The sequence below is a fragment of the Phoenix dactylifera genome, chromosome 2, assembly GCF_009389715.1.
Source record: "Phoenix dactylifera cultivar Barhee BC4 chromosome 2, palm_55x_up_171113_PBpolish2nd_filt_p, whole genome shotgun sequence".
Lineage (NCBI taxonomy): Eukaryota > Viridiplantae > Streptophyta > Magnoliopsida > Arecales > Arecaceae > Phoenix > Phoenix dactylifera.
Genome location: NC_052393.1, coordinates 13,666,205 through 13,810,383, shown reverse-complemented (window position 1 = coordinate 13,810,383; position 144,179 = coordinate 13,666,205). Strand labels below are relative to the sequence as shown.

Genomic DNA, 144,179 nt, shown 5'->3' with positions numbered 1-144,179 from the left:
CTACTCCTCTTGGATGCTCCTTCTTGTTATTATTTGCTACATCACCCACTACTACCATGCATAATAATTAGTATTACTCCTCTCACATCATGAGTGGTAGAAAGATAGGTGTAACTACCCACTCCTTCCATTTTATAAATAGTGGAAAGATAGGTGTAACCATCATAGGCGGATAACTCTCGCTCCTTTGGATTTGTACTATATTTATTCAACCTATGCCCTTGGTATTTTGGCCCGTACCTCTTTTACTACATCTGTCTTTAGATCACAATCGATCTAGATGTGGTATAAACACCTAGATTTTTTAATTAATTAATATAAATTTTTAACATCAAATAATAGATTATGAAATGATTTACATGCGATTTATGAATTTCATTAAACTGTGTTTTGAATAGAAAATAGATTCATAACTTGGAGGTAATATTTTTATATTGATCTTAATATATATATATATATATATATATATATATATATATATATGTTTATTGATTGGAATATGATATATCTTATTCTATGAAAGATATTTGATACGATTGAATTTGGACTCTTAGCCTATGTTATTGACCCTGCGTGTGAGGGTTAAAAGTTGGCCCTTTGATTGTTCCTAAACTTGATTAAAATGGACCAACTCCACAGAAATTAACCAAGGTATTATGGACCTACTCCGCAGGAGTTAAGTACGGTATTATTGACCTACTTCGCAGAGATTAAGTGAGGTACTATGTACCTATTTCATAAGGGTTAAATGCAATACTATAAGCCTTGCCACATGGATAATATCGTCGTAGTTAAGGCTGTTGAGTTGAACCTGATATTTACGACTTGGATTTATGAATTGGACTCTTTACTTCTGCTTATAATACGATTCTTGCACCTTGGAGAATATCTTTGAAACTAATCTGGTTGCCTCAGTCTACTACTAGCCATCCAATTTTTATGTACCTTGTATTATGGTTGATCTCATAGCCAAGTGTTGATCTTTCAACATCATGGCTGAATTTTACTTCTTCGACATGTATCCCTGCGAATGGGACTTTTTGTGGCCGAACCCAATCCTACCAAAGAAGTATCAGATGATTTTCATTTGCCTTTATTTTATCTAATCTTGTTTACATTGCCCTTACTCGTAGCCTCCTGTCAAGTATTTGAGATGGGATGTAAATAGACATTGTGATGGAAGCCTTGGCTTACAATTCCGCTCTACTTCATGGTTCCAATCTTCGGTTGCGGCAAGGCAAGGTATTCGTTGTCACCGTACTCGTTCGTCTTATGTGTTGAGTCCTTGTCCAGATCTTTTAAGAATGCAGCATCTCAGCAACAAATCAAACGCTTTAAACTCACATAGCTGAACCAATATTAAGGTTCACTGATGACTGTATAATGGTTTCTAAAGCAACTCCTAGAAGTACTGTGCTGCAATGAACAGAGCTTTTAAAGAGTACTGCTTTCCCTCGGAACAAAGTGTTAAATCTGTCGAAGTCCTTGGTGCAATTCAGTCTGAAGACGTATTAAGCTAACAACCATGAGTTTGCCAACGTGCTGGGAGTTCCTATTGAAGTGGGGTTTGGACTTATCTTGGTGTTCCGGTCTCAACCTTCAGGTTGAGGATGTTAGATTTTGAGCCACTGACCGGATAAATGGGCTAAACTAATGTGCCGGATAGCTCAATGGATTTTGTTACTTATTCCAGGGTTAAACGGGAAAAATCACGAAGCCTTAGGGTCAATGCAATTGTTCTGTAGCGTGATAAGTCCCTCGGGTTGCCCGTGAGGCAGCTCATCCATACCCAGTTGACTGGAAGGTGACATCCGAAGCCAAACGAGATCTCTGGAATATGCATGACGAAGCTGCGAAGAACTGGCTAGCCAACATGCAAGGTTTCCTGCACATGTTTTTGTATTGCTGTAAGAAACAACTTATCGGTTGAGGCGTGTTATTACTGTCCTTAAGAGTAGATCGCGCCCCTCGGAGAATGAATCTCGATGTAGCAGATCATGGCAGCCTATCCTCCAGGATACAACAACCGGATCACTCCAAGCGTATACTCGCAGATATAGTGACACTAGCGAACAGCCCACAATCACTCAGGAAGACAGAGAGGAAGAGAAAGATTATAGAGTTCACAAAGAGAAGGAAGAGGTATTTTCTTAAAAAAAGGCAAGGGGGGTCCCTCCCTATGCGCGATGTGCCTAGTTAACCTATTTCCGGATCGGATCTGCCAATTTTGCCTTGGACCTCCACCAGGCTTGTGCACGCATGGGCTACTTACTTTTTTTGCTTCACCAGGTTAAAAAGGTTGAAGACTATATAGAGACCATTTGAGTTTCATCTTTTTCCAATGTTGGGCTAAAGAAAGTATACACGACAAAAGAAGGATATGCTTGGAATTTTGAAATACTCCAACAGTATGGAAGTTCACCCTGACACATCTCTAGACCAAGAAAACCATCAACAAAGCTAGCCATACTGAAGTTACTGAACCATGGATTAAATGGTTAATCAGAAGGGAAGGCTACCACTAAATAATTTAAACCTATACATGTTTCCTACTAATTTTCTTCCTGCTTCCCTTCAAAACTTCTTCTCATAGCTCTAAGGAAGGTAGGTTTTGGATCAATAACTTGATTGAAGTTTTTGTTTTGTATTTTTTTTTTTCAATATGATTGATTGAAGTTTCTGTTGTCTTTAATAAAACCACGTTTAAGAAGCAAACCAGGAGTTTAGGTATGTAATCAAACAATGCGTTCGGAATAAGTGATTGGCTTGTATCAAGACTGGCTTCCTAATAACCAGCAGAATTAAAATACTCGATTCAATGTTCAGATAATATTAAGCACGGCTGATAATAAGCGAGTCAGCTTTAGGATTCTTGTGGACGAGCCTCCGCAGACTTCATATCGGAACTGGCACGTAGAGCTCATGGTTCAATTTTGGATAGATTAGACCCCAAATGCCTGACTTGAACCTGGCTTGACCCATTGTCTAACCAGTTCAGCTAGTCAAAATGGCCCATGAAAGGGCACAGAGTCTGTTCAAAGACAGCGAACTGATACTTTAAAATCCCGTCATGGCAGGTAGACCATTTAAAAAAACATTGCCATTATCTTGCAGCAGTACTCGAATCCTGAACAAAAATAGCATTCCAACCTGGGCAGGATTTGGACCACTATTGAAGACAAGGAGACTTCGAGACCGGACACCACAGTATCCAAATGAATCTGGGCGAGGAGAAAGAGCAAGGTTCGGTAATCAATGGGTTTCTCTCAACGCTGACCAACCTTCACTTGCGTTCGTTATCTGAGAGCTGGAAGCACAATGAAATATGTATCTGGAACGAGAAAAGGTGAGCGAAGTAAAAATTAGGGGCTCCTCCCGGGGAAGATATTGCCTAGCCTCTAGAATATAGGATATGAATTATACCCCAAAACTTTGTAGAGCTCGAGTTCTCACGTAACCTAGAAAGAGCTGGCTCCCAAATCACAACCATCCATGAATGGCATAGTAGCCTCATGCCACATTTCAATGCCAAATTCAGTGCATGCCATATGGCATCTGGATATATGTCAGCCGTCACCTGTATAAGTTAATTCAAGTATGCAAATATTTGTCCTTATATTTAAGCCTTAGTGACCTCATTAGACCAAAAATTCAAATTAATTCAAATCTAATCATAAACATCTCGATCAGCATGTGGTTAGCCTAAATAGATCCGTGTTGCAGTATTCCTCATCTATATAGGCCATGGGTCGGATATGCTCTTATACCATTTATAACAATTTATGACCTTACTCAAAAAGACTAACCAAAAAATATTATTTAAATTTTTTGATTCTATATAAATATCTCAATATCTATCAAGTGCATAGCCGATTTAGAATTGAACATATGCCCGCACAGATTCTCACAAATTGTTATTAGACCATTGCTTTCCTTTGTTACTAAAGAATAGATGTGTATGATATATGGCTGGTATAGCCAAATTAGGCTTTGATAGGTGAAGAATTAAAGCATGGAGTTAATAAAATAATATCATCGGATTCCTTTAAATGATTTTCTTGTTCAAATTAGAATACAAAATTATCATCAATTTTTCCAACTTGGCCAACGTCAAGATTTTTGTCTCCATTGGGCATTTAACTAGTTAATATATAAAATCTTGACCCTTACTATAAATCGATAAAAATCAAGACTATCTAACATTAATCAATATATTGATCAAAATCTTCTACCCCTTTATATTTATTTTGAAATTCAAGATCTTGATATCTAAACCTGGAAAAAAAATAGATTTTGTTTTTCAAAATCATGCCACCTTCCACATTGGCTAGGATCAAATGAAATCTTTATATTGATCACTGATTGATGTGACTGACATCTCAGTTTTAACCATGAGTAAAGTTTGTATTCAACTCCAGATCAATCCCCTTGGTAAAGCCCCGCCGTCCCACTTGCCGACGTGCTAAACTTAAATAATACGAGCCTTATGACGTAAATGATTGTAGTTGACGAAGGATAGGGGGTCGTTTCACTGCCTTGATTTCTTATGGAGGAAAGAACATACATAATCCTACTAGAAAATAAATAAAGAAATAAACATAATGGAAGAATCTAAGTACCATGCATGGTGCAAGTCAGTGCATGTATCTGCACAGAGCATGACAACTAGCATTGAATTAATCCCCTATCCTGGTACTCTAGGAGGGAGAAGCTAGCGTTAGGCTTGATCAGGCACCAACAAACCGTGGGGCCACGGAATAATCCAATTGATTTTTAGATTTTTTTGCATGATTATTCTTCTAAGTATTAAATTTTGCATGAATATCTTTTCAAAAATAATATTTACATATATACCTTCGTAAAACACTTGTTTTGCTATCCTACTTTTTTTTAAAATTTTTATTTTTACATATGTACCAATGCTATCTAACGACGTTAAAAAATTTACGGTTTCAAACTAAAATGACTAAAATACTTTTAGTGGATAGACATGCAAATAGATCACGATCCCGATAACAGAAAAGAAAACAGGAGCAATAGTATAATTTTAAAATTTTATTTTAAATTTAATTAATATAAAATTGATTTTTCTTAACACCATTAGAACAACCATTATATTAGGGGCATTTGAACAATAACAAAGTTTTTTCAAAGATATACATGCAAATATCAATTTTAAAAAAATATTCATATAAAATTCGATATTTCGAAGAATATTCATAAAAAAAAATTCTTAATTTTTTCCTCTCAATCATGCGAATTATTATGCCTTCCAATTTTGACGTAGCCGTGTGGTTTAAAGGCTTTAGTTTTGGACGCGTTGTTGGCGCCCAACAGTGCTATGGACCCGTGAGAGGGCTACACGTATAGACTGCCACCCAGCTAGCAGCCTAGCAATAACGTCTTTGTGTGGTATTCTATGATGTGTTTCTGTAGGCCATGGATGCCTCGTTGCTCATAAAAAACGCTTGCACGTATGTCTTGATGCACTCGTGCAGCATCTATAAGCAGCAAAAACTTTTACCCTTTAGCCAGCAAGCATATATCTTGGTGCCCCACTCATCAGGGCGTCCATTATTTTCTTCGTCGTATCTTTGTTCTCTATTGGCCATTTGGAGGGTCACTATTCTGGCAGTTTCTTCTTTGCCACCAACTTTATATTCGGGGGCCGGACGAGAAGCACGTATCTTGTTCTTGATGCGAGATTATCTTGTTCTTTGTTCATTGCCTGCATATGTAACGTATGAATAATAGTTTAATCCACACAACTGCAAATATATAGTAATCAGCAAAGTCCTTTTTATGTTATGAAAAGTTACTGGAGGGGGAGAGTCCAATGATTGCTTATGAGTCTTCGTAAAGCGACAGCGGGAGTTGATATGCAAATCAAGTTATGGTAGAAAGTGGAGAAGTAGATTTTGGGTGCATGGACGGGTGAGCTGCCGAAACCAAAATATTAATTTTGCACTCAATTTCAACCTGGAACACAAAGGAAGAAGATTTTGATTGGAGCACCTATGCCATTATATGCACATTTTTGGGATTGCACCAATTAACCTCACCAAACATGGATGCAAAACTTTCTTATTCCATCATATCATACTAATTTACCAACCAACGTTTCATCAAAACCCTCTAGCACTTGGAGAGATTACACGAATTCATCAAAAGAAGTACAAGATGCTTTGGATACAATATTTGTTTCTTAAACTTCACGATTATGTTGTCTCGCAGTCTAATCTGCTCCTATAAGGGGTGTTTGGTATAGAATAATCATCCCAAGATCAAGAGTAATGTGAATGGAGGTGGCCAGATCACCACATTTGGTTGCAATGTGATGATTCTATATAGAAGTGATCCAAAATCACCCCAACTTCTCAAATCACCATCCAGCTCAGTGATAGAAAATCTGTTCTTAAGGTTGGATATCCAAGATCATTATAGGATAATGATCTTATGACAAAATTTAGGAACAAAAATGCCCCTCACTCCATTATAAAAAATTAGCATATCAATATATCTAATATACTATATATATAATATATAATATATTGATATTACATATATTATATTTATGATATATTATATGATAATATATTATTATAATATTATTATTCGATTAAATTTTAAAATTACAATAGAAACATATTATTGCACTTTATATTTATATTACAAAATTATTTTACATGATTAATAAATATATTTTATGGAATATATCAGGAATAGTTTTGATATTATATAGTTATTAATTTTGAGTTTCCATGGCGTACTAAACAAGTTGCTTGTGGATATCTAATGATCTTTAAATACGGTAGTTTTACATCATCAAGGATCAAATTATTTTGAAATAAAGATTATCAATGATCTAAGATCAAGATAGTGATCTTATTTGGAGCACCAAAAAGCACCATAATCGTATCGTTATATCACTCTTTGGGACTAGTCATTTCAGCAAGCAGCCTTGAGCGATGGTGTTGGTCCCCAACCTCCCTCACTCATTGAGATTAATTCTAGAGCTTTGCGGAAACAAAACACCCATTCCCATATGGATGTATTTCAAATAAAATTAATAAAGAAATAATCACGGCCTGTAAATCTGGTTTGTTTGGACTCGCTAATACCTAGATCAAGTGGACCAGCGGATCGTCCATCGAAGCAAGCAACACTGGCCCGAACCCGTTTCGTCCGGAAGCGGAGGACGGAAGCCGACACGCGCGCACGGACTCCACGTTCCTCTGCTCCTCACAATGCTCGAACATCGGATCCTGATCACGGACTCCACTTCCGCTTGCTTCGCCCAATCCGCACGTGCCCTTCCCCTACCACCACCCTCCACGCGTCCCCTCTACATGTCAACTTCAGGGTTCGGATTTTCGAATCCTCCAAACAATTTCACCCGTTCACCCCCTCTCCCACGTTTTCTTGTTTTTTACCGCTTTTCTCTTTGCTCCATTCGGAAAATAACTGCTCGCGTGGGGAGGGTCAAGCGCTCGCAAGACGTCTCCCTGCCCGGCTCCATTCAGTCCAAAACTACAAATCACCATTTATCAGACGTGGCTGCCCTAAATATTTCCTACCTAACAAACAAAGAAAAAAAAAAATTACAAACAGCTCCTACCTCGTCGGTATTAAAAACGGCCACCCTGGGTTTAAGAGAGAACCATCCATCACGCGCTCGCGCACTTCTCTCATTTTTCCCCCCCTCTTCCTCTCTTCTCTTCCTCCTCTTCTCTCTGAGCCTTCCTGTTAGCATGGATTGCTCCCGACTATTTTACTGCCCCTACCTCGCAGGTTCTTTGTCTGGATAGATATCTCCGCCTCCGAAGCTACCTCTTCACTTCGTCCTCATTCCTTCTCCCCCTTTAAATACCGTTGCCACTGCCCCATCCACCCACTTCCGGCTCTACCCTTCCCCCTGTCCAGGTCTTTTAGATCCCTTCTCTTAGTCTCTGGTTAGATATTTCTTTAGTTACTAAAGGTGATGACGGGACAGAAGCCATTAATGCTCAAGGAGTACCTTGAGCTGGACTCGGATTTGGAGTCCTGCTCTGGGTCAGGGTGCACGCTGCGGCGGGGCGACTCGACCACTATGCGGTTCCTCCTCGAGGCGGAGCTCCGCCGTGGCGAGGGAAGGCTGGTGCGCGCCCGATCCAAGGGTACCCTCACGAGGCTCTCCGCCGTCATCCACGCCCTCAGGCTCCTCCCCTTCGGCGCCTCCTCCTCCAGGTGTCGGTCCTGCCACGACCGATTCCTCACCAGAAGTCTATCGAAGCGGTTTAGAGGAAGCTTCCGGAAGAAGAGAGGGAAGGAGGAAGAAAACGAGACTAGAGTGAGGGTCAAAGACATTGTACGGCTAAGTTCGTTCGAGGAGGAAGGAGAGGAAAGGAAGTCGTTCGAGTTGGCCTCCCCCCTTGTCGGTAGCCGTAGCAGTTGGTGGGAGTTGGCCTTCCTGCGGTCGTCTATCGGTAGCTCCGAGTGCCTCGGCGAGATCGACGCTGCCGGCGACGTTACCGGCAACGACAAAAACGGCTCTCCGCCGCCGCGTAGCCCGACGGGGAGAATGGCTGTCGGTGGGGATTCCGTTTCCGTCGAGACGCCCACCGGCCACCGAGCCCCCAAGGTGAGCTCGAATTAATGCTTCAATAATTTTTGGCTCTACAGTTAGGTGCATTTTTTCCTGAATTTTTAATTCAAGCCTAATACTATTTGGATTTCGGACCACTGGGGGGGGGGGGGGGGGGGGGGGGGGGCGGTCCCTATTCTGAAGCGTCAGGGCCACGCCTGTTCGCTGCGTCATTTCTGTTTCGTTCCGTTCCCTTTTCTTGATAACCCGTCTGGGCTCTCCACGCCGTCAGTACGGTGTTCATCGGGCGTGGCGCGGGCTCAGCTTTTCCGCCTCGAACGGCGTTCCTTTCTGCTCCGTGGCGTTTCCGGCTCAAATTTGGTGAGATGGGGCCATTAATTGTGGACAAATAGGGGAGTGCCAGCTGCAGGGAAACGGCGTTAAGGAAAGTTAGACGTCTAGTTATTCGGTGGACCACATGCACCGGATCAGCCCAATAGTCCCTCGCCATATTACCCTTTATATTTAAACAATTCAAGGCCAAATAAAAATGTGTCTGTCCTCTACCTTACGTATGGCTCAGGATTTGAACTGAACCACTGGATTTGATCCACATGATAATTTTTCGAGTTAGGTGCTGTTTTGAAATGAGACTGCTGAACTAACCGATGCCGTGCTCTCCTGGTCCTCCATCCTTCTCTGCCGTCCAATAACTTCAATAAAGAGCAAATGCAAGTGCCAAAAAAGAATGAATCTTAAGCCATTTATGAAGGGAATTGCAGTATGAATCCGCTTTACATAATTAATTGATTGTTCAATGATCAAGACTATTAAAAATGTACTAGAGTACTAGATTAGTAGGACTATAGTAGCAGTACATGCCAATTATTGTTAATTGCCATGAGGAGAGCTAGGCGCAAGCCCACAAGATGGTGAAGTGAGAGACATACAGGCAGTGGGCGTACGTGTATGGCATATAAAAGCGAAAGTGGGTGATGCAAATTCGCAGTCTCTTGGTGCTAGTATATTTTGTCGGGCAGTGCAAAAGCTATAATTATTTTGCGCTCCACCGAGCCGGTCGGTGGGTGAGACAGGGTACGGGTCACGAGGGATTAGTTTAAGCTGTAGATCTTCCCCAATGATGCGCCTGTAACCGCTAAGGGCTTAATTAGCCGGTAGCCTAATCTTTTCTTGGACTTCTACGTGGATTCGTTGTCCAAAGTTAGATCTCAATCCCGTAAAACCGGAAGCTTCCGCCACGCGTGCTACGTTTGGAAATAGAGCTAGTATTCTGGTGCACAATAGCTATTTCTAGAAAATCAAATTAAAACTCAAGTGAACTTTTGCGTTATTTTGTATAAAGATATTTAGGTGCATCAACTTGTAGCGTACATACATTCATCAGCAACAACAGTGCACCATCTTTAATGTAGGGACATAATGGTCCAGCAAGCTTGAAATGATTGAGAAACAAATATATAGGAGAAAATAAAGTTAATTCTTTTCTGGAATTTCCAAAACATTTTGAAAGTTGAAACTTTAAATTCAGTGATTAACAAATTAATTTTTTGGACAGAGCGAAAGGATGGAGTGCCCAGGATGCCAGTCTGAGGAGAAGGAGCAACTAAGCCCGGTGTCTGTGATGGACTTTCCATATGAGGAGGAAGAAGAGGAGCCCTCCCCCTCTCCTTCCTTCCAGCAAAGCCTCGCCAATATCGAGAGTAAGTGATCTCTGCAATCTTCTCCCCATTGTCTCCGGCCATACCATTGAAGAAGACGTAATAACCACAAAAGACACTAGCCACCTGTAGAACACTTGAAAAATGAAAAAAGAAAAAAGAAATCAAAAACCTTGGCTTCTATTCATCGACATCGACTATCGAGGCACAAATAGTCATTAATTTAACAGTTGGGCCCCTTCTATTCAACATTCTAATGAAACCTATGTCTTCATTCAGTAAATAAAAAAAAAAGTTAATATCAGACCTTTGCTTCACGCGTTGTTCCTCTTCAAGTCAGGACGTCCGATAAAAACAAACCGTATCTGTAGCCTTGTGCTGGGTAAAAAGCCCTCCCTAGCTTTTGTTTAACCTTTAATCGGCGTCGGAAGTAATTATACTAAAATAATATCTCTCCGATCTGGTACAGGAACAAAGCTGCATCTGCTGCAGAAGATCCGACGGTTCGAGGGCCTTGCTGAGCTGGAACCAATGGACCTCGAAGATCGTTTGTCGTCCTTTGAGGACCAGCTGGAATCCAGCGAGCACGTGGCATCGGACGAAGGAGAAGACGGTCACATAGAGACCGTGGAGATGAGGGCATGGGACCTACTCTGGGACCTCGAAGCTAGAGCTCGGGTGGGCCCACTCATCGAGAAGCTTCTGGTGGACTTCTTCATCGAACGGCTGTCCTCCTCCGATAGTGTCGATCACGACCGTCCATCGCGATGCAGGACGCACGTGAGAATAACATCAGGTGCACGCGAGCCGGTGGAGATATTGAAGGCCGCAAGGGAGTGGATCGATGGAGAGGCGGAGATTAAGGAGATGGAGGTGAACGGACGGTGGAGATGCTTCCACGAGGAAGAGGAGGAGTTGGCCGTGGATTTGGTGGATGTGATATTCGGGTCGTTGGTAGGGGAGCTGGTGCTAGATTAAGTATCTTGGTATTATAACGATCTTCGTTAATTAAATTAATTTAGAAATGTGGAAGCGTCTGTATATGTTGTGGGATTTACAGTAGTAGGAGTAACATCCACCATTTTTTTTTTGTTGATAAGACCATCAAATTTTGAATGGCGAGTTCTGTAGTAAAATTATCTTCAAATGGTTCTACTATCCCTGATCTCCATGAGAGGAAGATGTCGCAGGTACTGAATTCTGAAAATCTGATCGCCTCGCACAATTTTATTCACATCAAAAGGAAACATGGCGATTGCCATCAATCCCAAATAAAACCCCCGGCATGCATGGCTTGTATTACATTGGAACAAATGACCAGTTCATCTTTGTTTCAGATGTGTTTGAGTTTCGACTACCATAGGAGTAGGACTGAACGATCTAAGAATGAGCTGCATAAGAGGCCTAAGGCCATGTACAAGATGGACTGCAGGCTGTGAGATTTGTACTGGAAATATATAGTCATCAAATTTGTTTTGAGGTGAGCAACCGAAATTAAAAGCTTGTGATTGGACTCCAAGCACGAAATTTGGAGTCTAACGTGATTCGTTATCTGGTGTGGGATTCAAAACTATCTCAACTTCACTTTAACGACTTTTATGAATATTTTCTTGATTTCTCTCTAAATGTATTTTTTTCAATAATTATTTTTTAATAGAATCCTCTTTTAAAAATTGTTCAAAATATTACCATTATAATTCTCTAATTTTCTTGTTCTTCAGCAACTTCTTGTTATCCTTATTTTTAATACATCTAACTTGATAGGTGTCTTTAATTTTCCTTTCTTTAGCTACACCTATTTTGTAAATCTTATGTTCATCTTCTTTTTAAAAAAATCTATCATATAAATCATTATTTATACTTGTCCTATCAGATAAATTTTCATATACTACATATTTTATTTTTATTATTATTAAGATCAAATATATTTTCTTAATATTATCTTCGACACCTCATTATTTCACCACCAAGTTTCTTTTTGTATATATTTTTATCCATTCTAAGACATCTTTGATTTCTCTTTAAAACAATTCACCATATAGTTCCATATTTTGTTCAATTCAGTCCTTAAATTTTAGTTTTCCTCCTTTATAGTATTTTTCTTTTAAATTCCACCATCTTATTTTAGATATTTATAAATTTCTTTTCCTTTCTTCTGGCACTCAACATGCACATTTAAAACTAAGGTTCCAAATCAATTAAACTCTCTCATGATATTTGGTGGGGGGGGGGGGGGGGGGAATGGATTGCCCCGAAGCACATGGGCACACTGCCGGCAAGTGACACCAGGCGCCCGACCTCACGGCGCGCCCGACCTCAAGACGTCCGACCTCCAGGCGCCCGACTTCAAGACGCTCGACCTCAAGACGCCCGACCAGGTCAGAGAACGAGGCAAACTCCTCCACTCCGCCGGGAACCAAGCCTTTCTGGGCTCCGTCCCGCGATCTGCGCCTAAACGACTGTCAACAATAAATGCGCATGCTCTCCACGGATCTCCGGCTTACTCAACAATAAATGCGCATGCTCTCCATGGATCTCCGGCTTACTCAACAATAAATGCGCATGCTCTCCACGGATCTCCGGCTTACTCAACGATAAATGCGCATGCTCTCCATGGATCTCCGGCTTACTCAACAATAAATGTGCATGCTCTCCACGGATCTCCGGCTTACTCAAAATCTCAGGCCATCCATGGCAACCAGTTGATGCACTCAACTCCGTCCAGTCACCCACGGCACTTCATTAATTCAGACGGTCACGCCCAATCATGACGGTAACTCACCTAATTCGCCCAGTTACATCACAGGTAACCCTGTACCCCTCTTATAAAAGAGAAACCTCTCCCTCCGGAGGGGGGATTCTGATCCTGACTCTTAAGCTCTTATACACAGTCTATCTCCTTCTCCAAAGAGAGCCCCCTCTGACTTAAGCATCGGAGGGCCGGCGCCGGAAACCCTGGCCACCGGCTTCTTTTTGCAGGTCCCCGGAGGACATAACCCGCTGACGTACCATCTGCACCGAAGCTCCTCCTCCTCGGCCAGTGGTCACCCCCGGGTCCAATTTCCAGCAACAGTTGGCGCTAGAGGAAGGGCCTGGGTTGCGGCCATAAAGCTAAGGAGCAAAGGAGCCTCCAACACCTCCCGGCGTCCCGCGCTAAGTCCTGGACACTCAGTCCAGAACTCGCCGCCAAGACCTCCGGCGAACCCAGTCCCCTAAATCCAGCCGGAACAATTCAACATTCTAGTACAGCAAGTTCAAGCTTTGGCCACAGTAGTCCAAGGCCTGCGGCGTGTGGAGGCTCTCCCTATGTCGCCTCCACAGGTTCAGGCCCAGCCAGCCCTCCCTCCAGACGGATGGCGCCCCAAGGTCAAAACACCCATGACTCCTCGAGGGTCAACAACGGGGAACGGCATGGCTATCAGGATTCAACCCGGGCGTCTCCCCGAAGAAAACCGCTAGGGAGGCACCCGGATAGATGGCCACAGCCCTCAGAGGCAGAGTCGGCTCCAGGTGAACCAGCGCCGGAGCAGACCACCATGGCAGGCCCTCAGGGTGGGGAACTCGACAGGAAGGTTGAGAGGCTCGAGCAGCAGATCGAGGCGCTCCACAGCCAGAAAGCAAGGTGCGAGGGTGACTTCGAGTTTTCCACCAAGTCACCTTTCTCCCGCCAGATTGAGGAGGAACTGGTCCCACCACGGTTCAAAATGCCCCAGGTAGAGCCCTACAATAGGACTACCGACCCCTCGACCATCTGGAGAGTTATCGGGCCCTCATGGCACTGCAAGAGTCCTTAGAGGCCATGCTCTGCAAGGTCTTTCCCGCGACACTCCGAGGAACGGCTCGGCTTTGGTTCTCCGGACTGAAGCCGAGCACTGTGTCCTCCTTTGAACAGCTCGGCAGGTAGTTCGCCAATTTTGCCGCCAGCCGACGCTAGCGGCGAACGTCGGACTCCCTTCTCGACATTAAGCAGAAGAAGGGAGAGTCCATCAAAGATTACCTCGACCGCTTCACCGCTGCAATCTGGGAGGTCCGCGAGCTCGATCAGTCGATAGCTATGTCAGCGCTAAAGACTGGAGCTCGGTCCTACAGGTTCCTCTTCTCTATTGAGAAGAATTTCCCTGCCGACTTCACCGAGATGCTGGCCCGAGCACGAAAGTATGCGAAGGCCGAGGAGGCTATTGCCTCCAGGTGAGGAGCGGCCAAGCAGGCCCCGAAAAAGCAGAAAAGGTGCCGCGAGGAGCGCGGCCGTTCGAGAAGCCGATCTCCCCGTCCAGATAAGAACCTGCCTTGGTAGAGGAGTCCACCTCGGCAGCGAGCGCCGCCTCGACCGAGATCTCCCCCTCGGCCACGGATGCCCCCAAGGAGGTACGAGAACTACACTCCCCTCAATGTACCTCGGGCAGAGATCCTCATGGAGATAGAAGGACGAAACTACCTCCGACCTCCACCACCGATGCGGGAGATAGGAGCCCGACGCTACTCAAGGAAGTACTGCCACTTCCATCGAGACCATGGCCACGACACGGAGGAGTGCTTCTAGCTCCGAGACGAGATCGAAGCACTCGTATGTCGTGGGGTACTCAACCGATTTGTGCGGAACCAACGGAAGAAAAGGAGGCCGATAGAGAATGTCGCGCTGTCCGAAAATTCAAATGACAATAGATCCATCGCCGGTACCATCAACACCATCGGAAGAGGCCCAGCCGAACGAAGCTCGGTTGGAGAACCAACCGGAAGCGTCCCCACCAAAGTTCGAATCAGCGAAAGCGGGAAAGCTGGGAGGCGAGGTTTGAGAGGGGAGTTCGCTTCTCCGGTCCGCCTCTGTTTTTCTCATCGGCCATCGCCCTCGTCTCCAGCCATGGCGAGCGGCGAGCCTCAGAAGTAACTCCTGGGCCAAGAAATCACAGCGAGGGGCCCTCAAGATCCGACCTCCGCTCTTTTTCCTCTCATCTTTCCAACACGATCGATCGATCCCCTCGCGATTCAGAGCCTAGAGTTTCGGATCTGAAGAATACCACCTCCGGGATCTCTACCATTCTGGATATATCTAATGCCGATCTTGAGATCGACAACAGGTCCAAGCAGATGGCTGATGCCTCGATCCAAGCTCAAGATTCTCAATCTCCCTTCTACTTTTTATTTTCTTTTCATTGATCTTTAATACCCTATTGCTAATTGGAATTCTTGATCGCTGACAAGGGTTTCTCTGCGGCACGAGGTATCCTCTACCTCCTGTCCTTTTCCCTCTCTTTCTTTTCAGTACGATCGATCCTTCTTCCGCTGCTCGTGATTCAGAGCCTAGGGATTCGGATCTCAAGAACGGAACCTGGATCTCCTTACCAATCTGGATACCTCGAATGCTGATCTTGAGATGCCTCAAGATTTCTCAATCTCCCGTATACTGTTTACTTTCCTTATATTGATATCAAATAACTTTTGCTAACTTGGATTCTTGGTCGCAGCTGCACGAGGAGATATCAAAGATTTGATCAGATCTGGCTGTACTGGAGGTAAGAGCAGAGGGTTTTGTCAGGGTTCTCTTTGTTTCTGAATTGGATAGATTTCCTTTCCGTTTTTATCTTCTTTCTTGGATCGCTGACCTATTTTGGGACTTTTTTGATCGATACCCAAGTCATGTTTTTTGTGCCCTATTTCTTGCTCTGATTGCATAAGTTATAGAGGAAAGGCTGTAGTGTATATGGATGGGCGACCGGGAATTTCTTTGCTGCAGTGGAAATATCGAAAGTTTGATCAGATTTTCTGTACTGGAGTTAAGAGCTGAGGGTCTTAGGGTCTTCTCCCCCAAATTGGAGAGATTTTCTTCTTCCAGTCTTATCCTCTTTCATGAATTGCTGACTGATTTATGGACTTTTTTAATTGAATCGCAAGCCATGATTGTTTCTATGATGTATGAGGAGGTTTCATTCGGTTGGATCAGATTTAGTTGAACTCAACGTAAAATGTGTGGACTTTTTGGTTCTCTTTATACCCAAGTTGCAGGGTCAATTTTTTTCTAGTCTCATTTTTTGCTTTGAGTGCCAGTTGATTTTTTTGATTGAAACCTAAATCATGGCCATTTGCTTTTGTGGCTTTGGTTGCACAAACTATTGTTTAACAGGTGTGGTGCACTTGTAATTAGATGGATAACATTCAGAGATAGTAGAAGAGCCCCACTAATGTGCAGCGATATAAGCTTAGGTGGTCTCTTTATATGGGATAGGGTTGAAAGCAGGTCGGATTATATCTGACTGCATTCGTTTCCGTATCCGATTCAGATCGGATAAAGATATTATTTTTTTGGTCTGATCGGATTTGGATACGGATTCGGATAGTTAGTTCAAAAATCTTTCGGATATGGATACGGATGTGGATATATCTGATTTTTCGAAATTCGAATTCGGATCCGGATATCCGTATGAAAAAAGAAGTGCTAGTTAAGTTAAATCAAGAAACCAATTAAGTGATTAATCAAACTTAAACTAAAAGGAATCCAGATATCGGATAACTTTTACTGTAACTCATATGCAGAACACCCGATTCGAATAAAATCTTTCGAATCACATCGCACGCCTGAAAGGCTCACAAACCTCTCGTTCGTCCGTTTCGTCCCTTTTTTCTCTTTGTCGTCTTCAAGCAACTAAAGTTTCGAAAATTTCGTTCACTTTCTAGTTTTCACCCAGCAATTGCAACCGGTGACAACCGTGAGATGGCTTGGAGGTGCCATAGATTCCATCTACTTCGATGATAAGCAACCTTAAGCGATATATCCTTAATGAAATTATTAATTTTTATTATTGATGAATAACTGTTAAAAATATTTTTTTTTTAATTTAGTATTTTCTTTATGATCATATCTTTATTGCTAGTTTTCATCATTGAATATTGTTCAGATTTGATTAAATATCCGAAAAGATATCTAATTTATATCCGTATTCGGATAAAAAAAATATGGATATGTTTAACATCCGATTCGTATCCATATCCGTTTATAACAAATATGGATATGCGTAATATCTAATTCATATTTGTATCTGTTTAGAATAAATATGGATATTAATTTTGATATCTGTTTAATATCCATATCCATATTTGTATTCACTGAAAAATATGGATACAAATATGGATATATCAATATCCGATTTGTACCCAATCTGTTTTCAGCCCTACTGTTGATTATTGTTTTCTTTTATGTTTTATTTGCATTCCTAATTTGCATGCCTTAGTTCATTCTTTTTGGAGGCAGTGATGAGTTTATTTCTGCAACATATGAGCAGAATTAGAAGGTATGGTCAGCATTGCCTCAACTCTCTTTTCTTACAACTTCTATTCTTCTGGAAGATATCCTACAGGTATTTTCCTCTGTCTGATTTCTTTCTTTTGTATATTCAGACTAGCACTTCTTTTGCAAAGTACTATATTCAATTGATCTTTTTACATGCATCAATATATAAATATGGCAGCCATGTTATGATATTTTGAAGGATTCTGTTTATTCACCTTAACTTTGAACCAAAATATCTTCAATACAAAGCACTTCATTGTCTGCACTTTCTAGAAAGTCATAGTTTGCTAAATGGTAATATATAAGTGAAAGAACATACATGTTCCATAGATTGCTTTGTATGACTTTTAGTATTTTATAGAAGTTAATTTTCTTCCTTTTCCTTTTCTAGTGAGACATTCACGTCTATCTACTGTGTGATAGAGCGTACACATAAATGCTATTTATGCATTCTGAACTAATGTTTAATTCCTCTATAAATGTATAATGATAAGTACAGTTCTCCATCACGTCCGTCTTGTGATCCTTACAAATCATTTGTGATACCAGCCACCATTTGTTGATCATGATCATGGAATAAAATCATTAAATCCACTTGATATTCTTAAGGGTTAATTAGAGACCAAGCGATATGAATTTGATTTGGGTTAATGGTGGAGGTCCATTTCCAACCCTCTAATTACATATGTGACATCGTAAACTGGCAATCTAAGACCCCCTATTTAGAAACGAGGACAATGCTTGTTTTTCCATGCTTAGTCTACTGAACAGATTTTTGAGGTTAGAGTCATATTTCCTCTCCTAAAAGGTTGTAATTTATCATTGTTGAATTTGAATTTTAACAACCAATGATGCAACTGATAAATACTCATCCTAATCCAATCAAATCAAATCAAAACACTTTCGATCTCCCTTTGCTTTATACTTATAATTAGCCTTTTTTTTTATCTTGTTTATTTCTTTTGGAGCATTTGACCATGCTTTGTTGTTGATTTAAGTTTTTTTTTCGGCATTTGGAGGTTATTTATGGTCATTTTAAGCCTTCCAGTCATTTGGTGTATGAGGATATCATTTTAAGCTGCTGTCATTTGGTCATTTATGGTCATTTTTTTCCTTTTATCTTGTTTATTTCTTTGGTGTTTGTTTGACATCATTTTACATGAGATATCATTTGTTTTTTTATTCTTATTCTTTGTTAATTGTTGAATACCATAGCTTAGCAAGAAATCCACAACCATTGCTTCTTCACCTTCTCTCTCTCTCTCAACTCTTCCACGGTCCCATTCTTTCCACACACCCAGACCTTCCTCTGTTGTAGCGACCGATGGAACTATCTTTAATTGTATTACATTCAAGCTATACTTATCCATTGTCAATTTAACTTGATTGAAGAGCTTGAAGTTCTTTTACTATATTTCATCCATCTTAAGTCTTTCTCAATAGTCTCTTTCAGGTTTTCAACCCTTCTTATGGTTACCTTAGGCCACTCATCTTGTTCTACTTTGTTAGTTTGTAATAATTTCTTGGAGACATATGAATATTGCTTAGAGCAGAAACTTTTGACTGCTAATAACTTAGAACTGTCTGAAATATTGGCAGCTTGTTTTTTGTTTCCTATTATTTTCCAAATTAATGATTTTCTGTTCCTTGATTTAATTATTCTAGGAACTTGATTTTTTTTATCATTGATTTTATTTTTGACCTCTATTTCTACCTTGTGAAGATTATGTTTGTCTATCTTGCAGCTTGTTAAGACCCACTTATGTTCGGCTCCATTTTTGAATTATGACTTTTAATTTTGTGATATGAATGATCTTTCCTGCCCTACTTGTGATTGATTTCTTTCAATAAGTCATCGATTCTCTTCATCTCGTAACTTTCCTAGAATTATTGTTGAAAATGCTTGTATTTCGTAGTAATGTCAACTTATTTTTGGTAGATTACTTGTTTTTTTCTGGATTTACTTGTTATTGTCTTAATCTTTGTGTACAATGGCTTGCCTCAGTTGTTCCTTTCCAACCCCCACCCCCACCCAATCAAATGCTTTGACATTTTTTAACATTTCCATCCCTTAACTTATCCTATCCTAATTTCACCATTTGGGAGACATGAACTCATGCACTTCCATTGCCTTAGACTTCACATAAATTATGCACCATTTGAAAATTCTTCTCATGAATTTGCCTTTCTTGCCTTGTTTTCTCCATACCACTCAATGAACTTAATCGAAGAAAATCTTCCATGTTGAATTTTGCCTCTTTAAATTAGGTCAGAATTGTTTTCATTGTCTTTTCATTTATCATCATATCTAGCATGTTCTTGTTGTTTCTCCTTTTTTTTAACCGCTTTTAAAGTTTGTAATTATACTTCAATGCTGATTGATGCTTTTAGTTGGTTTGTTTGGATTTGTTTCCATTTGCAGAAAACTAATACTTTATTTAGTTTCTTACTTCATTAGGCTTATAAAAACTTCCTACATTTCCTCATGTGTATGTTGGAGCCAATTTTGTCATTAACATATTGCACATGTGATGATCTTTCCACTTTTAATATTAGTATTTTTAAAACATGTCATTGAGATTGATCCTTGAAAGCTGTCTCAGTGCCTCATTCTTGCCTACCTACACATGCAAGGTCCAGCATTCCCCTCTTGAAATAAATAAGTTTTTTTTTTTTTTGCATTCTAATTTGTTAGATTTATGCACCATTCTTGTGCTTCATTTTTAGTTTTACCCACTTTATTATGATCTAGTTCTTTTTTTGGAAGAAGAGAGGGGAAAACCACTTATAGATGAAGCAAATTACAATTCGAAGCATCAACATAAACTAAGTAAATTAGGAGGAAAAGCATAGGTCCGAAAAGTAGGTTGTGAGAGAGAAATTTCTAGATTAGCAGTATAGTTCGCTAGTGTGGGATCACAATTATGCTCTTTTGGGGAGATAAGGGATGCACAAATGAGATGTTTAATTATGAGCCCATCAGATTCACACTATAGGGAAAAGCTTTGTTTACATGGGCGTTTACACCACGTCTAGATTGATAACCGTGATCCATAAACTGATTGATGGTCACTTGTGGATATTTAGAAAGGACATCTTGTGTGGGATAAAAGGATCTATATATAAAGCCTCTAACTGAGGATTAAGATACAGATTAGGTGCCAAGTCTTAGACCGAGAGCCTATGGTGCAGAACGAATAACAAGATATAGATTGGAGTGTGTTCCAAGGTGCTGCCAAGTAAGTACAAACCAGAGTTTCAAGGTGCAGACTGAGAACCAAAGGACAAACTGGAGTACCAAGGGTGTTGGCGAGCACCAATACATAGACCTTGCATTAGGATGCTGATACCCAAGGAGATCATCAGAGTGCAGACTGAGATGGTGGAAACTATCAACGTAGGACAAGACACTTGACAGAGCGGAACCTAAGGGAAGCAGCTACACTATCTAGAACATGGAGAAGATGTGGGAGTATTACCTAGAATAACAGTAGTGGAAGAAATGGCAATTGCCATGTACAATTGTAATGGCCCACTTTTAGTATCTTTTCTAACAAAGATACTGGCCAGACTAAAGCACAGGCATGTCATTAGTTCGAACTGGAAAGGATATAGTAGTAGTGGCGGGTTCTGTCGCAAGGCCGCAAACATCTTTCATTTCATTCAACTAGTAGTATATTGATTCTGGCCCTTCCCATGCTTCTCCCATAGGGTCGGGTAATATTTTTTGTATATATATATTCCATTTATAAACCAATCATGCATTTTAGATAGCGATACAGCACCCACCAGCAAAGGGTGGTCATGGCATACATAGCCAAGTCACCCTTTTTCTTCCATAGTAAAGAAGCTATTGAATAGCAACTTTCAGCCCGACTAACCAAGTTCCTTCTAAAAACTATAATTCAATACATAAAGAGTAAGCACTCCAGCCCATATTTCTATTGCCCATATAAAAGTGAGTTTATGGAGTATCTTGGTCAATCTTGCTGCTAAGTCAATCTGCAAAAAATCTTATTTTATTTATCAATCTAGATATAAGCCTGAATCTTTTTAGTACCTTTTGGAGACCAACTCTATATCCCATCTATACTTGATATCCTCCAACTGCAACCTTTAATCTCTATACATATTGTTTGTTCGTGATAGTAAATGCATGTCTCCTGAAAATAGAAACTCGATTTTACAAAGCTTAATGAACACATATCATCATGGTTCAGTAAACAGTATGATTCTTTAAAATTTTAAATAAAACATCAAAATTTTGATGTAATGAGTTGGTGGTTCATAGGCTTTAATAGGTGATAGAGCACATTATTTACATTCCTTTCAACTTTGTTCTTTCACCTTCATCTGTGCATTTATGAGAAGGAGTATACTGCTTTTTTTTTTTGCGTTTAATCAACTGGCAATGATGGCGTGTGATGACATCTAAATCACATATCGCATATTTTGTATATGATGTTTTAGCAGCACCGAGTCAGATTGCTTTTACAGTCTTATGTTGGCTAAGTTGGGTTTTTATAGATGTGTTCAAATAATTTTGTTCTGGTTATCAACAGATTGATTGGAACAATTGTTTTATGATGATTGTCAAGAAGTTATTAAGAATCACATAAGTTAGGTCTGTGACCAGTTCAGACTGTCACCAATGTATTTTGGTCCAAAGACTGTAGTGTACTAGTACTTCTCCCCAGAGTAAATATTGGTTTATCATAAACAGAGCTGGCAAACAATTGTTTACATTATATTAGTTCAACCAAAAAATAAGTGGAATGGCAACATCTCTCTCTCTCTCTCTCTCTCTCTCTCTCTCTCTCTCTCTCTCTATCTATCTATCTACGTGCGTGTGTTTCTCTCCCTCTCTCTTCTCCCATGTGTGTGCGCGCTTCTGTATGTCTCTCTCTGTTTGTGCAGTATAGCGCATAACAGCAAAGGTAATGTATCTGAGGTAAAAGGCTATTGTTGAAGCTTTCAGCCTTGTACAAAAAAAATTGCCTACATGCAAAAGCATATTTTTGTGTCGATAAAGATTCTTTCTATGGATTCATATTTTAGATAGCTTAGTATTTATTTGTCTGCCATGTAAATGCACTATGTTTGCAGCAATTATTCCTTTTATCCATTTTATCTATAAGATATTCGTTGCATGTCCGTTGTTGAAGGCAGAGCATTATGTTCTAAAATGTCATTTAAAAAGTTTATTTTTCTCTTCAGAGCAATTAATATCATTTGAAAGGTAATGCAAGTTTCTTTTTCGTAACCGTTAAATAAATTTAGTGTGCTCTAAAATGTATGTTTGTCTCATGCATTACTTTTGAAGAGTGGGTTACTAAACCATAATATTAGGTGATATCTGCGTTGACCGACAGCTAGGTCAATCACATGACTGCTTCCTTCTCAAAGGAAGGAAAATTCACTTCCTCTATAGTGGTTACAGTTATAGTTAAGAATAAAAAAAGTTGTAGCCAATGAATGTTTGAGAAACGACTTTGATTGAGGATATCTCCTAATTCGGAAAGAATTACGCAAAATAACTAAAAATAAAATAAATATAAATATTAAGATCTACCTATGATTTTATTTTTTCATAATTATTTTTAATGGCAATGTTTATTTTGGAAAATTTATGTCTTCTTATAATTCAAGAGAAATCCAACCCAAATTGTGTAAGCGTGAGCATCAATGATATAAAAATAGACTTTTCGTAACTCAATTTTATTATTTATTAATTAAAAAATAGGCCTAGACTTTACTTTTACTGATTTTTCTATTTTTTTAAATACGTTCTTTTTAGAGATTTGAGTTGAACAAGTTAAGAAAATTACCTTTTCCTCCTCGAATGGATCAAGTTATAGTTCCTAACTAGTCTATCTAGTATAAAACTTAGGAACTTCTCCATGCAATCTTGGTCATGGTTGATTCATTCTTTGAGAAGTTCTAATTACTCGCTATCATATTTAAATATTCTTCCTCTTTGTACACTTGCTGTCCACATATGAATCATGGGGTTCGCAATGTACATTTTCGGATTACTCGGGCTTGTAGAAATCCACACTTGTCACTTCATCAGACTTCTTAATGTCGAATAGTTAAAAAAGAAATGCTCATAGAAATATATGCTTATTCATAGGGAGGCCCCTCCATTCCTAAAATTATTAACTGAAAATTCATCTACTATTCGGAACATGGAAACTTTTGTGATGTGGCTTTATGATGGTTCGTTGTGGAATCTATTTGTTCTTTGGGCAACAAAAAGAAATTTGAATAATATGGAGAATCTTAATCTAATTTGCATCATGCTCCAACATTTGATAAGCAGTGCTAGTGTTAATTTTGGAGAACATGGAGGAATATCTGCATATTACGACCAACTCAAAAGTTGTTTATTGCTGAGCATTGATAAGTGTTTGAATGAATTGGAGTTCACTTCTGCTGGGATCAGAGCAAGGGGTTTAATCAAGCAATCCTTCTTTATGCTTGCTTGCTATCATTGAGGGCTTGTTTGGTATGGTGAAACTCCTCTTACGGTCACCTATATTTGGATAATCATCGGATGATTTAAGCTCTCTAAGCTCCTCACAAGTGCTGCATATCATTTTATATTTTTCTTGGGTGTGGTTGTAAATGTCTTAAAGCCATGGTTTGAAATTATTATGCTTTCGTTTAACATTGAAAACTATTATTTCTAGCAAAGAACTTCCTAAAAGATGAATATCGTTGCATTTATACAAACTGTTATTACTAATCAGGGGTTATATTGATGCATAATTGGTTATGATGATGATATAAAATCCAAAGTCTATCCTAGAAAATTAGGCTTGAGTTAGGCCAATCAACTTTTAGACATTTCGCCGGCAACAATGTGAGGCAAGGTTTTGAATAACGGTGTAATAACTATTATAATGATCGTTATAACAATTTCAGCCACCCCCTGTTGCCTTATGCATCTATAATAATGGGTGAAAAAATAATATTTGTTATAATACATTACTTATCGCTATGACAATATGCTATAACATAAATAATGGTTCTTATTTCCTCTTATACCATTGTTTAAATGAAATCATAGTTTTTAAATTTAAATTTTATACTAAATATTTTTTGAATAGTGATTGTGCTATCTGAAACACTATTTTTATATAAATAACAATGATTATGGCGATTGTGCAGGTGCACATCAGTATTGTTTTTTTTTTCTTCTAAAATATCTTTTTTAGAAGGTCCTGAATTTCTTTTTATTCTTGTTAAAATGAATTTTTTATACTTGTTGATTTGAGAGCCTTTGCTGCTATGCGCACACTTCAACAACATTAAAATCTCTTCTTCTATAGTAGTATGATTTCTTCACCTTTAAAGTATTTATTAAAATTATTATAAAAAAAATTTAACTTCTTAATGTATCAATTTGATCAGGTTATTTTGGAAATTGGAAATTTTAAAGTTAAACTGCCGCATATAGTTTAAAGAAAAATGTTACGGTGATCCACGGCAGTTTCTATTATGCGAAACAACGCGTTAAGGTATACCAAATGCGATCCCTCGTCAGTCTACGGCCAAGGGCAGCCAACCGTACCACGGCCGACCGAATGGCTTTCGCTGCTGGACCCCGCAGCCGCCAGCATCCGTGTAATCCATCGTGAAAAGAGTAACCGAGACCATGGATACGTACCCCAAAGCATGGAATTGCCGAGCGGCGAGCACCGTGAACCGTTCTCTTCGTATCGCAACGGTCACGAGAACGCAAGTGTTTCGTTAAAGCATCGCGAAAAGTCACGCGTACCTACGTGGTTCAGGTTGGCGCACTAACCGTACCATAAGCATGATAGTTACATCATTTACTGTATTGTCACACGGAGTATGGCGGATGTGATAGTTGAACTTCGTGGGACCAGTGTTTTAAGTGAAGGCTTTATGATATTATAACAGACCCTACCGAAAAATGTGATCGAACATTGTAAGAGATTGTTATTTGTCTCAAGAAAAATCTTTAAAATTATTTACATTGAAATAATTATTCCTAAAATAATAAATATCAACAAAAAATAAAGAAGTTATATTTTTATTTAATTTTTATTGGATAAATATTATTTTGTGGATAATACATGTATTTTTGGAGGAAAATTTGATAAGATTAAACTTTAAAAGAAAAATAGTATTTTATCATACAAAATGTATGAATTAAAGTAGGGGTCCTCCTTTCATTGTAAATGATTATTTTAGCACTAAGTGACATGTTATGATGGCTATTGTCTTTTTTATCCATTATTATATACTTATACTGGATGATGCTTGTTGTATCTCAGTGCGTACCCTATCACATACTTGGATCTTGTTTTTCATGAATCCGTGCATGTAAAATTAGGTGTTAGAGCCTCTTTTAATTCATCTATCCATCTTGTATGGGCACCTTTTGGTGCTGATCCCATTTATGCACTGGAGTATACATGGCAGCGCCCATTTATCATGTGGGGATGTGCTAAAACTGTTGTAATGGCTATAATATTATTATTTCTTTTAAAAAAACAGATAATTTAATACAAACTGTCCATCTAGCATGCCCTATATCAAAATTTTTATAGCCTTTCCTTCTATTTCTGGGGGGAAATGTCTCTCTTGCATAAGCGATGTCTTAGAACTCTATCGTTTATCTATCTGCACAAATTTTAAAGCGATCGATGGATGATCCAACGATGAATTTATATGAAGGATGGATTCGTGTGAAGAAAAACAAATCCTTCTCTTGCTCAGAAGATTCACCGTCGACCTATTTGTAAGGATGCCTCATGTCTGAAAAAGTTGCCATCTGAGTGCTGGGTCTTGCCGATCTCATGCAATAATCTACAACAAAATTTAGTTTGTTTTCTGTTTAGTATGATGAAGTTAAAGCCACCCATTTATCTATAGTAAGATTTTACGATGCACCGTTGCTGTTTGCCATTGTCAAGAGAAGGCGATAGATAGATCATAGATGTGTACCATTCGGGAATCCGATTACTGATTACTCTCAGGAATCTATATTATATATTATATGCTCTGTTTGGTGACAAAATGACAACAGGGCCCACGTGTTCTTTGCAACTCGTGCATCTCTGATTAGTTTCGTGTATCAAATGCTAACACCGCCCTCGAGTTCCTGGTTGGCTCCCGGCACGTATCAGGGCCTAATGAGGAGTCCTCTTCAATTAGAGGGAGAAAGAAACAGAGTATATTTGACTGCGACGGCGCTACACAGCATAGGAGAAGAAAAAGGGTAGAGAGACAGGGAGGGAGAGGGGCGGAGAGGCATTCAGGCAGCTCCGTGTCTCTCTCGCGCGTGCTCTCTTCCCAGTCCCCATACTCTCTTTTCTTTCGAAGCCCACAAAGTAGAATAACCCTCGTCTCCTCGGTTTCGACGCCCGACTCCGTTCGATTCCGGCAGCTCCTCCGCTGTCTCGGGGATCCGATCCTCCGTCGTAGCTCGGTACTTAGCTCTCTACACCTCGTTTCCGATCTTGTTCCTTTTTTGTTGTTTCTGATTTTCCCCTTCTATACGAATGCTTATGGAAAGTGATCCGCTGGATTACATGATTGTTGATGGATTTGATCGGACTTTAGGGCTTTGTTCCGAATGCTTTGTCTTCGCCGATCGGAATTGGTTAAATGCCATCGATTTCTATGATCTTGATCGATATGGTTTTTGATGAATGCGGCATGCGCGGTCTAGATTTGTTTCTTGTCTGGTTGAGTTTGCTCTCAACTCACATTCTTCGTTTATTGTCCTTTATGGAATGCTAGGTTTTGGATTTCTTGTGTTCGTGCCCCAGTAGAGTTTGGTTGGGATCTAATGGACCAGGTTAGAAGTAATGTGCTTTCCCTTCTTCTGGTAGTAGAATGTGATGTTTTGAGTGATAATGTGAGGATTTTGGTCGCAGTACGAGAAGGTGGAGAAGATTGGGGAAGGGACCTACGGAGTGGTGTACAAGGCTCGAGACCGTCTGACCAATGAGATGATAGCTCTGAAAAAGATTCGCCTGGAGCAAGAAGATGAGGGAGTTCCCAGCACAGCCATAAGAGAGATCTCCCTCTTGAAGGAAATGCAGCACAACAACATAGTCAGGTAGTGCTCTGCCAGCAATTTTTTTTTTGATTTTCCTTTGTGCATCTAATTTAACTTTGTTTCTCTTTGCCTTAGTTTGTGAAAATTTTATACTTCCATTAGAAGAGGACATCAAGTGAAGAAAACATAAATTGTTTGGGAGGTCTGCAGAGCTGGATCATTTACTCTCTATAAATGAATGTGTGTGCACGTGTGCGCTTTCTGATGGCTTTGAAATGATAAATCTTGGCAATTATTAAAATGCATTGGATATCAGAAGCTTCAGAAATAGAGAGCTTTGATGATCTAGTCTTCTTTCAAGAAGCACATATATTGAAAAATATGGAAAGGAGAATAGGCATCCAATGGATTCATTTATTGGTAGAGGCAATAAGTTAAACTTTTGGTGTTTGGCATTTCAAGTCTTTGCAATTGATGGCTTATCTATGCAATGATCATATCTGTCTCGATTAGCATTTGCTAACGATCTGCTTGGTAAATACCAAAGTAATCGTATGTTGGCTCATAAAAATGGTATTAAAAGGACATTACTTGCTGTTTGGTCTATTGCTCGTTGAATCTAAGAATTACTTTGTAGGGTCTCGCACGAATTTAATGTCAAAAGTAAAAAAAAAAAAGTTTGACACAAGGCCTTATAGAGAGTTGTAATGCCTTTAGAAAAAGCAAAGTTATTTTTTGAAAACAGTTTTAGGAAGAAAATCAACAAACCATGTGGGAGATTATGAGACATGTTGACTTATATTTATATGTACCTATATATCAATTTTGGTAACTGATATTGATTAGCTGCGAATTTCAGGAGGTCCGATGGGCGACTGATGATGACTATTAGTGGGAGTCATTCTATTTGGTCCATTTGATCAACGATCTTCAAACGTCATAGATGATAGCATAAATCGAGTGTCTGATGGGTTGTGGTGCTAATTAGGGGGTCTATGTGCTAAATGCTTTGAGACAGGTTTGAAATTATGCCTGCTATACATCCTGACATATATTTGTCCCACCATAATCTGGTCAATAAACTAGAAAGAGAGAGACTTAGGGAAATCAGGTAAATCTCTGTGATGCGCATTTGATGTCATTGATGGGACCCATTTTATTGACTTTTAGGTAGGTATTATGGGAAACTATAAGAATGTTGAGAGTGAGATCTGAATACATCCTTCTGCTGCCACTCTATTCTTTTTTCTTTGTTGTGTTCTCTTTTCCCCTCAAGGTCTAAATGATGGCTTAGGGTGGGCTGGCTACAGACTCTGATCTTACCCGTTGTTGCTTACTCAAGGGTGCAAGTACTGCTTTTATTCCTTTCCCCACCTCAATTATTATAATCTCAAAGTAGGTTCATACATGAATATCATGAGTATATGTATATACATACGTACGTACGTACGTACGTACATATATTAATGAATTACAAAGGATACATATGTACATATATACATGTTAATGAATTACAAAGGATGTAGTGTAGCTAGTCTTTTTAAGCTTAATTTCATGCTTTGAATAATCCCATGAACAAATTCTAATTAAGAATTGCAGGTATTTTCCCTCCCTCCGGGTCACTTCCCCTCAACTTTCTGATGAATTTGCGGTCAAAATTAAATTCTGAGAATTAACCTTCCAGTGAGCAAATTATTATGAATCATGCGCCTGGCATTTTTTCAGAAATTACTGCCTGAATCACATTGCTATGACCTGGTATGTTGGTTTTATAAGTTTGTAGATAAAGAGATTGATGGATTACAGAACGTTGGACCATGTTGAAGTATATTTCTGCTGTTTCTAAGTCCAGTAGATTCTGTCACTCTGTCCAGCATCACAAAGATTACTAGGGAGTTTCCTGTTGTAAAAGGACAGTTATCAACACTATTAAGGTGGAAAAACATGGGCCAGCTAGACTAATGGTTGCAAAGTAAGAAGATTTGGTTTTATGATGTCATTCTCTAAGCAGGTATTCATGGAATAAAGCTGGCCCCAGTACTGGATAATAATTGACTTGATTTTGTACTTTTAGAAGTATAATGAGATGTGGCAAGGCAGTTGGAACTTAGAATCTTTGCTGCTGTGGAGAATGAGAGATAGCAGTTAGGATATATTGGAAACTATTGATTTTGGGAGCGCTATATCAAATAAACAAGTCTTACTATATTACAAAGAAAACAAGATCCAGCCAAAAGTTTTATTGCACTTGAATTGCTATATAAAGTGAGACAGGAGAACCAAGCTTTTGGTGATTTCATTGTATTGATAAGTTGCTCTTGATTTTACTTTCCTGATGAGATTATATAACGAAGTCATAACAATATATTTACTAACACTCTAGATGGAATTTCTTGTGTCAGGAGGCTGCTGTTGGTTTAATGTTATCCTAATATTATCTGGTGTTTTTCTTCTCTGAATCAATATCTTCTTATATGGGCTAAAGTTGTTTGGTGTCTGATTTGAGAGTGTTGAAGCTGTAATTTCTTCATTGTTAAGTTGTTGCCTATTTTTGTTATAGTGTGACCCAAGTGTAGGGGAATAGATCTGTGGTAGTAAAGGGACTTTGTAGTTTGACCGATTCTCCATCACACGATAAATGAGGGCCATCAAAGTGCAACACCTTATATTAAGTGGGGTACTGCCACTCATCAGATCTAATTTACATGGCTGTCATATTGTCCGAAGATAACTTGGTCAAGTTTGGATATCAAACTAAATGCCAATTGTCTAAGTTGTTCAAATTTTACGGTCACACTTTGACACTTGAATCAACATCATACAATGTGGAGAAGGTGCTTTCATAAGAGCAAGATTGCTTATGAATGTGGTGATCTTTTGTAAGCCCCATGTTTTGGCCAAAAATTCCACATACTTTATGACTCTTTTGGCCATATTTTGGCCTCAGGGTTGCTCAATTGCATGGCAACTAAGAAAAAGAAGAGGAATTGAAAGATGCAGTTCTAGTATCTAAGGTCAAGCCATTATTCATGGCCAGAATAAAGAAATGGAGTTGCATTCATTGATCAGACTAACTAATCCTATTCCGGAACTTGAAACTGATTGAATTGTGGTTCACAGGATCTTGTCACTTGCTTTAGGTGCCTTGGACTTATAATTTTAGGATTTCAATTCAAACGCCCTTCTTTCACAGCTTTCTGATCTATAACTAATTGGGAGAAAACACTGGTTGTTTTAATTTTTACTCACTATTGAGGGCGGGAGGGGCTCTACGGGGATTTCCTTACCTAGGGGTATAGAGGGATCAGTTATGTCTTCTCTGTATTGATCATTTGATTGATTATAAATTTCCTATGTTGCATCTGCCTTTTTGAAGAAAAAGTTTAAGGGAAAAAGGTAGTATGAATTAAAACATTTATATTATGGAATCATGATATTATGTGTATCCAGATACATGTGAATCAATAGCTCTAAATTCTATTATGTGCAATTTTGGCAATTTGAGGTGAATCCATAACAAAGCATCCTTGACATGTGTCCGCCCTTAATTTCTATTTGAAAACCAAAAACTCCCCAGCATCTCAGAAAATGGTAATGTATAAGTCCCACAGTGTTATTTACAGGTCAATATAGCCATAGTAGGTGATGTGGGGCCTGATCCATGTAAAAATGGAAAAGTACCCAAAATTATTATGTTATATGTTACCTATAACATTGAATATTGATATCAGCCAAAACATAGAACTAGTTTAAGAATCTACAAGGTAGAGTTTATCTATTCCACTTATGGTTAAGTGTAATTTAACTAGCAGAATGGGTTAGGGTATTTAGTTGGTCTCTTTCTTGACTAACCTGATTATTGCTTAGAAGGGTATCAGCCCTTTTGATCTTCCAGTGAATCCGTAAATTTATTAGCAAGAATCAAGGTTGGAGACTTATGTTTTATGGATTAGAGTGTTAGGAACTTGGGAGAGTCTCCATTTTAGTAGGAGATCTGAATACTAAAGACCCTTCTAGCTGTGTGAATCAGCTGGTTGGCTCTCATATCTCCAGGCCAGAAGAAGCAGATGATATATGGGAGATTGGAGATCTTTTCTAAAGTCAACGTACCATAGGCTTGAGTTGGAGTTTGTGTCAGTGGGCTTCAATGGTCACGTAGAACTGCATTAATTTTGAAGTACTGCCTAGTAAACTTAAAGGAGGAAGGCTCTTCAGAAGGCAAATGCAATGACCTGCAACCTAAACATATACGAGCAGCTAGAAATTCATGGATGTGACAACAAGTATAGTTCTTGAGAAGGTTTATGGCCTCACTTCTGTAACCAATGATCTCTAGGGCATAATAAGCAATAATTTTTTCTTTAATTGTATGAATTGCAACTAGTTGCTATAGTTATGTATAGTGAGAAGGCTCCTGCCTTTGACAATGACAATCCCAGGAAGACTCATCATCTAAGTTGAAGCCTTTATAGAGCAAAGAGAAAGATTGACCATCTGGTGCCATCATAATCTTTTCCAGACCAAACCTTCAGAATATTCCCAAGTACCTGAACTTTTCTTTTCCTTTTTTTTTTTTGCAGTCAAATGTTCATATGCTAACTACATAATTATGGGTCTTTTTATTTAAACTACACTGCTCAATTTAGGCCTGGCTAGAAGCCATACATTTAACAAATTTATTGAATTTGATAAAATCCTCTCAAATAAGCATAACCTGCCCGATAATGAATCCCTTTCCTGAGTGAGTATAAAATGATGCAGAAAAGATGCTTTTTTTGTATTTGTCTTGGCTGTTCCTTGCAACTCATAAGCTACAAGAAATTTTGGGTATTATGTCATTGTTCACAAGCTTCAGTTCATCCGAATCCTGGATATCATTTAAAAGTCTGAATATTTAAGCTTATTATATGGTTTTGTGTTTTGAATTCTTATTTTTGACATTTACAGTCATACTTAAAATGGTTTATGGATAACAGGTTGCAAGATGTAGTTCACAGTGAGAAACGGATTTATTTAGTTTTTGAGTATCTGGACTTGGACTTGAAGAAGCACATGGATTCCTGTCCAGAGTTTGCTAGAGATTCTCGTCTAATTAAAGTGAGACCCTTTTCCTCTTATAAATATGCATCTTATGTTGATCTATTTTACAATCGTCATTGTGTGACTTTTTGGTGGTTATCTAATGGTTCCATAAATTTTCTTGAAAGTTCTTGTGTCTAGTGATGCTGCTCTCTTTCTAAGAACTCTCGCAGCAGGGATTGCATGGTAGAGTGTTATACTAATATGAGTCATCATTTGTAGTTATATTTATTTATTTAACATTGTGAAAGAATTTATGCTTCTTCATTAAGTTTGAGGTAGCATGCTAGAAGAATCGACCTCCCCACCCTCCCCAAAAAAAGGTTTCTGGAGTATATCCAAAATGAACAATGTCTTTTGTCCTAGGAACAGAATTTCTCACTAAAGTAGTTCTCTTGGTAAAATTGTAATTGAATATTATTTAGTCAATAAATGACTTGTCAGTTTTGAGCTTTAAATTATTGTGAATCTATGTTGAATTCATGGAGACACTTTTGTTTTAATTTTATCTAGAAAATTCACAGCTACCAATCATCTTGAACTCAAGATTGATCTGGTGGTTTGTACATAAATCAATCATAAACACATACTTGCAGCAGATCTTTCAAGGTTTCTAAGCATAAGGAGTGAATTAACGTGGTTGGTAGTGACAATATATCTATACTCATGGATAAATAGAGCCGCCTGATAGAGATTAATAATGCATTCCTCACTAAACCATAGATATATCCTGTGGTTTAACTCTTGCTTTCTCTCTTTTGCAGGCATCTCTTTTAGATATGCTGTGGCATTACCTTTTGCCATTCTCATATGGCTCTTTGCAGGACAATAGTGATTAATAGTGCATTTTGGACTGATGGTAGAAAATATATCGGTCATTTTATCTCTTTCATTTTTTTTCTTTTCTTTTGTAGACATATCTCTATCAGATACTCCGTGGCATTGCCTACTGTCATTCTCATAGGGTTCTTCACCGGGATCTAAAACCGCAGAATTTATTGATAGATCGCCGCACAAATGCTTTGAAGCTTGCAGACTTTGGGCTAGCCAGGGCTTTTGGCATTCCTGTCCGGACATTTACTCATGAGGTGACTCTATCCATTGCTAATATTTTTGCCATTTTTCCATAGTTTTGACTTATTGTTAATTAGATCAGATGTAGGTAAGTAGCATATGCTTGGTTTCTGACATAAATGAGTGAATCATATTTGCATAGACCATCTTCTCGAAAACCTCTATTCTGAGAAGTAACGAACTCCATCAAAATTAATGTAGCATTGCTGGAAATGCTATTTACATGTATTGCCTTTTCTGTTGTAGATGTTTTTTTTTTATGAGTGCATTTTAGGAGTCTGACCTTTTATTCCTTGCAAATGCATTTGCATGCACGTGCAGGGACATACATGGATGTATATATATATGTACATATGACTGTTTAATTATGTTTCTATGGAGATTTCGCATATTCTAAAATTCTTGCCTTTGTTTGTGGTATAAGATTCTTACTCATCTCCTTTGGGTGCTCTTTTCAGGTAGTCACACTCTGGTACAGAGCGCCAGAAATCCTACTCGGATCCCGGCACTACTCCACACCTGTCGATGTGTGGTCAGTTGGCTGTATTTTTGCTGAAATGGTGAATCAGAAACCATTATTCCCAGGAGATTCCGAGATTGATGAATTGTTTAAAATTTTCAGGTGTCTTTATTAAATTCATGCTTATTTGCACTTTTTATGTTACTCTTGGTCTAATACCTAGCATACTGATTTTTGTTATTTTTGTTGCATTATATTTTTGAAGAGTACTTGGCACCCCAAATGAAGAAACTTGGCCGGGGGTCACTTCCTTACCTGACTTCAAGTCTGCTTTCCCCAAGTGGCCTCCTAAGGTGTGAAAGAATGATGTGTTTGCTTTCCTATGCTGACTAAAATTTATTCTCCCAACGAGCATTATGAAATCATAGAAGATATATGTTTAGTTTCTAGAAATTATACATGTTTGGTCTACCTTGTGGTAACCTTGGGTTGTGGGCCATCTTGTGCTATGATCAGATACTATGACATTTGTAACTTGCAAAAATGATTGGATTGACTTTTCTAAATTTTAATCTGCTTCTGCTTTACATGCTTTGTAGGATCTGGCAACAATGGTCCCAAATCTTGAACCTGCTGGAATTGATCTACTCTCTGTAAGTCATGTCGTCTTTTGTGAACTGATATGTTAATATTCCAAGGTAATTAACTGAAATATAAATACAAGCAGAAGTTGTGTTTGTCATTTGATAATTGCCAGCTTTAAATATAGGCCAGTTTCTCAGATACCAAAATATAGGATTGCATTAGAGAATTTATGCAGTCCAAATGGGGTCATTGACTTAAATACTGAATGATGATAGCTCTCAAGTGTAGCAATTGAACAAGATTTTTGAGGAGTGCACCACCACCTTCACTATAGTATAAAATCCTGACCGGATGTCTGATAGTCTCCCGGATATATAAGGTCATGTTTGTAAATAATAAATGTACTCTAGCTCAACTTAGATATTTCTTCTCTCTTCATGTAAGAGAGACAAGAAAAGTTTATGAACCAAAAGTGGGAGTCCCATTGTCATCTAGCATACATTTGATAAGATTGTAATCTTGCAGTCACCATGGCCGGAGCAAGGGGGAGCAACTGTGTGTGCCTTAAATTTTTGCATTTTACTGTTTTAGAGTCCAAGGGCATTTGCCCCCCGAGAAAGTGGTGTTTGATACGAAAGAGTGAAAAAGGCCAAGCTGCACGGTGGAATTTTTGTTCGTTAGATACATAATTTACTCTTCTAGTTAAAATTTGTGGGATGTTTTTCATTCATGCCAGTCATCCACAGTGCAATGCTTTAATTAATCCCAGATGTCCAAGGTCATGCTGTTCCCCGCACGCATAAAATTCTTTCCATGCCCTACACTTTATCAAATCTTTATCCATTCCCAAATCTAAGATAAGCAAAGGAGGAAATAAAAAATTCAACAAACTAGTTGAGCCCAATTTGGATAAATAGTGAGCTCTTCCTTACTTTTTTTTTGATGATTTATCTTTTGGTGTGTAATATGGTGTTATGTACTCTATGAAATTTCCAAGCTAACTTGCACACATGTATTCTTAACAAAAAAGAGTTACACACATGTACAGTCTTATATATTGTTCTCTAGTTCAATTTTTTATTCTATGATATTTATAGAAAAATTAATTTTTATTTTTAATTTTGTTGTTTTCCCTCTGAAATCACACTACCAATGGTATAGAGTTTACAGATTAATTGATTATTAAACAACAAGCCATCTTGTTTGTGTTGATTGTTTTTATGGAGGGAATTGTTTTTCCACTTTTTATTTTTCCATCTTTCAGAAATAATTAATTTCTTTTAAATTTTTTATTTCGCTTTTTTTTCTTTTATCAACAACAGACTAATTTCAATCATTTTTTAGAAAAATTAAGATTTGCTCTTTGATTGTTTAGTATTGGTTAAAGTTAATTATTACTAACGCATACTAGCACCGCGCCCTCTGGATAAAAATCTCGGCTTTTCCGCTAGAGATCACAACTAAGGTTCACCGAGCCGGTACCGGAATCTATACCGGTCCGCGGACGGGTCGGTACGGTACTAGTTCAGTATTGTACCGACACGGTACACTTGGGCGTTCCGAACCAAACCAGCACGCCCATTTTTTTTAAGTTTTCAAGTTTAATTAATTAGTAATCAATTTTTTTAACTTTTTTAATAATTTTAAGTCTAATTTGATTTTTTTTTATATTTTTTGGTGTTTCTATGATTCTGGTTTAGCTTAAATGATGCATCTTGTTTTAAAGTAATACAAAGCATAAAATGATTAGTGAGATGTTGCATGCTACAAGAAACAACAAGAATATCCTAAAATTAACTAGCGAGATAAAAAATATAAAATAATATAATCAATTACATATATTTAATGTATAACATTAAATATAAAATAATATCAATATCTAAAATCTCGTCGAGTGGCGATGCCTCTCGTAGATATCCAGATCATAAGCATAGTCAGAAGGTAGATTAGCGCACCGCTCTAACTAAGTAGCGTTGTAGTCTTGTATGTTCATTCCATAAGGAACACGTCCTAAATTATAGGCACTCTCGGATCTATTGTTGAAGCTTTGGCTCTGAGAGGTATCTTCTGGCTGATAAAACGGCTATGAAGGAGCCCATCCGAATAAGACAACTAATTTTTCATATTTTTTTATATTCATTACATATTTTTATTTATTTTTAAATTAAAAATAATTTTTAAATGTAAATATTTTAAAAAATTAATTTTAGCTCAGATCCATGTACAACCCAACAATGGATGCTACATATATTTTTTTAGGTCCGTGGGCATGCATCAAAGGTTACTTATTTCATAATTTTTTCAAATTTAGGCCTAGAACAATGCGCGCATAATTACATCAAAACTTGAATAAATAAACACCAAATTTTGCTGCAGAGTAGCTTGTATGTCCCTAAATACACTTCTAATTTTACAGTTTTTTTGAATTATATTTTTTATATATTTTTTTCTTTTTTAATTTGAATATGCATTTTTAATTTTTAAAAAATATATGAATCTGAAAATTAAAATTTTATATATCATCATGTAGATCATCCATAGATCTACAACATATCATAAAATCAAGCCGAAATCGAAAATTTTGGCATGATTTTTTATTTTGCAAATTTCGAGCTATTTTTTGAAGCCCAAAAACTAAAGAGAATGAGATAGGGGAGAGGAAGCATACTTTATTTAGGCTTGGATCTTCCTTCAATCGCACTGAATCGGTGTGATTTTGTAAATTAGGAAGAAGGGGGAGCCGGAAGACCTCTAAATGTTACAGAGAAGAAATGTTGGGAAGGCCTCGGGCATTCTCAACATCTTCTTTTAACAAAAAAAGAAAAGGGTGAGGGGACCCGGTATCGAACTGGGCCGACTCCAGTTTGCACCGAGTTCGAACGGAACCAGCTGGTTCCAAACAGTTCTGGCCGGTTTGGTCCAGTTTCTTGCCCTTTTCAGCCAGATCGGGGCCAGTCTCGATTTTAATAGGCGAACCAACCCAGTCTCTGTCCGGGTCTGTTTGGTCCGGTTTTGCGGACCTTGATCACAACTATCTATTTATTTTTTTTGTTATGATCACAACCATTATCTGTGCTCCTTGTACATGCATTGCTGATCACTAAGAAACCGAAGTATTAGGTTGGTGATCTATCCGATTCTGAACCACTTTTGGAACCCTGCTGTTGAACCATCATAATTAGACATCTGGGGTCATGCCCATTCGTTTCTTTATTCAGAGAGATACTTTGCTAATAATGGTAACATGCTATACTTAAGATGTTCTGTTGCTAATTATCTGATTGATATTCATGGCTGTCAGAAAATGCTTCGCTTGGAACCAAGTAAAAGAATCACAGCTCGGCAAGCTCTGGAGCATGAGTACTTCAAGGATCTTGGATTGGTACCATGATCGACTCTTCTCCACTGTACATTTTATCATCAAGTACATCAGATGTTTTGCAGCTTTATCATTGTATTTCTGTGAGGTTTGTGATTCGTTTGTTTTCATTTCTTCATCCTGCCTTCTGGACTTCTATGGCGAGCTGATGCTTGGATTTTCCTCTGATAGCATGAAAGCATCCCCTCTTTTCTTCATACGGGTTTGAGGATATCCTTAGTGTCATTTACTATGTAGATTTCTGGCTTTCGTGCTGAAATTATGGTAAAACACATTTGAAGGACCAAGGTATTCAAAAACTCCCTGTTCAATTCCAGTTGCAGCCAAACAACTGTGTATCACTACTTTAGTGATGAAAGTATGCCATTTCGGTTATTGATCAAGTTGCAGGAGATTTGCAGTACGGTTATTGATTGCGTTGCAGGAAAACTGAGTTATTCTTTCTAAGCGTCGACCTTTGCTGAGAAGGTTTATCAAGGTGGTTTCTGAACTTGCTTGATCCCAAGCATTTGGAGTTTGCTTGATGTTGGTCTCGTCCAATTAAACTCATACTTGGCCTAAAATTAGGAAATTGAAAATTTATGCTTGGAGTAAAATTTTTGAAATTCATATTTTTTCTCTTGTTATCGGCTTTTGTGTTTATTTTTTGAAGCCTTCCCATTTTGACAACATCTAAGAAATTTCTTTTTTTAAAATTCAAAAAATCCAAATTTAGGTTGGGGGAGCAAATTAAACTGAATACCTTCAAACAGAGCCAAAACCAAAAATGAAATTAAAATATTATATAGTGTCGTCGAAATTGTTTATTCTGGGACCATTTGATTTATAAGTATTAAAATGATCTCTTGATCTCATCTGTGGAGTACCCAGCTTGGGGAGCTTCTGAAATCTGGAGGATATTCCACAAATATTGGACCCTTACCATCATAATAAGCTTTTATTTGAAACCATTTTAAAATCAGGGAATTAGGAGTCTTGCGCTGTGAGCAGTAGTTCTAGAATTTTGCAGTTTGGTTCTGTCAAGCGAGTTCCTTCTCTAATTCTGAATCGCTTTCAAGAGCAGTTGGATCGGAGGGCTAACTCGTGCCTAGTTTGGGTTGAAAATAGACAATTTGAGAGCATGCAGGCACTCAATTTGAGAGCGTATAACAATCGCTCCTCTCTTTCATTGGCGGGTCTCTTTTAATCTTCCCACCGCTGCCTTCCGCACCAAGTGTTGTGTTCGCAGACCTTGGTGTCGTAAACAGCGTTATTGTTGGTGCACTTCACGAGGGTTATGCGGGTGACGGGCGGCCCCTCCCTTCCCTGCTGAGAGCACCGGTGCTTCGTCACGGTTTTGGATTTTGTCGGTTGGGAATTCGTGCGCTTCATCACCACGTGCTCTGAGCCGGGAAATGAAAAAGGGCACGGAATCAAAAGGTGTGAAGCTTTTGCCTCGAGTAAATAACGGATGTCAGGATTTGTAATCACTATTCACTACCATCCCCTAGGATAGAAGGATCAGGGCAGAGCGAGAAGCTGCAGCACCTTTACGCAGCAAGACAAGACTCAAATTGACAACTAAAATAAGTAATTACTTGGAAGATCTAAATGAATTCATGGATTGGAAGATCAACTCGAACTTTTCTTTTCGCGTCGTGCTCCCGTGCATATAGAGAGACCTGTCTTTGTTCATGTCTTGTTTATAAGATTTTGACATAAGAATGACAAGCAGTACTTGCTAATTATGGGATAAATTACAAGGCATAAATTACCAGAGTGTTTAGAAAGCAAATTTACGAATTATTTTCACTTATTCCATGTGGATGTAAATTTGAATCTTTAAGAACATCCCTAGAGGCCTTAGCAACCAAGCCTATCTTCCGTGCTAGTAATTCTTAACCTGCTAGTACCACCAAACTTTGGGTTGGATTGTACTACCCTTTGCCACTTTAGTCAAAGACGGGAAATCAATTCTGAAGGGCATCGACTCTTCTTTTGAATCATGTTTCTTAGTATGCCATTCCTGCAAGCACGAGGTTCCATCTACTCAGGGACCAAGCTTTTGGCCCAGGTAGAGTGGAAGGTGTGTGTATAAGGTAGGGTTTGGGCTTTAGAACCTCTCATCATTCTGAGAGGTGGGGGAGAGAGAGAGAGAGAGTGAGAGAGTCCTAACCTGTTAGTAAATTCTCATCCGGTTGTACTGGAAGCTTGCGATCAAATTTGTCATAGTTAAGGTTTGAGTCTAAACCTTGGGTGCAACTTTGGCTGTTCTAATACTCTAGAGCAAGTAATAGTCCAAGTCCATCACAATGCGTTATAGGTTTCACCCTGTATTTATGGATTTAAGCTACTCTTACAAAATGCTCCCCATGTCCACATTGCATTGTTGATGGATCACTCTCTCATAATAATTATCGTATCACGTATGGTCAAAAATGTCAAAATATTCTCCATTTTCCCGATCAACATAGATCCTAGTTCTTTGTTTGGATATCCCTTGCCGTATTTTTCCTAGTGCCTATTTCGGGTATTCCTATAGGAATCGAGGACAGAGAGAACGGGCGTAGGGGAACAAAAGGAGGGAGGAGAGATAGAAGGTGGAGGATGGGTGATGGAGGGAGACGGAGATGGCGGAAATCAGAAAAAATAAGAGAGAGAGAAAGAGAGACTGCAAACTTCAGGCTGGGGGTGTTGTGTTGATATAGGCTATGCATGAGGGCTATCCAAGCCACAAATCCAGCAGAAAATCCATTCCAATCTTGCTAGATTACTCAAATGGATCCTTAGTTTTACCAACCAAAGCTTTTGTGTGTTCACCTAGGCCATCCATTTCATCCAACATTTAGAGATGCAATATTTTGCCTGTTGCCCCTGACGTAAATACAGGAGGTTTATGTACTTAGAGAACAAACGTACTGCCAGGCAGCATCTGCACTTTGCAGGGTCTTTTAAACAGTATGGGTTTCATTCTACATTGCCAATGGATCACGTATAGGATCTGCAGCAAATAAAAAGCTTCCAAAAGAATAGGTAATTCCTAATGCCAATCAATTCTGATAATCCACTCCCTTGACCTGAGACACCAGGTCATCATTTGGTAAGGCTGTGAGGCACCAATCATCCAGGCAAAAAGTCTGTTGTACTATATGGAACAGAAGTATTGGGGAGATTCACAAGGGTGCGCTATTCAAGGGTACAATACAAGTTCTCTGTGTTTTTTTAGTGTAACCCCTTACTGCCAGCGGCTCGCATGAGAGAGTTTACCAATTTCTAAACCTGCTATTGCAGGAAAAAGAAATATAAGCCCATAGTCAGCATGGAACTTATAAAGCCGAAGAATGTTGACGATCAAATAGGGCAATTATGAGTGCAAAACTCATAAGAGAAACTCTTTCCAGAATGGAACCCAACAATTTCGATTGAAAATGTATGTCTTAATTACACAAATTGGTTAAAAATTGAAACAGCACTAAATAAAGAAAAAGAAAAAAATGGCTAACCTATTAACAAAGGAAAAACTTCAGCGCTGGAATATGATTCGATCAATGTCTTGCAGGCACCATTGGATGATAGGCAGTCTCTGCTGCTTCTTACCTTCTTTTCTTAGTGATGGCAGTGGTACGAGTTTCTGCATCTTTCTTCACGAAGCTCCACCAAAGATAAGCTAGGGGGATGGCAGTAGCATGCCGCAAATCATGGGCATCAACAAATGCTTTGGATGGGGGGAACTCATAGTTCTCCAGAAGCATGACAAGGATGCCTCCAATCAGAACTGTCCACAATTTGAGCCATGAAGGATGACGAGTTACGGCAGCCCATACCACCCATAGGATTACCTGAGCGATGTCCATTGTGAAGCAAACTTTCATGTTCAGCCCTGATAGAAAATTCGGAAAAAAGAAACACAAAATGAAGTATCTGTTTATCTGTCAATGCCTTAAAATGTCAAATGTTCAAGTGAGGGAAGATTTAAACCAGAGGTTGCATCATAATACATGCTCTGCATGGTCATTACGAGTCACAATCTAAGATCCATCTTGCACACTTAAAATAGTTGTGGAAGTAAATTGCTAACTAGGAGAGCAGACGCAATAACATAACTCTTCTTGGCAATTCTTCCCATGACAAGTGGAACAAAGAAGCAAATAAAAGGTTCTCCATTCATGAATTGTAAAACAGGACTGATGATGTAGAAGCAGCTAAACATAAATGTGTTCCATGTATGAGTGCAAAACGAATATTAGAATCACTTTGCTAAGGCTGAAAGAGCGATGAAATATCATGGATTACGTTTGACAAGACTGAAGCAATACAACAAAAGAAAAGGCATTTGGAATGTAAAGAACCTAAAGCCTTCTATCAGAACCAATTCACCAGATATTGATCAGATATGCACAACTTCAAATTGGCCCTCGAACATGGAAACAAGTGTTGAAGATACATGGAAACGGTCTCAAAGGACTGTTTTTTTAGCAGAATATCTACAATGCGCACCTCAGCCATAAGTTTTAGTGACAGATAAAGCCTCACCATAGTCAAGTTTGTAGAAGTTGAGATACAGGATGTGCGTTGTCACAAAGGCCAGTAATGGAGCTGCAGCTGTAACCCTTTGAGCCTCACCCTTGACATTAAATGTCCGCAGTATAGCCAGAATGAGCGAGTATCCAAGTAAAGCCACAGCAAATGAGATATATACCTTCTCTGTAAGATCAGAATTCCTGCAGCATATAAGATAATTGCATCAACATTATGTAGTCAGAAATTATCATATTCTTCAAAAATTTGCTCGCTCAAGTCATGAACAGAAGAAATTTAATAGCTCACCAACTATGAAAAATAGCACTCCAGAACCAGGCATTCATTGACAAGAGCCCATAGATATGCCATAAGCCAGTAAACTCATAGTATGGCCTCCTACTTTGAGGCGTGCGTTCCAACTTGTAATATACTAATCGGAAAAAGGATAGCCAGCCATTGAACTGAACTACAAGAGTCAAAGCTGAGAGGGCAGCAGAAACAGGCACCTGGATGGAAACAGCTTTGATAACTGTATAAAAGATAAGCATGGACGTAAACATGAAAACTTAGAACATAAAAAACATCAACATAATTGTGAAAAATTGAGGAGTGAATCTCTGTCACAAATTAAATGAATGACCCACCTGAAACACATGGACGTGCTTGGAAGGCCATTTGCCATAATACTTTACAGGTTTGAGACCAAGCGCTTCCCTTTCAATTTCTCGTTGCATCATACAAAGATATTGACAGTAGCTTCTGCATCTCCACTGTTTCCACTTCAAGCGCAGACTGTACAGTTGCTTTTTCATAGACAATGTATTCTCTCCAGATACATCACCGGATGATAATTGGCAATATTGAATGGAGTTGTTCCCAAAGGATCCGGTCTCTTGACATTGTTCCGCACAGGCTCTGGCATCCCAAGTAATGTCAAAATAATAAAAATAGAAATTCTGTTACCTTCTCATAGTATTCTCATAGTAAATCAGTGAGACATCACAGCAGGCTGCAATAAGTTGAACAAGATGGATGATATTAAATAAATTTAAGGCCAAATTCTTGCAACACATCACCTAAGACCCTGAATCCTTTAATTTTCATATCATGTGATAGATCTGACTTGCTAAAATCACTGAAACTATAAGTTTTTCAATGATTAACACCAGTTCTGATTAAAGATATTAATGAACAATACTTTGTAGGTATATTCATTTCTACTGTGATGTAGACCAAATATCTTTATCAGCATAAGATATGGAAACCATACAGGTGCTCTCAGTGGCAGTCTGACACCATAACTACAGAACAGCTGAGCTGTATAAGTCATTTACCACTACCACCACAGCTACCAAAGAACTCATAAAGTAAAAGGGGGAAAACGAATTGATATGGGGTTCTGTCTGTGGATGAGCTACGCGGTTAAGAATTTTAATATGCCTAAGTCTCAACAGAATCGGTTGACACAGTATTTTCTGTACTCATGGTTTCAAGCTCTGTAAATTATACACAAGCTTTTTTTTTTTGAAAACCTAGTGGTTATTTACCACCACTTAGGGCCTGTTTGGATTTTCTTACAAGATTGGGCTGAAAATCCTGTAGGATTTGTGGATTGGGCCACTACAACCACCAAGATCACAGGCTATGGACTGGGCTAAACATTTTCCTTTTGTATTCACGATGAAGACACCAAACAAGTACTTAAACATATAAACTTGAATTTGAATGAACTCTTGAAAAAGTTAAAAGAAGAAAGGAAGAGGTGAACTAGAGATGAGCTTCCTCAATTGCTGCATAAATGAAATGCCGATGAGACTTAAGAGTGGCAGCAATTAAAAAGATAGGTACTACTAACCTAGCACAGCTAAACATTTCCATGACATACTAATTCTTTTATAAATTAAAAGGAAGAATCAGTATTACCAAAAATGATAAATATGACACAAAGTTTGGAAGCTGACTGATGATATATACATTTAAAGCACCCCCCACCTCGCCACACACACACACACACAAAAAGTTTTCTTTTCCTCCCTAGCATGGCTATCTTTCACCAATGATTATGAAAGAAATGCTTCTAGTTATCAAATTCTTCAACACAATTAGAGGCAGAAGCATGAAACAAAGTATCCTATTTTAAATCCTTGAAAATATATTTCTTGGTTCCACCTGCACGATTAGGCTATTATGAAATAGTGAATCTAATTCCGGAACATAAAGAAAGCTCTGACCATAACAATGTTAGAGGATTCTAAAACAACCAAACTGATGATAACCAAAAACAGACGAATAATGATTCCCCACTAAGCTGTTAATGATGGATGATCCAATAATCCCCAATAAGTCACCAACAAAATCGACACTGATGATACCAGAAAGAGACGCACATCCCTGTGATCTCCTACACCTCATCTGTTTAACTATAAAAGCCAGGATGTTCAAACAAATATTCCAAAAGTGTTTCTGGAACTGTAGAAGGATCAAATTAATTGAACGGCAAAATTGAATGAAAACCGTAAGATCTATGAGTCAGATTAATAAACATGATAGCTGTCTTTATTTTGTGAACAAGGAAAGGCGAGGCATGGGATTCACATAAAAAATCTTGCAAAGTTGCAACATTCAACTTCAGTTAATAAATTAGCTATGAAAAAGTTAATGCTGTGCAATTCTATTTTTCCTTCCTCACTTCACACGAAACTTTCACCGAGCCACAAACAATCTATCAAGCTTGGGATGTTCTACATATCCATTTTAATGATCGAAACCATATCGCACAATATAACAGAAACTTTTTTAAAGAAACCATTAGTCAATCTCGGAAAGAGAGCTATTCAGCGATAAAGATAAGATACAATCATCACAACAATTTCAAAAAGGAAGAACAAGCTGAGATCGTAAACAAATATTCTTAATCAATTCATCCAAACAAAAGAACGAGGAACCAACTCCGTTCTAAAAAGGACATAGAATAAAATCAAGAAGACGACATACTGGTAAAGCGGATCGGCGTCGCCTTCGCTGGCACCGATGGCTTCAAAGATGCAACCCAATAACACAACCAGCAAGACCCAACGGCCTGACATCTCTCCCAAACGAAAAGAGAACACGCCTATGCGGGATCAAGAACTGGAACCAGACAAAGAAAAGAACGCCAAGCGAGAATGAAGCGACGGAGACGGAGATATCATAGATTATATATAGAAAGAGAGAGATTCGGAGAAGGTGGAGGAATTACCGGAGTTCTTTCCTTTTCTTTCGATTCTTGAGCACGAGGGGAAGAGAGGAAAGAAATTTCGAACCTTTTATATAAGCTTAGGTTTGGGTTCGTTTCACGGGGTCCCTCCGGGCTTTTTGGGGTTGTGCAGCGCAGGCTGGTAACTGTTAACTGGTAACTAGGTGGCGGACGGACGTACCGTGCGCATCAGGGTCTTGGAAGCAGTTCCTGTAGGGCCACGTGTGCATTGTCAAGCGGGACAGGGGTGTATCTTGTGCGCGAAACCGCCACAAAAATGATAGCACGGTTGGAAAGAGGGTTAAAATTTTACCAAAATGATGCATATTCGAAATACGTGGACATCGATTAAATATGAAAATTGGATACCCTCTGTCTAATTTGTCTGATGAAGTCCATCCGTCAGTACTGAGGTGGTGCTAGGATGACGTACTCACGTATGGGGTAATCCGTGGATCGGAAATGGTATGAGTAAAAGATGTCTATCCGCATGAAACATTTCTTGGTGGAAGGAGAGCCCAATGAAAACTGCTATAGGTTTTCTCTCCTCTCTCTCCTATTTTTTAGCAAAAAAAAAACACCATTGGATCATCACTAACAGCTTTGAGAACTGTGCCGGCGGATGAATGACAGGACTTTGGAGTGCTTTCAGATCTGTGCAGTGGGTGATCAATGGTGGTTTGGCGAGAAGGAAGGTTGATCATGCTTCCGCGCGTGGAAGACACAACCCGGTGTCTTGGCTAAGGGCCGGGTAACGCAGATGTCCGATAAGATGGCTCTGAAATTAATCATCATCTTAAAAGATTGAATGCCAAATTTAGTAATGTAAAATTAGTTTAATGTAAATCAGTGGTTAGAAAATTTTGGCTCACATATTAATACCAAATCCTCCAAAATGTGTGTGTATATATACGTATATATGGTTCAAGATCTCAGATAAAAATATGGTACATTTTCATTAAAAAAAAAAAATTCTGCATTATTTGTATTGCAAGAGAGATAGTGCATTTTCAGTTGAAAGTTTTAATTTCATGTACGGCCATCATCAATTTGATTTTTTTTTTGAAAATTACTTTGACCATTGGTTAGATGTCAACATTTACATCTCGGTGATTTTGTTCGGTTCTAAAGCATAGAGGTATATGGTTTATTTCAAACTTTTCTACTTATTTATTTTTTTTAATGATAAAATTGGATTTTATTCATATCAATCTAAAGTAAATACGTCTGTGTAAATGAAAAAAATAAAATATATGATTCTTAAATACAGGTATAAGGTTTACATTTCTCTATTGGTGACAGATGTTTGGTTCTCTTATCCTTTGGCATCAACCTGACTGTTGACTGCCGAAAATTAACTGCATTAGCAGGGGCTAGTGGTGCTGGAAGAAGTGCAGTAGTTCAACTTCTTGCCCGCTTCTGTGAGGTAAGAGTAAGATCCTCTTTTATGAGGTAAGATGTTGTTCCACTCAAACTTATCTATAACCTTTCTTTGTCCAGTGCAGAAAAACAGAGAGTATTGAGATGAGATATTATGTATTGGCAGCCAACTTGAGGTATACATAACTATAGCAGGGGAAGAAGTTCGTACATTTGATAAAAGAGAACAGGCTAGGGTTGAGTCCTTAGTGAATCAAGTCAGTCTTGGACGTCCACGGGTCAATTTAGTACATTTTTTATGCCTTATCTGACCTATGGCTATGGTTCTGGTTGCGAGACCTGATAATTCCCTTCTTCATTTTTATTAGATCTTTTTAACGCTTAACCATTCCTTCATTCCATAGATTTTTTTTTTTTTTTTGTAACAGTTTGATAAATTTACGTCGCAGGATCCAGTCCTGTTCTCAGTATCCGTTGGCTACCAGATGAGTGTTGAAAAAGAAGAATAAAAGAAGAAAATTGTATTTCTGCTTGTTTGTTACAATGTACATGAGCAGCATTTATATAGACTCGAAGGTTGATGAAGTTTGATAAGGTCGACTAAGTTTGGCACAATCAATCACAAATCAATCAAGGTGAAGTTTGGTAAGACCGGCTAAGTTTGATACAATCAATCAATTAATGGATTCTAACATTTCCTTCAAACTCAACATGGTAAAGTAGACACCAATTTCAGTTTGGAAACAAGAGATCAAAAGATGCCTGAAGGATATGCTTTAGTAAAAACGTCCGTAAGCTAATCAGTCGTGGAAACTAGATCACAAATGTACCGAAAAACTAACGTACTAGATCTAGAGTAAGAGTAGGAGCTGCTGAAGTTTAGAGCGAGACCGCGCCTGCCAAGTTTACCTTCGTCAAGCTTTTGATGGTACGGTTGGACATGCTGCTGTTAGGGTTTGGAGCAAAACCGCGCCTGCTAAGTTTATTCACCAAGCTTCTAACGGTATAGTTTGACGCGCCGCTGCTATTTTTTTTTTAGAGTTAAAAAAAATACTATAGCCATGAGGATCCAAGTGGGCCGGCGGCATCACCTTCAAATTGAAAGTCAAACAAAAAATAATGAAAAAATAACAAAAAAAAAATTAAAGAGAAAAAGAAGAAAGAAAGAAAACTAGAATTTTATGAGGATCTAGATGAGAAGAAGGAGGTTTTGAAAGCCGCCGAGGTCGAAGCTCCAGCTATCCCCCAAACGAGGCAGGAGAAACAGCGAATCTGCAAGCGACGACGACGACCACAGAAAAGTAGAAGAGAGGACGACAACAAGTTACGTGATCGGTGGCTCTCATACCATATTGAAATATTTGGAGAAGAAGAAAAAAATAAAAGAATTGTATTTCTACCCGTCCGTTATAATATACAGGAGCAACCTTTATGTAGAGTAGGAGGTTGATGAAGTTTGGTAAACCGACTAACTTTGGCACAATCAATCGATCAATGGATTTGAGCTAATAGCTGTGGTTCTAGTTGCGAGACCTGATAAATTCCTTCTTTATTTTTATTAGATCTTTTTAATGCTTTTTTTTTTTGTAACAATTTGATAAATTTCCGTTGCGAGATCCAGTCCTGTTCGGTTGGAGCATATGGGCTACCGGATGAGGATGCCTACAAAGATGACATAATAAAGGCAGCCAAAGCCTGCCATTGCTCATGAATTCATAGTATCCCTTCCTCAGGTCGATACTAATCAGATTCATACATTTTGGAATCCTCGTCACCCCTTCTCTTCCATCTTTGTATGTATTATAAAACCATCTATTTGATTTAGGGATACGACACACTAGTTGGTGAACGTGGAAGCCTCCTCAGTGGTGGGAAGAGACAGGTAATAGTGTCAAGCTACATGATGATTATTAGAATTAATGGTTTCACTTTGCATAGAGTTCATCATTCATGATTAACCTTCATTCCTTTTGCCAACACCAAATGCAGGTCTAATGGAATGGTCTAAAAGACTCTTGGAGATTTGACTGCAGGCCTAATGCTGTTGTCATGTTGGCTGGATTGCTTGATCCAATCATGCCCTAATATTCATGATTAAATTGAGATGCAAGATACTTTCATTATAATATAGCTAGAAGCAAAATTTAGTAAAGATGCAGAAAAGAAGTTGATGAAGTTATATAAGAAAAGCTGTTAATGTGCATTGTTACTAATATTGTGTCAACAATAATATCATATAATCTTCATGAGCCTTTATCTATTTGGAGTATTGGGAGAGAGCGTAGCCCATCTGCGTCTATCAAAAAAAAAAAAAAAAAAATCGCTAATCAAATGATCTCAAAGTATGCTTTCTAAATTTTATAAGATAAATGGACGGCGTAAGTTTAAATTTGAGCCTGGCATGAGCTTGGATGCGCCCAAAGGCTAGCGAATCCCGTTTCATAAGCCCATTATTTTTGCTCGGCCCGGGCCCACCACTTACACCGCTTTTTGCGTGCCGGTATATGATTCACGCGCAGTGTATCGGCGTGAGCGCTTTTGCCCCTCCTCCCCCTCTCTCTTCCGGCACCTAGGGATTCTCTTCGGTATCGGCGTCACTTTTCCGTATCGCCGCCGGATTCGACCCCCATCTCGCACGATGAAGAGAGGATTCAAGCGCCCTCTCCTCTCCGACTCCGCTCCCGACTCCGTCGTACGTCTCTCTCCCCTCTGGACTTCTGCTCCCTTCTCTCTCTTCCATGGACCTGGAAACCCTAGCTTTCCTCCGTTGCTGTTCCATTGGTGTTGTGTTCGCCGAGGCCTGACGCCGTGTGGCAATGGGATTCTGGTGCCTTGGGGAACCTCTCCTAGATGTTTCAATTTAGGCTTTTGGGCCAAAATTCAGTTGCTTTAGAATTCTGATTGCTTTAGAACAATAACATTATGATGTTTGTTAATTCGGGAGGACGACATACTTTGTTTTGGCGGTGAACAAAGACTGTTTTATTTTCGTATAACGATTTCTTTTTTTATCTTTTATGGTTCAATATAGAGTTCCAAGAAAAGAAAATTTTATGTTTGAGGAAGCTTTTATTTTCTGAATTCAATATTTTCTCTCAAATGGTCGATTTGTCTTGAGTTTTCTTTGTTTTATAACATCATCGAAGCAGCCGTATTAAAAAAAATCAGAGAAGTTGGAATATATTTTTGAAGCCTATGCCTATGCCCTTCTTTATGTTAATATAAATTGATGCTCTTATTTAGAGAAGTTGATACTTCACAGGCACTGTTTGAACTGCATGAATTACTGATTTGTTCATCAGATCTACAGTTTTCCATAACTTTTCCATAACTTTTCCTTATCTGTCTTACAGAGGCAATAATTAGATTTCGATGCTTGCAGTAGATACACCATGCTGCTGATTGAGTTATGTTGTAAATCTTATATTTGAGGACATTTTCATTCTCTAAATTCATCATATCTTTTCAAGTGCGCGACTGTCGAACTTTTTCATTGATTTATAACATCATAGAAGATGTTGTATTGAAAAAAATGCTTACTCTAAAGAGAAGTTGGAAGTATTTTTGAAGTCTATGCATATGCCCTTCTTTGTGTAATACAAATATATAAATGCTTTGAAGCTCCTTTTATTTATAAATTATACACAACTTAATTTGGTTAATATCTACTTGGCTCTTATTGGTACTTTGAAGGCATTATGATTGAATTTTATGATTTTCTGATACTTCTTAATCAGATTACTTTCCATAACTTGCTATTCTTTTCAGTGGTGAAAATTAGATTTTTTTATGCATACGTTATATAATTCATACTGGTGATTTGCTACTATTGTCATGAAAGGATTGCTTTTCCTGACTGTGGAGCATTTTTTTCTTTCCGAATAATTTTTATGTGCTTTTGGGTTTGCTTGTGAAGCATTTTTCTTTTCATTTTCTTAAAATGATGCAGCTACCAAGTAAAAGAGTAATGGACGCACCCTCTTTTGATGTTCACAGGGTGGAGTCTTCCCATCAGCATCTGATGGCAGGACCACCATTAGATATTCAACGGGCACTATTGGCTAGCCAGCATGTGAGGGCTCTTAATACCCAGTTTGCCAGGTCGTTTTTCTTTTGTTTCTTTTTATTTTCTATGCTCATAGTTTATGTTTAGCTCTCTCCCTCTTTCATATACATGCCGTCATGCACATATATATGTATATATATTATAACATGTTATTCATCTTTTGGTCGTTACTTTGGCTCGACACCACTATATACAAGAAAGCATATTTTTTCACTTTTCAATCTGGTGTTTGGTTGTCTTTTGGTGTCATGTTTAAGGCAGTAATGGTAAAGCTGTCATCATTAATATGGCTTTGTCATTACTTATTTTGTGTTTCAAACATCAATATCATCTATTTCTACTATTTGCATATGACTGTGTTGTTTTTGCCTACAACATTTTCAGTAAACCAGTAAACATGTTTGTTTAATATCTGAGAATACAGGGGAAATTCTTTATGTAAGAATATCAAAAATGATGCAACACATTTGTGCCTTGGTGCCTACCTATACTCCTAGGCAGTTGCCCCCCCTGAAGGCTTTGAAAGGCCCAGTGTTAGGCTATTGGGTTGTCCAGGCATCTAGGAGGCTGTTTTTAAGAACCTTGTTGTTGTCCATGCTAGGAGATTTTTTCTTTGCTATTGCAAGGAGAGGACTTCTCGAAAGCAGGACTTTGTGCTTATCTTCTGTGAAAGCATGTTGTGGCTCTGTTTTTGTTACCATTGCATGTTTCATAGAACCATTTTAAATAGAGACCAGATCTTTCTTGATTAAGGAAAAATAAGATGTGAGAGGTCTGATTTAGAGTAGAATTCTGATACATATATGACTACAGCATAAAGGAATTGGGGAGAGATTTTGCTCAGTAGAGGTGATAAATATTGCTTCATGGCAGTTTATGGAAAAATTTGGTTGTACTTTTGTCAACTTTATTGGTTTTAGCTTGGGAATTCACGATTAGTGTGTGTGGGTAGTGCTATTCATGTGTCATCTTGCATCAAGGAGCATTGCAGTCGTGGCTGGCCTGGGCGCGCATCCCGTGCACATGTGGCTCACATCACGACTGGCAAGGAGGGGCGCCCCTGTGTGCGAGGGGCTCGCATCCTGGGCAGCCTGGATGCATGTTCTGCGAGGAAGGGCCATGCCCACTTACATGCTGCTTACAATCGTTGCAACGGGCCGCCAACGCACGAACGGGTTGGTGGCATTGGTAGGCTTTGCCGGGAAGAGCAGTGCTGCACGTCCTGCACGAGCCTGTGGGCGTGTTTTTTGGCCATAAACAAATGACATCTGTTGTATGTAAAAGGCACATTGTATTTCTTCATCATGGGCAAAAGGAAAAACAAAGTTTAGTTCTTGTTGTTATATTTCCATTTGAATGTGCTTAATCATGCACAAAAGGGGAAAAATTCATGCTATTAACTTGGTTGTTATTCTGATAATTATATTGGGTACGTGGAGGTCTTTGGGCTAGTCATCAGGGACTTTGGAGGAAAAAGGTAATATTAGTATGGCTATGGCTTATATAAGACAAGTGTGCAGGAAGATGAACTGTTAAATTGATCAACTTTAGTGACACATTTGTGTTTAAATATACAAATAGTCGTTGAATTGATTCCATATGATCAAAGTTTTGATATCTGTATTGCATTTCTTTGCCTTCTTTGAGAATTGATGGTCATATCTATATCTGAAAGCAATATATATAAGCTGAAAGCAATATGTATAAGCTGAAAGCAATTATTCAATTTTGCTACTCTTTTATGCCTTTTTTTGGTGACATTATGGAAACTGTGTAATCCTAAAAGTCTTCTTTTTGGGGACTAGTCATATCATTTATTGAATAGAATTCAGTTCTTAAATATTGTTATTTATGTTTAATTGAGCCATAATGATGCCTGGTGTTGTGGGCCTATAAATACATACATATGTACATAAAACAGAGAGATGGGTGTGTGTGTATCTATATTTGTCTGTCTGTATCTTGTAACTTTGTTCTTTCAGAGCTTCTTTGAAATTTATTGAATCTTTTTATTCAATGTGAGCAGCTGGATACAGTTACAGTTGCAAAATCATCCAGATGAGCTTTGGGAAGATGGTGTTAAAGACTATTTATCTCATGCATCACACATCATGGTAAGCTCCTTATCATACAATTGCACTTAACATGACATGCATATTGTGATATGTTGACAATTGTAAAAATGCTTTACCATATAGCTGTCTAAAATGGTATTTATGTTGATATCTTGTGCCTAGATTACAAGGGTCTCTCTTTCTTACAATATCCACGTATAGAGTCAGATGATGATCACTTGTTAAGCCTTAATACACCAATTTGGTTCATCAGCATAATTGCTATAATGGCATCAACTCTCATCCATTTTCTGTTTTATCTCAGCAACTATTCTTATATCTTTCTATACCTCTATATCAAAAGTTTATTATGTCTTTTCCTTCTCCAGTAAAACTAAATTTGGTCTTGGATTTTTGTGCGATGTGAGCGAACCTTTTAAATACATTTTTCGCACCAGTGTAATTCTCACATATTTTTTTAATATATTGATCGGGAACCCTACTTTATTAGTCTTGCCCCATCTCAGCATTCTAATCTTTAAGGTACTTATTTAAAATCCATGTGGTATTCCTGCCACTTAACTAATTGATCCAGATAAGCTAGTCAAATAGTCAACCAATCTATATTTCGTGTGAAATAAGCTATATTGGCATTCATTATATGCTAAGTAGTTGGAGGCGCCCCTCATGAACCCTTCCCTAATTCCATCCACTTCGTCATTCTTTTGTATCATCTACCAAAGTTAAGCAAATTCTCATATTAGGTTATCTGCTGGTCATTTGGTTGATCTGGAATATTTTCTATATGTAAATCATGTAATCACACTATTTTTCTTTGTTTCAATTTGATTCATGCCATAATTTGTTCTTAGCAAATGACACCATTAATTTTACTTCTTTCAATTAGATTTAGGTCTAAAAGATTACTATTAAACTATAAGATCCCCTTCTGAATTCTTCATTTGATTTGAATATTACGAGTTTGATTTATGAGTCACTCTTTCCATTTACATTGTGTTATAAACTCTATTTGCTCTGTAATGTGAACTACGGTCCTCAACATCTTTAGGTTATCCTCATTGACCGAAGCGACATTATTTATGCCATAATTGTGTTATTATTTATGTTATTATATATGTTTTTATACAGTTGCAGCTATTGGTAGTAGGGAATATTTCTTATTTTGAATCATTATATAGACTTGTAAGGATCACTACCAGCATATCACTACTAGAATTTGTTTTTTGTTGTTGTAATTGCGTTTGTACTAATAGTGCTGTTGGTATAAACGTATGAAAAGGTAACTAAAATTTATATCATTTATTGATGTAAGAATATTAAGGACTTTAGTGATACCTTAATCTTCTAGTGCAATGGTTTTGAAACTCCATTATGTCTAGGGATTACTTGTATGAAACCTTATTGTTTCTACTGTGAGGTGTAGTCCTTTTGTGCAATGCACATTACGAGAAATTGTAAAAGGAGAGTAGGCAATGAGTAAAATGCCAATTACGAAGATTGACAATTTATGTATGGTAATCAGATATTAAATTATATTAAAGCTGATTTATGTTTGACAAGCATAGAATGAATAATTGTGCATCTTAGCAAAATTTTAAGCCGCGGTTTCTGTATTCATATTGGTACCCAACTGATCCTTCATATACCAAGTGTCAGTGTAGTACGTCCCTTGTTGTTGACACTCGATATAGTGGTGAAAATTGCACCTAGGCACAAGGCATAAGTGAAGCCGACCCCAAGTGCCTTGCCTGGAGTGAGGAGATGCCCGTTTAGAGAGGTGCATGGAAATCCTATGGGCATGTGCTTCATTGAGGCTCTAAGATGCAAAAAAAGTGTGATTGTCTTAAATAAATCTTCATCTCTTGATTAGACGTGCAGAAATGAATCTTAGCCATTGATCATAGCTCCACAGTTAATAAGCTGAGAGAAAAGTAATTGAGTGGCTGATTCCGTAAGGGAAAATGGGGGAAGAGGAACTTCAAGGAGTTTAATGGAGCTCTAGGGTGTGGTGTAGTGGGTTTCTGCTCTCTCCTGTATGGGAACATCAAGCCATCAACCAGTGCACCTTGAGCCTTTGACAACTTTGCTTGGTATGGGAGATTCCATGTTGGTATGTTACATTATAGGGGTGGTAATTTTTGACCAAGCCTGGACTCAACCTGTCTCACCTGGACCTTTTGGGTTCGGGGTTGGGCATGGATCAGTCATTCTTGAGCTACCAGTGTGGGTCAGTTTAGATTCGGATTAGGGCCCCTCAACACGCCTGGTTGGGGGGATATGTTATGTTATTTTAATATTTTATGCATTTATATTTATCTCTCTTTAACTGATGGATTTGTGGGGTGAACGTGAGCCATTGTCTCAATGATTTATATTGTTATTTTATTTACTTTGTTATGTCATGTGATTTAATCAAAAAACTACAACAAAATAGGCTGCCCATTAAAATATGGAACTCAAAATTAGATAGGCTTGGGCCGAGTAAAACAGGTTAGCAGGTTGGCAGTTTGGGCATTCTTGAACGGCCTGTGTGTTGGGCTGGGTTTGTGTCAGGCCCTACAGGCTTTGATATGTGATCTCAACCCGACCCAAACCCGACTTGACCGTTGCCACCCATAATAGTATGCCTGCACCTGTTGGTGCAGTCGGTACATAAAATACTGCTTTTGAGCAAATGGAGATGTAGTTCCCAAAGAATAAAGGCGATTAGTTAATTAATTACCTTGAATAATGACAATCTGTTGTCGAAGTTAGGAAGTTGGTTTCATGCATTTGCTTTGTATAGTAGAGATGAAATTGTGGTTTTCTTTCCCACCTTTCCTCTCAGAACCAGCTATAACTCCATAAAGGCATATTTTCTTTAAATTTGTGTAAAGTAGGCTATAAAACTTTTATATATGGTATAGGAATTCTTAAGTGACCATGATTTTTTTATGGGAATGGCTTTAGTGCTTCCATTGCTTAATTAATTTAGTTGTACCTTGTGCTGTAACATATGTTGTGCCTGCCATTAGATTTGATGATTGGTGATGTTCATTAACTTCTACATACTTCCACATATACATGCACTAGTTCACAACCATAGATGTATGTAAATCTTTTCTCTGTGTTATTGGAAAACCATATATTTGATTGTTTGTAGATAGGTAATATGCCTATAAGACATCTGAATTTCTGTTTATACATAGTTAAAATATTTTAGACCATGATGAATAATATGGATTATTAATGATATTTTAGATCATGATGAATAATATGGATTATTAATTTGGCTACCCATCATACAATTTCACTTCAAGGCATAATTACTAATTAAGTTGGTTATTCTTTGTGAACATTGAAGCTATTCCCTATGCAGAGTCTAAAGGAAGTTTTGATGATGTGGGATTGGTTGAAATTTTCGATCACTTGGTCTGGTATTTAAAGTTTGCTGAAAAATTATACAGGCAAGCTTTCAATAATATCAGCAATGTAACTTGAAGTTAATTCCCTTTTAATACATTTCTTGCACATTTATTGATAACAAGCATGTTTTTGTAATTTTATATAATTGAGAAATTTCAGAAGGCGGAAACTGTAGAGACATAAGATTTTTTTCCTCCTAAGCTGAGGTGTAATGTTTCGATGTCTGTGGAAAAACAAACACTGTATGTCTTCCATATTACATGTAAATCTTACAAGGGCCCTTTTGGAATGCTGTATTTCCACCTGTTTGCAGGTTGAGCTGCACTTGGGTCTAGCCCTTTTGGTGTGAGCATCTCAAATGATGCAATAATTCACGATGCAAAGAAGACTGGATTGCAGCTTAGGCCTGAGCTGCAGCAACTTGACCCGTGGCCGAAATGATTGTGGGATGATCTGCAGCAGCTGGAGCATACCGAATCAATTTGAGTCACCCGCTCTACCTGAAACCTCCTACTCCACTTGAAACCTCACCCCATCCATCCATGAGAGAGAAGGGAGCGCGGCTTACTGATTGAGATCTCTTCCTCATCCATGCAGTGCCTGCCCCCCTCGTCCCCACCTTCCTCTTCTCCATGCCATCACTCTCCTTTCATCCCAACCTCTTCACCCCTTTTCCTTTGGTTCCTCACTGTCTCCTGCTAAACCCCTCACAGCTGGCTAGATCTCTGTTGCGATCTCCCTTCCTGATTCCTTTCCTGCCAGAATTAGCGCCCTTCGGACAAATCCCCAGTCTGTCTAGTACCTCGATTGTGGAGGATGTGCCCCACCTGCCTCGCATCTCTCCCAAAGCCAGCTGCCTGGCTGATCACACAGAGAGAGGATTAACAGATCATCAACCTGGTGGTCCACTCTCTGTCCCCCTTGGTCACCAGGCCAGAACTTTTTCTCTTTTTTTTGCCTGATTTTTCTTTTCTTTGGTTAAGGATTTCATATTGACAATGCATAGAGTTTCTTTTGCATTTTGCTTTCTTATCATACCTCTGATCTGCATTTTCCTCAATCTTCCTATTCTCTTCTCTCTTTTTTTCTCAGTTTTTTCTTCTCATTGTTTGGGTAAAGTTCATTTTTTCCACGAACCCTATAGTTACTCTATTAGTGAATTATGATACTCCTTGAGCTAATTGTTGGTTTTGTCAGATTATTTGCTAAAATCCAGTCTTGTAGTTTTATTTCTATTCTTTGTCACTAGTTGCTGCAATCTTGTTCTTTGGCGATTATTGTTCCATACTGCTTTTAAAAATTGTTGTTAAGTTCTTGACTGAAGAACTTGAGAGTTGAGACATTCTCATTTCATGTCCAACAGCTCTTTGGACAACATACAGATGCCTCTATTAGAGATTATTATTATTTTTAATTGTTCGAACTTTGAACTTGAAAGGACTAACTTTTTAGTTGAAACTTCCTTGCAAACTGTATTTTTATAATTCTGATTTTCATTTTTAAGTTTCAGTAACACTTATTATTGGATGAATAATCTCAAATTTGCAGCAAGTTTAGTAAATATAAAATTATCATTGCACAATCATATTAAAATAAATTAATTAAGTGCACAAAGAATATTTTGTAGTAATCCAGAATGCAGGTAAGCTCACCACCTCATTTGTAGGCTAACTGCATCTCCTGTGATTTCATGTAATTAAATGGTTTCCTTCAACTTACAATATCTCCAGCTACAGCCTTTCAAACAGAGTAGATTCAACAACGTGTTGAATTACATGCAATTCCCGCTGCTTGCAATTTGAGCTGCAGTGCATTTTCAGATGCAAGGTTCTGAAAAGCCCCAAAAGTGAGAGCTTGGCTAATTCTTGTCAGGCAGGCCTGGATGTTTGCGTGTAGAATATGAAATGCTAGAATCTTCAAAAAAGAAGTAGAGTATTAATCATCATAAAAGATCTGACTGACATATAAGATCTAAATCATATGGTTCATTCCTGTTCCAACTCATGGTGAAGTTGGCATAGATTCATTTGCTGAACCTTTTCCTTATATATTGAGAGATGGAGCAGTATGATATTGGTGTATGCTGGGTCACGTTCTCCCGAACATTAGAATGTGAACACAGTTGTTCCTTGTTTACATCATTTATTTTTAAAATTTCAGGAGAAGTTCAAGGATGTCGTGGATTGGCTTAGGGCGAGTGCTGGAAAATCAGGAAGTACATCAACTGCAGTTTTTTCTAGTGATCAGAGAGACTCAGCAGCGGTACCAGAGAATGATAAACCCAATTCACACCATGATAAATACAATGGGTTTGCAAAACAAGATTCATCAGCTAGCTTTTCAAGTTTGCAGAATTCGAGTTCTCGGAGTTTGGGTCTATTTTCTTTTAGTCAATTGCCAGCTTCTACATGTATGTTTTGGTACTTCTAGTTGCTGACAGACTTGGTACAATTTTTAAATGGTGTTTTATGCTTTCTTATATGATTCTTACCAATACACAACTACCTGCAGGTTCTCCAAGTAGTCAAAAGAATTTGGTGGTTGTATCAGAGAACAGTAAACCCACAGTATGCTCTGACATAAACAATGGGATCACGAAACAGGCTGCAGGGACGAGCTTTTCAAGCTTTCAGAGCTCGGGTTCACAAAGCTCTGGTCTATTTTCTTTTAGTCAAACATCAACTTTTCCTGGTAGGTCACTGTCTTTGTAATTGTATACTGGAGGCATGGTTTTTGGATAGCTTGGGTGCATGGATAGTACTGGCTGCATGCTGTATCTATATTTGATACATGTCAGATATGTATACTTGCTAGGGACAGCTAGGATACGCCTTGGATACTTATTTCAATTTTTTTCTAAAACTAAAAAAAGGCTCCAGGTACTTGTTGGATACATTTGGTGATGAGGGAAGAAGTTTATCTTTTTTTTAATGATCTTTCATGAATGTTAACAAGAATATGGGCATGGTGGATGGTGATTTTATATAGAGTATAAACTATAATAGTTATGCTGTTGATGATATTATATGGGGTGGTATAAACTATGTTCTATGGATTTAAGTAGTACTAAATGATGCAGTTTGTGGATGTTGGCATTATTGTATGAAGCATGGAGTTACTTGTAATGCTTTATGGGTGCTTTATTACGTATATGTAAAATTATATTTATTTATTACTGTATCACAGCTGTATCATTTACATATTGGTATATCTACAAGGTGTCTTGCCATATCCATGCTTCACAGATGGTACTTTGGTCCTGTTTGTGCACACTTGCATATTTTTAAAACTGTTTTTGTAATACTTAATGGTTCTGTACTAATTTTTTTGGATTATCATAAAGCAAAGTGGATATCTGAGATTAAGAGTATCAGAAACAAAAAATACTTATTCATGGCATGTCAGACTGACAAATGTAGGTGTCTTAAAAGAAATTACATGCATATTTGACTGCTGAGGTAGCTTGTAGACCTGATTGTGCCACATCCTTCATGTTAGACTTCAATTGTTGTTGTTGTTGTTGTATGCTTTTCTTGGGGGTTAGAGAGTTATAGTTCTTATCTGTTGTTTTTGTCAGGAAGTCAAAGTTTTGCTACCCCAAAAGTTGAAGCTTCAGGTGATATAGATGAAGGTAAGAAATGGGAAGACTATGTTCTTAGGATAACTATGTATAATTGGTGCTTTTGATTATCATGAGGCTTGTCTCTAGCTGGTTGTTTCAATGGTTCAGTTCTCCATTTTATATTGAGGAGGTCTGATTTTGAATCCTGCAATGGGTTGATTGGGGTTTTGTTGTTTAAACAACAAATGGAGAGTCATATCTATGGTATTGTTTATTTTTGAATATTATGTGGTACATCGAATTTTCCTTCCATCATATGAGTAAAATGTTAAATTGTTTTAGTTCTATGTTCATGGTACACGATTTCCTTGTAGACTCCAGTTCGATTTTTGCTGCATGCATTGTCTGGAAAGTTTTGTAGCCAAAGAGATATCTAAAGTTGTATTTTTTGCTACATTTAATTTGTAAGCCCCACTTCTATCTAGTGAAACTCAAAGAAATCCATAATTTGCACTTTTGCAGTATCGGACTATACCACCCCATACATGTCATATTGTAATGTACTGATAGCAAATTGATGGTACTCGAGTGTCGATACTACGAACCAAACGATATCAACACTATACCAGACCAGCATGATACTGGTATGGGTTCCGAAACCAGTACTGCAAATCATGGTTCCATCCCCAGTTAGATGCCTGAATTGTATAGCAGTAAAGAGTTCAAGGAATCATTTAAGCATTGCCTGATTACAGGGAATCCAATATATGTTTGCTTTCATAAATTGAGTAGGTCCTACGCAATCTTATCTGTTTGAAGAACAAAAAGGGTAGCGCAATCATTGTGAAGTGCTTTATCAAACTCTGTGAAGATTATTATATTTCTTGCAGCGACAAACAGGATGTTTAGCAGAATTGATCTTTTCTACATCAAGTCATGGTTATTGAATAACTAGTTTTCAAGAAAATGGCTTAGGTGAGATGAGTATCATGCATTATGCGAATATGAAGTTTGGGGATCACTACCAACTTATAAATTAAAGAGGGTTTCAGTTTCACAGTTTGGTAACAAATATGTTTTTAGTATATTTGAGATAAAATGTGGAGACAGGTTCTTTCATGTTAATAGTTTTGTCATTCTCCTGCATGGGTAAGCTAGTGCTTTTTACAAGGAACACTGTTCTCCTGAAATTACTAACACCTCATGAAGCATCTCCTCCGTTAAGGTCGTAGCGGTGACGTGAGGGTTCATATTTCATGTTAAGAACCTTTGAAGCAGAGACACTAGATCTTTCAGGCAAACTTTATTTTCTTAGATGATAACCAAAGCTTCCTTCTCTTTTTGTGAGAAGCAATCCATCCACTGATTTTACTTTAAGTCTTGGACGATTGCTTTATTACCGAGTGCTAGAGACATTAACCTCAAAATAACCTTTTATGAAACTCTGATTCTGAAGGATACAAAAGCTACTTTTCAAATGGCTTAAAGAGCTTGTTGGTTGTGGGTTTTTTAGTTGCTGTTGTCTGTAGTTCCTTTCTTTGATTATAGAGTTGCATGCTGTCAATTTTTCCAACAATTTCAATTTATATTCTCGAATTAGTATCTATTCTATGTCATATTGACCTGATAAATAGGGGAAAAATGCAAAGAAAACATTTTTTTTTGTTATTTTCCTTTTAAATTGTTGGATCAATTTATTGATTGTATAGTTCCATTTTGGAAAATATGGACATATTTCATATATATTGAAACTGAAATTTGTTTTTTTAAAACAATCTCTTTACTCCATTATTAGTTGTCATTTGGAATCTCTTTGCACACAATCTTTGGCAGAATTACTTTTGATCTGGAGAACTTGCGTAATTTTGTTTTTGAACATGTTTTGTGCCAATGCTGGTCATAACTGTTCTTCTAACTTTAAGATTCCAAATTGGGGAAGCAGTTATCTATACTGTACCAAACATCAAGTTCAACTGTTCTAACTTCTAATCTATTTATGCATGCTAGTTTGTTTTCTGCTAAATAATGTGAGTATTCCTTGTTTACTAATGTAAATATAGACTCATGAAGCATAATTTTTACAATTTAATTTTTCTTATTGTGGATGAGTAGAAAATGATCTGGAGCAGCCAAGCAGTCCGTCCTTGAAAAAAACTGAAGAGAAGGGAGTTGTTGTTGTCCATGAAGCCAAATGCAAGGTTTATGTAAAGGTATTCATCTTGCTATCCGTAATCATCTTCTAGTGCTGTATTACTTTACTAGCTTGGATTCATGCACTTGCAGTATTGTAATTTTACATTGTTTTATATAGGGGCTCTTTAATTGCTTGAGACCGAGCAAGGTGCAAATTAATTTGCTGCAAGTGACTTTAGGCAGGCATTTGTAGGTGTGTTTGTCTGCAATTCACTTCACTTGAGCAATGACTGGCAACTTGTGGTCGTTCTGTTGCTAAACCACTCACCAAGAAATTTGGTTGAGTGCACTTGCAGCTAGTGGTTGCAGCATATCTGCGGACTGAATTGCACCTGCTTCTCATCATGAGGGTTCCCCTTTCATCCTCTCGAGGAACATACCTTTATTAATATAATATCATTGTAGTTATTGAAACCAGACTGGGTCAGCCGGTCGGACAAGAAAACCAGGGAACCGGTTGTCCGGTGTGGTTTCATGTTGGGACTGTTTTTTGCAATTGACCCGTCAAGAACCAGCTTGGACCAGCTGGTTTTTGTGAAACCTGGTAAACAGGGCAGATACACCTGGGTCAACCACACTGTTTTTAATTAAAAAACTTCAAGGGTTGATTGGGATTCGAACCGTTGTTCCCTCACACGCTCAAACAACTCCCAACCACAAAGACGGTAGTCGCTATGGTGCTATTGTGATGATTTTTCATTATATGCTGCAGAAGATATTATTGTCTATATTTTCTGTATATGATACAGAAAATATTGTGTATGTGATATTTATTATGTACAGGTTATAAAATTTAGATAGTCAATTCTTTTCATAAAATTATAATTTCTCCCATTATGGAAAACTAATATTTATAATAATTGAAAATATATTATAACAATGAAATATCAGTAAATTCTATATGTTTTTTCATATTATATTTATATTTTATAAAATTAAATAACTTTGGATTATTTCCTATTTATATCACAATTAAAGAGTAATATAGAATGTAGATATTTGTGATTTAGTTAGTATTCAAAACAAGAAACATATCAATAATTATAAAATATTTAATATAAACCTGGTCCGACCAACTAGTGACCTGGAACCCTCACCTGATTGAACTATGATCCAGGCTTAATAATTATGAATTTGATAATATTTATCCTTATATTATTATTTAAAAATTGACCATCTTATTAATACAGTATTGTTATAGTAAATTATTAATACCCTTTTATGTAATGCAACTGAAATAGTACTATAAAGTTTATGATATAATAAAATAATAAAATATAGCATAAGAAATATGATATATAAATATGCTGATATTATTATATGACATTATTATCTTATCAACAATCCTGTGATATTATTAGCATAAACTTATTGTTATATTACAGTGATACTTTATTTTATGGCATTATATATTATATTATAAAATAGATAATAATTTATTGACATATTATATCATATTATCATGTTACTAATATCATTATAGTTTTTATTACTATCGTATATTCATAACATAAGAAATAATAAAGCGACCATATTTAATTAATATATAAAATATATTAACAGAATATGATAATAAGTATTGTATTATAGTAATACAATTATATGCTATGTTGATAACATTATGTATGATATAATAATAACTTAGACATTTGATAAATATAATAATATCATGTACAGAGTAGATATATATCAATGTATTTTATTACTGTATTATAGTATTGCTAAAAATATGATATATACTATAATAATGTGTTCTGTAATAATATGGTTATAGTAATGACATGCAGAGTAAATTGTTGATCACAACTGTAATAAAATTAAGTAAATTGTTGGTCACGGCTGTAATAAAATTAACAGTTCACAGTTTCTAAAGGGAGTAAATTTACCAGGTCAATTGTTTTGGTTGCGAAAAACCTCTATATAAGACAACCAAACAGCAATTGCACTTGCTGTCCATAGTTTCAGGCATCAAAAACAGAAAACAGTAATTCTTGTGAGTTGAGACTGCAGTTGTAGACAGACCCCTGCAAGTTCTGTTGCAGGCAAGTGAAATTAAAGGCACCAAAACAGTTTCATAGTTGTATCCTCAAGAAGGTATACAAGGAGATCTTTAAGTCGTTTATACATTGAATTTTTCCTCTTGTTGATTAACATGAGAAAATTACCATCCTTTTGTTGTTGAGTTGCCTACATAACGTCTTTCACTCAGGGTTTATCCAGTGAGTTGTATCGAGCTACTGGATTTCATCTATTCGGACCTCAGTACCTAATTCTAACATTGTTTATATTTTGATATTTTCAGCCAGACAATCCTGCAGAGAAGGGTTGGAAAGATATGGGCATGGGCCAGCTATCCATCAAATGCAAGGAAGCTGCCAAGAAAGCGACAAAAGAATCAAAGCCTACAATTGTCATCCGAAATGATGTATGTTCTTTAGTTTGATCCTTGTGGGTTTGTAAGTGATCATTAGTATCCTGATTTTATGGCTGAACTTTATGTAATATTTCTTTTAAATTCTGAAATTGGTCATGTATTAGATTTCTTATGTATAGAATTCCCATATTCAATGCAGAATAGAAAGATAAGATACAACAAATGACTTATAGCATTCTCTTACCAAGCAATAAAGGTATACGAACGGTTAACGTAGATAAATAAAATATTCAGTTTGTACGGATCAAATTGCTGCATCTAGTTGGAATAATATGATTTTTCAATCAAATGCATCAAGATCTCATAAATGATCGAAAGATTAAGGATCAATTATCTGGATTATAATCCCAGACTTTTTCTTTTTTCCTTCTTTCTATATTTAAGTCCAAAATCTATATATGCTTGACAACATTCAATGGTGCGTTGATCCCAATCTCCCTGTGAGTTGTGAGTGAATTATCCCAACTTTTCCGTGATTTTCATGAAAATGATAAGTAATAATAAATCTGCATCAGTAGTTAATCCCGCTCTTCCTAAAATAAAATTAAAAGTTTATACCAACTTAATTTCGAAATTTTTTGAAAGAGTAGGTTTCCTAGTCCTCAAGAAGTTGTGAAGCAACTACTTTTAAAAAAAGTTCCCCTTTTACTATATAACAAGTAAAATCTCTCAAACTCTAAGTCCTTCAGCATCCATATGTCAGTTTGTATTAGATGAAATATACACTGATTAGATTGATGTGCATTTCCCAACTAGTTAAAATTTTATAAGTTGTATGTGACCTGTAATCTCAAAAAGAAAATGTGGTAAGTGACATGATAATTTTATAATTAAGCACTTGCTTTTATTTATCGAACTTTATATATATTGGATCACGAGATACCAATTCGATGGCATCACATGGATCATGTGGTTATAGGCATTTATAAAAGGTTCATAGGGATTAATCTACTTTATGCAACCATCAATCCTGTACCTTTCTTAATTTTAGTTTTTTATTAGCTTTTTATCAGGTAATCCCTATTTATTGAGTACTTACATGACATCTGCTGGGATCTAGGGAGTACTCAAGCTTCTCACAGTCCTGCTAGTATATGAGCTTCCCATGGGACTAGAATACATGAACAAAACCTGGAATTTGTTGGTATTCTCTAAATGAATTTGTCTCATTAGAAAAATTAATAAGCATTTGGATCCAGAACATAAGAACTATATAGGAGTTGATGTGTTATGATGCCTTAACTGCTGAAAAGACATAATCCTAGTAATTCCCACCACACAAGTTAATACTAGATAGAACTTTAAAACCTAGTTCTACGGAATAGGTGGCTTGGAACTATTCTTCGAATTAGTCAGCGAAATTTTTAGAATGTTATTGTTAAAATCTTGATCCAATTCAACCTTGCGTATGGCTCTTATTTTTGAGACTTGTAGGTGCATTATTCTTAATATTCTGCTTTGAGGACCGTCTGTTCAATTTTTGTTTTTCGTGATTGGGCTTTCTTGACTGCAACTTGTAAGCTACTGGTGTCAACTAACGACTACTGTATGATATAAGCCCAATAAAGTTTCAGTTCTACTGGGCCAGTAGGGGCCTTCTGTGCCGCTCTATTTGCCATATTTTTTTCTTTCTTGAGCTTAAATTTTTCTCTCTTTTTTTTGCAGGTTGGTAAAATCTTGCTTAATGCTTTGATATATCCAGGCATAAAGCTGAACATTCAAAAGAACACGATTGCCTCGATATTTCATATTTTGGTAACTTATCTTGAGATCTAGAATTATAATTTCATTGTCGCTTCATATGAGCATGTCGATTTATAGATATTATATCCTTTTTAAGTATGTATTTAGGCATAGGAACCATTGCTTAGTGCAATGATCAAAGGCTCGGGTTGGCAAGTGCAATGGCGTGGGTTCGAGTCTTGGGGCAGCCACTTTGTGCAAAAATATGCCAGGCTTATCCCTAGTTTGGCCCTCCTAGGACCTCGAATTGCTGAGACCATAGCCGGGTAATGGCCCAAGTATGTGTTTACGCATGGCAATGGGGTGGAAAAACTTGGTTTCAGGGCAAGTGATTAACCCAAGCATCTTGTTTTGTGAGCCATCTGAAGAATAAACCATGTTTTAGTTTTGATTTGATAGTCCATATAAGTATTAATTAGATCATTGCTGAATGAGTTTTTTTGTTTTAAAGAGTTGATGAATTGAACTAAAAATTTTGAATCAATAACTTGGAACAAATTTAATCACTAGAACCTGTAGATTACATGCAAGATTTGGAAACCATTTGGCTGGGATCTTGGCAATTCAGTAAATATCCTCTCTGCACCGTATTGGATTAGGCCCAGGACTTGTTGAAACTTTTTAAGCTTTATGAAACTAGGCATTTGCGGTATCTTAATCAACCTGACCATTCCAGTGACAATGCTATGACATAAAACGTGTCATGATTTTGACCCAAACTTAACATGCATAGTATGCAGGTCAAAAATCCTTTCCTGAAGCCAACTTAAACTGAAATTTAGATGACACAATCTGGCCCAAATATGGTCAGAGCAAATATTTATTAGTCTCTAGTCAGCATTATGTGATGGTAAGTGTTGCATTTCAGGGTTCTGGGCAGCCCAACTGTACTGAAGCTGGCAATACTGATGTCGTGGCCCGTACATACTTATTAAGGATGAAGAATGAAGAAGAGACCACAAAGCTGGCTGCAGCAATTAAAGATTATGCCCCATCTGTTTGAGTATATCTGACCGAATTACATCATCGAATTTTGCTATAATTGGTGTAATGTTGTAATCCTAAATCTTATTTGTGGAGTCAATCCTTGAACTGATTGGCGATATGTTGTTCTTGCAACAAATTTTGGGATACATCCAAGACAGCTTAGAAAAGTCTGCTGTTAAAAGCTTTGAAGTATTCAAAGAAACAATAATATTCCATCAAGAAGAAGTTGCTATATTTTTTGGTGGCAGACAAAAGGTCTTCAGGATTTTTCGAACAGAAGGTTCAGGATTGGATGCAGTGTTTGGTCCGAAAAACTAATTTTCTTTTCCTACCTCTTGCATGAAGAGTTTTATCCACTTCACCATTACTGTCATTATGCTCATGTCTGGACAGTCTTGTTCCTGCATCTCCATTCTTCTGGAGTAGGGGCTCCCAGTTTTGTTGGATTGCTCACCTCCTGTTTTCAACGTTTAATGGATTGCAGCTGATGACACCTTACAGAAACTTTTTCCCATGGGCATGAGCATTACCTCTGTGCGTCTTTGTGCATGTGTGCACACAGGTGATGCATTTTCAGAACAGATGATAGATTTATAGAGGTGCACATTCGACACTATGTCACCTTTGCATCATAGGCGTGCCCCACATTACACAGAAGAGATGTATGCGTGGTATCTGAGATGATTTGCAGTAATAGATTGACGTGATTCGCAGCACAGTTGTTGGTACTTACCTCCTAAGGGTTTGTGGCCAGGTTCAAATCCTGGTTATTGCTTGGAAAGAAAAATAATAATCAATACGCTTCATTTGACTTGTGTTGGCATTTTGGTAGACCATCTGCCATGGATGCTAATTCATGATTTATTGCGATCTTGCGTGCCTGCTTATGTATGCAAATTTGATCCTGCATGTTGTACTCGACGATTTGCATCCTTTGACTTGATCCTAGAAATTGGAGAAATTAGTTGTCGCGGACTTGTGGATGGGTCTTCTGCTGAATGTCCGCTGCATAAGTCTGTGAGAATATATATATATATATATATATATATATATATATATATATATATATATATATAGTTTGCTTTGCCATATGTTTCCTAGTTAAAGTATTGTTGGTGTGTACTTTATTTTTCCCTTCAGAAGATCAAAGTGTGTGATAGGACCCAGCTCTCCTTCACGTCTCAGATGAAGGAAAGGAGAAGTAGCAAGGGAAGAAAGGAAGGGATCTTTATTTTAATAGGCTTCGGAAGCTAGGAAAGATAGATACAGGCTCTACTTTTCTGGGTGAGAGCAACCCGATGCATGCAACTATAAAATACTCTACTTCGGGCGAGAGTAACCCCCAATGCAACTAAGAGACAAGAGATAATACTACACCCTCAGCTACCATCTCACCCCTTCATTTATTCCCCATGGGTGACCTCTTGATAACTGACGTGCGGAAAAGCCGGATGTCACTTCGGAGGACTGTTTCCCACTTCCGACGTCGTGGCCTCGTGCATGGCGTTCGTTCCCTCCTTCTCCTTCGCACCCGAACTGCAAGTGGCTGACCTCTTCTTTTCCTTTACCAGGCTCCCTGCGACTCCGGCGTCTTCGTGGGAAACGTGATCGATGGTCGCGAGATAACGTGGGTTCGGCCTCCGAACTCGTCGTGGTCTGTCGATCCCATCATCCCTCCCCCCTTCAGCCAAAGCCTTGTCCTCAAGGTTGGTTCTTGGGTACTGTTGCTTCAATTGTTGATATTCTTCCCAGGTAGCGTCTTCCCTCGGCAATGATCGCCATTGAACGAGAACTTCTTCGATGATCTTCCCTCCCTTTTTAACCCATCGATAGTCCCTGATGGTGGCTGGTTCCAGTGCGAATTGTCCGTCCTCTTGGATGAGTGGAGACCCTGAACAAGGAACTTGTCCCTCTCCTAGCTTCCGTTTGAGAAGTGATACATGAAATACCGGGTGAACTTTTGCATCCTCTGGTAAGGCTAGCCTATAAGCGACTGGCCCGACGCGCTGAATAATGCGATAGGGTCCGAAATATTTCTGAGCAAGCTTCTGGTGCACTCGTCGGAAGATCGTCTGTTGCCGATATGGTGGGAGTTTTAAAAACACCCATTCCCCTACTTCAAAAGTAACTTCCCTTCTGTTCTTGTCTGCTTGTTGCTTCATTCGTCCTTGAGCCTTCTCCAAGTTGCCTTTTAACTCCTTTATCAGTTGGTCCCGGCTAGCCAAAGTTTTATCAACTTCATCCACCGCTGTGAGCCCTTCCATGTACCGAACGATTGTTGGTGGGGCTCGTCCATATAATGCCTGAAAAGGTGTCATCCCGGCAGTGGAATGGAACGTAGTGTTATACCAGTACTCTGCCCAAGCCAAATTTTGCTCCCACGTCTTCGGAAACTGACTGCACAAACACCTAAGGTATTGTTCGACACATCTGTTAACCACCTCGGTTTGGCCGTCGGATTGAGGGTGGTACGCAGAGCTCATGCGAAGAGTGGTGCCTTGAAGCTTGAAGAATTCGTGCCAGAAATGACTTACGAATATCGGGTCTCGGTCGCTGACAATCGACCTTGGCATCCCATGCAGTCGAGCCACTTGGTTGACGAAGAGTGTTGCCACTTCTCTTGCAGTGTATGGATGGGATAAGGCTAAAAAATGGGCATATTTGGTGAGCCTGTCGACGATGACCAGGATGACATTCTTCCCTTTAGACCATGGTAATCCTTCAATGAAATCCATGGAAATGTCCTCCCACACCTGGGTCGGCACCGGCAATGGTTGGAGTAGTCCGGCCGGGACTTGAGTCTCATATTTATGCTGCTGGCAGACCACGCACTCGGCCACAAATTTTTGGATATCTTTCTTCATCGACTCCCAGTAAAAAGCCTGAGAAATCCGTTTGTAGGTTCTTAGCGTTCCTGAGTGTCCTCCAATTTTTGTATTATGGAATTCCTCCATCAACCTTGCTCCCAACAGCGAACTGGGAGGGATAACGACCCGATCTTTATAATATAGAATTCCTCCTCTGAACTAGTAGTTCTTCATGCGATCGGGTGTAGCTTCGAGTTGCTGAATTTTTTGCTGCAAATAGTGATCTTCCTGATTAGCAGTCCTTATCTCCTCCCAGATGTCGAATACGGGGCGACTGAGAGCATGAAGTGCACTCTCTTCGGGTAGTCGGGATAAAGCATCGGCAGCTGAATTATCCTTCCCTGGTTTGTACACTATTTCGTATTCGTAACCCAGCAGTTTGGTGACCCATTTCTGTTGCTCCGGTGTGCTTACTCGCTGCTCTAGGAAATGCCGTAGACTCTTCTGGTCGGTTCTTATCTGAAACTTCTTTCCCAGCAAGTAAGGATGCCACATCCGCACCGCTTCCATTATAGCCAACATCTCTTTAGCATAAGTCGACCATCCTTTCTTTGTTACACCCAAAGCCTTACTCATATAAGCAACTGGTTTCCCTCCTTGTGTTAACACAGCGCCAATGCCTTTGTCTGAAGCATCTGTTTCAACCACGAAGGTCTCTAAGAAGTTAGGAATGGCAAGCACAGGGGTGGTCATCATTGCTTGCTTAAGAAGATGGAATGCTTGCTCAGCCTGAGGGTTCCATTGAAACTGCCCTTTTCTTAGCAATGTCGTCAAGGGTGCCGCAATGACTCCATAGCTCTTAACAAATTTTCGGTAGTATCCAGTTAATCCCAGAAATCCCCTTAGTTCTGTCACGGTAGTGGGTCGCGGCCATTCCTTCATGGCTTGTATCTTGGTGGCATCAACCTGTACCCCAGCAGCGGATATAATATGACCAAGATACTCCACTTGTTGTTGTCCAAAGAGGCATTTTGAGGGTTGTAAATAGAAGCAATGGTCAGCCAAAATCCTTAGTGTGGTGCGGAGATGGGATATGTGAAGCTCCCAAGTAGGGCTGTATACCAGAATGTCATCAAAGAAGACCAAGATGAACTTACGCAGGTAACTCCTGAAGATGGAATTCATGGCTGCCTGAAATGTTGATGGGGCGTTACATAGTCCAAAGGGCATCACCAAGTACTCAAAATGCCCGTGGTGTGTGCGGAAAGCCGTTTTATGAACATCATCTGGATGAACTCTGAGTTGGTGGTATCCGGCCTTAAGATCCAGCTTAGAGAAATAGCAAGCTCCGTGCAATTCATCCAACATATCATCGACAGTGGGGATCGGAAACCTGTCTTTAATGGTGACCGCGTTGAGAGCCCTATAATCTGTGCAAAACCTCCATGTGCCGTCTTTTTTCTTTACCAGCAAGACAGGAGAGGAGAAAGGACTCTGACTCTCCTGGATAATCCCAGCCTCTAGCATCTCAGTTACTTGGCGCTCGATTTCATTCTTCTGGTAATATGCACATCTAGAGGGCCGAACGTTGATTGCCGAGGTTCCCTCTTGCAGCGGAATCCGATGGACATAAGGTCGCTCTGGAGGTAATCCTCTAGGTGCCTCAAAAAGTGAAGAGTACTCCTTTATCAACTGCTGGAGGTCGGTGGGCCATTCCATCTGCATTGTCGTTGGTTGATGCTCTTTGGTGCCTCGGACCATGATCGCAAAGAGTTGGCTACTCCCCTTGATCTCCTTCTGTATTTCCCGGAAGTCTACAGCTCGGGTGGGTCTCGCCGGTTGCCCGGATAGCCCACACGCTTGGCCGTTCCACCAGAATTTCATGGTCATGTGCTTCCAATCGCAGAGCACAGGTCCAAGTTTCTCCAGCCACTGTATGCCTAGAACGGCATCCAACCCCACCAGCGGCAATGTATAGAAGTCTACCAGGAATCGCTTCCCTTGCAGTTCCAGCTCCACCGACCGGAATATCTCTTGGCATTGTAGGACCTCTCCGTTAGCTACTCGGACTCCAAACTTGACGGTGGCGTCTACGGGCAGCTGAAGTAATTTGGCAACACGGTCACTCACGAAGTTGTGGGTGGATCCGCTGTCTATCAAGACTGTCAAAGGATGTCCTTGGATGCATGCCACCACCCGCATCGTCCGTGGCCCATTCCATCCCGAGAGAGCATGGAGAGAAATCACCGGTTGCGCCTCTTCTCCGGTCGTATTTTCGTCGTAGCGCTCGATGTCGCCGTCTTTAGATCCTTCTGCATCTTCCAAGTGATCGGCTTCGATTAAATAAGCCTGAGGGGTCTTGCACCGGTGTCCTGGGGAGAACTTCTCATTGCATTTAAAACAAAGCCCACGTTCCCGGCGCTGTTGCATCTCCTCCCAGGTGATGCGTCGGATGGGTGTCGGAGCCTGTAGCCGCGGTGCAGTTGTGGATGGGCCCTGGGTTCTCGGAACATTGGTTACTCGGGATGCCACGCCGCGGAATGCCTTCCGCTTCTGCTCCAGTCTCTCCTCCCGCATCCGGGCTATCGTGACTGCTTCGCGCAAGGAGTGAGGTCTCCGCATTCACACCTCCTTTGCGATCTCCTCCTTGAGTCCTCCGACGAACGTGCCAATGAGTGCGTCTGGCGGCCATCCCCGAACTCAGTTAGCTAGTTTTTCGAACTCCTGTTGATACTCCCGCACAGTTCCATGTTGCTGAATTCGGGATAGCTTCTCGTTGAAGTTAATATACTCGTTGGGTCCGAAACGGGCCAGAAGTTCCCGTTCGAACACCCTCCAGGTGATTACAACTCCCTCATCCTGGGACATTCGCCGTAACCACTGCCACCAATGGTTGGCTTCCTCGTCCAAGTAGAATGAAGCGGTGGTTACCCGCCGGTTAGCGGGTACTCCTTGGCCATCGAAGAACTGCTCAGCTCGATCGAGCCAAACAATCGGATCGTTACCAGTAAACCGTGGGAAGTCCATTCTGGGATGACGTTGGATCCCCACGATGTCCTCCGTTCGCCCAAGGGCTCCTTCTCGTGATGATGGGGGTAGTGATGCCGTTGGTTCAAACGGCGGAGGGGACTGCGCTGTAATTTGGAGGTGACGGATAGCCTCCAGGACCTCAGTGAGACGCTCCTCCATCCGTGCTTCTAAGCCGTGCAGCTCTTCTCGCATGGTGTTCACGTCGACTTCCAGACGCTCGATCCTTTCTTTATTTGACATAACCGGCTCTGATACCAGTTGATAGGACCCAGCTCTCCTTCACGTCTCAGATCAAGGAAAGGAGAAGTAGCAAGGGAAGAAAGGAAGGGATCTTTATTTTAATAGGCTTCGGAAGCTAGGAAAGATAGATACAGGCTCTACTTTTCTGGGTGAGAGCAACCCGATGCATGCAACTATAAAATACTCTACTTCGGGCGAGAGTAACCCCCAATGCAACTAAGAGACAAGAGATAATACCACACCCTCAGCTACCATCTCACCCCCTCATTTATTCCCCATGGGTGACCTCTTGATAACTGACGTGCGGAAAAGTCGGATGTCACTTCGGAGGACTGTTTCCCACTTCCGACGTCGTGGCCTCGTGCATGGCGTTCGTTCCCTCCTTCTCCTTCGCACCCGAACTGCAAGTGGCTGACCTCTTCTTTTCCTTTACCAGGCTCCCTGCGACTCCGGCGTCTTCGTGGGAAACGTGATCGATGGTCGCGAGATAACGTGGGTTCGGCCTCCGAACTCGTCGTGGTCTGTCGATCCCATCAGTGTGCTGCTTCAATTCTTGCATGAAGCAGTGATTGGAGAATTGGGCATTTTCAGTTCCTTTTGTCAGACGTCGAGCTTTGGTGTTTCATGCTTATTTTGAATTAGACTGACAACTGAAAAAGTATTTGATTGGAAGAACTTTTCTTTGGTCGGCTTTGATTTTTGCACACCAATAAACTTTTCGAAGATCACAAAATGCTGGTATATCAATGTTATACCAGCATCAAGGCATCATCATCGCAGGCATCAAGGCATGGCACGGCATGGCTCTGTTTGCGCACCCAGGCTGGCATCAGCCCTCAATCCACAAAATCCAAGTTGATCTTGAGCTATTGTAGTTCATTAAATACAAGTCTACATGTATTAAATTATCAAATATAAAAGTATTCAACATATAAAAATTTTAAGATCTGAATCTTTTCAGAAATTATAATAAAAAAATTTAGAAATTAAAAAAAGAAAAAAAAACTCCAGCAGCATGCGCTGTATGAGTTCCTGTGCAAGTTTGCAGCGTATAATTGGAACGGTTGTATCAAGTTTGCAGTTTATAGTCATCAATTATCATGAGAGACATGTGAGGCAGCACCGAGAACGGGAGATTGTTGCTGTGGCGGCAGAACAGAGAAAACAGGAGAAAGAGGGAGGAAGAGAAAGAGGAGAGGAAGGAGAGGAAAGAGAAGAAGAAAATAAGGGGAAGAAATCTTAATTTACTTCATTAAATTCTAATCATAACCAGGTCCATATATATAGGGCCCAAAATAAGAAAATTAACATAAAACTCCTTATACACAAATAATTTTCAATAAAATCCAAAATACTACAAATAAAGTCTTACAACAATAAAATTACAAGCCCAAAAATAAAAAAATAAAATCTAAAATAAAAATGGTGTAATAAACGGACGGATGATCATCTCTGATGTCCCCATTACATGATTGTTTGGTAATTTGTTTCTGTGTTTTTGTCAGAAAAAAAACCATTTTTTCTGTCTTTTGCTGACTATCTTGATAATGTGACCTCCTGAAATGCCATGTTATTCTTTGTCAGATTTGCCCTTTATCTCCTTCCAGCCATTTGGAGGCATATGTGGAGTTTGGACTGCTTGGTATTATTCCTACCAACCACCCACAATGACACAAAACATTGAAAGGTGGGACTTCAAATCATAGAGAAGAACACGTGCTGAATTATCTGTTTCTTGGACCTCATAATTTTCTTTTTTCCTGCGCTACTCTTTTAACTCGTTATTCTCTATTTTTTTAATAAAATTTGGAGGAAGGTCTTCCTTCCTCCACTTGCATAAAAAAAAAAAAAACAAAGAAAGAGGCCCACAAAGTAATAGGAAATAATAAGCACCTTTTCAAGTTAGAAATAATTGAGTTTTTTTATTGCATCGGCCAAGATTGTAGTAGAACAATGATTTGATTTAAAAATTTAGTACTGTTGGGGATGGAGGGGGCTAGGGACTCAGTTCTACATCGGTTGAGTAGTGGAAAGTATTGTGCCTTATTAAGAAGGAGTACACCCCTTTCCTTGCGAGGCGCCTTTTTAAAGGGCAAAGCCATGAGAGGTGACGGCACCCAAAGAGCCGACGAGGCTCGAGCATGACCGAACCCCAAAACGGACAATATCTTGCACGGGAATACAATCTCCTTTTCTTGCTCTAATAGATGGTGCGGTGAGCGTGGACCCCCTACAGATCCCTCACAAATCCTTCCCACTCGGGAGGCTAGTGTTGGAGGTGGAAGGGGCTAGGGATTTAGTCTCACATCGATTGAGTAGCGGAAATAATTGTGCCTTATTAAGGAGGGGTACACCCCTTTCTTCGCCAGGCATCTTTTTAAAGGGCAAAGCAATGAGGGGTGATGGTATCCAAAGAGCCGAAAAAGCCCGAGCGTAGCCGAACCCCAAAGCAGACAATACCTCACGCGATGACGCAATCTTCTTTTCCTGCTCTAATGAGTACCATCTAATATTTCGATTTTTTTTTTAAAAAGATTGCATGGAAGATCAGGTAGTTTCAATGAGATAATGGAACAAAAGTATAATGCACAGAAGATAGTTTTATTGATAAGTTGTTGCATTCGGATTAGCGACGCATTCGGTTGGAAGTCCTACGAAGGAGTTCTTAAGAATATCATTAATTGGATCGCCTATGGCAACCCCAACCACCTGCACCCTCTTTCATCCATCATCTCCCCCCTCTCACTCCTTTGTATTCTGTTTTCAGTGTGCTCTCCACCATCAATGGAGGAGCTTTGTCTCAGAACTGGAAGTTGGCCCTGAACTATGGTTCAACCTGCAAGCAATAGCAATGCCTTCTATGACTTCGATAGTACGACTGTAAGATCTAGCAAATATGCTACATTTGTTTAGCCAGATACTGAGAATTCTACGGTCCAATTATGAAAATAACCAATATCCCCTGTAGCTTGTGCTCTTGGAAGAGGGTTCTGACAATCCACGTCAGCCTCAATAACTTTTTTCTAATGCAAGTCTTTGAATGGTCTGAATTGAGAAGGCAGAGGATGGGAGTAGGAAGAATCAGAATTCAGTATGACTGTTAGTGACACAATACCAAGCTCTTCCATCCCTTTTTGTTGATCAAACTGAAAGCTTCATGTTATAGTCATCAACTATGTACTACATATCTTACCATTCTCAGTGCATTTGTAATCTTTTTCCTTTTCCTTTCAATTAACTCTTCCAAAAGCTGCATCTCAGCCTCAACTCAATATTAGAGCTGGCTCTATTTTCATATGTTAAGAGAACTCATCCTCAATGGAAAGCAATACGCTGTTACATAGCTTTGTACTCTCGAAAGATATAGAACCAAGATTCGCCATCTCACAACTGGACCCATACCGGCACCATCCTACTACAATATCGGTACCCGATGTAGTATGAGGAGTACCGAGTATCGTATGGTACGAAACTGTATACTGATTCGATATTGATATGGTACGGTACATTTGGTACAGTATGGTATCAAACCAGTATAGCAAACTTTGTATGAAACAAAAGTCTATCTTGAGAAACGGTGGCAATTGCTAGCCAAGGGGCTTTGTTGTTGCACCAATGAGTGATCGGATGCATCTGTAACCATATCAACAGAGACAGATATCCTGTCATCAGCAATTGCCTCATCCTACTTTCTCCCAGTTGCAGTGGCGATGCCAGCTTCAGCATTGTAAAAATTCGGATACCTGGAGATGCTAGCTTGCAGCCTTTCAGAGGTTAAAAGTCGACATTCCATATGCTGGGACTCTGTTTTCCTTTGTCAAGAGATTCTTGCCTTCTTGGGCTGGTAAAAAGCGGAGGAGGTTACGGAATGTTAGCTGCACTTAATATTGGGAGTGTTTGATGACGAATTGAAGCCGGGTGACTAAGTTGGAAGTTTGTGGAAGATTGGAAGAGTAGAAGAGTTGATCTGGAAACAGTTTAAAGATTCCTGCGGCAATCGTTAGCAAGTATTATTTCTCAAAAAATTAAAAAAAAAAGAAAATCATTACCAAGAAGTTGGTACAGCATATTGGGAGGTGGCGAGGTCTCTTGAACCACCGTCTACTATGATAGAACATTCAATTATGTAGTTTGTGGGCAATAAAGTTTCATATTAGTTACAATATATTTATGGCACATATATTTATGCCAGAGGAAATACATTGACAAGATCTCTCCTAGGAACAGAGATGACACTACTTCAAATCTTACATGCAAACTCACCAATCAGTTTGGGGTAGATGTCACATCATAATTTCAATACCAATTCCTATCCTTGTTTTTGATTGCCCTAAATAACTGAATATACTTTTGAAACATTCATGCTTGGTTATTTTATATTATAAATTAGTTACATTCTGTAGGCGATTTGGATGACTGCAATCAAAAGCTTTCCCAAACCATAGGCCTGGTGCGATAGCTTGTGCAAACAACAATTTATCTTAGTGGGAAGTCATTATCTAGCCTTGCCAAAATATCTATTTATCTTGTCAAGATGGGAGGCTTACAACTTTAAACCATTTGTGATATTCCATTAGCTTGATTGACATGTAGTAACTAAGGTATATAAAAAAATTAGCTGATATAGTGCAAGTGAGATTGATGATAGATTGTAAGAAATATTTAAAAATATAATATAATGTATCTTAAAAAAACATATTGACCTATATGCTGACATCGAGTTATTCGATATCTTGTGGTATAAAGATTAAATTGGCCACTATAGGGAATTGATATTCATATAAATATTATATAGTAGGGGGAAATTAAGCTGCAAAACATGGCTTTATTTCCTTTTTATCTATAGTCCCTATTTATTGGATATTTTATTCTTGGCCCTTAGTTTTATAATTTTAATGTCTGATTGATGTGTAATTTAGGTTTAGTTGCATGTAAAATATAAATAAGTTTTGCATAAGAAAGAAGGTCTAACTGTGTCCAAAGGACTACATGTAGAATGGCTAAGTGTGCAAGGTAAGGTTTTCAAAGATCATATATGTGTCATCTTTGTAAGTGATTGAGACTGAGATAAACCAAGATCTTGATTTATCTTAATTGAGATAAAAGAAGAAAATTTTACAAAAACCAAGATCTTCCAAGATATTAGTTGAGCTTTTAGAACAGATATATTGGAATGATAAATCCCAAATTAGCAACTGCTCTTAAACATTTAATGTAATTTTTTTTACTAAAAATTTATTTAAGGAAGTAAAAAGGTTATGTGTGTAAAAATATTAGTCAATATGTTGGTGTTATATCGGCTTTTAGTTTGGAAATTATTGATTTAATCAATTGAGTAGAGTTTCCTGCATTGATCGAAACTAAAAATCTATTTAATTAAAAAAGGCTAAGTAAAAATAGCAGTCGAGATGCAGGGATGAAAACCTTTGGTGCAAGGACTAATCATCATATTAGCGAAATAAAGGTACATCTAAGTGTTAAGTCTTGCTTTATCTTTTGGCTAGGATCATAATTTCTCATATTGGCCAAGATTAGGGACACTATAAAAAAAATCTTAATGCCTATTTTTCTTTTGTTTCAAGTGCAATCACCAGGTTAGTCATGTTCAAACTATTAAACATACTTTCCCCAAACTCTAGATATTAGAAAAATATTAATAATCAATCTTTCGTTAAGCTGTGATTTAATGGTCCTTGCATGTAAGCAATTTATGTCCAGTGGTGCTTAACCAGCTCAGTTATTTTTGCACAGTTAAGGGTGTATGAGTCAGATCCAATCCCATTTAAGTCCAGGTCTACCATCTATATCCACTCCAACTTGCCTGCAGATTGGGTGAGATTTTGGGAGAAACCGGCTAGGTTGGTTTAGGTCCAAGTGTAATGCTATATTTTTAGGCTATGATCAAGGTCAATGTATTTTGAATAATGCTATAGAGCTCCTGTTGTGCATACAAACAATTCTCTTGCCATGTGGCAAGAGGTATTGGTACAAGCACGGTATTTATTGACAAACATGAGGTTTTGTTGATTATAACTTATAAGTTGCTAAATTGATGATTGTGTACGTGTGCCGAGAGACTTGAAGCATTTTCCTTGTACGTCAGGAGAAGGAATATTTTAGAAAATTGCAAAACCCTCAGATTTTATATAATTATTATCTAGGCACTAAAAAAAAAATTATAACTAGTTGCTCGAAGAAGATTTATCACATTATTTTGCCATATAAGTATTACAAGAGCTGTTAACCTATCCGATGTAGGACTATTATTCTTCAACATAATATGACATATTAATATATTATATTATATTATACTATTAAAATAATTATTATAAGGTTTTGTAACTTATAAATTATTTTAATTAATTTTGTTTTTGAGATTTGAATCTGAACTTTTCATCGTAAAAAATTATCTTTTCAACGTATTCAAGCAAACTTTTTACCCAAAAGCTCTAAAGTAATCTTTATTTAATTTTTAGAGGAGTCCAAAAGCTGTGTCAAATTTTTTACCATATTTAAAACTGCTCAAAAGAATTTCTGGTCTCCAAGAACTGGCATTTGGTACTGAAAAAATAATGCCAATTTTTTTTTTTTCTTGCTAAACAAAGTAGGTCCTTTGGTGATCAGGAGGGGTTAAAATAAGAATTTTGCCTTTGATCGCTCAGAAAAACCATGAGTTAGATGAGTCCCAGCCTTCCAGGAAAGTTTTGCGGGAGATGGAACATTTTTCAATTATAATTGACACAAGTAGGAAACCAGATCCCTCGAGGTAGCTCTGACAACAAATTTATTAGTGGAACCGTCACACCCACAACCAAATACCTAGCTTATTGCTGTTTTGACACATCAGCATATTGTGAGCATAACTGAGGGAGGACGAAAATCAAACAACCATCAGAAGCAAGGACTAGAGATAATGTTCACCTCCGGGGCTGCGGATACGCCCCCTCCTCTCGAATATTGCAATGGATACGCTCGCCTCAACGGAATATTGCAAAGGATACCCTGGTTATTTATGCGCCAATAAAAGCATTCACTTTCCGTCTAATCAGATGAATAAATTATAATTTTTTTATAAATATCTTTATAAAAATTTAAATTCATATAAATTTTTTAAAATTTATATTTATTACTGTCCTACTATAAAACATTGATTTTGCACAAATATCTTTAATATAATAATTTTTCTAATATCATTAATAAAAACTATATTTATTTTAACTAAAAATAAAATAAAATTTTAAAATTATTTTTTATTCTGTTTTTTTTATATCTATTCATTAAAAATATTTTAGTTATTTTAATTGAAAATCATGAATATAAATATCAAATTTTAAAAAATATTTATATAAAAGTTAATATTTAAAAAAATATTTATGAAAATAAATTAATTTCTAATGGTCAATTTTTTCGAACTAAGTTCCCAGTCCTACGTGTTCTCGTCGCCGGAAACATGAATTTGGAATTTCACTCTGACGCAATCTAAAAATATCCCGTTTTCCTGCTGAACGGTGGATTGCAACGGCACACTGCTCAAACAACACGCCTCGTAAGTTCCCCAAATTAAAACCACAATCGCGTGGCCTGCCCCTCCGGAACCCCTTTACAAAAACTTTACGACCCACGTCACCGGGACCACCAACCTGGTCTTGGTTCGTCTCCACATGGAGTCGTATTTAACGAAAAGGACGTCTGAGAGACAGGTGACCTGAAGACCACCGTGCCAGGGCATTAGCCGTAAATGTTGTCACTTTTAGGGGCGAACTTCTCGCCCTCTAACCATGAATTTAATGTTCCTCCTGATGCTGTTGGCTCGTGAGTCGGTGTCAGTTCCGTAATTCCGTATTCTTTCGGGGGCGTCTTCTCTGACAACCTGCTCGCCTTCTCGCGCCAGCGAGTGCTCTTTCCGTCTTCCAAACAAAAATAAAAATAAAAATAAAAGTAAAGAACCCTATAAGAACTAGGATTCTTAGAGAGAGAGAGAGAGAAGATGAGAAACCGGCGGCGTGTTCTCTAATCGCTGCTGTCTCCCTATTCTCCTTCTCCTCCTCTTCTATTCTTTAGCGCTCGCAGAGGTGGGGGGAGTTCGGTTTTCTCCTCTCGTCTCTCTCGTTGTTTTGTTTGTTTAATCTCTCCCTGCTTGCTCTGTTTTTTTTTTTGTTTTCTTCTGCTGGCTTGTGTCCACCTCGCCCTTCCCTCGGAAACTCCATTCTTTTCTGCATAAAAGGGCGTTTGGGGTCTAGTGTATGTTGCCCTGCCCCTTTGTAACGCCTCGGGTCAAGAAAGGAGAGCCTTTTGGGTTTTTGCTGGTATGAAAGCTCTCGCCTTTCCCCTTTTCTCCTATTCTTCTACCTCCCGTTCCTTTTCTTGGTGTCCTGTTGCGGAATCGTGCGGGCTCTGATTGGTCTTTTTTCGGTTTTCTTGGTTTTGATGATGCCTTGTTCTTTATTATTGTTGTTTGGGTGGAATATGGATTCATGTGGCTGATTCTGTGGCTTTCTTGATGTTTCTTGATATGGATTCTTGTTTTTGATCCAATTTAGAGTTTTATGGGGGAACCTTGATTGTTTGGTGGAAAAAGGGATTAATGTGGCTGAGAATTTTTGATTTCTTGATGTTTCTTGAAACGTATTCATATTTTTGTGTGTCTATTTAGTGTTTTTTGTGCCCATTTTTGATTGGTTCCGTTGTTTTCTCTTCTTCTCTGGTGTAAAGTTTTTTACATGCGAGTGTTCTGTTTTTACATGCGGTGTTGATGGTTTTCCTGAGCAATGCGTCTGGAATTTATGCTGAAACTGGGCATTGGTGATAGTTATACAATCTTGTATTTGACATTGCTGTCTTTTTTTCCCCCTTGAACCCCCTGCATCTGCTGAACATCAGTCCTTGATTTGAATTCGGGAATACAGAGTTCGCTGAACATGTAGTCTTGCACTGAACCAAAAGATGCTTTTGTGTGGCACAAACTTTTTCCTGCCACAGTGAAAGTGGAGTTGTAGATTCAAGAAATCCCCCATTTACAAAAGTTGTGTTCGGGAGTGTGTTTTGGCTAAGACTTCTTTGTTTGCTTTGTTTTTCAAGTTTTCTGTATTACAGTGTAGCTCTTTTTCACTCTCTGACATGTGCCTCAATTAAATTAAAAACAAGTGTTACAAGTCCAATAATTTAATTCATGTTTATATATTGGACTTTCATTGTGTCCATGGATATAAAATAATATATGTACAAATATTACTGGATTAACTATAATGGAATCTTCATCACAAATGTGGACTGTGATTAAAAAAATTGCTTGTGATAAAACAAATTGCACCTGTTTGATTATTTACATAGAGCATTTTATGAAAAACCACATTCCTGAAGTATCTTGAAGAATCATCTCTCATGCCCCTGCTGTTCGGAAACAGCAGGTGTAGATTGGTTTGTATCAGTTTAGAAACTTTTTTCATTTAGGACAACCTATCTGTTAAATCATAAATGCTAAGGTTGACACGTTTTTTCTGTGGATAGAACTAATCATGTTTCATCATAAATGCCAAAGTGGACATTTTATCTTTCAGGAGAAAACTATTTCTGTTTCATCATAAATGCTATGGTTTATTTGTAACTGATCGTGCCTTAAAATGATAATTAACTTAGAAAGGCAAGAACTAACCAATTGATTTGCCAAAGTTGGCTTTCATTTGTGTCAGTACTCGAGGATTTTAAGCTGTCTTGACAGATTTAGAAACTGAGAAGACTAACTATTGTAGTTGGGCATTCTCATACACAATTTGATATATTGTATAACAATGCATATATCACACATATTTTTAGGCCACAGCGGTTGCTCTTGTTTCGGTATGCAAGAGGGGCTTTCAATGTTATCTTTCATAGGTATATGCTTAATAATTCTGTTTCTATCGAGGAGTGTGAAATGGGCTTGGATATCTCAAAGTAAGAATCTCTTCGTAATACTTTAGTTGCTTAGACATTTAAATAGTCTATCATGTGGTAGACAGTGGTATCCATTTCTTTACAAACTTAATACCATGTCCTCGGTTACCATGCCCTTTTCTTTTTATGGAAGACTGTTGTCATGGTATTTGCATTTCTTTCTTGATGCACAGAATCAAATTATTTTTGGGTGCTTGGTCTTCTGAAAAATGCACTACATTGCTCTAATGCAAATTTTATGTTACTACTACGTTGACACACTTCTTCTTGTATATATTATTATTTCTACTGATAATTGTTAATTTATTTCATGTAGGCAAGCAAAACATTTGGATACTAAGCATGGCTAGCGACCAGATTATTGAGCTGATGGCACCATCTGGGCTCTTAACTGGCATAGAGTTTGACATATTGACTGATGATGATATAGTAAGCATTTTTTTTTTATTCCAACTGAGGCTTGCGGTTTTATGCTCTTTCCTGTTGCATTCCTGAAGTTTTAGAAAAATTGTATTTCATTGGGATCTCATGCTAGCTTAGCTTGGTTGCGGAGTGTTTAAGCTCTCTCTTTCTCTCTCTCCCCCTCTCCCCCCCTCTGATCAGTTTTCTTACGGTACTTATACTTTATTTTTTTCCCATTGCTTATTTCTACTGAACTTTCTGTCATGGAACTGTTTCATTTGCTACTGCTTTTCTACTTATAAAATCATCTTACTCTGCATTTTTTTTATGATTTTTTAGGAAAAAATATGTCATGTCAACATTGTAGAGAGCAATGATGTGACTAATGCTAAATTGGGCTTGCCAAATGCATCTTCTCGTTGTCAAACATGTGGTTCCAAAAACACAAGAGATTGTGAGGGTGGGTCCATGTTTTGCAATGAATATTACTTATATGACTTTTCTTCCTTTTATAATGGATTTTTCTGAGTATGCTAATATTGCTTTATCAGGTCATGTTGGATTGATTAAACTACCAAGAACAATTTATCATCCATATTTTGTAACAGAAGTCATTCAAATTCTGAACCAGATCTGTCCTGGTTGCATGTCCATTAAGGGAGACCTACAAATGAAGGTGAGCTACTGTACACTTTGATGTGAATTTTGGTTGTGTCATTCAGATAAGTGATTTGAATCTATTTATAATTTTATTACTACTCTGCATTTTAACTTACTATAGAATTTGAGTCAGATTACCTTTTGCTTCTTCATGGCTGTAATTTTTTAGTGAATTGACCTGTAAATACTTTTTTTCCTTTTGACTTTTGAGATACTCCTTCCCCTCCCCCACTTTTTTCATGTCTAAAAGGTTTTTAAAGGTGTTGATGTTTGGAATAGAGATGGATATGGATTATTAGAATACTGCTTTGCCATGCATATTTTTTCTTTTGTGCTATACAACTAAAGAACTTTTCTAGGATATGGTCACTACGCACTTCTATGTTTTGCTAGTTGCCTCTTGGTTGCTTTGTATTTTGCTGAAGGTGCCATACATAATAAAGAAAAACCTCTCCTGTATAAAAGCTTGTACAAGTTCGCGTTTTTCCGTGGAAACAAAATTAGAAAAGAAGTGTTAAAACATAACACTTAATAATTTTATTGCTTAAGTTGTATGGGAAGAAATATGATTGTAATATTAATCTATACCAGCCACAATTACAGATTTTTGGTTGACCTCTTAGATCTATTTTTATGAGAATAAAGTATTAACAATTAATATGCATTTTCTAGACACTTTTCAATTGGAGCGTGAAATTCACATGAGTCATGTTTTTGAAGATGTTAAAGACATATAATGATAATGAGAAACAGTTCCGTTAAAAGTGAGATCCTGAATGATATGCTAAATCTGGCTGAATGAATGTTTATCCCTAATGCTTGACATGCCAAGATTAGTCATGCTAGTGATCTAGGAATCCCTTTGGTTATCGTCTTCAATTGGTAAATATGTGGTTGTGGATGACACTCATATAGAGATGTCACTCCCCGAACTCGTCACCTGGGCCATCCACGTGACACGGCCGCGTGAACCCTAGAGCGATGCCCTAGAGATCATGCAAGGCCTAAAATGAACAGATATCCATTAACTCAATGGTTAATAGCTAAATAATCTAGCTAAATAATCTAACTAAATAAATCCACTATATTCAAATAATAAAACCGATTCAATTACTAGATATCTAATTGTTCGTTTGGCATTAGAAAATAAAGTAACTATAGACTCCATCACTCAAACTCTGCGCCCGACCCATCCGAGACTAAGCATCCTGCAACTCTAAAAGGAAAAGAAAAGAAGTGGCGTGAGCTTTATAGACTAGCAAGAATTTTCCCACATCAACACCTTTATAATAATAATAAATGAGAGATTATCAAATAACTATTACTTATATAAATTCCATGCCACAAAATACTATAATCATAAAACGTGCATAGCAAACACACATCTTTTAATGCAATAAATCACATCAAATAATTATCTCAAAATAGCATCTATTGGATCTGATAATATTTAGGTTCTTAGCTCTGGACTACCTCAACCATGTTTCCAACATGTGGTGGGGCATCAAGAGTGCCATATTTCTGGCTGTGGCGGGGCATTAACAGTATTGCGTTTCCAGCTTGTGGCGGGGCATTAATAGTACTGCGTTTCCAGCCGTGGCTGGGCATCAACTACATTTCCAGCCCGTGGCGGGGCATCAATAGTACCACATTTCCAGCCTGTGGCGGGGCATCAACAATACCATATTTCCGACCTATGGTGGGGCATCAACAATGTGCCTAGCTTAGAGCAGCACAACCATACAGATGTACAATTCAATTACGTGCTTGTTAAGTAAACATAATTCAAGATCATACTCTCTTGTAAAAATTTGATGAACACATGTACCCAAATCGAGAATTAGTTATATATGATAATAAGTCCATAAAGATCCACATGTACTTAATAGATAAGTATATAATAAGTAGCCATCATATACTATACAAAGCAAAATCACCAATGCACAAAATAGCTTTTATATATAAGCGTTTAAGTACAGCGTACACCGATCTACTCCTTGATCTACGAACTCGGGCAACATTTTCTTGCCTAGACGGTTGCTCACCTATAGAGTTGGATTTCATCATCAGAATAATCATAATCGTCAATGGGTTATGGTAAATGATCATAACAAGGTCAGCCCGAACACTCTCCTAGAGCCACATAACGCCGATCTGGAACTCTCCTAGGGCCGTATAATGTAGATCTAAGAGATCTGGGACCCCTCCCAGGTTCAAGGGTCATTTAGGACCCATAAATCCATAGGCTTTATAGAGAGAGGATGAGTGATGAACAGAGAAAGAGAGAAGAGGAGAGAAAAAAGGAAAGAGCAAGGAGAGAAAAGAGCGAAAGGTCCCTCTCAGAACCTAAGACTCTGACGAGCGCTCAACTAAAATCTCCGATGAGCAAGAGAAGAAGAAAAGAACCGACAGTGGTTAGTGGTGGTGATTGGCAAAAACCTGTAGGTGGTGAGGCAAAAGAGGGTGTGGGGTTCTTTAAATAGCTGTTGGAGGCTAGATTTGCTAGCCCTTGTAGGACATTGGGATGGAGGAGGAGTCTGTCTTCTACTCCAAGTCGAACAGAGCTCTATTCTTTTTTTCTGTCTCCAACTCCAATTTTTACATCTGGGCCAGTCAAGTGGACTAGGCCTAGTTCCTTATTAGCCGGGCTGAGTGCTACAAGAGAAGAGATCAAGCAAGTGAAGCAATCATGGATATTTTGTGCGCTTCAGATTTTTTTACACTTTTTCTTGTTCTACTTAGAGAAACAAGTTGGATCATGCATCATAGTGATAACACTGACCCAATTTTTGTGCAGCTAAATCTAGTCATTATGTGAACAAACCATGAGAGAATACAAAGTGCTTTGAGTATTATTTATAATTAATGGTGGTATAAGTATTTGAACTTTGAAGCGCTTTAGTGAACTTTTACGTTAGGGGAGCTAAACAATGTTCTTATCCTGGTGCCATTTATTTGAACCCAAGAATGCAGTAAAAAACAAGAAATGCCTAATTGTGTTGATAATTTGGCAATATTAGACTTTCATCTAGACAATCTTTGTGGCCTAGTGGCTTTTATTCTGACCCTACAATGCAGTAAAAAATTGAGAAATGCCCAACTGTGTTTACAACAGACATTCATCTGGACAAGCAGCAATAGTAAAATATGTCAGTTAAAGGATTAAGGATCACCATGTGATCAACATAAAATGTCCCTATTTTTCGATGCTCTGCCCTATGTTCATTGCTGAACAACGAAAGGCATGAAGACAATGTAATATTAGCATGTTTATAATAAACAAAATTCTTACTTGGTGTTAGAAACGTGAACATGATGTCGAATCATAGAAAAATGCCATGATGCAATATAGTTCAACATAGTAAGTGTGGAAATATAGTCATTTGAAAAACCTCTAGAAAACTAGTCAACATTTACCATGATTGTAAGAAATCTTTAGCGATTACTTTCTGATCTATTTGAGTTATAGAAGTGACCTCAAAAAAAAGCTAAGGTGAGCATTGCCGACCTAAAAATATGTTGCTGTAAAGCGATAAATGTGGCCACATATGAATTGATCATTTGGATGCTTATGATGATATTTAATCTGGTATATTTAACAAACAAAAATAAATAGAAATTTTGTTGACTTCAATGGATGAATATGATGTTAGCTGTTGTTGGATGACATTTTGATAGTTTTACTTGCTTGATTCTCCTCATTTTGCTATTCGCAACATGATAAAAACTAAAGAAGCTTGGTTCAATATTCATTATTGATAATATTCAAGGGTTGGAGCAAAATCCGCCGGACCAACTGTACCGACATACCGGTGGGCACCAGTACTGGTTCAGTATCGGTTCGGTACCAATTGGAATCGGCACTAAACCAGCCAACAGAGCGAACGCGACGCGCGAACGTGTAAAAAAAAAATAATGTGTGGACGCAAAAAAAAAAAAACAACGCGCGTCCGCGCGCGTGAGCGCATTAAATGCCCACTCTATGTAATTAAATGGCCCACGCGGGCTTTCAGCCGACGTGGGCAAGCTATCCTGCGGGCAAGAATTGCGCGCGGGCGCGATTCCCTACTGGGGAACCGGCTGCAGGTGCGGTTCCCTATGCGGGGAATCGCGCGCAGGCACGAGCTGTGCGTGGTTCCTAGCGCGGGTAACTGCGTGCGAACGAGTTTCCAGCGCGGGGAACCACGCGCGGATGAGTTTCTAGCGCGGGTAATCGTGCACGGGCGCTGTTCCTAGCTTGAAAAATTGCTTCCGGAGAACTGCGTGCGAGCGCAGTTCCCAGCTCGATCCCGCGCGGGCGCGCTGCCCCGCGTGGTCCCTCTTCTCATGCGCGGGGAAGCCGCATTTGGGCCGATGCGAATCGGATCGGTTCGTATCGGTACACAGCGAAAAATGGTCGGTTCGGGCCCTATAGCCGGAACCGTTTTTCACAGCTGAAGCGTACCGATTGGGGCTGATACTGGTACGTTATGCGTTGAACCGGCCGGTTCGGGCCGGTTCAGTAGGTCTTGGGTTGGAGTATCTGTGCTGGCCTGGCATTGGCACGATAAGTATCGCGACATGCTTTACATGCTATTCTATGCCAGTGATGGGCATTCATAGGCACAACAACATGGCAAGTATTGGCATGCAGCTTGTACATTCTATTGCCTTCTACTGCTGTGGCATTGGCACAGTACATTTGATGCAGTTACATTTTGACTGACACTCAAATCCATGGATATAATAACCATTACTATACTTATGCTGCAATTTTTTTTGGCAAGTACTCTCTCTTTCCATTCCTCACATCTTTCTTTTTCTCGGTTGTTCATATATTTTTTTCCTTTACTTTCTTCTTTTTTTTTTCCTTTTCCCTTCATTTATATCAATTGCTATTATGTTATTCTTAAATTTTAAGTCAGATTTATCTCAGTTGCTTACTTTGTTCTATATTGGAATAACAGCTTACAGATTATGCATGTTGGTACTTGCATGTGAATGTACATTGTTTTAGAAATAAGCTAGTATATTTATCCACTTGACATAGATGACAACATAAATAATTGTTTACACACATTGTTTCTTTTCACTTAAACTTCCCCAAGTTTGTTTCCTATAAAGCCTAATATTTCTGTTTTCATGTCTATTTTCTATCATAAATGTTTTCCTATGGAAGTTTCAGTAACTCTGCTGATGGATTCCCATAGGAAATTGCTGAGATTAACTGCCTGGTTTATTATGTTTTCCTGTGATTATTCTAATTGAGTGCCTTAACAAGTTCTATTGATTTAAAATTTTACAATTACTAATATGTTTATAATCTCTTTAGTCGTGTTCCGCCATCCATGTGCATTTGTTTCTCCCTCCATCACTCTTTCCTTGGACTTGCAAGGGGTTTTGAGTCTAAATCTTTGACAAGAATCCTAGGGATCCACCAAGGGTTCCATGGATCTGGTCAAGTTTCAGTTTGGGTAGTCAAGATTGCATAGGACCCCCACCCAACACATACCAGGTTCATATTGTGCATATATTGGGAGTCCGTGTCCTGAGGGATTAGCAATCTTTGTAACTCCAATTCACATTATGCCCTCAAAATCATTTGCTAATGACACATGTTCAAAGTATAATTAGTAATTTTGTAAGAAATTCGAAGAGTGTAACTGTAAGTCTATGCTTTATATACTTGGTAAACGTGGGGTCTGGATGGGATTCATAAAAATCAATCCTGTACTTATATATAACAAGATCAGGTTGGCCACGTCCTGGTGGTGTATACTTTTTCTAGACTTGGATCTGGACATGAAATGTCTTATGGGTCTATTTTTGGACCCATACCCGATCCACAGGCCTGTGGTTGAGGTCAGATTTGGGTTGTTCCTGTCAGGGTCCAGGTCTAAATGTGTTGCTCATATTTATAAAAATAAAACTCAGTCATTCATGTAGTGATCACTTCCTTGCAACATTAAAGGAGAAGCTGGATGTGTGGCATGGAAGGATGGCGACTGGAACACTGGACTGGTTGGGTGGTGACTGAGGGGAAAAGAATGGTCATATAGAAGTTTCTACTTTGAACTGACTTAAATCTTGGGGTGACCCTATTTATTAATATAAAAGCATTCATGTTAACGGATATCCCTCAAGTATTTATTAATATTGGCCTTTTTTTCAATAACTTGATATTGCATATTGTTTGGGTGAAGCTTTTCTTTTCTCCTTAAGGGGCTATTGCTTGGTGCAATGGCAAAAAGCCTGGGCTGACAAGTGCAATGGCACAGGTTTGAATCTTGGGGCAGCCACTTGCCAGAAAAAAAGGGCTAAATGTTAGGTATGGTTACGACAAACAAAACTGTGACTGGCACCTTGAATGAATTTAAGAACACAGAATCATTTATCATTTTCTAGTATGATGAATTGAAGTATCTGAACTTATGATTCAATCTAGCCCATGGAGAATCTTTGAGGTTTGCCCTTTAATGTTTATGCATATTCACAGGATTCATTTGATTTAGAAACTTGGGAGAAATCCATTGGAGAAGATCACATTTCAGAGGCTTTTGGCAAAACCATCGCTGCTCTCAGGAGAAAGTTTTTGAAGTTATGCAAGTCCAAAGTGTTATTTTCTCCTCAAAGTGTTCTAGATCATGCCAGAAAATTCTACTTGAAGAAAAGTTTGGAGGTTGGAAAGGTAATTTATTTGCTATTTGGGTTCTGCATGTAAATCTCTTCAGGGAAACTTTTTGACCATATTTTAACTAAGTTATATGGATACTTCCATTCTTTGGTCTCTAACTATTTGTAGTTCACCAAACTTAATCCACACAACTTCCAATTTTGCATACTCTTATGCTTGTTCAATTCTATTATATGATATGACTAACCGAATTAGAGCTAGTAAGTAAAACCTCTATACTTATATTTCACGAAAACCTTGTTGATGCTAGAATGGTTTGACTGAATAACATTTATTTGCTATTTCTGTTGACTTCAATTACGAAGACAATCCTCCCTGATGTTTCTCTTGCATTTGGGTCTCTCGAATGTGACAATTTAATTTGCTGATTCCTGAATGTTCAGAAGTATATTGATTTAGAGATCTGATGTCTCATCTTTACTGCACATTGTATTACTTTTCTGGTGGAATCTTTTCATTTACCGTACAATTGCATGTTGATAATGATGGCTTTCCTCTTCTATTGCATGTACTGCATTGTCAAAGAAATGGGCGAAAACGGATGCTCAAGCAACTTGTAAATATTGTGCTGTAAGTCTAGTGGATTTTTGTTTTCTGAACTAAATATTTTTGTGGAATTAATTATGGAGAAGATGCTTATTTTCTTAACAGAGGAATGCAACTGATTGGTACCCTGCTGTGAAGTTTAAGTTACTTTCCAAGGACATGTTAGGGAAGAAAAGCCTTTCAGTAATAGCAGAAGTTAATGACAAGCTACCAAAGAAATTTCAAAATAAAAGTCTGGGCGATGTACTGCCTCAAGACTTTTGGAGCTTTGTCCCTACATTTTCGCAGCAGCAAGAATCAAATGCTAACAGGATCACTGTGTCACCATATCAGGTAAGTCTTTCTTGCCAGTTTGATATAAGAATAATTCCATGCAATTCTTCCTCATCAAATCTTTGCCCAAAATTTTGTTGATGTAGCTTTTTTTTGCAACTAGTTATTTCTGATTCATGGAGTTTCATGTTATTTTTTCTGGTATACAATTGGTCGATACAACCAAATTTACACTTTGAAGGATTCTGTTGGCTATTTATGCTTGTACATTTTAAAAGTGCATTCCAATGTTAAAATAACAATTTCTGTAACCGTATAATATTGGTTTGGTGCTACACTTCAAGGGGTTGGAACAGCCAAGAAAAATAAGTTCAACTTCCATAAAACTCTGCATCAACTTGGTAAACTTAAGAACCTGAGCTCGTAGAACAAAATATATTTGTACAATGTCTAAATGATGAATAATTTATGAGGTAATGAAGTTCCAAAATTTTCCATTATCTTTTTTGCTTGTACTACGCTTGTGTTCAGTAATTTTCAGTTAGGGGTTTAATTTAAAGTTTAAATTAGTGGAAAATTGCGAAAGGTGTTATGTCGGTTGAAGAGTCTAGTTGCATTGATTTCTTTAGAATTCCACTTCCGCCGGTTCGGAAACTTTTTCATATTTTTTTGGACAAATTTAGGTCATCATGTTTTTGTCACTCATGTTAATGTATGCAGAATCGGAATCCAAGGGAATAAACAGAAGGTTTACAGACTATTACATGAAAAATGGAAGGCTATGTTTTCCATATATTTAACAACAAGGATCTTCTGTACCAAGATAAAGATTATATTATAAAATATAAGGTAGCAATAGTGGCCTTTATCATATCAAACTTAGACTCCTTCATGGCTGAATGGGTAGAATTGGCCTTAAAGAATTTGACCAAAGGTGCTGATGATGCATAAGCCTTTTGTTGTGCATGTGACATAATAAGCTTCTTGTCCTAATCTTTGTGAGATGATATTTCTGGATGCCTGATCGTTTTGATGAACTTGGTTGATGATCTCACTGATGAGTGCAAGGTAAAGACTAAGGCTAGGATGACAAGAAAAGTAGGGAAGCCATGTAAGCTAAGTTTTATTGGCTAGTTATGCCTTTTCAATTTTTTGTCATTGGGTCATGAAAAAGTGTTCTCTTTCCTGATTGCTAAGAACTAGCAAAGGTTGAGTGAAGGAATACAACAATTTAGCCAAGGGGGACGAGGCTGTTCTCGCCTCACTTGAGCGGGTAGGAGCTTGTTATTCCTGAATGCAGATGGATTATATTTTCTAGATCCCAACTTGGATTTCTTCTGATATGGGTCCGTAATTTGGGCATTAATACGACTCAATTCATTATTCAGGTTTGGTTTGTCATAAAGATCCAGGGAGTCAACTTGATTCTTTGGGTTTCAAATAAGAACGAGAAGACTGTTAAGGGTGTAAAACATACTATTTTAATCCTTAATATATCCTGCCTAATATGACTTAATGATGTTAGGAATAAGGATTGTGGTTGACTGATTGAACCAGCAATATATTTTGAAGCAGGGTCATCACATATTTGGACCTAAGATCTCCTTTGTCCTTAATTTGTCACTTTTTTACATGGGGCATCAGGTTTTCTGTGTTAGGAAAAACAATGATTGGGATATTTTAAGCACCAATGGTCCGATTGGCACCTAAAATTGAAATATTAATGATGCATTTTTTGTGCAGATTGTATGACCTTTTTTCCTATTCAATAGTATTTTTTGGAATTTTTTTGACCATATGCATTCCTATTAAAATGATATGATTGAAAATTAAATCTCCATTTTGTGAAATCAAAATTTTATTCTATCTGCCTTTTCCTGTTAGGATAGTTATTGTTGGCGATTGTGACAGCTACTAATTTATTCCAAGGTTATACCTACCAAACTGCAAAAGTCTGTAACGAGTGTACCATACCATACCGGAAGGAAACCTGTATGGTACAGGGGCTTGATATGATATCATATCGGCCCTTGGTATGAATGTTTGTTCTGACTTACACCCTTATTGCTATGGCACCTGATAGATTTATTCTGAAAGTATCATTTTCAGCATTGATTTGTTCAAACGATGGGCGCTTTTTTCAATATAATGTTAAAGAATGATGCCAAAGTCTGATATTATTGGATATCAGCATTATTGAAACCTTGCTAGAAACTGACATTTTATTTCCAAGCTAGCCGAAAAGTTTAAAGTGTAATCCTGATGGTGAGATTTGTTTACACATCAATCTTGAAAGGTTGTTGATTTGTCCACTGGTTTCACATTTAATATATTTTGAACAATTTGATAATTATTTAAAGATTCAAATGTTATGAAACGTGTTCCTTTTCTCCGTCATATCTATTATATACTCTTGTCCAATGAAGATTTTAGTTGAAATGATATTATTTTTCATTTTTTAATTTCATATTTGTTCTCTAATTCCATTCCACCCTCTCCTTTCTTTTTTCAGGCATTTTGCTTATTGAAAGAACTTGATCCAGAATTCATTAAACAGTTTGCATTAAGGCGTGATGTGCTATTTCTTTCTTATCTTCCAGTATCTCCAAATTGCCATCGTGTGGTGGAAACATCACATGTGCATGCTGATGGTCCGCAATTATCTTTTGTAAGTTGGTTCTGTTTTGTGGACCACTCTGTTTCTGCATGTAGATACATAATGTATACCTGTATAAATTATTGAGATATCAAGTATCTCACTCTTTCTTTTTTCATGGTTGTTGTTGTGATCATGTTATGCTTTATGTTTCATATGGAAGCAGGATCAAAGCACAAAAGCTTATAAAAGGCTAGTTGACATAAGCAGGAAGATTGACGAGTTTAGGCAGCATCAGCAGTTTGTTCCTCTTGCAACATCATTTATTACAAGTCGAGTGCTGGACTGCCTAAATGTGTCTAAGGCAAGCAAAATAACTCTGTCTCTCTCTCTCTCTCTGTCTGTGTTTCTATGTGCATAGATGGTAAAAGTGTGATACATTGTTGTGCACAATGTCCGCAATCTCGTTACCAAATACCGTTTCGGTATTTTATTGGTTTGGTACGATATGGTACATCTTTGTATTGAAATAGTTTTTTAACTATTTTTCTAAATTTTTATTGTGGTACGCCTCGGTACAGGTCGGTACGGGCCGGTATGCACCCAGTACGTCTTGGTACAGGTCGGTACGTCTTGGTACGGGACAGTGTGTGGCTTGTACCGACTTGAAGTTAAGTTTTGTATCAATTTTCTTCCAATATGGTACGGTATGCCTCGTATCGGGCGGTACAGTATGCCTCGTATCGGGCGGTACAGTACGCCTCATATCGGGCAGTACGTTAGTCCATAGTTGTGCATATATTTGTGTTCATGTGTTTTATATTTTTCCATATTATAAACTAGTATCCATGTATCATGCATGTAATGTTTTGTTACTTTAAGGATTAAAGGGTTGTACCACCCATGTGTTGAATTCCTACAGTCAGTAAAAAACATTGACATTCTATCGTCTACCTGTCTTCATGTATGTGCTTGTTAGGCTTTGTGAATGTGATTGGCTGTTGTTTGTTTTTATAACATAAATAAACGGATTATGTAGTCATCTTGATTCTTGATTAGTTGTTTCATGCTATCATTAATTTTGCATGATGGAGGTGTTCTTCTTGAAATAAATGAAGCTCATAAAGCGCTGCCTTGTTTGTCATACTTGGAATAATTATATTAGGTTGTTTTGTAGGCATATTGATTCTTGATTACTTGTTTCATGCTATCATTAGTTTTGCATGATGGTCAGCATATTCTGTGCATGGTAAATATAACCTTTATAGTTTATACCTTTTGATCTATTTGAATGCATCGTACATGTATGATACACAGAAAAAAAGCCAAGTGGAGGCATTCTTCTTGAAATAAATGATGCTCGTAAAGCGTTGCCTTGGATGCCCTTGAAATAATTATATTAGGTTGTTTTGGTCACACTGAGATTCATGTGATATTTATGCACATCTGCAACTATGTAAATCAAGGTCTGCTGTGCTGAAATCGGGGCCAGACCGGTTTTTTGACGGCACGAGTCGGTACGCCTCTGTACCGTTCCATGCCGGGCCCGTACCGACATAGTAGAGGAGGGGGAAAGGGAGAACGGGAGAGAGGAAAAGAGAGAGATAAGGGTGAGAGAGGGAGGGAAAGAGGAGGGTGGTGGAGGCCGGCGAACTCGCGAGAACAAATTAGGGGACCCAGAGGTGGAGCCCCTCCTCTGCCTCCTCCGCACGGCTCGCCGGCCTCCACGGCTCTCTCTTTCTTCCTCTTCCTCTCACTCTCTCCCCTGCTCGTTCTCTCTTTTCCTCTCTTTCCTTCTCCTTCTTCCCCTCCGACGGATTTTTGTTTCGGTTGCCAGAACTATTCCGGTTCGCCGCCGGTATGGCTTGGTACTCCCCAAACTTTCCGGTTTGGGATGCTTCCACCGACCATGATGTAAATACATATGTTATACATGATTTAATATATGAAGGTATATATCTGTAAGCATGTTACTGGTAAATTTTCTTTTGTTACAGCTACGTGCTCGTAATTCTTCAAATGGAGATTCTTCTTGTTTATCTGGATTGAAATGGCTGAAAGAAGTTGTTCTTAGCAAGAGGTCAGACAACGTATTCCGCATGACCATGGTTGGCGATCCAAAAATAAAATTGGGTCAAATAGGCATTCCGTTTGACATATCTCAAAATATGTATATCAGTGAGCATGTTAATACCTACAATTTGGAAAAGCTAAACATGAGTTGCAATCTGCATCTGCTTACAAAGGAAGAACTCCATTCTAGGAGCAAGGGCCAACTAACTTCTGTAAGAAAATCAAATCAGCTTCAAGTTGGTGATACAATTTATAGACCCTTGGAAAATGATGATCTCATTTTGGTAAACAGGCCTCCATCTGTGCATCAACATTCCTTAATTGCATTGTCAGTAAAGATCCTACCAATTCAATCTGTTGTTTCAATAAACCCTTTATGCTGTGCTCCTTTATTGGGAGATTTTGATGGAGACTGCCTCCATGGATATGTACCACAGTCTGTCCATTGTAGAGTGGAGCTTGGGGAGCTAGTTAGTTTAGACCACCAGTTGTTAAATGCACAAGATGGTCGAAGCCTGGTTTCCTTAAGCCATGATAGCTTAACTGCTGCACATTTGCTAACAAACAGCATAGTCTTTTTGAACAAGTTTGAGATGCAGCAGTTCGAAATGCTTTGTCCTTCACAGTCACCATCTCCTTCGATTATTAAAGCTCCAACCACTCGGTCTCCTCTCTGGACTGGCCAGCAATTATTCAGCATGCTTCTTCCACCTACCATGGATTTCAGCATGGGTTCAAATAAGATTCCAATCAGCAAGGGTGAAGTTCTTTCAACTTCTGGAGCATCCTTTTGGCTACAGAATACTACTTCTAGTATATTTTCTAGCATGTTCAAATGTTATGGCAGAAAAGCTCTTGACTTTCTTTTTTCTGCTCAGGAAGTTCTATGTGAATATCTAACAACAAGAGGATTAAGTGTTTCTTTAGGTGATGTTTACTTGTCTTCAGACTTATATTCCCGAAGGAAGATGACTGATGAAGTATGCTATGGGTTGGAAGAGGCAGAAGATGCCTGCCATATTAAACAGCTAATGTTGGACCCCGAGATGGAGTTTCTTTTGAAGAGTCATGATGGAACTTGCAGGAATCCGTACAATTATGCAAGAAACCAAAAACACATAAGCCAGTTTTCTATTGCTGCATTTAGGGATGTCTTTTACGATCTTCAAAATGTAATACATCAATATATAAGCAGGGATAATTCAATGTTGGCTATGATTCATGCAGGAAGCAAGGGCAGCTTGTCAAAATTAGTCCAGCAAGGGGCATGCCTAGGTCTACAACTTCCAGCAAGTCCATTGCCTTTTAGAATTCCTCGGAGGCTTTCTTGTGTTTCATTGAATGCTCAGAAGAAATTGGAGTATGGGATACCTCAGGATGTGGTTGAATGTGTCCGGGGGCAGAATTCTTATGCTGTGGTTAAAGCTTCTTTTCTGGATGGTCTGAACCCATTAGAATGTTTTGTGCATGCAATAACAGGTCGATCCAATATGTTTAGTGAGAATGCAGAACTTCCGGGGATGTTGACTAGGAAGCTAATGTTTTACATGAGAGATTTGTATGCTGCTTATGATGGAACAGTTAGAAGTACTTATGGACAACAACTTGTGCAATTTTCTTATAATATACCTGGGGAATCATCCAGTGAACAAGGCGATTCTTGTACAATGAATGGTGAAAAAGATGCTGAAAATAATAGGCTAGGTGGTCAACCAGTTGGTTCATGGGCTTCTTGTGCCATTTCAGAAGCAGCATATGGAGCTCTAGATCACCCGATGAATAGTCTGGAAGCTTCTCCTTTATTGAACTTAAAGGTTGTTTTGCTATCTGATCTGTGTTTTACTTATTATAGTGACTATGCAGTTACAACTTTATAGATCTCGAGTGGCATTTTATTCGTAAAGAATAGTTTTTGTGCAGTTAGTTTTTACTCCTTTTATGATATCTAACATTACTTTTTAATTTTCATGATGTAGTCTGATAAGAAATATGTTGTCTTTGTTCTGGTCAGTTGTTGATGCTGTTGTGCCTTATTTGCTTCATTAGAATAACATATACTATTATACTGTATCATGCAGTGGTTATTCTCTCATTTTTGAATTCCTAACACAAATATATAGTGGTTATTCGATGCCTAACATGCGCATTGTGCTAAAATATACATTGTGGAATAGCTCACTTTTTTTTGCTGATGACTACTCAAATAAGTACTAATATAATTTTGATATTCAAAAAGCAAATAGCTCTAAGCCTCTAACCCCCGACTGCACAGTTGGTTATATAACTTGTAGCTCTTTTTTAGATCTATTATTACAACTGTTTACTAGGAGGTGATTCTTGCAAATACTCAGCGATTATGGCCATGAAAGGTAGCTCTAGCCCTCTAATGCCCCACCGCACAGTTGGTTATATAACATGTAGCTCTTTTTTAGATTTATTATTGCAACTATTTATTAGGAGGTGTTTCTTGCAAATACTCCATGACTATGGCCATGAAAGGTACATATCAATCCTGACTCCTGAGTATCTGATGAAAATATATTCAGATTTTGTTTGTAATGGTGGATAAAGATTGTATCTCTGTGATCATTGTGACTACATTTATGCTATTGTATCTTTGGTTGTCAAATGAGATTTTATAATGTGGATCATTCATTCTGTGACTTGTTATTCATGCTATGTCTTATATTAATTTGTATAGCAGTAATTTGTGTAGTTAAAGGTGAGAGTTGTATGCTATAATTTTAAGGATTCATTAAATGGTACTACAAATTCATGAGAAATCTTTCCTGCACAAATGAGTCTATTATGTCAGTTTTCACATAAATAAGTTTTTTCTTAATCCATCAAGTCAGTAATACGACATTTATATGATGGTCATTTCCTCTTTCCTCCTAGTTAAATGACTAAATTTAAGGCTCTGCTGTTAAACCTGTCACTACTAATCTAATTTCATGTGTTGTGACTGAAGTTTGGATTTGACCATACAGAAGGTGTTAGAATGTGGTAAGAGTAGAGCATCTGTGGATAAATCTGCATCTATCTTCCTGTCGAAGGGACTTAAAAAACAACGATATGGTTTTGAGTATGGAGCATTGGAAGTTAAGAATCATCTTGACAGAGTTCTCTTTTCTGATTTGGTTACCACCGTCTTGATTTTGTTAGTATATCTTCATCTTCCTTCGTTCTCATATGGATACTCTGGATATCATTAACCTGTGAAATGTAATTTTGTTTATGGCTATTGTGTTGATGTTAGTTATGCTGGGCTTGATGTTCAAGGGACAAAGTTCAGCCCATGGATTACACATTTTCACGTGAGCAAGGTAATGAGGATGCTGGAGTTTATATTGCAGTGTAAGTATTTGAACAGTATACATTCTGGTTTCTATTTGATATATCTATTCTGCATTCCCCCTTTTTTCAGGAAAGGATGATGAGGAAAAGATTAAGAGTACAGACCATTATAGATCAGCTTTCCGCAAACTATAATTTTGTGAGAGAAACTGTTGGAACAGAGCTTCCAGGACTGCGTATTACAAGCAAGTAAGACTCCTGAACTACTCTAGGCTGTGGCCGCTCATATGACAACATGAACCCAAAACATGATATGCAATACAAATGAAGATACAACTGGTATCTTGAACCCTCATGTTCTGTTTGATGTGCATGATAAACTGTATTTGTTCAGTTTTAAATTTCTAAGGTATGGAGCATGTGTCATTATACTTTGTGCTTGGATATTATCAACATGCCATTTGAAGTCATGTATTATCTTTAAAAATTGAAAAAATCTGCTGGTTGAATTGTGTGGACATTGCAATATTTATTGACCACAGTTGTGTTGTTTTTTTTTCCTTTGGTTTTTTATGCTAAAACATATGGATAGATGCACCTACTTATGTACACATTCATGCACGCACACACATACGCATATCCTTGGATTGTTTAGAAAAACACTTTTTGCTCTCTCTGCCTTTCTGTATATTTGCATTAGAACAATGTCTTTTAACCTGCAAACTATGTCTTGATTAGAAAAGTTTGCTATTCAAAATCCTCCTTGAATTGTCCTTTGTTCCTTCAGCAAATTGTTCCCATTATTATGCAGCTCAATGATTGTAATATTTTTTTAAATGTCTTGTTAAGATTCAAAATTCCAACACGACAGTAAATAGTTCATAAATTCCAAGCTGTCTATGAACTTTGGCACATCATTACATTTATTGCCATTCTTTTATCGGACTACTCTGAGTTAGCAAGCACTTATCATGCTTTTCCAAATTCACAACTTACATGGACTTAAAGTATGTTCGACATTTTTCCCTAAGTTTTTTGTTATCTAGTTTATCATGCATTTAAGATATTGCAATACAGAAAATAGATTCTCATTTTAACTACATGCCAGATTTTAAACATTTCAATAATATTATTTGTGAGTCTAAGTCTGGTTTAGTGTCTATTACTTTTTTATTTGTATGTTTTGAAACATGACTTCATTGCAGGGATTGTTCGTTAATCGATATCCAGAATGAACATGATGAGACATTTTGTATTATGGTTTTGGTTGATACTCCCGAGTCGGAAATACAATTGGACACCATAAGAGATGTGCTTGTACCACTTCTTCTTGAGACACTCGTAAAAGGTTATAATTTTGTCCAATATGCTATTCTATAGCTGCTTCACGATACAATTCTAAACTTTTCAAAAGAAGGCATTTCTCTTGTGATTATACTTCTGCTTTGTCGTAATCAATATCTAAAGTTGGGTTCAATTTTCCTAGTAATGACTAATGAGTGCATTGGAATTTTTCAGTTGCTGCCTTTGATGCATCAAGTAAAAATAAAAATTTTTTAAGACTTTACATCATTGGAAAAGAATGAGAGGTAGAAAATGAGTGGTGCCCCTGTTAGTTACTTGCATCCTATGTGTCTAAACAAAATCTAGCACCTAACATCTAACTATTGAGTTTGAGCTGGTAAGAAGGCAAATATGTTGATCCAAATTAGATGTAATCAGTCCATTCATACCTTTCTTTGCTCCTTTATTTTTTTTATTTATAACTTAACGGTTGTAATTTTGTGCATGATATTTTCAGCCATTTATTGCATTCACGGTATACTGTGCTTCCTTGTCACTCCATGTGTTTTTGCTTAACGATCTAATTTTATGGTTAAGATAGATCTCTCATGCATTTCCATTCTATATGTCAGCGTTTCTGTTTCCCATGTCATAATTGTGGCCTGTTTTCTGTGCTGATTATCCCATCAAGTTGACTGGTTCACGGTATCTTGAGAATGTTTAATTCTGTACCATTTTAAAATTTAAGGGTTTTTGGTAAGTTGGAAGCAAGGTATGCTATATTGATATCGAGTACTGTATGGGTACTGTATTGCTTGATATGTTAGGACAACCCCCATATTGGCACAAGATTGGGAGACAGTTTTCTCCCACCCAACCATGATACCACTTGAAACCGGGTAGTATGGGTTGGTACAACACATAACTGGGTGGCACTGGTTGCTTCTACACAGCACAGGCCAATTCGGCCCTTGCAATGTCTCAAACCTTGGATTGTTTTGGTAACTTACTGCTATCATACCGAGTGTGGTGAACAATGCTTTGAAGTATGTAGATTTAATTGGACCGAGAATCTCAGAATAATATTCACGGATGCCTATCTAAAATAGTTGCCTTAATCTAGTTCTGAAATTATCTATGATGCTGATATCAGTATTTCACTTTGTTTTGAAACAACAAAGTATGTTGTTTGGTTCCACATTCAAGTGCCCAAAGAGTCAAAACACTTGCTAAACTGTCTTGGTAACCTTTCTTTGAGGTTGTGATGTGGGCGCATCCTTTGGGTCCCTAGAGTAGTTAACAAAACTCGAATAGTCCAATCTTTTCAATTTTATTTATCTTAGAAATTGTTTATGTATGATTTAGCTATTTTATTTCTTTTAGTAATTTATGTATTTAAATAGGAAGTTATTGTTCACATCTCTGTATCACAAACAATTTGTGCTACAGTAACCATGATCTTTTAGGAGTCCTGTATGAGTCAAATTGGTTTAAGGGTTATTGGGATTTCAAGGGGATAAAATTCATTTCAATTTAATCTTCTTGATGTGCATGCTGTTTTATTATCTTCTTTTGATATTTAACATACTCATTTTTGTTTTTTTCCTTTTTGGGTGGGGGGAGGGATTTACAGGATTTTGGGAATTCAAGAAAGTGGAAATACTGTGTGATATTCAGCCCGATTCGCTTGATGAACTTTTTCTGAGAGTTTCCATGTCTGAGAAATGTTTGCCTGGAAAGTTCTGGAGCGCCCTTCAAAATGCTTGTATTCCAATAATGGATTTGATTGATTGGGAACACAGTCATCCAAACAGCATGTATGATATTTTTAGCATTTACGGGATCGATGCTGCATGGAAATACTTTCTGAGAGTAAGTAGCTGAACATTTGTTTTCTCTTCAAAAATTTGTTTCACTCAACTAAGCGAATGTTTTTATTATATGATTCAACCTGCAGCATTTGAAGTCGGCAACATCTGATACAGGGAGGTGTATACATGAAGAACATTTGCTTATGGCTGCAGATTGCCTTTCAGTGACTGGTGAATTTCATGGATTAAGCATCAAAGGACTTAAAAAGCAAAGAGATCAAGCATCCATCTCATCTCCATTTACTCTAGCTTGTTTATCTGTGAGTATTAGTTGAAGATTTCACATTTTATTTCTCATATTCAACTACTTTTCAACATGATTCATCACATTGGTGGGAGTCTTTGCAGAATCCAGGCTATGGATTTATCAATGCTGCTAAGCAGGGTTCTGTGGATCACCTTGGCGGTACATTAGATGCAATGGCTTGGGGCAAAGAAGCTCCAGTTGGGACTGGAGGACCTTTTGAAATTATATATTCGGGAAAGGTATTTATAGTCCTAGTCATATACTGCTTATTACTTATGAAGTGGCACAAGTGAGTATGTCATTCTGGTTTCATGTAAGCTTTTTAGAGATAGGATGAATAATTTGTAAATCTATCATTTCCATTCATCATAAATTATTATCCCAGTGCAAGAATTCAGGACTTTCTCTGTGCCAGCTAAAATGCTATATTTTAATTGAGATGGTTAAATCTATGTGTGAAAATGGCATTGCTATTTTGAAATTAAATTGTTAATTTAAAATAAATTCTATAATATTGATCATACTGAGCATGTAGTCTTTTGAGTAAACAAGATAAGAACTCTAAAGAAGGACTTCAGGAGTAATACAGGATGAATTTTGACAATACGGTGAGTCGCAAAATTATGGCTTGTCAAAGTACTTGTCATTGGGGATGTGGTTTAGTTTAGCCTTTTGTTTTCTGAATTGTGCAGGATGGATGAGTGCGATTGATCTTATTGAACATAGATTAAAGTTCTGTTTAGCATGGTCAATTGGCAAAACAGGTGCCATGCCAGTGCCTTCGGCATGCAACACTGACACATTATGCCATATGTTAGTGCTTTTAGTCAGTCTTTATCATGATATAGCCTATGTGATGGCATGAGCTTCTGCCAATGTATTGCGTAACATGTGACTGTCTAGAAACTCACAAGTTAGATGCATGTTTTTGATTTAATTGAACCTGCTCCTTGTATGGATATCATTGTACAGAAGTGTTACACATATGGATGGGCAAAATTGGAATATGTAATGGTTACACGTGACTTCTGCGCTTATCATATATGACCATTTATTACTTGGTCTATTTTATATCAATGCACTAAGCCAAAATCTGTTGAACTCTACCAGTATATGTTTTTATGTTGACTATGCTAGTGAACAGGTCAGGAATTTCCTTCCATGTTGTCATAGTGATGCATTAAATATGATATTGTGTAGAATGTAGGAAAAGCTCTTGTAGTAATGATGTCAAGTTAAATTTATTTTATGCTGCAACCCCTCATATTAGAAATGAAACTAGATGATAGCTCCTGAGCTAGCATACATTTTCTGTTGGTTTTCTTTCATCATTGTAAGTCTAGTTGTAAATTAAGTCAACTTCAATGAAGTCCTTACATTAAAAACTAATGCTATTCTGATCTTTGCAATATTTGTCAAAATGTCTTCAGGAACACTACTTTACTGCGTAAAATCAAACATTTGTTGTACTAGAGATTTTGATCCAAACAAATGAATTATTTAATGTTTAGGATTGCATCCATTCCCTATTGCAATTTTGTAATAGCTTGTTTTCAACATATGATATCCTGCATTACAAAAGAGTGGGAAGTTTATAAGTTTGTCAGTAATCGCCTAATGGAATTGAAACCCTGTTTTCTTCCTCATCTGTAATTTTCCCTATCTGTGTGAACTATGAGACATTGCTCCCTGTTTCAAATATCTTAAACTTCTCGCTGCTACGTTTGATCTGTGTGAACTATGAGACATTGTACTCATCAACTTGCCTCCTAATACAGTTGGTGAAAAGTATTAAAGAAATAACTAATAATTGTTATGTAAGCATTACTACTAGTAACATTGATGTAACACACATCCATATGGCTGATTTTGGGAGCTTGATTGAGTTGACTCCACCTAAAAGCTTTGCTGAGTTAGTAAATTGGACTTCTGATACATAGGTTGGATCATTTGTGTGCAATTCAGTGATTCAATAATCAATTTAACCATGATTGCTGCCTGTCCAATCCAGATTGGGATCCTTCAGTAGGATCACTGAGTTTCGTAACAGTATGTCTTGCCCCTCTCGTGAATAAAGCTTTAGTTGCCAAAACAGGACACAATCCTCTAGAGCACTTATGACAGCTTGATAGCCAGTCAGGATATGTTTCAAAAATTTAATGGATTATGCCTCAATCCATAAGGATAGCCTTATATTGATGACCTAAAAGTTGCTGGCTAGGTTTATGTTGCATAACCTGGATATTTGAATGCCCAAGGTCAGAGTCTGTATGTAGTAATCTCTAATATTTTAAGCATTTTTCCCTATCTGCTTGATTTCTTTATAAATATTTTTTTACACCGATAGCAATTTCTATCTTGCTAGATGGCTTCTTAGTGTTTCTGATTCTTTTGCAGGTGCATAATCCCCAAAAGACTGAGAATATATATAAAACATTGCTTAACTTTAAAGTTGAGAAGCCTTGGCAAGATGACAACAAATTATGCAGACATGGTGATCGAAATGTCTCCACCAAATGGAAACATAAAAGAATTCTATCCAATACTGGTGCTTCTACTGGAGAATCAATAGACCAATTGATTTCTGAAGAAGCTCACACTAGGCAAGGATGTCCATGTGAGTATCCTGTCAACAAATGGGAAAGGCAATCCAAAGGCCATGTAGTGTCTTCCAGTGTTAGTTCTAATTCTGATGCAAAAATGGGATTCAGTACAAAATCTGCTTTAAGAAGTGCTGGTTCATGGGCTAATATCGTGGATATGTGTTCTAACTTGCGAACAATTTTACATGAGTAAGTTATTTTTTGATAACTAACTGCCTCCTGTTTTTCCTTTTACTTTAGACAGTTCTTTGAAACTATATTTGGTGCACTACTGTAGTTTCTGCCTAACCTTTTTTTATTTCAAAACAAGGAATTCATGTTATCAGGTTTTTTAATTCAAAGTCTTTATCCCTATTGGACTTGGTTTGCTGTTATTCATATGAATTGAATGAATCAGTTAATTATGAAAATAGAATGCTAGAAAGAGAATTAGGTGTTTTCTTAATTGGAATATACAAAATAGAAGTGCTCCACAGAGAACATAAAAATGGTACCAATAATACTACAATCTAAGAAGTTCATCCTTTTTTTATATTTGTGATGATTAACTTAAGTTGATTGAGGCTTTATTTTGTCTTCTTGAAGTTGCAGTTTGTTTCGAATCTGGCTTCATCAGTCACATTATAAAAACGTTGGGAGTATTCGTGGATCCATCAAAGAAAATTATTATAGCTTATTTGTCTTTCTCGTAAAATATGGAGATACGGATATTGTAATTGGTTACAACTTCATTGGTCACATTCGGTCTTGTGATTCTATCACAAATGTTATTTGTTTGAACATATTAACTTATTATGCAGGAAAATGCTCTATTTTTTGTTCCTTCTCAAAGTGCCCTCTTTTCGTCCTAAAGTGGCTTGTTTTTGTTTCCATTTCAAACTTTTCCTTCTAGGATTAATATTTCATGATGCATGTACCAATCACTAAAATGGAATTATGTATTTCTTTATGTTCATTCTATTCTATTTAAGCTTGAAGCTCGAGGATAAAGTGGAGTTAATGATGTGAAATTAATTTTATCCCATACTGGATGCAGTCATTTTATATATATACAGTTACTATAAATCAAGGTTCATAATCTTGGTACTAAGCATTGTACCGATATGTGTCTAGTTCGATACAATACGGGTTGGTATGGTACGGTATACATCTCATACTGAGATAGCTTTCGAGCCATTTTTCTTACTTTTTATGTTGGTACGCTTTAGTATGGGTTGGTAGACACCTAGTTCATCTTGATACATTTTGGTACGGGTCGGTATAAGGCCTGTATCGACTTGAATATGATTTTCTTACTAGTTCCGATTTGGTATGGTACGATACGCCCCAAACCGAATGGTTCGGGGTGGTACAATCCATACCATAGACCATCCATAGGATATTATTAAGTAATTTTACAAGCATCCATCGTGTTGCTATTTGGATATATAAGGCTACCTGGTACAGATCGGGTATGGTACAGTATGCACTCTATACCGAAATAACTATTGGATCATTTTTCTCACTATTTATCTTGTTACACCTCAGTATGGGTCGGCATGCCTCGATATAGGTTGGCACGCATCTCGGTACACCTTGATATGCCTTGGTAAGGGGTAGTATGAAGTCCGTACCAATCTGAACATGAGTTTCGTAATGGTTCCGACCCTGGCACGATACAGTACGTCCCGTACCAGACGGTTCGGGGCGGTACAACGGTCCATGAATTATGGGAGCATAGGGGCTTTCTCTTAAGTTGGAAATAGACAATAGCCTTAAAAAACATGTAGTTCTTAGTGTTGGTTTGAGCCATCATGCAGCACCATAACATAATTGAAATGAGAAACTTTTGACTTTCTCCTTTTCTCGTTGCCGAGAAAAACAGAGGGTAACAGGAGTATATTAGTTGTCTAGACATTAACCCTATTAAACATCAAAAAAGGCAACAGCATCCAACAAGGGAGACCATGAGTTAAAATAATAGTACCATAAGGCGTACTGTAAGATTGTACAAGATGGTGAATTATATAGGGTTTGTTGCCAAGTAATAATGTAATAAAGAATTTTAGTGGGCCTTACCTTGAGTGAGACAATAATTCAAGATTGGGCTATAGACATTAACACAATTAAGATCAAAAAAAGCAACGCCCTCCAACAAGCGGGAGCATGAGCAATAGCATTATAATAGGGTCCTGTAGGGCTGTACAAGATGTTGAATTGCATAAGATTTGTTGCCAAATTGTAATATAACAGAGAATTCTAGCGCAGCCGACCATGAGTGAGAAAAATTCAAGATTGAAAGGTATTCTACTTTTGCATTAATGATGGCCTTGGGGAAGGCACGACCTTGATGTTTGTAGGTGCTTAATATTCTTTCTTAGACGAATGTACAAATATGTTAATTTTGTTAGGCCCCATCAATGTATGGTAGCATGACAATGTTTCCACATGAGGTAATAGGGGTGCTTGATTTTTGGTAGCACTTTTATTGCTAGAAAATATGATACACCAGTCAAGATTGAATGAAGAGGAAGCCTTAAAGGCTTTTTTGATCTTCACATAAATTTGATGCCCTCTTGAAATTTGATGTTCACAAAGTAGTGGAAAGAAAGAATACTTGGAGGAGGCATATGGACTATAACACATGATCGTGTGCCTTTGTTTTATCTTAATTCTAAATTAACAAGGAAGGCATATGGACTATAACACATGGCCATGTGCCTCTTGTTTTATCTTAATTCTAAATTAATAAAGAAGTCGTACTTAATGACCAAAGTTGAAGTGTCTTCATTTTTTTTGGAAAGAGAGGGATGGAGGGGGACCCACCCGATACTTAACCAAAATCAATCCAAGACATTAAATTGAGTTATAGTCTTAATAATCATGATTGCTCTTGGTCAAAGCAACACTGAAGGATGACAGAACATGAAATGCTTAGATCATGTGGAAACACTATTAAGGCCAAGATGGCATGTGGAAATATAAGCTTCATTCGGATTCGTCTTCTTTTTGCATTCCCATGATCCGTGTGAGGACTAAATCCCCATTGCCCTAGATAGAACCCTCCGTTTGGCTTACATGTTCTTTCATTGTCTGGTTACTTTATTTCATATCTTGTTATCCAATTTTGGTCTCCATTTGTTCACAAGATTTAGTAGCCAGGTCATTGAAAAAGCTTTTGGCTCTTGCACTGTGCGCTCTTCTGTTATCAACTATCTCAATTCTAGAAATATGCATTCAGCTACAACTAAACACAAACTCAATGCTGATGAACTATTTCAAAGATTTAAGAAAAGAAAGGGCATGGAATTCACCAATGAATGCGAATAACTTCTTGACTATCTTCCACTATGATTTCACTATTCTTCTATTCTATGGTGTACTTGGAGCAACCAAAAGAAGTTGATAGCATAATCTTGACCTTGGCTTGTGATGCAAAATCATCACCTTTAATTTGTACTTGGTTTGCATTTTGTAAAGAAAGTAACGAGCTTTTTTCCCCTCCTAGGTCAAAATTTTATACCTTTGCCTTTTTTTCCATTTTCTCTTTTTCTCAAATTACTCTCAAACTTCAATAGTTTTGGTAAATAATTGGCTGCTGGCATGTGGAGTTTAAAGAGACTTTTCATACTTGCTTTCTTTGAAAAGCTTCAGTGAGATTTGTGTTTTACGTCGTATTGTACCAGCTCTCTGCTGGTATCACAGACATGAAATTTTAAATTTGAGATCCATGATCCTTGGAAACAATTAATCCTCAAATGTCATATCAAACATTCTCAACCTAGAATCTTTTTTATGTTGACGTGTATAGTTATACTACACAGGCAAATGGCTAGCAACTTTCTGCTTATCTGCAGTAACGTTTTTGATGATTCAAACATCTAGTAGCAGAAAGCTTAAGGCAAGAGATATTTCATATGAACTCATTCTGCCCGGCAATTCAGAGAATTTTATATATAATGCCAGGACATCTAAACAAATTTGGCAATTAAATATCACCACTTATAATCTAGCTTTATAGATACATATTATGTAGTTATTTTAGTTATGCACCTTATTGCACAAGGTGCCGTATAAACATGTAACCATTCTGTTTTGTCAGTTTTTGTTTTTGTAAAATGGGTAGTCATGCATCATATGTTTATCTTTCTTAAAATCTTCTACCTTGTAGCTATCCTTTATTTTTGTACTCTCGAAAGTTAAACCTATTGTTCTGATGGAGTTAAATCTGTATGAAGGTACCCCATAAATGGATACTTAAATGAGACAGATAAATCATGTCTTATGGAGGCTTTATCCTATCATCCCAAAAGAGATGCAAAGATGGGAACTGGAATTCAGGGAATTAAGGTAATACAATGATTACTTTTTAGTGTTGGGTTTCATAATTTTTTTCTAGAATTAGTTGCTTTACTATTTATTTTAACTTCATAGGCTGTTATGGTGGAAAATGAAAACACGTCAGTGCATTAACTTGCAAAAGGGTGGAGAGACTAGACCCACAATGTTGTCATACTGAAGCCATCTTGGGAATGTGAAGCTTGTTGATATTGATTACGATTACTAAATCACCTTAAAAATCCAATTCCTCCCTTGAGATTCTACCATCATCCTTCTTGGAATACTTTTAATTCTAGATAGATAATCCCAAGGACTAGAAATAGTCATACAATTGTTACATGGTATACCGAATACAAACATTAATTTCTCACTTGGTAATTGCTATCGCCCAAATCCATTGCTTTGTTCTTCCTAACCTTTTTTTCTAGCAGATAAATCTCACCATTTATTTCTCTACCTGTATGCCTTGACTTCCCAAATCAGGAATTTTGACAACCTATATCCCTGAAAAGTTGCCTGTAATTAAAGTGGGTAGCATCTTACCCTGTTAATAAATACTTCCCAACATGTTTGACACTGCCATAATAGCCTAAATGTTTTCTGGCACCTGACACCAAGGCTTTCAGAACTGCATTTAGCTCAACCTTCACAATCTCTTCGAGTGCTCTCTTTTCACTCCAAAAACACCTTTGTCTTTGTCATTCATAGCAATACCACCTTCATGACCAAGCATCAATTTTTTTCTACCAATTTGATACCCTTTGTGGAATTCAACAATCATGTTCTTTACCATTCTAATCAAATACTCGTGGAGAGGAAGAGCCAATTCATCTATGCACACGCCCCAAAGGTCCCTTTTATAGACTTGGGTTTAGGGGTTTTTCCAAAGTCTATCATGAGTAGGAGACAAACTTCTTGAAATAACCCACCCTTGAATTAATGCCAAACTACTTAATCATTCGCTTGGAAGGTTGAGATATATGGCCATCCAATTTTTTATGGCATGGGATCAATATCAGATGTGTACTTTTTATGTGAACATATAGTGTAAAACATTGACCTGTTTTGCGTTATCATACAAAATATAATCAACCATGGGTTAGAGCAATATCACTTGTTGATAGAAGAAAATTGCTTTAGGAATTAAGGAGATGCATGGAAAAAGAAGCCAAACCATAAGCAATGTTTATGTCTTGTTTAGTAAAGTGATTATTTTATCATACGTAGTTTTTGTGTTACTCAAAGTTTTTAATTGGCTTAAGGCGACTATTTTTATATAATTGTAAGTGACATATTCTTGATAAGTGATTATCTTTTGCCAAAAAGGGGAATATGTGCATCTAACAGAAATTAAATAATGTTTTCTTATTTATATTTATTACCTTGGAATATAAAAATTTATGCTTTGATAATGAACCATTATTTCTTTTTTTGAAAAGAATTATGATCCTCATTATGCAGTTATACACTCAAAATTATGTATGTGGTTATAATATTTTTCTTATTATGAATGATACTTACCTTTATTTGATTGAAGATATTTATGGGTTGCATATTCTAATCTTAACTCTGCCAAGTCGGACTTTGAATGCAACATGGTAAAGAAAACCAGCCGTTTCCTATTCACCTTCTGTATATTTAAGTTCTACTCATTCTGATGCCATGGTTACTTCCTTTGTCTTGCTGGGGCCTGATGAACCTTACAGACTTGGAGATGCTTTGTTGATACCCAGTAATCACTTTATCATCTTAGCTTATTGTAGTTTCTAAGTCTTCTCTATGCCTAACCTTGCTTCTTTAGGTTTTTGTTGATATGTACTGCAAGGAAGAAGTATTTTATTCTTCAACAAAAATACAGGATGTCTGCCTCCAAATCATGTGTCTAGTCCCCTCATATTTATCCATGCTAACCCCATGCACCCTTATGGTCAAATTTATATGAGAGGCCATTTTAATATACTCATGTTGAATATTTCTAGGTAATCAATGGAAACAAAATAAGTAATTTCAGCATTTACTCATCAAACTATAAGGATCTTATATTATAATGTAAAAAGACTTGCTGTCATGTTGCATCTGGTGTAAGAAAGCTTCCTGCAAGTTGACCAATCCCTGTGCCCCTTCAAAGAGATGATCGTACGATCTATCTCAACAGCATGGACAGATAACATTATAGAACACCCAACTAGGCCTTTCATTTCACCAATGACTTCATTTGGCGGAAGTAACTGGGAACCCGAGAGCTGTAGACCTAACCACATGCACAGTTTCTGCAAATTGCATTGGTTGTGGGGATCAAGGTTTGAATAATTTCAATTAATCTAGGCCCTAAAAAATTTGGTAAAACCAAACATAAGTTGATACCAGAATCAACCTGGCCTCTTTGGTTTAGCCTATACTCTTCCATTTCTGGCAAATGAAAGAAACTGCATAGAAGCTGAAGCTGTTTCCTGTTCTGTTTTGGCCTCGAGAAAAATCTGTAATGTCTCTAGAATTTTTAATCACATGTTAATTTTTACTTTTTATTCATGAATCTAAGCCTAGGTTCTCTATTTTTGGTCCTTCCATGTGCCCAAGGGATCTTCCTTATGAAATATGCAAAAACACCCCCAGTGGTATGATTGACAAGTGATTCATAAATCTGCCCAAATAGTTAGGACAAGTTTTGCTAATCATGGTTACTAGAAAAATGTAGCACCTTTGCTATACATGAAGAGAAAACAGGCAGAATTGAGAAACCAATACTAGGGATATGGCTGTGAGGGAGGCCACACTCTAGAAGTCTTACTCTATTCTTTTATTTTTTAGGCGCAAAGGTTAAAGGGGTCTTGGTGGACTCCCAGTAGTATGATTGACAAGTGATTCATAAATCTGCTCTAATAGTTAGGACAAGATTTGCTAATCATGGTTACTAGAAAAATGTAACACCTTTGCCATACATGAAGAGAAAACAGGCAGAATTGAGAAACCAATACTAGGGATATGGCTGTGAGGGGGGCCACACACCAGAAGTATTATTCTGTTCTTTTATTTTTTAGGCGCAAAGGCTAAAGGGGTTTGGTGGACTCCCTTTCTTGTGATAAGCATGGATGGTCTCATAGTAGAGACGATTGATGATATTATTTACTTCACAAAAGTTAGATTATATATTTGGCATTACCTTAGTTTGGTATTATGTTATGATTTCAAGGAAATTCAAAAGATCAGAGAGTAAAGTTGTTTTTTTCCCTACTCAGATTGGACATAGCCCATTGCATCCAGGGTCACGGTGTTTTGTTTTGGTAAGGAACGATGGAACGACAGAAGATTTCTCATACAGAAAATGCATCATTGGTGCAGCCTACAGCATCTCACCAGAATTCGGATCAATGGTTGAAAAGAAGATGTCCTGGAGGCGATGATTCATGAGAAATTTGTACAGATATTGACGGTCATATGGACCAAATTTTAGGCCATCTATGCACTCGGGATGCGAGCCAGAACAATAACCGGAAGTCTTTTTTGTCCCCCCCTTGCTAAACTTGCAAGTTTTTTCTGCTGCTCAACTCATTCAATTAAAACTATGGAGAATGATAATGCTTTCAGTAGCTTCGTTAGCTCCCTAGCATTCATCCGTCATTGTGTCTATCCATTTTCTTTTCATTGTGCAAGTGTAAGAAAACAAGTTGTATATGCACCAATTTTGGTATATAACAAAGAGATACTGGTGCTTGGGTAATAATTTTGCATATCCATCATGTAAATGTGGAATTCCTCCAAAGCAATTCTTTTGTGGGAAATAAAGTAAATTTGATCGATTTTGTGTCTCGTACCTTCCTTCTCAGTGCTTGGATGGTGGAAATTCTAGTAATTTTACATTTTTGTGATGCGAATGTTGAATTCCTCGAGGAAGACTTTTCCTGGACATGATCTATTTTATGTCTTATATCTACCTGCTCAGCCACGTCTTTCAACAATTTTGAACCAACCTGTTATATTTCCTTCTTGTCGACAATTCTAGTAATGTTTTGTTCCTTCAATGCGATCAATACGCAGAATGAAAAATATTAGCATACTGCCATTATACACAAATAATAGCACATCTATGTTCAGTATCCGATAAACAATAGCACTTCTATGTTCTCTACTATTGTGATCCTCTGGTACCGCCTTAAATTGCGTTAACCCCAAATACCAAATCATGACAGCTCAAGGCAACGGAAAAGAATCCTCATTCCAGCCACAAGCATTAAACAGCTGCAACTCAATCAGCAAGAAATTTTGAGAAACCACTGACTGGGCCGGCCAGAATGTCTAAGAATGGATTTTTCTTCCACAGAAAAATGGATATATATATTTTTTTTGGTAAAAGAATAGGAGGGGAGGGGGAGAGGCGAACCTCGCCCGCATAACAGTCCCCACTAAGCCCCCCTTCCACCAGAGAATGTTCGATGCAGACTGCAAGTTTCTACGTACCCTCTTTGACCTATGGACTCTTCTCACTGGGCTCATCATCCATGTGTAAGTACATCACCCCAGCACCACCTCGATACCAGCAAACCAGTAGTGCTCCCACCGGCAGCATTCAGACATAGGGCATCCGATCTCCGAATTTAATCAACGCTTGCGCGTTTCGAGCCTGGGCCATCCTAGTGGAAGCCAACGCCCTATTCCATCTGTGCTACCACCTTGGTGGCAAAAAAAAAAAAAAAAAGATCTTTCAAGCTGTAGAGAACTTAGAATGCAATGGGGAATCGGATCTTAGCATACACTATTCTCTGGGCTCTAGACATGGCCCATGCTGCCAGGAACCTGAGTTTGATTGTGCTAGTAATACCGAGCACAAGCTTTTAAACCGTGTTGTCTGGATTCTATTCAGAGAAGGTGCTTTCCAAGGAACATATAAAGGATCAACTGGCAAAAATATCAAAACTGGCTGCCATACATCTTGCATTGCATTTCAATAAATCCCTTATAAATTACATGAGGAAATGAATATAGAATACAAAGAGTGGATTATCATCAACTCATGAAGTTGGTTATCTCATTTGTCAACCACTTCCACACCTTCAGTTCGCCTGTTCCTTCTCCCGTAAAGAATAACCCACCAGGACCAATTCATATTGCTCTCACTTCCTCCTTGGAGAAGATTTTACCCCTCTCGTTGAACCTACATGGAGGATTTCTTTCAAGTTGAAGGAAACTTCCAAAACTTCCAAGATCACATATATGTATACTTACGATGGCAGGTCATAGATGCGGATGCCGTTGTCATTGCATGAACATAGTAACAATGGTTTTGCTTGAGCATCGTGCATACCACAAAGTGCAAGCACTCCCTGAAAAAGGATAAATGCATTACCGAACAATGTAATCCTGACAGCTGAGTTGAACAAAAACAAAGCTGTCTAATATCTACTTTCAGAAGCATGTTGCATTTCTAGATAAACTTGTAAAACAAATGCATATCCACTCCAGTGAAGAAATTGTGAAATATAAAATAGGTCAAAAGAATCCATTGAATCCACTATCTCACCATAAGACAGAAGAGAATTAACCTCCATGAGTACACAATAAATTCTGGTTGTTTGCTGATCTTATAGCACCAATAAAATCTTCCCATATGCACTACCATTCAATTGTTTAGGAATCTTAAGTTCTCTCACTTTAAAACTTACAAAGTAATCCATAGACCTAGCAGACCTAAATCTGCTAATGACATGATCTGAATTAGCATTAGGTCATGGTGCATTCACAAAATTGGTACACATAATCATATCTTACAATTTTATTGGAAGCATATTGACATCTCAACTTTGATGTGCTTCAGAAAAAATAGAAATCCTAATTTAGACAATGAAAATTGTAAGAACTCATGTACATAGGGCCCCCATGATGAACAAACTTGGAGTCCATGGAAGACAGCAGCATTATTAAGATGAGCCATTTCATAAGCAATGACAGCTGTCAAAGCCAAGAATATCTGTGAGTCCCACCTCTTAAATAAAAAACTTGGTGCATGAACAAGTGATTTTTCCTAAGGCAATGAGACGCTTCAGCTCCGCAGAGTATGCGGATAGTGAAGATACGGAAAGAAATGATGATGCAGCAACTGGCATCAAGCACACACTTTTATGCAAAGAGTGAAGATTGACAAGAAAATGATAGGCGAATGTAGCAACGAAGAGTGATAAGCATTGTGAGCTCAAAAGAGAACGTGCTAGGAAATTCCCTTAGTCTGCAATAATGGAATGGTGGATCACAGACATCACATATGACATGTCAAGAGATTCATCCTTGATTGCCTAAGGGTAGAAACTACAAGAACACCTGAGCGTATTTGTATCCGCACAAATCCAAGCAAGGACACTATACATTCACATATGTAGTGTATTGGCGCTCTAGTTTTTTTTTTGCTAGACTATTGGCACTCTAGTTTGACAGCACATAAAACATAGCCTATAAAATTATTGACATGATTGGCTGGCTGACTATAAGTTTCTATCTTAAAACTACAGATAAAAGAGGACGTTATGAGTTTTAAAGGGTGGATAGTTGGAGAGGAGATATGCTAGGGATGGCTAGGGGAGAGCATAGCTGTCAAAAATAGTCCAGTTGACCCTAGTAATAAACATAGCTATAGCCTAGGCGATTGCCCAGGCAACAAGCTAAGTACTAATAAAAAATTCAAGTAAATAATTTATAATAAAAAAATCAATTAAATTATTTATAATAAAAACTGCGAATGTAATTTCAATATTTGCATATTACCAAACCTTAAAGGCATAGATGAATGCAAACAATTAAAAATGCTTTACATATGCTAAACTCATAATTAGAAATGACAGAAGTACTAATATGTATTGCTGCTGTCGTAGATTTAAAAGGTAAAATATTGCCAAGCTTCCTCAATTGTCCATGTGTCAGGAGCTAGACCCTCAGATAAGGTCCAGCTCCATAAGTGTAGGGATTTGAAAAAAAGACCTTATGTGGTTACTTCTTAGTATGCATATCTAGGTAAATAGAATTTGATTTTTTTCTATTTCTTCAGGTCGATTCTAATTTTGCATCTTGCTCGTCCCCACCATCCTACAAAGGTTGTGATAGACTTACCTTTAGAGGCTGTATGTTTCTGCTGATTGTATGATGTTGATGCTTTTTAATCCTACAGTGCTTGAACTTTTCCTACAATGCTTACCCTCGATCATAACTTACTGTTGCTATTATATTCTTGCCAGTCATCCTTTTGCCTCCAATCCATGCTTTACACAGAAAGCACCATTAGCAACAGCATTCTTTCTCTGATTCCATTTATTCAGGCTAATTCTTATGAGTCCATGGTTCACATGGTGCAGCAAATCATCTCAAAATCATTTTGACATGGCCATTGTTGATGTCCAGCCAAATACTCTGTGTAACCTTCAATTATCAGGTGCCGGCAGCCACATGACCATTACCAGTCCTGATCATCTCATGTGCTTGCATCATCCCTGTCCTGCTTCTCAATAGGATGCTCTCATCCTGTAATGCTGTTCTTCATGTTCCCAAACTTTGTGAATTTATTTTCTATCAGTGACCTGGCAATCACATTATCCTTAAAAGCACAAGGGACCCACATGCTCGAAACTACTTCCCTTGAGACATTAAAGGTAATCATCTTTCATCAACCTTTTTGAGTCATGTCTTCATATTTAGGGCTTCACTAAACATAGTAGTGTCCTTGATATACTTCTGAACTCCCTGTTCAAATGGATATTGAGTTGCTAAACATAAATACATAAACATAGGAGATATCTTTATCATGAGATTAATGGATACTTGTAATATTGTTTATGAAGTTGGCACGACCTATTAGTTGCATTATTAGGAAATTAACAATTGATCACTAAAAATAATCAACCTGAAAATATCCAAGTGCTATTCATGATCTTTTTGTAGAAAATTATTTTTCCTTCAGGAGCAATTTCATAAATATTTGAGCATAAAAAACTACAATATGTTTACGAAGGCTACTCATCCTTCAACTGAAAAAATTATTAAAAAAATGAAAGTTAATAGATGGATACTTATCAAACACTTCTTTGAGTAACGAGAATATCGAAGGATTTATTTAAAAAATATCACTTCTCCCACAATTTCTTCGTTCTTGCTAGAGTTTCATTCATGAACTCATTGAAGAATGCATCAATTAACAATTTTTTAAACAATAAAAAAATAATGAAAATGGATTCAATTAAAAATGAATGGAAAAATCCAAAACAATAACACCGCATCCCTCTTCAAATCAAGGTTTAATTCTCAATTCAATGTCATTTCTACCTCGATCAATTCAACAAGCTTCAAGACAAGGCTAAGAATAATTTGGGATGAACAAGGAGGCATCCCTGACCATCTTACATAAAATATTTAGGTAAGATAGAGGGTTTAGTTCTAACCCCTATATACCTTTGCCTTTGACATAGCAAACCAAACACAACATATTGGTCACATCCAAAGTACGCCGTCTCGATACCGAACCTCGTACTGGTGCTATACTATCACTGTGACGATACGGTACGGTATCAATACGCCCTCTGTACCATTTATCAGTATCAAATCCGTATGGTACACTATGCCCCATACCACCCAGTTCGGTACGATACGGCGAATTTTGGTCACATCCATGAATTTCATTATTGCACAAACATGCTACGGTACGGGCCTATACAACACAAGTTAGCACCATAGGTACATGCCAGGGTCGGCGGAACCGTCCCGAACCGGACGGTTTCGATCATACCGAGCTGTATCGGTGGCGGACGGAGATAATTTCAGCAACGGAAACAAAACCAATTACAGAAAAAAGAGAAGGAAAGAGAGAAAAAGAGAGCAAGCGAGGGAGGGAGGGAGAGGGAGAGAGGCCAGCAGAGGGTGGCGGAGGGCCGGCGGATGGACGACGCCCGAGTAGGAGGCGGAGGCTGCGGCCAGATCCCTATTTCAAAAGAACCAGAGGTTCAGCCACGGCCTCCACCGGCCTCTACCCGCCTCCCTCCCTTTCTCCCCTTTCTCTCTTTTTCTCTCCTGTTCGCCCTTTCCCCCGCCCCCTCTACTATGTCGGACAAGCCCGACATGGCACAGCGCAGGCCTGTACCGACCCGTGCCGCCGGACAACTGGTCCGATGCCTGGTACCGGCACAAGAGACCATGGTGCATGGTATGCACCATTTCTATTATGCCAAGTTTGTTAGGTTGTGTTGGTTTATGTACATAACTCATGTACAATAATACTATATGTTTTCGTATATGTTTACCACAAAGTGCTCGCACCCTTACGTTGAGGTATACTCCAAACTCCAAGCTCTTCCTCTAATGGAATTAGAGACTTCCTACATATCATTCCTTGATGTCTTGAACTTAGCAAACAATTAAATAATGCCAACGACTTTTCTCCAAGATCAAATTGTCCAGTTAGCGTGAGATCATTATTATCAACAAAACATCATTTCTCGCTCCTACCAAAAGTTCACCTGGTCTAGTCCACTTACTGCCAAAGCTTCATCATTTGTGAGCTTTTTATACAAATCTTTGAGGTTTGGACCGATTAGACGACCTCTTCCAAGATTGCTTGTCATATAATCCTCGAGCAAATCATAGCTTTGGATGCCAAAAACTATTAGTTGTCACCAATGCTCTATGGCATGGATTTGCTCATTCTAGTGATTCCTAACATGCTTTAACATGCTATCATTTTTTCCCATATTTAAGTTTATTTGGAATAATTGTTTATGCAAAAATTTATCTAAAAATAGAAAACATGTTGAAATTATTAAAAAAAATGAAACATATCTAAATAGAATGGATATAAAAAATTATCTTCCTTTCTCAGGTTTAGTGATATATGAGTATTTTTTATATAGAAAAATTTTCCAAAAAAAAGGTGGAGCAAGTTGCTTATCATGGGTTGATGTATTTGTAGGCTTCACGCTAACCAAAACTTTACTGAATCCAATATATCAAAGTAGAAATCCCTTGTAAACTCTCATTCTCCAACTCAAATTGAAGAGAAAGTGGGCGAATTGGGAAGAAAACAAAAAAGGAAATGGCATAGAACAATTTTTGACTTGGTACTCGCCATGGTTTCAAAACTGCTGAAATAAGATGGTGGTACAGCCAAGGTTCGCCGTCTTGGTACCAGACCCCATACCGGTGCCACATTAGCACAATATCGGTACTATACAGTACGAAAATTTTTTGGTGCCGAACCGGTATGGTACGGTACAACCTATACCGTCCGGTTCGGAATGGTATGGCGTATCATGTATACAACAGATATCTTACCATTCTAGTATTAAAATGGCACTGGTACAGGTGCTGGAACATCGAAAAGCCATATTAGTACATACTGAGCATACCAATTTGTATTGCTCTGTAATGGTGCATATCAGTGATACCGTGCTAACCATACTAGTCAATATCAATAGTTTTTTTTTTTAATTTTTGAAAGAATATAGTTTCGACATGGGGTCAGTATTGGTGCCGTATTTGATATTGCCACTCCAATGGAAAAACTATAAGAAGGTTGGTATTAGCATTTAAAACCTTCATACTAACTACTGAATGGAAAAACCGTACGAGGTTTGGTACTAGTATTTAAAACCTTAGTATTAACTATTGACCAATATCGATCAATACTGATTAGTATTATCCTAGGTTCAGGCCTTTTCATTCAAAATCGAGTACCGAAAAGCATCTAGGGTTCTAGTCTGTTTGGCGTAGCATGGTCCGTTTGCACTCAAAATCTTCAATATAGCAACATATGTTGAGTTACCATGGATCTCAAAGTTGTTGACATCAAGGTTCGTCATCGGTATCGGATCTCGTACCAGTACCATTCTATTACGGTGTCAAAAAACAGTATGGTACGAGATGGTAAGGTGTACTAAGTGTCGGTACAGTACGATACTACATACCGGTTCAATACAAATATGGTACAATACGTCCGATATAGTACAGTACCGACCAATACAGCAAATCTTGGTTGATATCATAGGTCTACACATATCCTTAGTAACATGTCCAGGTTTGGTGACTCCAAATATACCATTATAGCGACACTTGATAATGTAGGTGCACCTACATCCTATGAAACATTCCCTTCGGAAAGAGGAAGAACTTTTAAATAGATTATTTTATGTAAAGCATTATATCACCACTTTTTACCTCAAGCCATTATAAGAAAAGACTTCAAAAAGAGAGTTAAGGCCAAATACAATAAAAAGTAAAAGAAAACTAATGATAATGTAGGTTGAAATCAATTTAAGGAAACAAGATTTGAAATTTAATCAGAAAAATATGCTCATTCAAACTTCCATGGAAATAACTTTAAGATCTAGAGGATCATAGAATCTGAAGCTAATTGCTAGGAAGGTTTCTTCTACACCCTTTGCCCAACAGGGCTGGCTCGAGCCTTAGGCGATCGCCGCCCGAGCCTTAGGCGACTGAGGTGGTCGCCTAAGGCCTTGGCCCAAAGGAAGGCCTCCGGAAGGCAAAGAGAAGATAACCACAGAAGGAAGGGAGAAGGCAAAAAGGCACCGACTTGCGATGAAATAAAGAGAGGAGAGGAGAGAAAGAGATTGAGAGAGAGGGGGGGGGAGGGAGGTTCCTTGCCTTATTTTCTGTGTGTGACCGTGACCAAAAGGAAGCAAAGGCCCCATATAAAATGAGAACAGGAGCTGGCTACGAGTCTTCCCCCTTGATGGAAGGGAGGTGGAGAGTTTCCTAGCCTGCAGAGGGGCAATTTGGGAAGTTGGGGATAGTAGTTTTGTTTTGGGTGGAGAGAAAGAGAGAGGAGGGATTTGGTTGTCTGAAGCCACTCTTATCTTTCATCCCTTCGCTTTTTTGGTTTTGGCCTTGGTTTTCCTTCCCTCACATTACTCCTGATCCAGCTGGGCCATCAGGAAGAAAGATAGGGGGATTGGAGATTGACTTCTTGGAGGGTGGAGATTCTTTTAATTTTTTCCTCTCTGATTCTTCTCCCCTCTTGGGTGGTAGAGAGAGAAAAGGAGGGAGAGAGGGGGGGGTTGAATGGCTGCTATGCTGGGATGTTGCAGTTGCTGCTTGGGTACTCACTTGAAGGGGAGATGGACCAGATGGTGGGATGGGACTTTTATTAATTAGATGGAGTGAATTTCCCATAATGCCCCTACTTTCTCTTATAGAGAGGTCTCTTTCTGGACAAATTCTTTCCTTTACCTTGACCATGAAGTGCCATGGGATAACCTTTTCCTATTCTGCTCTTGCTTGACATGGTAAACAGTATTGCCAAGCATTATCTCAGTTATTTAATCAGTTTCATGGGTCCTTCTTTTAAAATAATTACTTTTCCATGCTTCCATTCAAGAATTATATTAAACTGAAGAGGCTTCTTGTCTATCTTTGTTAGATTCATGCATCTTTGTTGAAATAGTGTACTTGACAGCTATCTATTTTCATATCATTTTTTTAAGTATTTTATACTTATTAAAAAAATTATTATTAAAAAAAAAAGCCTCATTCACTGAATTCGCCTTAGGCCCCCAAATGTATTGGGCCACCCCTGTAATGCCCAATATATGTTTTTAGAGATTTTTCCTCAAAAGGATTAAATAAAAGGGAAGCAACCCGTTTCATACAATTTTGGCCATGTTGAGTAAGGCCCTATTTGGGAGAGCTTTTGGAGGGCCAAAAAGCACTTTCTGGCCCTCCAAAAGTACTTTTAGATAAAAAAAGGTGTTTGGTAAAATTTTGGAAAAGCTGTTTCAGCTTTTGCGGAAAGCTGAAAACAGCTTTTGGCGAGAAGCTCCAATTTAGAGCTTTCCGAAAATGTTGTTTTCAGTTTTGTCGGAAAGCTGTATTTTTGACTAAAATACCCCCATTTAAAAAAAAATCCTCCCAAAAACCACTATCTCACCATCTGTTCCTCTCCCACACACCCCACCCCCCCCCACCCCCCTGCCGCCGCCGCACCCCCTCCCTCTCCCTCTTTCTTTCTCCCGATTCTTCACCCTATAAAATTAAGAAAGAAATTAAATTAAAAGAAGAAAGAAGGGGGAAAGAAATGGGGCTCCTGAACCAACTCCGTGACGCCTCCAGCGACTCCATCTCGATCCTCCTCATCGTGGCGGCTGCCGGGTGGGTCTCCTACCTCCGCTCCCTCCTCCTCTGCCTCCTCCACTCCCTCGTCCTCCTCAGCCTCCACCCCTCCTCCGCCGCGGCCAACGATCCCCTCTTCTCCGCTGCCGGGTCCGGCCCTGCCGGACTTGTTGTCATGGCCTCCTCCGGACGCCCCTTCGCCTATGAGGCCTTGTCATCTGCGGCCGTGGAGGAGGAACGAGAGCAGGGAGAGGTTAGGGTTGGAGGATCGGGGAGAGAGCAGGGAAAGGGAGAGGGAGGCGGCGTTGGTGGTGGAGGGACGAAGGGGAATGGAGGCCGGCTGGGGGAGTCCGATGGGGAGGCGGTGGAATTCGGCGAGGTGGGTGGTGGCGGGTTTGGAGAGAAGCTTCAGAAAGGAAGAAGAAGAAAGAAGAGGAGGAAAAGAAAAGAAAAAGAATAGAAAAATAAAAGAAAAGAAAAAGAAAAGAAGAAAAAGAAAAGAAAAATAAATAAATAAATAAATAAAAATATTAGTAATTGTTTAACCAATTTTATCATCTAGCTAGAAAATTTGTTAGAAAAATAAATGGTCATCAAAAGGAAGAAAAATTAATTTACGCTAATAATTATAATATTTTATACCTTTATTATTCTATTATACTATAAATATAATATATATTACATTATATCATAATACATTAATATTTTATGTTAAATAATTTAATATTATGTTATATTATGAAAAATTAATTTACTCTAATAATTATATTACTATGCTATGCTATGCAATGTTATATTACTATATTATAATAATGTTATTTTACATTACAGTAATATTATACTATATTATATATTATGTATTAATATATGTTACGTTTTATTATGCCCTGTTGTATAATACTATGCAATGTCCTTTATGGTAATTTTGTCATACAAAAGTACTTTCTCAGTTTGTTTACTAAACATATGTTGAAGTACCACAGCACTTTAGAAATGTAGTTACCAAACAGAAAACAGCTTTTTATAACAGCTTTACTTCAGACAGCTCTACTGCCAACAGCTCCCCCAAACAGGGCCTAAGTCTAGATGGGGTTCAGGAGCAAAATCCACTACATCCAAGACAAACTCATATTGCAAAACTTACAGAGGGCATAACTTTCACTTATAAGATCTATTGAAATGTAATATTTTTTGAAATTAGATAACTTTTCGAGACCTACAATGTAGCAACCTGTTATAAGGCCCATTGGGCACCAGACGACCCCATTATTTTGAAAATGATCTAACCACATTGTTCTGATGTTAGGAACAAGCATAACAAAAAAATAAGTAATAATTAAGCTAAGAAGTTTTTAGAAGTTAAAACTTCAACATTCAAGGATTTCATAGCAGTGATAGAGAGAGATTTATATGAGCAAGCACTATAATGTTCCTATTTCACAATTCTGTCAGTTATGAAGCAAGGTAAATTTTATTGTCAAAAAAGGTGATAACTTGTAAAATGCCCAATTATTTTCAATTTCATGAGTATATGTTCAATGGTTCAGAGACGTACATGTTCTTCATTATGAGTTCCAAATTTCCACTTTCAGTAGCAACCCAAACCTGCACAGACCAAAAAACAAAAAAAAGGGGTAAATAATAATTGAGAAACCTGTTGATCGAGTACCAAGTAACTATAGAGTTTATGAGCCAAAGTAACATGTACTTGTAAGTGATCAACACTAAATATACCAAAAAATTCTGACCTTTATTGTTTGGTCCAGCGAACAAGATAATAAAAATTGATCCCAACAAAGTACAGACATGACAACTGATGTATGGTCAGTAAGGGTCTGGATGCACTGTAAAGTAGCAAGGTCCCACACCTGAAAGATATATCCAATGTTTATAAAATTGAACAATGTATATCTTATGCCAATAAAGTAAATGGGGGAAAAAGAAAGAAAATCAAGAAGATTGGCAAGGGAGAATCTTATTTTGATACAGGAACATCATCTTGCACATCAAAATCAACAACCAGTGGTACACATTTTGGAAATCATCTTGCATCACCCAAATGCCATAATGCTCCAGACACTTGCCTCCTTTATACCTCCTTTATGGCAAGAGGGTGATGCAAATTTTGTTCTCTTTCTTGAAACAAAAGGTCAAAAAAAGACACTGGATGGGAAGGTTTTTTTATTAAAAGAAACAGATTAATCATCTCAGTGATTGAAACTAGCCTGACAAATCAAAGTCAGGTAAGTAAACTTGGATCATGTAGTTGTTTTACCCATGCAAAGCAATATTGTAGTAGCTTTATGGTTGCAATGTATGTCAAACATGATGATGTTGCCAATACATAAACTTTAAAAATAATAAAATATTAAGAGGAAAAGGTATGGTTGAGAAATTCATTATAAAACTGAAAATGCTATATTTAGTGGTCAAGTAGATTCAAGGTTTAATGATTGATAGATGTATAATCCTTAAAGGACGTCCAAGTACATGAGGCTTCTGCCACTACAAGGTCTGCGGAAGGTCAAACGTATGTAAATTTACCCCCGCATGCAGTCTTTTCATGTTTTGAACCCATGATACCCATGTCATAATGGAGCAATCTTACCATTGTACCAAGGCTACCCTCGAACACATGAAATTAACAGCACTAGATTATTGTATGTGCTAGCATGTTTTTAAGGAAGTTTATACAAGAAGCATCATAATTCCTCATCTATTGAATGGAACACATCAAACTCAATTTTTAAATATATTGCATATAAAATTAAATATAAATTGAGTGAAGAGTCATAATTTTTTTACTTTTATGGTATGATCCATTGAGCCAGAGTAGAGCCTCATTGCACCCACAGCTAATGAAACTACAGCAAGTTGATGACCACTAAGAGACGCTGTCGGTTCAAAGCAGTTCCCTACGGCACTGAACTTCCATGCCAATATACATCCACCCTGCAACAGAGAGAAGAAAGACATAGGATTTTCTTTCAAGCATGTGCCACAAGTTCGCCCATACAGTTCATCTACACTGATCTCCATACAAAATTAAGAAGAGATTTTGAAAAAGGTTAAGAGGAAAGAGGGATACCTGTGTCCCAGCAAAAAGCATCTCATTACCAACAACCAAAGCATACACTTGGCCAGCAGGTCCACTGAGGCTTAGATCTGTCGCAGTTTGTGTGTTCCATGCCTGCATGACCACCAAAGAAAAACTGAGACACACAAGGCTCACCACCATGCAAACACACATCCACGTCCAAGCTGAAAAATAGAGGCCATTCAAAATGCAAACAAAGTGATACATGAAACACGAAATTCAAACTTTTCCAAGACAAAGTAACAAATAAATTTTATTAAAAAAATCTCACCTTAACAGCACTGGGAATGCCAATAAATACCCATGGCCCCTCGCTGATCATGCAACCGATTTGGTCTCCCAAATTAATGATCCCAACGCACTATCACAGACATATAATAGATTAAAGATAATATCCAATATTCCATGGGTAAACAATGCCAAGAGAATTTATACCTGCCCCGTCCGACAATCCCATACCCGAACAGATTCATCCTGGCTCCCCGAATACAACTTTTCAGACCCCGATGGAAGTGCGATCCCTGCTACCGCCTTCCAAGATAACTCCTTTCTATCAAACCACCAAAACCCACCAAAGGTTCCAGCTAAAAGAACATGAAGCAAGAAAAGGGAACATAACGAGGTAAAGAAAGCCACCTTTTGGTGCCCCTGGAGAGGGGTCAAGAGGGAGAAGCTATCGCTGATAAACCACGAGTGCAAGAACCGGCAACTCTCTCCAAAGGTACAATTTCCGGCAAGAAAGTAGTTGCAGACCTTGTCCGGGACCTTGGCCGGGGGCCGCCCCGCCGCCCCTCCCCCTCGCCCCTTCCCCCACTTCGAGGTGGGGCCAGAATTGCCGCCGCCGGAGCTAGGGTTCCGCCACGCGAGGGCCTGGTGGTGGGCCCGCTTCGCCGCCACCCCGTCCGGCTGCGCCGGCAGCTCGCTGTGGAGGAAGGGGCAGGGGTGGCGGTTGCACCGCCCCGCCCGCCAGTGGTAGCAGACCTTGTTGACCCTGTCCGGGACCGCCGCCGCCGCCGCCGAAGAACCCACCCTTTGGTGGACCCTCTTGTTGCCATACCGGCCGGCCGTCTCGATGTCCATATCAAGAAGAGACGAGCGGACTCGACAATACCCTAGAACGGAAAAGACTTGGGGATTGAAGGATGGAGAGACCGAATGATCGATCGAGAGGAGGGTTTGCGATGGATTCCAGCGACCAAGATCGAGAAGGGAGAGGGGAGATCGGCGGGCGAGGGATCTTGGGGAGAATCCAAGCGGAGAGGATTTCGGAACTCGCGCTCTCTCTCTCTCTCTCTCTCTCTCTCTCTCTCTCTCTCTCTCTCTCGTCCTCCCCCCCTCTCTCTTTACCACTTCGATGATGGTCGAGGAAAGGAGCGGAGTGAGGCGAGCCAAGGCCTGTTATGGTTTTCTATTTTCTTGGCACCGCCTCGCTGCCTGGCAGGGATCCTACTCCGGTTCGCCGTCGGTGTCGCGCCCGCGCGCTGCCCTTTCGCCGTCGCTCGTTACGCGACTGTGATATCATACAACGTGCGTACGCAAGAAATTACTCGCCGGTACAGACGAGACGGAACACGTAAGAGTGGATTAGTGTGATCCTCCGATCTCGTAAAAATTTCTTTATGATAAATTATAGTGTTTAGTTTTTTTAGAAAGTAGTCCTTGAACTAATTTTGGATTTTATAAAATTCGAGATTTAATAAGAGAGATCCAATTCCACAATCATACTTGGAATCGTATTGCATTGTGGTCGTGATTGTCTGAGCTCCGTCACACTCCTTGGTATTGTGGGATCCACCGTCCACGTAACTATAACCATCATCATATGCTATATTTGGAGGGCCATGGTAAGACGGGAAAGTCCCCTCTGTTCACCTGTTAAGAGAGTCATGGTTATAGCGATGCCGACCTGCACTATGTTCTCTCCAGGATACGGAGATATCGTTCTTACTCTCTCTCATTCTCTCTCTTTCTTTCTCCTCCTCTTCTTCTCTATTGTCTTCTTCCTATTCTCTCTCTATCTCTTTCTCCCTCTATTCTGCATCATATGCATGGTCAATAATTTTATGTTGCAATAATTGATGTTTCCAGGCTATTACAATTTGAAACATGTCATCTGGATAATAAGGTTCAATAACGAGTGAGAGTTCTCAATCAAAGAGAAGGAAGGGGGGATTACGTCTGGTTATAAATATTTCAATCAGATTGGGATCTAATAACAAAGTTAGAGCTTGAATCTAGCATGGCTTAGCTCACTCTAAGCTTGTTTTTTTGTTGCTTTTTTTTTTTGGTGAGCCAGGTGAATTACATAGGAAATGTAGAGTAAAAACAACAGATGGAATCAGAGTAAACAAGTTCAAGAAGAGCCTGATGGAAATTGATGTCCACATCAGGTCAACCCCGTGGTTCGCCAGGAAGCCATTCAATCAGCAGAGTTGGCCTCGCCGTAGCAATGGCTAACTTGGAAAGAGCTTGGGTTGCCTTTTCACTCCACATGCAAGTCCACAAACGTCTCAGCCATAGCGTACTAAATTCAAGTAACATATTCTTATTAGCAGCAACTCTTGTCCATCTTCTACACGCACATCGGCCATGAGCTTACATAATCCATTCTTTTGTCCCACTTCAATTAGAAGTACCTGCAGAAATATGATACATGACTCAAAAAGAGAATTTTTCAGCGTCAAGGTGCCCACCATTAGAAACAAAGACGGCCATAAAGGAAAGATTAGTTTGCTTGTGTCCTACGGCCTGTTGATGATCAATAACGCAGTGCGCATTCATCTAACAATCATTGTCTCAGATCCAACAGAGACTGATTTAGGCTTTGAGATGGCCAGTGCTGCAGCAAGGCTTAAGGCTTGTTTGGATGTTCGTACAAAATTGAGTTGAAAATTTTGTAGGATTCATAGATTGAGCCGTTTATTCAAACATCACCCAGCTCAAATCCTATAGGAATAAAAAGAAAAAATTATGGGCTGAAGGCCAGGATGTGAGCTTGATTTGGACAAGCATTTAGAAAGTACAAAATAGATGGGCCAACAAGCTCGATTCCTACAGAATTTTCAGCCTAAGTCTATAAAGATATGCAAACAAGTCCCAATAATACCTCCAATATTGTAGAAAAAATAATAACACCTCCAAACTTGAATGAAAAGGAAAAATAAGAAAAAAGAATAAGAGAATTATTATAATAATAATAATACCTCCAACCTTGTAGGAGGTTTAAAGAACAAGAGAGGAGGTAACCCAACATGTTAATCAATGGGAAAAAATCCCAAGTACGGTGGAATAGAAGGGATCATGAGATGTCCTGGTTAAATGTACACCGAGAGGTTCTTCATATTGGGCAGGTCATCTCTCAAGTGATCTCTCCCGCCATCTATCTAATGGCCATGAGAGATTACGCCTGGATTTAGTGGGGGCACAGCCGAAATGGCAATGCCTTGTCGGCTCTGGCATTCATGCAAGTCTTAGGTGGTGTATTTTTTTGGGATGGACATGTTCCTTTCTTCTTCACTCACTGGATATTCGAAGGTTATAAAATCCATATCAATTTTGTTTTACTATATTTGCTACCGTTTTTCCACCTCCCTTTCTGAATGCACTGATCAATGAAGCTTTTTGGAACACATCTGAAGAGCATTTCATTTGAGAAATGAAAAGGTCAAGGATAGTACATACCATAATAACTTTTTTTTTGGTTTGTTTTATACTTTGGCATATATGCAATGGTCATCCATCTGAATTCAGACTTGTAACGTCGTCCAAGTTTATGCACAGATGAGCGAGGAGAAGAGAGGTGTGCAGCCTTTGGACCTAATACACACCAGACAGGAACATATTTATTAGATGGATGACAGCTTTATGAGGATCTAGCTATGAACAAGAATTTGCTTTTAGACATGCTGAGTTCTTTAACAGAAGATTAAAAATGCATTCTAAAGAAACAAAAAATTTGTTTTATTCCACCAAGCTCTCTACCTTGTATAAATAGCTGAGTCCCACACTCCCTTATCTCCTTGTATTCTTCCCCACTCCTCTTACATTCTCTTCCTTGTACATGTAAGTTCTTTGTTAATCTTTTAATAAATTTCAGGGGACGTTTCATGCTCATCCTAACCTGCCAATCCTCGAAAAAAAAAACAAGTTCGTATTGATGATGAGAGAACTTTGTCCCAAAAAATCTTAGTGGAATACTAATCATCCCCAACCTTATCTTCCTATATGTTGTCAATCTATTTGGTTTGGAACAAAGTGACCCAGTTCATTGGTCATGATTTGCAATTCACTCTTTTGTTGGTATTCATTTTTATTATTCATGCAATTTTTCATCTACCACAAAAACTGATACAAGGGTTTAGATTTATTGGGAAATATGAGATATTTGATAAAGGATTTTTTCGTAGGGAGTCAAAATGTAGAAAAAGCGATACGAGGAAATACACTGCAACTAGTAATAGTTTACTAAACCTAAGGAAAAAGCCATAGATCACCCACAATTGATCACCCCTTGGTTCATTGGAGGATGTCGAAGTGATTGATTCGCTAATTGCAGACAGGGCGTGACTAATACCATTGATTTCACTATGTTTGGCGCCTATCCGTCCCTGCTATGTCCTGGGTGCACTAAACGATGATACTCTATATATAGTTCTTGATTGGCTAATTTTTTGTTTGTTTACATTGTTTATACTACTGGTTAAATGAGACCATTCAGAACATTTTATAGAGAATATTCTTTGCACTGCATTTTATCTTGAGTCCTATTCTAACAAACCACATGTTCCATTCTATATTCTGCAAATATCCTCCTGAACATGCATGATTCATTCTCTCTAATAATATACTCCATTCAAATTCAATTTTTGAATTCAAATTATCGCTCTAATTTTCTGATTATTTCTCTCCTACTTTCTCTCTATTCAAATTCAAATTCAAATTTTGAATTTTAATTGCTACTGTAATTTTTTCCTAATTTTTCTTCTATAATCACGCTTGCATATACTATATATATTCAATACAAACTCAAAAAAATCCCAATCAAGTGGGATTTTAGCCATCATATTGTATTTCTTTCATAGTATCAGAGCCCATCTTGGCATCATTGTCTTCCTTGTGCAAACCCAGCCCTTCTTCTTATATTGAAAATTCTCATCCCAACAGTGTCAACAATATTACATTCTTCACCTAAACTTGAATCCTCTCCAGCTACATCCCTTGTAATCTCCAATATCTCAAATCTAGTCCCAATCAAGCTTGATGGCAGCAACTATCTCCTTTAGAAGTCTCTCTTTGAACCAATTTTATAGGGATACAAGCTTATATCTTTCATTGCCGGCTCACTTTCACTACCTTCTCCAATGCATCCAACCTATGCTACATGGTATGAACGTGATCAAATGCTTCTTTCTTGGATCAATGCTACACTATCTAAATCAACACTTCCTTATATAGTTGGCGTTACCTTAGCTAAGCAAGCTTGGGATGCTCTCTCTTGTTGCTTTGCCTCTCTCGCTCCTTTTCATATCATGATTATGAAATGACAGCTTCATCACATTAAAAAGGAATCATCTTCTATGCAAGATTATCTCCAACAATTCAAAGTTCTTGCCGACCAGCTCGCTGCATATGGATCACCAGTATGTAGATCGCTAGTAAGTGATGATGATTTGTTCATTTGTATCCTGGATGGACTTCCACCATCTTATCGCTCATTCTTTTCTTCAATTTGGATTCATGCTCCCACCTGTCCTATTTCTCTTGAAAAACTTCATACTGTATTAATCTGTGAGGAAATTAGTTTCACGAAAGAAGCCTCCATGCAATCTACTACTGCATTTATTGCCTCAAGACCTACCAAAACATTCAATCCAGGTCATGGTTCTACTCACCGTGGAAATAATTGCCATCATAACAATGGCCAATGTCCCAATCATCCTTCACGTGATAGCATCCTCCCCTCTCTTAATGAACCTTCTCGTATCTTTTTTTCTCATGCTTGTTCTTCATTGTTGACTCGCCCAACCAGTCAAATCTGCAATAAGATTGGACATACTGCCATCGATTGCTATCATTGAATGAACTATGCATATCAAGATCACCATCCTTCAGAGAAACTTGCAGCTATGGTGACCGCTTCCTCACTCATTGACGAATACTTAGTATTTTGACTGTAGTGCTACTCACCATATCACCGCCGACCTCAACAAGCTATCTGTCTTATCAAAATATGGCGGTTATGATAGTGTCCAAGTTGGAAACGGACAAGATTTGTCTATCTCTCATCTTGGTTTACCTTCCATTACTAGTCATAAAACTAAATTTTACTTGTCTAATGTTCTTCATTGTCCTAAAGCCTCAACAAATCTCTTATGTGTAAACTATTTCTCTCATGATAATAATTGCTATTTCTTGTTTAATGAATCTGCTGTTGTTCGGGACAAAGATATGGAAGTGACATTGTATCGCAAGATAACTGAATATGGACTTTATCTTTTCCATTTCCTATCAAAAGATGCACATAATCAGTCACCAATGGTCCGTATGAGCTGTGGCATCTCCATTGATCTCTGGTGTCATCATCTTAGCCATCTATCTCATAATATCTAATCTTCTATTTTGTCTTCTCTTTTAATTTCAAATAAATCAAGACAAACTCTATGTTTATCTTGCTAATTAGAAAAAAGCAGAAAATTGTCATTTTTATTATTTTAGCTTCTTAGTGTCCTCTAGAAATAATATATTGTGATGTTTGGGGACCTTTCCCTGCTCTTTCATGCTCAAACTTTTCTTATTAGGTGTTATTTGTTGATGATTTTTCACGTTATTCATGGTTGTTTTCCATGTATTACAAATTTAATTTTTTTGATTTTTTGTCAATTCTAAAATTAAACTTTTTTGTTCCAATGGAGGTGGTGAATTCAAAAGCAAGGCTCTTAAGCATTTTTTGTTTTTACATAGCATAATGCACCAATATTCTTGCCCCCATACTCTGAAACAAAATAGTATTGTTGAAAGAAAATATCGTCATATTATTGAAATCAGACTTACACTTCTTGCTCATGCATTTATTTCTCCAAAATTTTGGTTGGAGGTATTTTCTACTACTGTATATTTAATAAATCGAATGCCTGTTGTTTCTCATCATAAAATTTTGCCATATAGGAAACTTTTTCAAAATCTTTGGACTATTCCCAGTTACGAGCTTTCGGTTATTTATGTTTTCCTTGGCTTCGACCATATCAGACAAATAAACTAGATTTTCAATCTGTTAAATATTATTTCTTATTATATAGCAATGTTCGCAAATAGTATAGATGCTTTAATTTAGTAAAAGTAAAAAATATATATATATCACGTCATGTCACTTTTGATGAACATATTTTTCCTTTTTCAACCATATCACCATCTTAATTAGCCTCTCACAATCTCACTTCTACTCTTGACTCTCTTTCTATGTGATTACCTCAGCTTCCTACTCTTGTCAACACTATTTAGACTACTAATAACTATACATTCTCAGATTACTATGCATATTTGGACCACTAATAACTATACATTCTCATATCACTTTGCAGGCACAGCATGTCAATTTCAGGATCCTTTCATGGGAACAATACCCAATTCAACCATTATACCACATAACAGCACAAATATCTCAATTGAACCAATTCCACCGCATCAACATAAAATCATCTCTCACCTTTTCTCCCCCGAATCTCCTCCTCCACCACCACCACCCCTAACAAACCCCCCTCCTATACCAACCAACCATCCAACCTACTACAACACACCCATCCCATGACAATCTTATGAGTTGTCGCTTGACAATACATTTCAATGCAAACCTAATTTCCTAAATACCTTATTTAATTGCACATTTTAATGCAAGGCTACTTGTTTGAACACCAGTCCAGATGTACTTTTGAGGAATATTAACAACTCTTCTAGCTAACCACAATATGATACTTATCTACAGAATACTTTAAACAAATCGTTTGTTAAACTACTACCAAGAATGTGTTTCACCAACTAGACATCCATCCCCAAGGATGGTCACAAGGCATGCATGCATCTATCAGGGGAATCAACTTGATAATAATCCACCATGCTCGAGGTGCCTGTAGTAACTCTTTACATATTCATTATCAAATGACTAAATAAGCAATACTTCACCAAAAGCAAAAAGATGCTTAGCAGCGACCCAATTTAATTCCAGTCTATGATTCAGAAACGAGCAATGATTAAGAGATCAAAAAGCCCAAGAAAGCTAAACCCCTTTAGAATTTAGAGGAATGCAAATGTCCTTTACCAAAATTCTGATACGGTTTTACACCTAGAGGGCAGAGGTTCGAGTCGTTGGTGCTTTAAGATACGTAGAATTGATAGAAAACACAGATGACCGGCTTGGAAACAATCACAAGTGTCCTCAACCAAAGACTTGGTCCAACACCCCAAATAAGAAGTTCCAAAATGACAAGACCATGTATATTTTGGGGTCTGGAATCCTCTGATCCAGATCACACTTGAGGCCCAAATAGCCATACTTTCCCTCACTTTATTTGCCTAAGTTTGAACTGTTCCTCGTGTCCCCTAGTGGACTCCCAGAACAAGCAGTGAGATTAGATTCAGGCATCCCCTCTTGAAGTCCAAAACTCCACAAAAGAACGCTCTCTTGGCGACCCCCCGGACCTCACGCCAAAACCCATCATGCGTGACTGGAGGAAAATTCCAAAGGCTGAACGCCGTACGTGTCTCCAAACCCAACCCCCACGAAACCACCACGGGGCCCCACGACCGACCTCCCTTAGCCCCTCTATATAAATCCAACCCCTTGACTTTTCCCCACTCCACCTCCAACTCCAACTCCTCTTCCATTTTTATCTCTGAACAACACCATGGCCTCCCTCCCGAAGAAACATCTTGCCGCCGCCATCTTTATCGCCGATGCCGCGTCGTGGTACTGCGCGCTGGCCATCGTCGCCCTCATCTTGCTGAGCTCCGTCCAAGAAATCCCGGTCGACGACACGATCGAGCCGGTGCGCGGTGGAAAGCTCGTCAGCCGGCCATGCGACGAGATATATGTCGTGGGAGAGGGAGAGACCCTCCACACCATCAGCGACAAGTGCGGCGACCCCTTCATCGTCGAGCAGAACCCGCACATCCACGACCCCGACGATGTCTTCCCCGGCCTCGTTATCAAGATCACCCCCTCCAAGCCTAGGTAGAGAGGGAAAGAGTACACTTTCTTCTGTAGACCTCGCATGGATTCTATCCTAGCTGTACGCTGTTTATTTATTTTTATTTGCTTCTTTAAAGCATCCAGGGGTGAATTATGAATCATTTGAGCATCACTTGTACATATGAAATACCAATTCATAACTCCTTTGTAAGAGTTGTCTTGTATCACCAAGAAAAAGAGCTTCAGGTGGCCTTGTTTTATCATTAGCTAGATGGAATTATATCTTAGATTAATAGTAGTAACACATGGCCGGAGATTGTATATGGATTCCAAACTCTGAGTTGAAGCCTTGCATCTGTTTGGATTGGATAAGTTGGTTGATGGAACTTTGGTGAGGGTTTTGGGTTGCAGTAGTACTGGAACAGGTTTAGCTTAAGTAAGGCCACGGCTTCCTGGAACCGATGCTTCGTCGTAAATTAACGAAGGCAAGTGTAAACGCGCAGCCGTTTGGGCCCGCTAAGGGGCCTAGGCAAGTGAACTGGTGTGGGAATTTTAATGTAGTTTGACCGTGTTCTTATCTTTCAGTGTATCTATCGACGTCGTGGGTTGTCAGAAAAAATACCTAACCTAATCGCCATTGTCACTAGAGAACCAAAAACGTACTTGCTTTGCGTGGGAGGCACAGGGTGATTTAATTGGATGAGCCGCTAAGAATACGCCGAGATGGAGTGAGTTAAAGATAAGTGTTATAGCTTTGTAAATGATGAATACAAAGGGAGGTTTTATTGATCTTGCTTAGGAGAGCAAACTTTATCTGATTTCATTTTGATGAATATAATGAGACTGTCATTAATTAATTATCTGGATTCCAGCTCAAATCCTATTCTAATTAATTAGCATATACACTGAGGAAGAGTGCCAACTAGTTTGCATATGAATTGAGGAAACAACAAATTAATGTAATATGGTTCTCTAATGTGGGTATCATGGAATTGTAGAATAAAACAGTTTTGGAAGTACTGATTCGAAAAATCAGGAGAAAGTCTAAATTTCTTCTGCCAAGTTTGAGATAAGCAGAAAATGAAATTGGAAAGTATATGTGGTATCGATAGGCTTGTGGAAGACATCTTCTCAAGTAATTAGATTGCATCAGTCGTGGGTAATAAACCAGCATCTCGCCTGAAAGAGATGATTTGATCAGTTCAGCTTATGGGCTAGGGTTAGGCATGGATGCAAATTGGTCTTCGGAATATGATGCAAATGAGTCAGGTATAAACTTTGGAACTAAATGCCACAAAACCAAGTGGCTCTCATGTTATGGAGCTATGGCCGTCCAGCTTGAAGTCCAGGCAACCGAGTCTTTTTCCACCATCAAAAGGGGGAAGGTGCAATGTTGCTGCTCTGAAAATGAGCTATTTCTTATTGACACCATGCCACATCCTTATCATTTGACTTTCTTCTATGAGTTAGTTGTGGAGGCGAGTAGATATACTCAAGAACATGACAATTTCCACTATCCAATAGGGAATATATAATAAGTTAATAGTATCTATTGCCGGAGTAAAAGATCTGGACATGCATAATTTGATAGTGATGAAGACATGGCCATTATCAAATAAGATTCCTTTTTGAGGTCAATTTGTACAAATGCTTGCTGAAACATGCACTCCAACAAACCCTTCCTATAGGTAAATGCAATAGTAATCCGGCGGCTTAAAATATCATCGTCAATGTAGTCCTTATTATGAAATTCAAACTTCCAGATTGGCTACTTCAAAGATTAGGTGGGTTGGGAACTAGTTGATTGAGCTCAGAGTATCCATGAATAGGAGACCATGGCGTAAGCTTGGCGCACAAAATGATGCTAATAGCATATGAATGATAGCCTGATGATGGCCGATTTTACTTTTTTTGACATATTATCTACCAAAAGTTGATGATGGTCTAAGTAAAATCTTCCACTTGTTCATTAGATCACACTAAGATGTTGCAATCTCATCTGCTTTTGAAAATTCTAACACAAAGATGATTCCAGGATAGGATGTATGATAAGATAGATAAGAGATAGAGCTGACGTTCACCTGTCAAAGTTCACATTGTTCGTCAGTAAAGAGGCTCTAAAGTCATCCATCCTTCAATGAGAAAAACTCAAGGTAAATACTGGAGACTTGGAATGATCTATTCACTTTTTGACGATCATTTTCTATATTTTAAAACAAAGTTTTCCAAGTTGACAAGTCTTCAATCCAAGAAGAACCCGGGCCCATCTCAACTTATAAGTCATGCCAAGCTAGCACTCAAGTCCAGATGCATTGACCCCACTGTTATGGGGGGGGGGGGGAGTATCAACTTTAATGCGTGAAAAGCACGGATCGTGGAAGAGAGCATAGGTGTGGAATTAATGGACTCCTACAGTTGCCTTGGAGAAGGAAATGGAACAAGAGAAAAGGGTGAAAACAAAGTCACTGAAGTAATAAATCCTTCTGAGTGCGACTCTGCAGAATAATTGGAGTCGAGACCTTTCAAAGATTTGATAATTGAAGTCAATAAAGGCGTCTTAGATTGATGTTAGATGTAGCTTGTGAGGTGTGTGTGACTCAAAGGAGAGGGTGATGATGGGGAACGCTTTGTTGTTATTCTCTTGGATGTCTCCCGAGGTAAAGAGGCGACTGGCTCGCGTCATCTCCATCGAAGCAAACGATAGTGAAATTTGGAGCATTTTGTGCAATTGGTTCAGTTGTTTGTAAATAGTTAGTAATGTAGGTATTCACATGTCCTGGTTTCTGACAACAAACTCTTACACACAAAGATTCAGCATAGAGAAATAACGGAGATTTTTACAAAATATATAGATGGATAGCAGAGAAAAAAAGTAACAAATGAAATATCAAATATATATATATAATTGTTGGGTTAGTTATATATCTTTTTGAGAAAAGTCGAGCTGGCTATATATGTACCCCGATCAGAAATACAGTGTGTTGAAATATATGATCTATAAAGATTTATTCAAGTCCTGGTTAATTCATGAATAATTCAGAAGTAATTTAATAATAACTTTATTTTTTTGCATAAATACTCTTCTAAAAATTTAAATTTGCATGAATATGCTTAAAATTTATATTTGTTTCTGTGCTATCATAAAATACTATTTTTGCACAAATACTCTTAATATAACGGTTCTTCTAACACTATTAATAAAAAAACTATATTTCTTTTAATTAAAAATAAATAAAATTTTGAAATGACTTTTTTGTCTCCCATCACGATTGCCTTCTTTTTGTAAATCTATCCATTGAAGATATTTTAGTCATTTTAATTTGAAACCATTAATTTTTTAATAGCATTAGATAGCATAGGTACATATGCAAAAATAAGGAATAAAAAAGGGTATAATAGCAAAACAAATGTTTTATGAGGGTGTACATACAAATATCAACCTGTTTGTTCGGCATGGATCATTCTTTTTTTATTTTTATACCATGATTGGCGGTTCTCCCACCATTGATCCAAGTGAAAAAGCAAAGAGTTGAGGCTTTATAGGCGACTTGATGCCGGGATTTTTCCTGGTATGTTGGCCCATCAATTGCAACTAGGACTGCCTCCGTGAATCACAAACTCTATGGGCTCGTTTGATTCCGGAAAGCATTTTTCCTCTTAAGAATATGATTTCTGGGAAACAAATTCCTAGGAAGAGGATGCCTAGGAAAGTACTTTTGGCATGTTTGGTTGACAATGGAAAAGTGATAAATTTTCAAAGTGCTTATGTTTGGTTGGCAATCCATTTTCCTAGGAAAGTTATGTATAATTCCTATTATGCCCTTAATAAAAATTAGGTTTTTAATGCCTTTTTAATGCTTCTTTAATGTTGAAGGGACTTTTTGAAAAAAAGTAAAAATAGAGTAATTCTCACCTCATGGGAAAGTAACTTTTCGATATTTCTCATGGGAAAGACTTTTTCATGAAATGTGGGAATCATATTTCGATGGGAATACAACTTTCTCTTCTCTCTCCTTTGAAAACTCTAACCAAACAAGAAACATCTCATTACTTTCCCGTTGATCACACTTTCCCCCCTTCTTTTTCCGCGAACCAAACGAGCCCTATGAGACTCCAGGTTTGATTCCTTCTATTTTTTTATCTTGGTTGCCCATATTAGAGTGGGTTCATCTGGATTTGGTTGCTTCACTGAAAAACTCGGTCTGGGCTGGGCGATAAGAAACGGATATCACACATTGAAGCCCATATTTATATTACAGGATAACTTTCACAGAGCCCAGTCTGTGTTGTTATTCATGGCCCACGATCCCAAAATTTCCGTTTTACTTTCTTTTACTTATTCTTTTCTTTATTCTTTTTCTTTTTCTTCTTCTTTTCTTCCTTCCTTTCTTTTTCTTCTCCCTTCTTTTTTTTTTATTTCTTCTTTCTTTTCATTTTTTTCTTTTTCTTCATCACTTTTTTCTTTCTTCTTCTTTTGTTTTCCTCTTTTTTCCTAAATATTTCAACACGACCAATCGATGTCTATGATCCCATTGACCATGCTCAAGAAATTTTGCATTCTTGAACTGATAACTGGCACTTCTAGATTAAGGTATGAATTCATTTTGTGCAACCACTCCAATAGTTTCTATCCATATTCATTACAATCCATCAAATTCTGAAGTTAGCTCCATTATTGAAGACTGCAACTAATCATGTGGTGGGTCAAAATTCCCTTAGCATGTCAAGATCATGGAGGTGTCACAAGTATCCACCTTTATGTGCTCTCTCTCTCTCTCTCTCCCTATCATTTCATCTGCCACGACAATCATGCTTCCCAACCAAGCCTCGAGTTCATTGTCGCATGTAGTTGGAATTGGCACTCAGGTTCCAATAGTTTTGCAACAGACAAGTTGGACACTTGTTCCTCGAGCTTGGCCACATGCTATCTTTGATTCTAGTCCAAAGAACTAAAGAGAGATTGGGAAATGCCTCCATGTAGCTCTTCCGCTCCCGCATGTGGCCGTGGTTGCACGCGGGACCTCCATTCACAGTGGACCTGACGAATAGCTAAATTATGAGCATTGTCATCCAGAGAATTGGAACCCTAGATATCTCTCTCACATGGTGGTATTGTCATCCAGAGAATTTGAACCCTAGATATCCCTCTCATATGGGGGACAAAAAAAAATGTCAATCCTCTTAGATATAGCTAGTTGACAACTGATGGAATATCAGCAATGGATTCAGGTCAGCAAAATTTGGTCAAGTTTCAAATGGAATAAGAATATCAAAAGCTAGTCTCATGTATGCAACTTAAGAGTTTTAGTTCAGTAGTCATATAACTAATAGGTGGAGTTTTATTGTAAAATGAATGAGATAAAAGTTGTTAAATTTATTCTAAAAAAGTTTGATAACTTTTTAGGGGAAATTAAGTTGAATCTCAGCATGCATCATAATACCCCCTGGTCTAGTTTCTATGAAACACAACCTGATGTGCTTGCTATGTGCAAGATCAGGTCAAAATCAGGCCAATAAAATAATTCATCTCTTTGACCAGCAAAAGTTCTTCTCTTTATTTGTGATCGAAAACAAAAAGCTACCAGACCCAGACCAATTACTGAATTGGTTCTCAAATTGGTCTGCATTTAATACTAAATTTAAGGGACAAGCTCTAGAAATATGACTAACAATTACTTAGACGATAGATGCTGGGTTCGTACTTTATAACAGGTTTGTTGATGCGTAATTCGCGCATGTCAATTGTTGAGTGGGCTTCGTACTTAAGTAACTTACCATGAGACAATATCTATATAAAATTCCTTTCGGGCTATTGGTATGAACGCAATTTGATGCTTAGTTCTTGAGCATGCTTCATTTACCTATAGTCCTTGAAGTATAATTGTATGCATTATACCTTGTTTGTATGCGATTATGATTGTTTTGCATGTACATATTGATGGGAGGCAAAATGGATCGTCCTACTCTGGCATGGAGTCATCCAATTCCGGTCGAGCAGACTTCAGAGCTGAGCGGCCCTAAGAGGGTCCCTCGACCGAAGGCCGAGCCGACCTCGGCCAAAGCTAAGTTGACCTCGGACCTCGCTGAAGACCGAGCCGACCTCAGCCCTGCCAACCTTGATCTCGTCGAAGATCCTGCGGATCCCATGCCCAGGCCGCCGAGCGGCCAGATCGTGCCAGAGGCTCCTTCGGCAGATCTTCTTGGATCGCGATGATAAAAGTCGGTCATTATGACAGCCGCCTCGGGGGGCAGGGCATTGATGACTGGCCCCTCGCATACCACCAGGTAATGTCTCGGAGTGAGTGCGCACATGACGCATTTAAAAACTTCCTCAACCACCTTCGTTTGGAATGATGTGACGGACCCTCAGAACAGATCCAGAAAGATATCTTCCGAATTCTTCACTCGCAGGATTGATCTCTGTGCTCCACGCCGCCTCCAATTGATGGCTAGCTGATCACGAATCAACTCGAAATTTCAAGTAATGGCCGAGAGCCTCCTCCTATAAAAAGAAGATAGGAAAAGGCCTTCGGTGAACCATTATGAGCTATTTTAAGCTACAAGAGGCCATCTAAGCCATTCAAAAATCTCTTAAAAAGTCCGGCTAACTTAGCCATCAGAGAACCTTCATCGAAATCCCCAGCCAAGGCTTTGTACAAGTACTCCGGAGCACAGGAGGTGACCTTCTTTCTCCGTCCCGGCCGATGTCTCATCGGCTTCTTCCGACGTGGTCATCCTCAGGCCGGATTTCAACCACAACACATTTGTTCCTGGTGTTGCAAATAGATTATTAGCAACTGAAAGATAATTGGTCATTAGAAAAAAGGAATTAGAAAGTCAATTTTTGATCAATAAGTCTAGATCATTAAATGACATATAAAGTATGGAGTTTAGGTGCTCAATGTTAATGGTTCAATTGTTTCAATTGGAGACAAGGTATAGTTTTACTAGTTTAATGTGTTAAATCTTCATCTATAATATCATGGGCCCTGAAGCTCCATTGAGTGGGTTATGCCTCATCAAATTTTTGTCGACGAGCATTCGATATTTCACCAACCAGCCATATTTGCCTAAAAATAAGTTGCTGAGCTATCGATTATCAATTATTGCTCTCTATTATTATAATACTAATTACGTGACTTATTCGAACTCTGATATCACCATAGTTAGAGCTGATCATTAGACACAAGGATCCTTTTTTATAAGATAAGCTATCTTTCCAAAGAGATCAATGCAAGAAAGATGTGCGCCTAATAAAACACGACATGAATTTAAGCAGCCATCATGTCACCATCCAAAAATAAAATACATCCTACGGTATCTGCATGTAGATATAAATTTAAACCATCCGAACATCAATGCATGGATCCATATGCAAGTGCCAAATGCTATTAAGATATCAAAAGCCTAAAAATGCAATGTCACCCCTCAAAACTTGTCCTTTCTTCTATTATTTATCCAATTCATAACATAACTATGGAACATAGATCTGTAGAGCAGAGCAAACCAAAAGAATCTTTCTATGTGGGGAGGCAAGTTGATGTGTCACTGATGTCCCACATTCAATTTAACTATTGCTACCATGCAAAAGCCTATTTATTTTTTGAAATCAGAAGCCTATCAACCCACTGTCTTCCTCCTGCTGTGTCTGATTCATGACATGGCTTACAACGCATAGATCCCAAGAGCACGGAAAAGAAGAAATCACTGCAGCATGAGACATGTGCTTCGATTTACGCATGCAACCTTATCTCTGCGGGAGGGTGGGGCCACCCTGCAGCTGGATCCTTTTCCTCTACTGTCATTAGCTGTCCCCCGTGGCCCCACCCACTACTTTTTTGCCTTCCCTACACGTGTCTTTGATCCCCAACCGCAAACCAGCTCGTCCCGGTGATACAGGCCGCCTCGGCTTTTTGCGGAGCTGCTCGCATAACAAATAAAAAAAAATAAACTCACATGATTACCTCCTAAATATCAAATTTTATCCGAATAATTTTCCAAAATAAATATTTATATATATACTCTCGTAAAATTATTATTTTTTTATTTTATTTTTTTATCTATATTTTTATATATGTACTCATACCATCTAACGTCGTTAAAAAATTAACAGTTTTAAATTAAAATGACTAAAATATTTTTAATGGGTATATGTGCGGAAAAAAAATATAAAACGATCGCGATGGAAAAAAAATAATTTCAAAATTTTATTTTATTTTTAATTAACATAAATATGA

At 38.2% G+C, this 144,179-nt stretch overlaps 6 protein-coding genes, 1 long non-coding RNA gene and 1 pseudogene across 12 annotated transcripts; 6 read left to right on the top strand and 2 right to left on the bottom strand.

Moving 5' to 3' along the window:
* The first annotated feature begins 7,653 nt into the window (after positions 1-7,653).
* LOC103716876 lies at positions 7,654-11,449 on the top strand. The gene is made up of 3 exons (XM_039122730.1): positions 7,654-8,620; positions 10,140-10,284; positions 10,712-11,449. The coding sequence occupies exons 1-3, from the start codon at positions 7,982-7,984 to the stop codon at positions 11,218-11,220; spliced, it is 1,293 nt and encodes a 430-aa protein (XP_038978658.1). The 5' UTR covers positions 7,654-7,981; the 3' UTR covers positions 11,221-11,449.
* Positions 11,450-14,955: 3,506 nt separating this feature from the next.
* On the top strand, positions 14,956-22,661 carry LOC103716857. 3 transcript variants are annotated; one of them, XR_605611.4, is made up of 3 exons: positions 14,956-15,752; positions 17,517-17,591; positions 22,442-22,661. It is a non-coding gene; the product is annotated as an uncharacterized LOC103716857 (long non-coding RNA). The 3 variants fall into 3 exon arrangements; XR_005510076.1 differs by lacking the exon at positions 22,442-22,661 and adding an exon at positions 22,087-22,346; XR_005510069.1 differs by lacking the exon at positions 22,442-22,661 and having other exon boundaries at positions 17,517-20,201.
* A 4,021-nt stretch (positions 22,662-26,682) lies between these two features.
* On the top strand, positions 26,683-38,519 carry LOC103716855 (cell division control protein 2 homolog A). The gene is made up of 9 exons (XM_008805034.4): positions 26,683-26,987; positions 27,302-27,359; positions 27,439-27,623; positions 32,540-32,660; positions 33,557-33,730; positions 34,175-34,338; positions 34,442-34,529; positions 34,776-34,829; positions 38,063-38,519. The coding sequence occupies exons 2-9, from the start codon at positions 27,351-27,353 to the stop codon at positions 38,150-38,152; spliced, it is 885 nt and encodes a 294-aa protein (XP_008803256.2). The 5' UTR covers positions 26,683-26,987; positions 27,302-27,350; the 3' UTR covers positions 38,153-38,519.
* Positions 38,520-41,511: 2,992 nt separating this feature from the next.
* LOC103716856 (post-GPI attachment to proteins factor 3-like) lies at positions 41,512-45,989 on the bottom strand. Its single transcript, XM_039122719.1, has 6 exons — positions 45,879-45,989; positions 45,635-45,769; positions 43,285-43,555; positions 42,947-43,146; positions 42,653-42,840; positions 41,512-41,999 (listed from the first exon to the last, which is right to left on the bottom strand). The coding sequence occupies exons 2-6, from the start codon at positions 45,724-45,726 to the stop codon at positions 41,713-41,715; spliced, it is 1,038 nt and encodes a 345-aa protein (XP_038978647.1). The 5' UTR covers positions 45,727-45,769; positions 45,879-45,989; the 3' UTR covers positions 41,512-41,712.
* A 3,789-nt stretch (positions 45,990-49,778) lies between these two features.
* LOC103716852 lies at positions 49,779-68,028 on the top strand. Of its 3 annotated transcripts, none has more exons than XM_008805030.4 (10): positions 49,779-49,947; positions 51,205-51,356; positions 53,348-53,435; positions 58,962-59,211; positions 59,313-59,492; positions 60,379-60,432; positions 62,476-62,573; positions 64,859-64,981; positions 66,656-66,745; positions 67,602-68,028. In XM_008805030.4, exons 1-10 carry the CDS (start codon positions 49,894-49,896, stop codon positions 67,734-67,736), a joined length of 1,224 nt encoding a protein of 407 aa, XP_008803252.1. In that variant the 5' UTR covers positions 49,779-49,893; the 3' UTR covers positions 67,737-68,028. The 3 variants fall into 3 exon arrangements, with proteins under 3 accessions (XP_008803252.1, XP_008803254.1, XP_038978634.1); XM_008805032.4 differs by having other exon boundaries at positions 49,791-49,947; positions 51,252-51,356; positions 67,602-67,954; XM_039122706.1 differs by lacking the exon at positions 49,779-49,947 and adding an exon at positions 49,969-50,082 and having other exon boundaries at positions 51,252-51,356; positions 67,602-67,954.
* Positions 68,029-81,766: 13,738 nt separating this feature from the next.
* LOC103716854 (DNA-directed RNA polymerase IV subunit 1) lies at positions 81,767-114,386 on the top strand. 2 transcript variants are annotated; one of them, XM_017845140.3, is made up of 20 exons: positions 81,767-82,103; positions 84,047-84,159; positions 84,472-84,592; positions 84,684-84,808; positions 91,268-91,459; positions 91,991-92,035; positions 92,117-92,344; positions 94,797-94,952; positions 95,107-95,244; positions 96,878-98,767; positions 99,947-100,113; positions 100,213-100,279; positions 100,381-100,499; positions 101,456-101,598; positions 103,168-103,406; positions 103,492-103,665; positions 103,754-103,891; positions 106,050-106,444; positions 110,473-110,584; positions 113,812-114,386. In XM_017845140.3, exons 2-20 carry the CDS (start codon positions 84,073-84,075, stop codon positions 113,974-113,976), a joined length of 4,701 nt encoding a protein of 1,566 aa, XP_017700629.1. In that variant the 5' UTR covers positions 81,767-82,103; positions 84,047-84,072; the 3' UTR covers positions 113,977-114,386. The 2 variants fall into 2 exon arrangements, with proteins under 2 accessions (XP_017700629.1, XP_017700627.1); XM_017845138.3 differs by having other exon boundaries at positions 99,944-100,113.
* Positions 114,387-115,402: 1,016 nt separating this feature from the next.
* LOC103716851 lies at positions 115,403-128,356 on the bottom strand (annotated as a pseudogene).
* A 7,257-nt stretch (positions 128,357-135,613) lies between these two features.
* Positions 135,614-136,244, top strand: LOC103716850. The gene has a single exon (XM_008805028.4). It carries the CDS (start codon positions 135,659-135,661, stop codon positions 135,986-135,988), a length of 330 nt encoding a protein of 109 aa, XP_008803250.2. The 5' UTR covers positions 135,614-135,658; the 3' UTR covers positions 135,989-136,244.
* The last annotated feature ends 7,935 nt before the right edge of the window (positions 136,245-144,179 follow it).

Excerpts from the sequence above, each read along its gene's own strand:
- LOC103716876 (XM_039122730.1), top strand. The coding sequence starts at position 7,982 with ATGACGGGACAGAAGCCATTAATGCTCAAGGAGTACCTTGAGCTGGAC. Across the intron at positions 8,621-10,139 it reads CCGGCCACCGAGCCCCCAAG|AGCGAAAGGATGGAGTGCCC; the intron begins GTGAGCTCGAAT and ends TTTTTTGGACAG. Across the intron at positions 10,285-10,711 it reads AAGCCTCGCCAATATCGAGA|GAACAAAGCTGCATCTGCTG; the intron begins GTAAGTGATCTC and ends GATCTGGTACAG.
- LOC103716855 (XM_008805034.4), top strand. Across the intron at positions 32,661-33,556 it reads GAGATTCTCGTCTAATTAAA|ACATATCTCTATCAGATACT; the intron begins GTGAGACCCTTT and ends TTTCTTTTGTAG. Across the intron at positions 34,830-38,062 it reads CTGGAATTGATCTACTCTCT|AAAATGCTTCGCTTGGAACC; the intron begins GTAAGTCATGTC and ends CATGGCTGTCAG.
- LOC103716856 (XM_039122719.1), bottom strand. The coding sequence starts at position 45,726 with ATGTCAGGCCGTTGGGTCTTGCTGGTTGTGTTATTGGGTTGCATCTTT. Across the intron at positions 43,556-45,634 it reads GACGCCGATCCGCTTTACCA|AGCCTGTGCGGAACAATGTC; the intron begins GTATGTCGTCTT and ends TTGGGATGCCAG. Across the intron at positions 42,841-42,946 it reads AGTGCTATTTTTCATAGTTG|GAATTCTGATCTTACAGAGA; the intron begins GTGAGCTATTAA and ends TATATGCTGCAG.
- LOC103716852 (XM_008805030.4), top strand. The coding sequence starts at position 49,894 with ATGAAGAGAGGATTCAAGCGCCCTCTCCTCTCCGACTCCGCTCCCGAC. Across the intron at positions 59,493-60,378 it reads TCAAACATCAACTTTTCCTG|GAAGTCAAAGTTTTGCTACC; the intron begins GTAGGTCACTGT and ends TGTTTTTGTCAG. Across the intron at positions 62,574-64,858 it reads AATGCAAGGTTTATGTAAAG|CCAGACAATCCTGCAGAGAA; the intron begins GTATTCATCTTG and ends TGATATTTTCAG.
- LOC103716854 (XM_017845138.3), top strand. The coding sequence starts at position 84,073 with ATGGCTAGCGACCAGATTATTGAGCTGATGGCACCATCTGGGCTCTTA. Across the intron at positions 100,280-100,380 it reads CACATTTTCACGTGAGCAAG|GAAAGGATGATGAGGAAAAG; the intron begins GTAATGAGGATG and ends CCCTTTTTTCAG. Across the intron at positions 103,892-106,049 it reads AAATTATATATTCGGGAAAG|GTGCATAATCCCCAAAAGAC; the intron begins GTATTTATAGTC and ends ATTCTTTTGCAG.
- LOC103716850 (XM_008805028.4), top strand. The coding sequence starts at position 135,659 with ATGGCCTCCCTCCCGAAGAAACATCTTGCCGCCGCCATCTTTATCGCC.